The 123328-nt window shown below is 41.4% G+C and overlaps 1 protein-coding gene and 2 pseudogenes across 3 annotated transcripts; 2 read left to right on the forward strand and 1 right to left on the reverse strand.

Moving 5' to 3' along the window:
• The first annotated feature begins 25708 nt into the window (after nt 1-25708).
• LOC309967380 (cytidine monophosphate-N-acetylneuraminic acid hydroxylase) lies at nt 25709-121043 on the forward strand. The gene is made up of 17 exons (XM_082847994.1): nt 25709-27765; nt 60487-60548; nt 64764-64861; nt 65102-65305; nt 68698-68789; nt 83799-83908; nt 86195-86385; nt 91945-92092; nt 92422-92503; nt 93277-93414; nt 95796-95931; nt 103762-103902; nt 107313-107487; nt 109063-109179; nt 113961-114076; nt 116934-117030; nt 119760-121043. The coding sequence occupies exons 3-16, from the start codon at nt 64854-64856 to the stop codon at nt 117007-117009; spliced, it is 1734 nt and encodes a 577-aa protein (XP_082704120.1). The 5' UTR covers nt 25709-27765; nt 60487-60548; nt 64764-64853; the 3' UTR covers nt 117010-117030; nt 119760-121043.
• LOC309966995 (myc-associated zinc finger protein-like) lies at nt 81229-82659 on the forward strand (annotated as a pseudogene). The gene is made up of 2 exons: nt 81229-82553; nt 82591-82659. The product of its transcript is annotated as a myc-associated zinc finger protein-like (transcript).
• LOC309967387 (tissue alpha-L-fucosidase-like) lies at nt 86940-91931 on the reverse strand (annotated as a pseudogene). The gene has a single exon. The product of its transcript is annotated as a tissue alpha-L-fucosidase-like (transcript).
• Nucleotides 121044-123328: the final 2285 nt, after the last annotated feature.

Consider the following 123328-nt stretch of genomic DNA (forward strand, 5'->3'; position numbering starts at 1 on the left):
ATTTTAACTAAAAGGTTTAACTCCTTTCTTTAACATGAAAACATTCAATACACATCTGAGGTTTCAGATGTCTGGGGGTGCAGGCCAGTGGCTCCCTCGAGGACACAAAAAAGGCAGTTAATTAGGTGCGCCTGTTACATCCATGACAACGAACGAACCCCATAGCAAGGCTTGTTCCCCAGCGATTGAAGTAATTCCTTCTGTCCCTGAACATTTTCAGTTATAAGCCTGTAGGGGTGTTGAGGGTCTCAGAGGGAGTCCCCATCCTGAAGGATGGTAGGGTGGGCAGGGCAATTTCCCTAGCATCCTACCCATAGGGTTCCTTGGTAGGGGTGGGGTTAAAAACGTGAAGAATAGAGCTCTTGGGGCCTCCATCTGGCCATCCCATAGGTGCTGGTGGAAGCACGCTGTCTTCCACCTATTTGGGAAACGCTGGGTCTACTTAAGAGGATAAGTGTCATCTGGTCTTCAAAGGCCAGCTCTGGGGCTCTTGGAGTCTCTAGGGCAGGATCCAGGACTGATGCTCCAGCCCATCCCTTTTAGAAAGGTCAGGAATCTGGCATCTTTCTTAGAGGGGCTGCCCTCATTTACTTGTTATGAAATATAAGCTCCACCCACGGTTGTTTGTCTCTCAACCATCTTGGGGAAGTGCTGACAAGCAGATCCTTAATCCCAGATGCAGTGGCTCAGGGATGGGTCCTAAAGATTTGTGTTTCTAACAAGCTCCCCAGATAATTCTGATTCAAGTAGTTGGTGTTTAGGTGGGCTTATGCTGTTTGACTAGCCTGCCTATCTAGGCACTAGAAATTTCAATTACTGTCAGCTGAGAGGGTCGTGGTTCGCACTCCCCAGGGGGGAGGCTCCTTAGTTTAGGATTTTATGAATTTTATTTTACTGTCGTTCATTGACAGCAACTGAACAGACATTATGGGAGGAGAACTAGGTACAATTTCCTAAACACTTAACTGAAGCATGAATGTATATATCACAAGTTACATGCAGTGCTGTTCTAGTGATAAATAACCATTCTCCACTAGATGGGGTCAAGGGAATTGTTCTGTTCTGGGTCTTGGCTCCTGGATGTCTGTTGGCTTCCAGAATCTTTCAGTATTTTGAGAATGTCATTTCACCCTCTCTTGGCCTGTAGAGTTTCTGCTGAGAAATCTGCTGATAGCCTAACAGGGGTTCTTTTGTAGGTTGTCATCCTTTTCCTCTGGCCGTCTTTAAAATTCTTTCTTTGCCATTGACTTTTCTTTTTTTAAAGTATCCTATGTGTTTTTATTTTTTGCATAAAAATGAGGAAGGTAACAATTTATTTATTTGAATATATATATAGCAGCCTCAGAAAGGATACATATGAAACCAGGAACAGTGGTTCCCCATGTTGAGTGTCAGGGGAACGAGGCAATTAGGGACATTTTATGGAATCCAATTTTTAATTTAATGTCAATTTACAAAGAATCACATAATTCTATATGTAGTGACAATGTAAAGATGTACTAAATTTAGAAAAGTCAGACTCAAAATAGTAACCTGATTTTGCCAACTATAGCATATTTAATGTAATGTGGTCTAATTTTTTAAGATGCTTCAGAATCTTGAGTTGATTTCTAGTTCTGAAGATCAATTTTTTTTAACATCCTTATTGGAGTATAATTGCTTTACAATGGTGTGTTAGTTTCTGCTTTATAACAAAGTGAATCAGCTATACATATACATATGTCCCCATATCTCTTCCCTCTTGCGTCTCCCTCCCTCCCACCCTCCCTATCCCACCCCTCTAGGTGGTCACAAAGCACCGAGCTGATCTCCCTGTGCTATGCGGCTGCTTCCCACTAGCTATCTATTTTACACTTGGTAGTGTATATATGTCCATGCCACTCTCTCACTTTGTCCCAGCTTACCCTTCCCCCTCCCCGTGTCCTCCAGTCCATTCTCTACATCTGCGTCTTTATTCCTTGCCATTGACTTTTTTTTTTTTTGCCATTGACTTTTGACAATGTTAATATAATGTGTCTTGGAGAAGATTTTTTGCATTGAGGTAATTAGGTGTTCTCTTAGCTTCATGGACTTGTATATCCAGTTCCTTCCCCAGGTTTGGGAAGTTCTCAGCTATTATTTCTTTAAATAAACTCTCTGCACCCTTCTCCCTCTCATCTCCTGGATACCCATCATCCTAATATTGCCCTTCCTAAAAGAGTTGGATAGTTCCTGTAGAATTTCCTCTTTTTTTTTTTTTTTTGTTTGCGGTACACGGGCCTCTCACTGTTGTGGCCTCTCCCGTTGCGGAGCACAGGCTCCGGACGCGCAGGCCCAGCGGCCATGGCTCACGGGCCCAGCCGCTCCGCGGCATGTGGGATCCTCCCAGACCGGGGCACGAACCCGCGTCCCCTGCATCGGCAGGCGGACTCTCAACCACTGCGCCACCAGGGAAGCCCCTCCTCATTTTTTAAGATCTTAATTCTCTTTCTTCTTCTACCTGTATCATTTCTAGATTTCCATCTTCAAGCTCACCAATTCTCTCTTCCATATTGTCTGCTCTATTTCCAGTGCTTTGTAATGCACTCTTCATCTTGTGTATTGGGTTCTTCAGCTCTAGAATTTCTGTTTGGTTCTTTTATAGAGTTTCAATCACTTTGGTGAAGTGTTCCTTCTGTTCATTCATTTTATTCCTGAGCTCACTGAACTGCCTTTGAGTTTTCTTGGAGCTTGCCGAGTTTCTTCATGACAGCTGTTTTGAATTCTCTATCAGATATGTCACAATATTCTGTGACTTTAAGTTTGGTTTCTGGAAGATCGTCCTTTTATTTTTGTGATACACTGATAACTGACTAAGCACCATGAAGAACCACAGTTATTCCTTTGCTGGCACATTTGAAGTAGCCAACACCTTTCTTCTTTCTTCTTTAAACATGATTGTAATGATTCAACAGGTTAGAAATTAGAGGCCTTTCTTTTACTTTCCAGTAGGTGGTGCTACAGCACAATTTTTGGGTTTTTCTTACCTGCGCTGCCTCTTTCAGAGTCAACACTTTCCACCCACCATCACCTCTGTCAGAGGTGTGCCCTCCTAGTCGATGCTTGTGCCTCCGGGGTCGTTGGTGCCTTGCTGCTGCTGGTGTCACTGGCTTCGCCACCTGAGGCACTGGGATGGCAGGTGCTTCCACTGCGTCCAGGATCTCTGGAGTTGCAGGCTCTGCTGACATGCGGAGAGGGGGAAGGGTGGGGTGGAAGAAGGTGAGGTTGCGCGTACCTCTGCCCCCGTCTAGGGCTGTTGGGTTTATGGGTACTGCCGCTGCTGGTGGGGGGTGTAGGGCTGAAGTCACGGGTGCCTCAGTGGCTGGAGGGAGGAGGCCCTGTTGCCGCTGCTGACCAGTTACCTGTGGCTCTAAGAGCTGCTGTGTGCTGTAGCTGGAAGGCCAGAGTTGTGTGTGCCTCCTCCCCTGCTGTTACTGGGTTCTCTGTGGCTGCGGGTTCAGCTGCTACGGTTCAGCTCTTGTGCCCTGGGGGCCGGGATTGCAGGCAGGGTCTCTGCTGTTCCCACGGTTCCACTCCTCTATAAGTTCCAGTCCACCCACCTTTAAACGTACAGATGTGTGGGATTCTCTGGCATCCTAGTGTGTTGGCAGAGGCACCTTTGTGGAGTTGTGGATGTTGTACTGGTTGTAGATTGAAGGGGAGAGATAAAGAGAGCACCACCATGATGGTGACGTCACTCCTCCACTCTTACAGAGACAAGAGTTCCCTTGACTCTCTCCTTGGTCCTAAGAGCCTCAGCTCCAGCATCTCTTCTTGGCTCCAGTCATAGAAGAATTCAAGCTAAGCTCATGATAATCTCTCAGTCACAGGGCCAAGATGAAAGCAGTGAAATACTCATTAAGGCACAGATTTTAAGGGAGCATCAAAAAGCCCAATAATCACAGTCAATAATATTTTAACGCAATATTTAAAAAAATTAAAATGAATGCAGAAAATCCATGACGAACAAAATATCAAAAGTTCAAATAAAGACAGGCTGTTTTTTTTTGCGGTACGCGGGCCTCTCACTGCTGTGGCCTCTCCCGTTGCGGAGCACAGGCTCCGGACGCGCAGGCTCAGCGGCCATGGCTCACGGGACCAGCCGCTCCGCGGCATGTGGGATCTTCCCTGACCGGGGCACGAACCCATGTCCCCTGCATCGGCAGGCAGACTGTCAACCATTGCGCCACCAGGGAAGCCCCCATAATTTTTTAAATTTAGGTATAACTGACATATAACATTGTATTAGTTTTAGGTGTACAACAAAATGAGTTGATATATGTATATATTGTGAATGATTATCACAAGTTTAGTTAATATCCATTATTAAACATAGTTACACATTTTTTTTCTTGTGATGAGAAATTTTTTTTTTTTGGCCACATGGCATGAGGGATCTTAGTTCCCCAATCAAGGATCAAACCCACTCCCCCTGCACTAGAAACACAGCGTCTTAACCACTGGACCACCAGAGAATTCCCAATGAGAACTTTTAAGATTTACTCTCTTAATGACTTTCAAATACATGATAGTTACCATACTGGACATTATATCCCCAGAACTTATAATCTTATAACCAAGAAGTCATAATTTTGAGAATCTAAGTTATATAAAACATATTATCTGCTCATATTGAAATAATTACATCAGAAATAAGCAATAAAAAGACTTGATAGAATCTAAATATTTGGAAACTTAAAATGGAATTCTCAAATACACATGAGTTAAACAGGAACTATAGCAGAAAAGACAAAATATTTGTACTGAAGGACTGGGAAGGTACTACAGATCTGAACCTGTGAGATTAAGTTAAAGGAAAATTTATAACCTTACATGCATTATTTAAAAACAACAAGATCTAGAAATAAATTAAGCTTTTTCCTCATGAAGCTATTGAAAGAGTGATAGGGCAAACTTAAAAAAAGTAGAAGCAGGGCTTCCCTGGTGGCGCCGTGGTTGAGAGTCTGCCTGCTGATGCAGGGGACACGGGTTTGTGCCCCAGTCCAGGAAGATCCCACATGCTGCGGAGTGGCTGGGCCCGTGAGCCATGGCCGCTGAGCCTGTGCGTCTGGAGCCTGTGCTCCGCAGCGGGAGAGGCCACAACAGTGAGAGGACTGCGTACTGCAAAAAAAAAAAAAAAGTGCTACCATCTTAACATTTGTGTAAATATTAAGAAATACTTAGTAAAGTTTATCTTTTTCTTTTCAAAAGGTTTTCACTATAAGGCACATAATATTAGACTCTAGAACCATTAGATTATGTAATATTTCCCTTTTAATCATTATTTGCCTTTTACCTTGTATTACCTGTATGAAGCAGGTGAGTAGTGTAGTTATAACAGAATTGATCGAAACTACTGGATTTAATAAATAACGTATTTGTATGCAGAAAAGGTATTATTAACTCATTTAATGAGAAAAATGGCATATTATATGTAAACTATGGATCCTATATTGTTACAGGCAAAAAATATTGTGAGGCACTCAGATTAACACTGAAGGAGAAAAGTATTGAGATTTCCTTTTTTTTTTTAACATCTTTATTGGAGTATAATTGCTTTACAGTGTTGTGTTAGTTTCTGCTGTATAACAAAGTGAATCAGCTATATGTATACATATATCCCCATACCCCCTCCCTGTTGCATCTCCCTCCCTCCCTCCCTATCCCATCCCTCTAGGTGGTCACAAAGCACTGAGCTGATCTCCCTGTGCTATGTGGCTGCTTCCCACTAGCTATCTATTTTACATTTGGTAGTGTATATATGTCAATGTTACTCTCTCACTTTGTCCCAGCTTACCCTTCCCCCTCCCCGTGTCCTTAAGTCCATTCTCTACATCTGTGTCTTTATTCCTGTCTTACCCCTAGGTTCTTCATAACCTTTTTTTTTTTTTTAGATTCCATATATATGTGTTAGCATACGGTATTTGTCCAGTGGTAAACACTAAAAGTAACTTCTATTTTGTTTTTTAAATGCTCTGTTCCTTCTTCATTTGGGAGCGTTCTTGAGTTGCACTGCTATAATCTAGCTTGTCATTTAAAAAAAACAGAGTGTGTTATACCAAACCCAGACCCCTTGCCTTTCTTTGGTAAAAAGTCTCTCTCTTTAGGCCTTTTTTTTAAAAAAAAATTATTTATTTAATTTATTTTACTTTTGGCTGCATTGGGTCCTTGTTGCTGCATGTGGGCTTTCTCTAGTTGCGGCGAGCAGGGGCTACTTTTCGTTGCGGTGCACAGGCTTCTCGTTGTGCTGGCTTCTCTTTGTTGTGGAGCACAGGGTCTAGGTGTGTGGGCTTCAGTAGTTGGGGCATGTGGGCTCAGTACTTGTGGCTCACGGGCTCTAGAGCACAGGCTCAGTAGTTGTGGCACACAGGCTTAGTTGCTCCGCGGCATGTGGGATCTTCCCGGACCGGGGCACGAACCCGTGTCCCCTGCATCGGCAGGCGGACTCTCAACCACTGCGCCACCAGGGAAGCCCAGTTCATTCCTTTTTATTGCTGAGCAGTATTCGATTGTATGAATGTAGACTATCTAGTCTCTCATTGATGGTTACCTGAGCTATTTCCTGTTTGAGGCTATTATGAATAAAGAGGCTATGAACGTTTTTGTATGTTCTTTTTTTGTGGACACGTGCTTTCATTTCTCTTGGATAAATACTTAGGAGTAGAATTGCTGGGTTATGGCGTCAGCATATGTTTAGTTTTATAAGAAACTGCCAGACTTTTTAGAAAGTGGCAATGCATTTTACATTCCCACCAGTAATGTCTGAGAATTGCAGGTGCCCCGTATCTTTGCCAGTATTTGGTGTTATAGTGTCTAATTTTAACCTTTCTGATGGGTATGTAGTGATAATCTCATTGTGATTTTAATTTGTGTTTCTCTGAGACTCTGATCATTAATTCCTGATGGTTAACGATGTTAAACACCTTTTTCATATGTTTGTCATTCATAAATCTTCCTTTGTAAAACATATGTTAAAACATTTTGCCTATGGGGCTTTCCTGGTGGCGCGGTGGTTGAGAGTCCGCCTGCCCATGCAGGCGACACGGGTTCGTGCCCGGTCTGGGGTGTGGGGGAATCCCGGTGATCCCACGTGCCACGGAGCGGCTGGGCCCGTGAGCCATGGCCGCCGAGCCTGCGCGTCCGGAGCCTGTGCTCCGCAGCGGGAGAGGCCACAGCAGTGAGAGGCCCGTGTACCGCAAAAAAAAAAAAAAAAAAAATTTGCCCATTATTTGATTGGATTTTTTGACCTTTCTTAAACTGAGTTGTAGGAATTCGTTACCTATTCTAATTATCAGTCTTATGTCAAATATTAGTTTTGAGAATACCTTCTCCTGGTCTATGGTTTATCTGTTAAATTTTAATAGTGCCTTTTGATGAACAGAGTTTTAATTTTGATGAAGTCTAATTTATCACGTTTTATTTTCTTTTTTAAAAAAGTATTTATTTGTTTTTATTTGGTTGCACCAGGTCTTAGTTGCAGCAGGCAGCCTCCTTAGCTGCAGCATGCATGTGGGATCTAGTTCCCTGACCAGAGATTGAACCTGAGCCCCCTGCATTGGTAATGCAGAGTCTTAACCACTGCACCACCAGAGAAGTCCCTCACTTTCTTTTCTTTATAGTTATGGCTTTCCTTGTCATTTTCAAGAAACCTTTGCCTCCTCCTAAGCCACAAGCATAATGTTCTGTTTTATTTCAGAATAGTTCTACCCTTTATGTTTAGTTCTATGGCCTATTTCACACTGACTTTTGTGTGGGTGTGAGGTAAAGGTCAAAGTTTCATTTTTTCCCCCATGTGGATATTTAGTTGTTTCAGCAGCACTTATTGGAAAGACTTTTCCCATTGGACTGCTTGGGAACTGTTGTTGAACATCAGTTTACCATATAAGCATGGATCGACTTCTCAGCTCGATTCTGTTTATTTACGTGTGTATTTTTATCCTGCTACCACATTGTTTTGATTACCATACTTTACAGTAAATTGTGGAGATGGGTAGTATCAGCCTGTACTCCAACTTTTTTTTTTTTTTTTTTTTGCAGTACGCGGGCCTCTCACTGTTGTGGCCTCTCCCGTTGCGGAGCACAGGGTCTGGACGCGCAGGCTCAGCGGCCATGGCTCACGGGCCCAGCCGCTCCGCGGCATGTGGGATCTTCCCGGACCGCGGCACGAACCCGTGTCCCCTGCATCGGCAGGCAGACTCTCAACCACTGCGCCACCAGGGAAGCCCTGTACTCCAACTTTGTTCTTTCTTTTTCAAGAATTATCTGGCTATCTTATTATCCTTTTCATTTACATGTAAATTTTAGAATCAGTTTCTCAATCTCTATTAAAGAGCCTGGCAGGATTATGATCGAGATTGTGCTGAATCCCAATTTAGAGAGAAGTGGCATCTTAACAATATTGTATCTTCCTGTATATTAACAGGCATATTTCCCCATTTATTTAGGTCTTCTTTAATTTCTCTCAGCAATATTTTGGAGATCTTCAGTGTAGAGGTCTTGCATATCTTTTGTGAAATTTATTCCTAAACATTTTTCAAAAAATAAATTTATTTTATTTTTGGCTGCATTGGGTCTTTGTTGCTGTGTGCAGGCTTTCTCTAGTTGTGGCTATCGGGGGCTACTCTTCGTTGCAGTGCGTGGGCTTCTCATTGCGGTGGCTTCTCTTCTTGTGGAGCACGGGCTCTAGGAACGCGGGCATCAGTAGTTGTGGCTCACGGGCTCTAGGGCACAGGCTCAGTAGTTGTGGCGCATGGGCTCAGTTGCTCTGCGGCATGTTGGATCTTCCTTGACCGGGGTTCGAACCCATGTCCCCTGTGTTGACAGGCAGATTTTTAACCACTGCGCCACCAGGGAAGCCCAGCATTTCATTTTTTTTGCTGCTATTGAAATGGAATTTTTAAAATTTATTTCAAATTATTTGCTACTTTTAATATGTTCCTTTTTACATGTTGACCTTGTATCTTACAATTTTGCTAAATTCATTTATTCTAGAAGTTGTTTTGCAGATTACTTAGGATTTTCTATATTGATGACCATATCATCTGCAAATAGAAACAGTTTTGTCTGTTCTTTCCCAATCTTCATGATTTTATTTTTCTTACTTTATTGCACTAACATCTCCAATACAATGTTGATTAGATGTGTTCAGAGTGGACAATCTTGCCTTGTTTGTTATCTAATGGGGAAAACATTTAATATTTCACCACTAAGCATGATGTTAACTGTAGGTATTTTGCAGGTGCCCTTTATCAGATTGAGGAAGGTCCTCACTAATCCTAATTTGCTGAGATTTCACCATAAATAATGTTAAATTTTGTCAAATGTTTTTTCTGCACCTATTAATATGATCATACGATTTTTCTCCTTTATTCCATTAATACAGTGAATTACACTGTTTGATTTTCAAATTTTAAACTAACCTCATATTCCTAGGTTAAATTCCAGTTGGTTATGATGTATTATCTTTCTTTTATATACTGCTGGATTTGACTTGCTAATATCTAAGAATTTTTTTCATTCATTTTCTAACAACTTGATATTAAAACCCAAAGCAGTGTATGCTTATTGGGAAAAAAAGCACCCTCAATGAATATAAAAGCATGTGAAGTAAAAAATGAAAGAGCTTCTCCCCTCCCACCCACCCTCTTGCAAGAGGCAATCATAATTAACAACTTGGTGTGTATCCTTTCCCACTTTTTTCTGTGCATGTACAAATATATTACATACAGTGTAAATTCTGCTTTTTCACTTAACACTTCCTCATAACATTAACTGTTCTCTTAAAACATGGTTGTTTTGTTATTTAAATGGTAGTATCACATAGCATTGATTCTAATTTATTTATCTATTGATATTTTCCTATTGTTGGACGTATAGTTTGCCTATCTTACTTTATAATGGAATGAAACAAAATGGTATTGACGTTCGTTCGGGTTTTTCTGCAAGATGTTGTGGAAAATCCCAAAAAAACTTTATGGCCAGCACAATAATAATGACGTATGATAGGATTGTAATAGAGATGTACACCAGCTGCTGAAAAAACTTCCCAGGGCTTGACCTGAGTTCTAATGGTTGAGTGAGTGCTGAGTTTCTTCATTAAGAAAGGAGGGGATGGGAATTCCCTGGTGGTCTAGTGGTTAGAACTCTGCGCTTTCACTGCTGTGACCCGGGTTCAATCCCCGGTCGGGGAATTAAGATGAAAGGAAGAGAGAGAGGAAGATAAGGAAAAAAGAAGAAAGAAAGGTAGGAAGACCAGGGAGGGGGGGAAAGGAGGGGAGAAGGAAGGAAGAAAGAGGAAAAGAAAGAAGGAAAACAATGTCAGTGTTAAGCCCAGGAGTTGGCTGACATAGACTATATCCATTTTTCCATCCCAGTGGTAAAACACTTAGAAAAAATAATCTCTTCCCAATATAGTTCATTCTTTTCTTGCAAAACTTTTCTCGTTATTTGACTTTTATTATTTTTAGCTGATGAAAAGCCAGCAACTCACTGAAAACTTTCCCATGAGGTAAGGGGAGGAACCACTGAACCACATTCCAAATTTCTTTTTGTAAGTTGATTACATGCTAAAGTTATTTTCCTCCTCTGCTTTCCCTGTGGATAAAGAAGAACATCTACAGATGTTTGTTTTGTAATGGCTCCAACTCCTCTAGTAGATTCTATCATGGTATGTCTTCTAAACTCTCACTAAACACAGGGGATTTTGGGCAGGGGATTTTTGCCTCATTTGACCTCTTTCTTTTGAATGGCCTACAACAGACTCTTTCCACTTAAGTCTGGCTTTAAAAAATTTACCTAAATTCTCCTTCTTTAGCATGCCACTGTCTTCCTACTGAATGGTATTTAAAAGACTTTGAAGATCTTTATTATTTATTTCCTGCTAGTCTTCTAATATTATTGGTGTGAACAACAGGGAATTTACTCCTGGATTATTCTAGTTATTGCAGTGCCCCTTGAATTTTTTCAGGTGAAACCAATCCTTGTATTTGTTCTCTATAGTGAGGTGTGTTTCTTTTCTGTGCACTATTTTTCACATTTGAAAAATGGATATAAATTTGCCATGCTTCTTCCCAAGGGAAGGATTGATAATCAAATGAAATAATACAGGTAAAAATAATTTAAATGTTGGTAGAGGCCCTATATCAGTAAGTGCTTATTATCACTTACTGATATAGGGGAGAGTAAATCCAGTGGGCTGCCTCTCACTTCCTCTCATGACGTTGGCAAAACAAGCTCTCTTTTGAGATTCTGATAAATGGTTTATCCCAGACATCCTGGACCAGACCGTTCCTGCTGGGAAACTGACCCATTAGCTCCTACTTTCTTGCTCCTGGAGCTACCCAGTGTCCTGCCAGCTTCCAAGGTGGGTTCTCTTAGCTTGCTTATTGATTTTCAGAGCTTATCCATTTCCTCACAATAACTCATTTGCTGGAGGTAGGCAGCATTGGGTTTTTTTCCCATTAGTAAGCAAAAATTCTCATTCTTGTATTCCAAATATTGGCCAATTAAGGGTTCTTGGAGAAAGAGGCTGTTGCCTGGAAATAGGAATAGAGAGAGAGTATGGGAAATAGAGCAAAGATGGGGCTTGCAGGAGCAAAATTCAGCAGGAAGTTAGAAGTGGAAGGAGATGGAAACAGAGGAAGAAAGGCCAATTTTTTTACAACCATTCCCTGCCCCTGTAACAGCCATATCCACCTCTCACCTTAACTAGCTTCCTACCAAGGCCTGTACTTCAGATCCTACCCCTCCCATTCAAAGGCTTCAAACTGTCCAGGGCCCATCTGCAACTTCACAGGCACTTCCCACGCATGTACTTCCCCACCCACCAACCAAAGGCCTCATATCTCTCAACCAATCTGTCATTCCACCTCCCCACCCTGTCCCTGGACCTGCCTGTCCCTGGACGCTGAAGCCCTTGGACCTGCCTCACTCATGTTTGTCTGTATTAGACAATTACTTTAGGTTGAAATGCTCAGGTGAGGATGACCTGAAGTACGCAATTAAGACTTGCATCTTTTCACAGAAGTGCTCCTTTAAAAATAGAGGCTAAGCCTGTAAAGTGGTTGCTTTTTTTAAAACATCTTTATTGGAGTATAATTGCTTTACAGTGGTGTGTTAGTTTCTGCTTTATAACAAAGTGAATCAGTTATACATATATATATGTTCCCATATCTCTTCCCTCTTGCGTCTCCCTCCCTCCCACCCTCCCTATCCCACCCCTCCAGGCGGTCACAAAGCACCGAGCTGATCTCCCTGTGCTATGCGGCTGCTTCCCACTAGCTATCTATTTTACATTTGATAGTATATATATGTCCATGCCACTCTCTCACTTTGTCCCAGCTTACCCTTCCCCCTCCCCCTATCCTCAGGTCCATTCTCTAGTAGGTCTGCATCTTTATTCCCATCTTGCCCCTAGGTTCTTCATGACCTTTTTTTTTAGATTCCATATATATATGTTAGCATACGGTATTTGTTTTTCTCTTTCTGACTTACTTCACTCTGTATGACACCCTCTAGGTCCATCTACCTCACTACAAATAACTCAATTTCGTTTCATTTTATGGCTGAGTAATATTCCATTGTATATATGTGCTGCATCTTCTTTATCCATTCATCCGATGATGGGCACTTAGGTTGCTTCCATGTCCTGGATATTGTAAATAGAGCTGCGATGAACATTTTGGTACATGACTCTTTTTGAATTCTGTTTTTCTCAGGGTATATGCCCAGTAGTGGGATTGCTGAGTCGTATGGTAGTTCTATTTTTAGTTTTTTAAGGACCCTCCATACTGTTCCCCATAGTGGCTGTATCAATTTACATTCAAAGTGTTTGGTGTTTTTTTTTTTTTTTTTTTTGCGATACGCGGGCCTCTCACTGTTGTGGCCTCTCCCGCTGCGGAGCACAGGCTCCGGACGCGCAGGCTCAGGGGCCATGGCTCACGGGCCCAGCCGCTCCACGGCATGTGGGATCCTCCCGGACCGGGGCACGAACCCGTGTGCCCTGCATCGGCAGGCGGACTCTCAACCACTGTGCCACCAGGGAAGCCCAAGAATTATTTTAATCTTTAAGTTTGGGGAATGTGGAACACAGTATCGTTTCTTTCTTGATTATTCATAATGCACATTAGTATATTAAGTTCCTGAATAAACAATGACATCATGGGCATCCTGATAGAAGAAACAAAGCCTTACCTATGCAACACTTATGAAACAAATTGAACTTGAATCTAATCAAGCCTCTAGAGTCAACTAAAGGAAATATGTAAGAAAGCAGAGGGACGTGTTAAATTATACCGCAGGGATGTAATCTGCGAGATCCATATGGTGTAAAATTCCGAGGGCCAAAAAACTTGGTTTATTCTACAAATAAATTTGTAAGGGGAAAAGAGATGGAAGGGAGTCTACTAATGAAAAAAGACTTAAAAGATATATCAACCAATCATGATATGGAAAGCTTGTTTAGATCCTGAATTTTTTTAATGCTAAAAAACTCCTTTTAATGACAGTTATGAGACAATTGGAAATTTGAACACTCAATATTTAATAATATTGAGGAATATTTTAGATGTTATGTTGGCATATAGTTTTTTTTAAAATAAATTTATTCAGTTATTTATTTTATTTTTGGCTGTGTTGGGTCCTTGTTGCTGTGCGCGGGCTTTCTCTAGTTGCGGTGAGTGGGGGCTTCTCTTTGTTGTGGTGCGCAGGCTTCTCATTGCCGTGGCTTCTCTTGTTGTGGAGCACAGGCTCTAGGCGTGTGGGCTTCAGTAGTTGAGGCATGTGGGCTCTAGAGTGCAGGCTCAGTAGTTGTGGCGCACGGGCTTAGCTTCTCCGCGGCATGTGGGATCTTCTGGACCAGGGATCAAACCCGTGTCCCCTGCACTGGCAGGCGGATTCTTAACCACTGTGCCACAAGGGAAGCCCCAGCATATAGTTTTGTTTTAAAAGTGTTATTCCTTTTAGAGATTCATATGCAAACACATATGGATATAAGGGATTTGTTTTAAAAAAAATACTGGATAGAGGGAAGTGGATGGGAGTTTGGATGGGACCATGGGTTGGCTGTGGGTTGCTGGTTGTTGGACTGGGTAATGGGTACGTGAGAGGTCATATTATTCTGTCTACTTTGTGTGTGTTTTAGATTGCCTGGAGTAGAAAATTTTTAAAAAGAGTGGTTATAATTTTTAAGTGGCCGTTTAGTGTCAAATCTGACAAGGGAAGAGAGCAGATCAAGGCAAGTCTGTTTTTCATAATGTTTGGAAAGATAAATACCAAACTGTCATTGGTGGCTGTTACATAAAGCTTGAAGAAAAGATTTTTTCCCCATGTGTCTAATAACTTAGCTCAGATGATCACAAATATCCAATTCCTTAAAATAATGAAAGCATTTTTACAACAAGTGTCACTGAAAATGAAAGAGTATCACATGTTTTGACATGTAAAGTTCTGATGTATTATTTAAGTCTTGTGATTATTTAGTTCTGAGTCATACATAAAATCAGATAGATCTTATTGATGAAGCATATACTGATTTTGGAAAATGCGTGTAGAGCCAAGGGAAATCACGCCAAGGACTAGAGCCAGAGACTCCCCACCTACTCAGAGGCTGTCTATTCATTTAGCCAAATGGCCAGACACAACAGGGATTGGGGACACCGTATAAGAAAGTAAGACAAAAAATGTGCTGATGTAGCTCACTCTTTCTTGAGTGCCCATGACATTCCATTTTTGTTCATAGAAGCCAAGGTAGAAAGCACACAATATAATTTGTGATGACTTTTTATAAGGGTCTCTCTTTGTTTTGGGATCTGTGTCTTCAAGTATGTTATCTCAGCCAGGAGGTCATTTATTCATTCAATTTACCCATGGTGGGAGGCAATATAGTATGATGGTAAATGCTTTTGTTTCTATTTGCCACAAACCACATAGCAGGCATTTAAAGGGCAGCTACTGTGTGTGCAGCAAGGTGTGATAGAGATAATGAGGGCCATGACAACCATTCTTTCAATAAATATTTGTGGTGTGCCTACTAGGAGTCACGTGTTATTGTAAGTCCTGTGGATAGAGGTGAACAAAGTGAAATTCCTTCTCATATGGAGCTTATGAACTAGTGGGACAGAGAGATAATCATATACAAATATATAATATAATGACTAATACTGATGCTAACTGTGAAGAAAAACGAAGCAGGGTGTGTAGATAGTTATGGGACTGCTACTGATTATCACATATTAAAAGGTTACTGTGTGGCAAATGCAATCATAGAAGCTTTGAATCCATAAGCTCTCTAACTCCACAACCTCTGTGGAGTAGGCATGGTAGAGTATTTCACTGCTGCAGATGTGGAAGCTGAGGCTTAAAGAGGTGAAGGTCATTTAGCAAGTAAAGTGGAAGCCGCAGATGAGAACCTCCTCTCCCCTCCCCAACTCCCCTCCTGTCCCTTCCCATCCCTCCCCTCTCTCTCCCAATTCTAAACCTTGGGATCTTAACCATTATGGTGGAGGCACAGCAGAGAGATGGAAAGTCATGTTAAGATGGAAAAAATGACCTTTCTCTTATACCAGTGGCCATGTTGTGTGCTCTCTCTGTGTCTCACTTTTCTCATCTATAAAGATAATCGTACCCACTACATGGAGTGTTTTTAGGATTACATGGGAAAATATGTGTAAATCAGTAAGAACACACCTGGCTTATCAAAAGGCCTCGGTGCACGTTAGATTCTCAAATACAATTGATGGGCAGGTGATGAGGGGGTTGATAAACACTGGGAACTTGCAGTACTTTCTCAGGGGTGCAGGTGGCACCTGATCACACAGGCCATGGGCATATACAGATCAGGAGACTCCTGGGTGTTTGGGGGAAAACTGGAAGGACATTAAAGGCCAAAGTCACCCACTTCACATTTGCCTCAGACAGGCCCTGGATGCCAGTATAACATGTGAAGAAAGAGTAGCACCTAGATATTTAACAAAACTGTTTTCTAAAAATCAACAGCAGGGGGTGTTGCGAGCTGCTTTTTTTAATTGTTAAGGACCATCTCAACTTGCTGTTTTGATAGTGGTTCCCCAAACTGGCTGAAAACCAAAATAACCTGGGGAACTTTTTGAAAATACAAACTCAAATGTTCCAAGGTAAAATATTTCTGTGGTGGGGAAACTTTTTTTTTTTTTTTTTTTGTGGTGGGGAAATTTTGAGGACCACTAGTGTAAAGGGAACAAAAGCATTTGTTCATTGCTTCATCCCCAAAACCTAGAGCAGTGCCTAGTATGTAGGAGAGAATCAATTAGGATTTGCTGAATGAAATTTCTGTATTCTCACCGCCTTCCTATCTTTCCTTCCCCAAACACATAGGGCATTTTCCCCCTCTGTGAAATACTCTCTGAGATGCTGAGTATTCAATTTAGAGTCTTCTCAGTGGTAGGCCCTATGTAGAGGAAGAAGATGAGAGATTTAAGTGGCATGGTCAGGACTTTCTTGCTCCAAACTTCCTCTCTGTGTCTGCCAGAGAACTAGCAATTTCTACCACTGCAGCTCTTCTTGGGTTAAGATGTTGTATCTCCGAGGAAACTTCAGTTACTAGACAGAACACATTATATCAAGAGAGGGAGGTTGTTGGAAAGGGAAGGTGGAGAGTGCCAGGGGTAAAAACACCTTGTTCATAGTATATCACACATTAGGACAGATAGCAGAACTGATGGGAAGTAGCAGTAAGGAAAAGTCTCAAGGCTTGGGTATTGCAGGCTAGGAGGAGAACCCCGGAAGCTGGCTGGGATGGGGGTGGGGAGAGTTGATGGGGCGGGGAGGGAGGGTAGTGGTGGTAATGGTGGTGAGCATTTGAAGAGTACAGAGAAGTTCACACTTAAAAGAAACTTTTCCTAAGTAACACTTTATCTATGGAGTAGGGTGGGCTGGGGGGGAGGGGGTCAGGAGACATTAACAGCTCCAAGTGCTTGGTACAAAGTTGACTGTGACCTGTTGAAATGCATTGCTGAGAGTTAGCAGTTCAATCCCACGTACATTTTTGGATATCTTCTAAGTGCTAAGGTTTGGGATACAGAGATTGTCCTGTATGCTGCCTTCAAGACTCCGCACTTCCACTGCAGGGGGCGCACTTTCGATCCCTGGTCGGGGAACTAAGATCCTGCATGCCGAGTGGTGCGGCCAAACAAACACACAAACAAACAAACAAAAAAACCCCACATGACTTCTCAGATTCACAGATTCACACCATACCCAGGGCTCTGTTATTGTTTCCTTAAATCATTTCAGTGGTTCTTTCCCTGGCCTTAGCCCTTTCTCTCTCTCTCACACACACACACACACACACACACACACACAGACACACACACACAGACACACACACAGACACAGACACACACACACACACACACACACACACACACACACACGCCCATGGGTACTCAGCTAAATACCTGAGGGGCCCTCTGCAGACCTCAGAGTTCTCTCTTGGTGCAGAGCTCTTGTCTTTCGTGTTCTGCCCCACAAACCCTAACTGCCCCAAACTCACCAGACCCTCAGGTGTTTCCTCAACTCAGGGAGACTTTTGGAAAGGTGACCCTTTCCTTCTCTGTGACCTGAAAATTCTCTGGACAATATGCTGGGGCAATCATTTGGCTTACCTTATCTGTTTGTTTCTTGAAGGTCACTATTCTTTGTTATTTGATTTGTTTTGAGAATTGTTCCTTCATATATTTTATCTTTTTTTTTTTTTTTGGTTGTTTCATACAAGAGGGTAAATATGGTTCTTATTTACTTCATCTTCCAGAAGTGGAAATGTATGAGTCATTCTTGATGCTTTTTTTTCCTACTATTTTTGGTTTTAATTTACATTTCTCTGATGACTTGTGATGTTGGGCATTGTTTCATGTGCTTATTGGCCCTTGGTTTATCTTTTTTGTTGAAATGTCTGTTCAAATCTTTTCCCCCTTTTTTTTTTTAAAATTGTGTTCCTTATCTTTTTATTCTTGAGTTGTAGGGATTCTTGAGTTGTATATCATGGACATGAGTTTTTCAGCAGATATGTGTTTTACAAACATTTTTTCCCAGTCTGTAGCTTGCCTATGTCTTTTGTTATGCAGAAGTTCAAACATTTTTGATGAAGTCTAATTTGTTAATTTCTTTTTTTATATGGTTATGCTTCCTGTACCATTTCTAAGAAACCTTGGTGTGCCTCCAAGTCCTGAAGTTATTTTCTGTGCTTTCTTCTAAAAGCTTCATAGTTTAGTGCTTAAGTTTAGGTCTATGTCTTAATCTCACATTAATTTTTGTATATGGTGTGAGGTAGGGATAAAGGTTAATTTTTTTCCTCCATATGAGCACTCAGCTGTTGCAGTACCATTTGTTAAAAAGTAACAAACGGTTTGTATTGTGTTCCATCAGCCTAATTTTTCAATCCTTTACTAGTACCACAGTCTTGATTCCGGAACTTTACAATAAGTTTTGAAGTCAGATAGTGTAAGTCCTCCAACTTTATTCTTCTTTTTCAAGATTGTTTTGGCTATTTAGGTTGTTTGTATTTCCATATACATCTTAGAATAAACTTATAAATTTCTACAAAAAAACCCTTAGATTATGATTAGAAATGCATTGAATCTATTGCATCAACAGATCAGTTTGGAGAATTGATATTTTAACAACTGAGTCTTCCTACCCTTGATATTTTAGTGTTACTACTTATGCAGGGTTTTAATTTATATATTATATAATTAAGTTTTAATGGAATACTGGATTTAATATTGTTCTGGGATTTTATCCATTGCATCTATATATTTATATTTATTGCTACAAAGATTTTTATATTATGCTATCTTTTGAATGTCTACAGCATCTATAGTATATCCTCTTCTTTCTTCCCTATAATGGTGATTTATGTCTTCTTCCTTTTTTTTTCTTGACCAATAATATTGCTAGATATTTTTCATTTTTGTTTTGACCTTTTCAAAGAACTAATTTTTGAATAGATTATTTTTTATATATATATATATATCTTTATTGGAGTATAATTGCTTTACAATGTTGTGTTAGTTTCTGTTATACAACAGAGTGAATCAGTTATAAGTATACATATATCCCCATATCCCTTCCCTCTGGAGCCTCCCTCCCATCCTCCCTATCCCACCCCTCTAGTTCGTCACAAAGCATCGAGCTGATCTCCCTGTGCTATGCAGCAGCTTCCCACTAGCCATCCATTTTACATATGGTAGTGTATATATGTCAATGTTACTCTCTCACTTCATCCAGCTTGAATAGTTTATTTTGAATAGGTTATCTCCATTGTATGTTAATTTTCTATTTTATTAAATACTGCTCTGTATGTTCTTTCTTTTTTTCTCTGTTTATTTTGCAGTTCTTTTTCTAACTTCTTGGAATTAATATTTAGCTCATTAAATTTCAGAGTTTCTTTTCTAGTGTCAGCATTTACCTCTAAATATTGCTTCAGTGAATCCCCCAGGTTTGTTATGTATATTTTCATTAGTACCTAGTTCTAAATATTTTCTCATCTATTATGATTTATTTATGGCCAATATATCACATAAATATCTGTTTCTTAATTTCCAACAGTAAATTTTATTAGTTATTGTTTTGGTTTTGATTCTGAGCTTAGTTGCATTATAATGTATGCAATATTTTATCTCTATACGATATTATCTCTTTGAAATTAGTTGAGATTCAACCTGTGTATGATCAGCTATGGTAACTGGATAACTGTTACATATGTGCAGGAAAATTATGTATATTCTGTAGTTGTTGAGTGGTTTGTTATATATGATATATGTTATATATATCATATAGAGGCAATATATAAAATTATATATTTATAAATATATAGCATATCATATATGTTATATATCATATAGAGGCATTATATATGAACAAAGGCATTGCATATGATATTATATATATACTATTTAATGTATCATACAATGTTATATATGATATTGAGGCAGTATATATGTTACATATGATACAGAAAATAAATAAATATATATTTGGTTGTTTCAAACAAGAGGGGAAATCTGGTCCCTATTACTCCATCTTGGCCAGAAGTGGAAATACATGAGTCATTCTTGATACTTTGTTTCCTATTCATTTTTGGTTTTAATTGACACTTCTCTGATAACTAATGATGCTGAACACTTTTTCATGTGCTCATCCGCCATGTGTGTGTCAAGTTTATTATGTCAAGTTTATTAATTGTGTTATTCAAACCCTCTTCATCCTTACTAATTTTTTCTCCCTGATGTATCCCAATATGTATTTGTGCCTTTGGGGGGCTAACACTTTTCTGATGATGGCTCTAGTGAGTCTGGAAACTGCACAGATACCATCATCAGGATAAAATTCTTCTTGAAGTCACTCCCTGAGCTAAGTTAGTGCTTTCTCTTGAGGGAAAACAAACACCACGCGGGATCTGCCACGAGAGTCCTGGTGCAGGGAGAGTGGGGGGCAGGGAGCCTCGGTGCGGGGTCATGGAGCCGAGCGCCCGCCCTGCGCGCAGGGGCGCAGGAGGCACTGGGGAGGTTTCGCCTCGGCGGAGGGTGCTGGGCGGGTTCCCAGATGTCCTTGAGCCATCAATAGTCTGTGACGCGGCGGGGAGGAGCCTTTTCCGATGTAACGGGACGGGGAGGAACCGTTCCCTAGCTCCCTGTCCTGACGCTTGGGCTGCGCCCAGCAGGTACCTCCTGACCCCACGCGGTTCCCAGCCAGGCACCTCTGGTGGAGCCTATTTAATATTCCCTCGACTGGTGCCTCTCCCTCCCGCCCCTCCGTGTGCAGCCATACTCCTGCAGTGCCTGCTTCTCCGGGGGTGCATCCGATCAGGCCACTCGCCTCCTGACTACCCTTCCTTAGTTCCCACAGGTGAGAAGGCCTCACTCGCTGCTGGCGAGCCGCGCCCTCCACGCCACGCACTTCCTGCTGCGCTTGCGCACTCCTAATTGCTAAAATACATTTTTAATCGTCTTATGCTATCAGTTACTGAGGAAGCATTTACAAATCTACTATGATTTTGAACTTGCTTTTTACTCCTTACAGTTTGTTAATATATCTTGAGGCTGTTATGAGTCCATGCAAATTTAAAATTATTAAGGTTTCTGGTGAACTGAACCTTTTATCTTGATGAAATGCCTATCTCTGGCAACGTTTATTGCTTGAAATATTCTTTCTCTATTGTCAGTGTGGGTCTGTCAGTGTTCTCTTGGTTAGAATTTGCCTTATACCTCTTTTATGCATACGTGATATATGTATAAGTACGGAAACAGACATATTTCGGGCCGCAGTTCATAGAATTGAATTCATGATAATTTTATGGACTTTTTATGCTGTTGTTTTGGCTTGTGGTGCTTTGGCTATTTAGTTATTTTGTACTACAAGATCCTCGATGCTTTAGAATTTTACCTGCAGAAATCGTCTTCATTTGGATTAGAGGTGGAGTCCTCCAGAGGGGGTCTTCATTTGCTTCTTCCAGGTTTATGGGAACTAATAGTCTAGGCTCACTGAAAATTAAATCTTTCTCCATTTCTCCCAGGTAATGTGAATTCAGGCTGAAACCATTCATGAAGGCCAAGTTCTGTTTTTTGTTTTTTTGTTTTTGTTCCTTCTAAACTGATGGTTTAACCCACCCAGATGCTGACTTTTGATGAGAAGATCTGTTAGATTCCTCAGGTTGGGCAGGCTCTGGGCGGTGTCTCTGGAGTCCTTTTGAGGCTATGACTTCAAAACTCAGTTTCCGTTTCCCCCCTTGTTTGGTAAATAGCTGGCTATAGTGCTCCCTCAATATCCCTACAGATTTCTGTGTCTTCACTTAATCCTTGATTTGAGAAGTCCTAACTTCTTCTGTGACAGCTTATTGACTCTTTTAAGATTTTTGTCTGTTTTTTGTTGTTTTCAGGAAGAGGATCCATTCAAGTATTTAGCTCACCACCTTACTGGAAACAGAATCTAAATTCGGTAGATGGTACATCAAACTCTATTAGGTGGCTGACTTATGCTTTTCCCCCTGTCAAGTAATTTTATATCTCAGTACACTATAAATGAGAAAATTGGTTTTCTTTAACTGAATTCCATAAAGAGAAGTTGGAAGGGTGAAAGGCCTTAGTATGTGATAACTGTTTTAGTAACATTTTTAGCATGGGCCAGTTTAAAAAGAGGACACCACAAAGTCTGGAAGAGGATACCACAAACCATTTACATCTGTCCATTAGAAACTGCCTGGGAAACTGGACTTTTTAAAATTTTTAGCTTTTACTTCCCTTTAGATTATATTTCTTTTCTAGTAGGCTTCTTTCAAAAGTAAAACCACACAAACACATGGTAGTGAGTTGATTGGTCCCCCCAGCCTCCAAAAATGTGTCTAGTCAGAACCTCTGAATATGACTTCATTTGGGAAAAGGGTTTTTGTAGATACAATTAAGTTAAGAATTTTAAGATGAGATCATCCTGGATTATCTGGTTATTATCTGGTTAGACCCTAAATGCAAGTGTCTTTATAAGAACAGATAAATACACAGACAGAAAGAGGAGAAACAGAGATAAGAAGTTGATTTAAAGATGGAGGCAGAGACTGAAGTGACGATCTATGAGCCAGGGACTGTCAAGGATTGCCAGCACCAAAGCTAAAAGAGAGGCATGGACGTAAAGGCAGGGTCCTTTACAACCCCCAGAAGGAACCAACCCTGCTGACACCTTGATTTCGGACTTCTGGCCTCTAGAACTGTGAGAGGATACATTTCTGTTATTCTAAGCCACCCAGTTTGTCATCCTTGGTTATGGCAGTCCTAGGAAACTCAGAACCAAGTTTGTAGACTCCCTCTGCTCCAATAATTTTGAAAAGCCTGCAATCTAGTTTCCCTTCAAGCATGATTAAGGAATGACAATCAGGTGAGGGAACTAACATGCAATGTCTCTGGGGGCCCCTCCCAACTTCAGGAGTTTCCTGGTTGTGAGGATTAAATGTAGTGCATGCTTAAAGCTTTATACAAGTATAAAGCCTTTCCTGACTATTACTGTCACTTTTTTTTTTTAACACGCTAGCCTTCAAATGCGGCACATGTCATCAGCCTCCTCTTCATCTTCAACTATGGCAGTGTTTTTTGTTTGTTTGTTTTTTTTGCTGTTCGCGCGCGGGCCTCTCACTGTGTGGCCTCTCCCGTTGTGGAGCACAGGCTCCGGACGCGCGCAGGCTCAGCGGCCATGGCTCACGGGCCCAGCCACTCCGCGGCATGTGGGATCTTCCCGGACCGGGGCACGAACTCGTGTCCCCTGCATCGGCAGGTGGACCCTCAACCACTGCGACACCAGGGAAGCCCTATGGCAGTGTTTTTAATGTTTGATCCTTCCTCCTGCCCTTTCCTGCTTCTCCGCTCTTCTTACATAAACATTGAAATAAGGCTCCCTGAAACTTCCCAGAGTGACTCTGAACTTGGCAGAGAAGTCGTTTTTATCCAGTGAAGACCGACCACAAAATAGCTCCTGGAATTTGTACAGCAAATTATAACTTAGAAACTAATTTTGTATATCTTGTTTATCATCATGGCAGCTCTTTGAGGGAGGTATTATCATGACCATTTTATTAATAAGAACAGTTTTTCTCCAGGTAGAATCAAAGAACTGGATCTGGAAGGAACCTTGGCACTGCTGGCCTGATCATTTCATTCACTGATGAAACAGTTCTTGAGTAACTATCATGTACTAGATTGAAAGAGTTTCTGGAAATTCAAATGTAATCAATATGTTCCAGACTCCATCTGCTGGTGAGCAAATATATATCACTCCCAGCAATAGTGTAGCAATTTTGTAGCATTAGTAAAGTGGATATTAATTTTAAAGCAAAGTAATTATAAGTAGAATTTTTGGCACACTCCAAATCAAAAAATATAAATGAACAACATGTGTTGTAGAGCCCTATTTATGTTGGTATCTATAAATCTACTTCATTTCTAACTGCTATATCCACAAGGTTGTGCCGTAATTTATTTGCTCATTCCTCTATTGGTATTTTCAATATTTTGTTGCAACAGACATCTTTTTTTTTTTTTTTTTGCGGTATGCGGGCCTCTCACTGTTGTGGCCTCTCCCTGTTGCGGAACACAGGCTCCGGATGCACAGGCTCAGTGGCCATGGCTCACGGGCCCAGCCGCTCTATGGCATGTGGGATCCTCCCAGACCGGGGCACGAACCCGTGTCCCCTGCATTGGCAGGTGGACTCTCAACCACTGCGCCACCAGGGAAGCCCCAGACATCTTTTTGTACAAGTGCTAAAATACTTCTTAAAAAACAAACAAACAAACTTATACTAGAAGTAGAATTGCTGAATCAAAGGATACTCACATTTAAAATTTGCTAAATACTGTCAAATTTCCCCCTAAAGTTACCAATTTATACTCCTATGAGCATTATGAACATACACCTTTCCCAATGTGCTCACCAACACTGAATAATATTCATCTTTAAAATTCTGTCAAACTGAAGGGTGAAAGATAACTCAGTCTTGTTTTAATTGATGGGAGGAGGGCAGAGGAGAAGGTTAGGGGAGGTTTTCACTTTCTTCTCTTTATATCTGTTGGGAGAGGAATCTGGATGGCCTGAGTACCTATCTCCTTCTACCAGGCTGAGCTGGCTGGAGCCAGTCTGTAAAGGGACAGCAAGGCTTTTGGCGGATGCTAAGCATTCTGGGTATACACAGGCACTTCAGCATAGTTCCAGGGCCTTCCATATGCAGACTCTGACCTTCGCTATAGACCCAGGCCCTCAATATGCATTCTCCCTACTCTTCTTGCTGGACCTAAAAATCCTGTTATTCATTTCCCAGGACCTGGAGAACCTAAGTATTCCATAGGCCAACATACCTTTGCAACAACATAAATGTGTAACGTGGCAACATCTTTGGTGTGAGATCATGTCCTTTCTCTAGTGAATCCAGACTACTGTCAGAGGCTGGCCCTTCTCGGCTGCACAGTGGCCATGGTGGGTACAGATTATCTCTGCCTGGCCCAGGCTATGGGGAAATGAGAGTTGGGGGATTCCATGTGTTCTATTTCTTCTGTGTAAGTTTTTTCTAACAGACTCTATAACTGTACTGTGTGGAGCTACTGCTGTGTCTCTGTGGCCCTCTAGCCTGACAAGACCTGTCATGTTTTCCTTTTATACTAATAGAAACTTAATTTAAGTATCACGTGAGTACTTTTTTCCCCCAGCATTTATTATGCTCACAGAGCCTGTGGGTCAGGCATTTTCAGTCAGGGCACCGCCGCAGGGACAGCTTGTGTCTGCTACGTGCTGTCTGGAGCCTCAGCTGGAAGACTCGAGGGGCTGGGGATGGAGTCATCAGAAATCTCACTCCCTCACATGCCTGGAGTTGCTGGACACCTACACATGGTTCCTTCATGTGGCCCAGGCTTCCTTATAACATGGTAGCATCCAAGGACAGGTCCCAAAGAGAGAGGGCCAGGTGGAAGCCGTATGATTTCAGACACAGCTTCAGAAGCCACGAAGGATCACGTTTGTCGTATACTCCACTGTTTGGAGCAGTCACAATCTCCCACCCAGATACAAGTGGAGGGAACACAGATCTCAGTGAGAGGAATGTCAGTCACATTGTAAGAACAGCCTCGTGGGAAGGTGCTGCCATTTTTGGAAATACAATCTAATTCCTAGCAACTCATTCTTTTTTTTTTTTTTGCTGTACGCGGGCCTCTCACTGTTGTGGCCTCTCCCGTTGTGGAGCACAGGCTCCGGACGCGCAGGCTCAGCGGCCATGGCTCACGGGACCAGCCGCTCCGCGGCATGTGGGATCTTCCCGGACCGGGGCACGAACCCGTGTCCCCTGTATCGGCAGGCGGACTCTCAACCACTGCGCCACCAGGGAAGCCCGCAACTCATTCTTTTAATTTCCAAACTGGAAGATACTTGGTCAAATATTTCCCACCAGAAAAATGTAATATAAGATTGGAACTGCTGGAATGATAGGGGGATCACACATTTATCTCCCTAAACTAGAGTCTAGTTCCAGTAATTATTTAATCATATATCTTTCATTTATTGTAGCTTCCCCGGAAGTAAATATCTTAAGAAAAATTATTTCCCTTATATTTATTATGACCTTCAAAACTGCTGATCCTAAATCTGACTATACACAAAGTTGGTATATTCCTCTTAATGCTTTCTCAGTACTTAGGATGGTCACCAGGAAGATGAGTGGCTAGAAATGCCTTTACTGCATTGTAGGTGATGACCTCTAGATGTCAAATCTGGACACAAGACCTGACCATTTGAACAGGATAGCCGTATTTCTTGCAGGTGGTACTCTTTAAGTATTAGTCAATGTCATATATTCTTCATTGAATTTAGTGCTGGAAGAATGTATGCATCAGGTGTTTTTTATTTCTCTCACAACTTTACATTTAATTTCTGATCCTGGAAATTATATTTACCTGTATATAACATCTACCCCTTTTAAACTAAAAATCCTGCCTCTCCATGTTTACATAAGAAATTCAGTTGTTCGTAGTTTGGAAACTAGAAATAGAACGGGCCTCAGAAGGAAAGAAGATAACATCCAGAGCCAGTCTTCACAGCATAAAGGCGGAGGGGGAGTAAGTTCTCAGGCCTGAGAAACACTGCTCTTCTATTCATGTGCTAGATGGTTCCTGGCCCTGTGCATCAGATCAATGTGTCAGTTCAAGAAACTCTGGTCTTGAACTTGAACAGAAAGGGAAGTGGAACCCAAAGAACTAGCTGCAAAGTTCTGCTTCTTGGGGTTACAATTCTGCAATTTAAAAAGCATAATTTGTTTCCCACACCTTAACTTCCCTCTCGCAGACAGGAGGGCAGGTCTGTATCATCACTCTCTTTTAAGGCACTGCCTCGCTCCATTCCCCAGCATACACGACGATTTAGTCAACCCTGGATTGAACTGCTGCTGTCCGTACAGGGTGTGTGTAGCTAGCAGAGCTCAGTATGGCAGCATTCGACTTCACAGGAGCCAAGTGTCACAACAGAGGAAGAGAACGTGTGTCTGTCCTCATCCGAGCATGTTTCAGTTTTGATGCTTCGCAGGAAGAGGACACTGGTGCTTTATTAAGAGGGAAACTGAATAAGGTAATGTGCTTTACTGATGTTGGCTTGTTTGGAAAACAGGCATATGAATCCATTTAACCTTAAGTTTTTGCACAGGCTCCGGACGCGCGGGCTCAGCGGCCATGGCTCACAGGCCCAGCCACTCCGCGGCATGTGGGATCTTCCCGGACCGGGGCACGAACCCGTGTCCCCTGCATCGGCAGGTGGACTCTCAACCACTGTGCCACCAGGGAAGCCCTAGCCTTAAGTTTTAACTTTTTTCTCACAAGTTGAATATTTAAAGTGTGGCTCAAAATTAATGATTATTGATTCCATCAACATTAATATAGTCAAATCTTGCTTTTTGTTTAACGTATAGTATATCTTTTCCTATCCTTTTACTTTCTATCTTTCTGTGTCGTATCTGAAATGAATTTCTTACAGACAGCATATTGTTGGTTCATGGTTTTTCATTCTCTTTGCAAATTTCTGTCTTGTAATTACTGTATTTAGACTACTTATATTTAAGGTAATTTTTTGTTTGTTGTTTGTTTTGGCCACACCACCCGCATGGCATGTGGGATCTTAGTTCCCCAACCAGGGATCTAACCCGTGCCCCCCTTAGTGGAAGCACGGAGTCTCAACCCCTGGATTGCCAGGGAAGTCCCTAAGGTAATTGTTGATATGTTAGAGCTTATATCTTGCATTTTATTTTTTGTTTTGTTTGTTTCCTCTGTTTCTTGTTCCTTGGTTTCTCTTTTTGTACCTTCCTTTGGATGGAATTTTAGGATTCCATCTTGGCGGGAACTGAGAGCTGTTGAGTACTGTTTTTTTGCATTGTAGTCAAATATATATAAAACATAAAATTCACAATCTTAACCATTTTTAAGTGTACACTCAGTGGCATTAAGTACATTTACAAAGTTGTGAAACAATCACTACTATTCCAGAACATTTTCATCAGCCCAAACAGAAGCTATGTATTCATTAAGCAATACCTTTTTCACCATCTCAAACAGAAACTATGTACCCATTAAGAAATAACTCCCTCCCTCCTACCCTTGGTAACTCTGTTCTAACTCTAGATGCGTTAGTATTGCATGTAAATGAAATTGTACAACATGTGTCCTTTTGTGTCTGACATTCACTTAGCATGATGTTTGCAAGTTGTATTCATGTGGTAGCAGGTATCAGAATCTCGTTCCTTTTTTAGTGTCTGAATAATATTCCATTGTGTATATATCACATTCTGTTTATCAACTCATCTATGGATGGACCCTTGGGTAGTTTCCACCTTCTGGCTGTTGTGGATAAGGCTGCTAAGAGCATTGGTATACAAGTATCTGTTTGAGCCCCTGCTTTAAATTCTTTTGGATACATACCTATGAGTGGAGTTGCTAGATCATCTTGAATAAGTTTTTAAAACAGGAGAAGTTTTCCAAATAGTCTATGACAGCAAGGAGACTGTTCCAGAACTCGGAAAGGACAGATGAGAACAATGTCGTACAACGCCACCATAGAGGACTTACTCCTTGAGTTCTCCTTTATGGCATGATGTCAAGGAGTTCCTCAGAGTCCTTCAGTTACTACTATTATCACCTCCTGAGCCTTTCAGAAGTGTGGGTGGTGAGGGGAAGGTGTTATTTAGCAGCACCTAAAGGGTCTCTCTATGCAGGGTATGCTGTTTGGTGAACCAGGATCAGATTAGAGGAAGGCAAGGATTTCCAGAAAACCTTTTTCAGGACATAATTTGGAGAAAGCTTATAAATTCCATGAAATTAGAGTTTATTAGAGTCAAGGATCAGAAAGAATTCAGTTTCATTGATACAGAAACTGGGTTTCTATTACCAAATTTGCCACTAACTGGGCACAAAACTTTAGGAAAGTGACTTAACCTCATCCAACAGTGGCAGGGAGAAGAGCAGGCGGGTTCAACTGGATAATGTAAGGTTCCTTTCAACCCTAAACATCTATGATTTTTCAATTTCTTGTGGATTTCTTTTTCTCTAGATCAAATTTTTGTATAAAGCCTTGATTCTAGGTCCAGGCTTTGTTGACTTATGGAATGAGCTAACGCCAAATGTCTCATCCCAGAAACTCTTGTTTGTGTTTATGCCGCCACACATCTACTTAGCTCAAGATATGCACCCTGAGTTTATCTAATATAACAAATATGTCCTCAGGATATGAACCATACTACTGGCCAGAGGTATTGGATATTGTCACATGGTAGATTCTGTTGTATTTTATATTATAAAACTTCAGAATAACAATGGTTCTCTTACAACCCATTGTCGCCTTAGCTGATTTCCACAAATATTCTCACCCTTTACAAACATCCAGCTCTTTCTATAAACTCTTGCATTGGTTTTGATTGAATTTCCCCTAGAAATTATAGTAGTATAGGTTTAGAAGCAGCTTGGCCCTCCTTTCCCTCTGAGGACAGGCTTAGGTGTCCCTCTTTGTTATTTTTAACAGCATTCAGTGTATCCATTCATTCATTCAAAAATATGCACCATGCTAGGTGTTGGGGATACAGCAATGAACAAGGCAAGCATGACCCCTGCTTTCATTTAGCTTAATGTCTAGGGATGAAGACAGACACTGAATAAGTAATAATAGGCATGCTGGATATTAAGAAAGAGAAATGCAAAGTTCTGAATGCTATAGGATCTTATATGGGCATTTAACTGAAATTGTGCTATAAGAAATTTCTAGATGAAGTGGCATTTAAGTGGAAATCTGAGTAGTGAGTTGGAGTTAGTCAGGCAAAGATGGGGAGGAAGGACATTCAAGCAGAAGGAACAGTTGAAATGAAAAAGTCCACGGAACATTTGAAAACCGATAAGGTCACACTGGCCATAGTGGGGAGAGGGAAGAAGAGAATGGTAGGAAAAAAGGCTGCAGAGGCAGACACAAGTCTGACCAGGATGCGTGTTATAAGCCATACTAAGGATTTTGAACTTTATCCTCAAGGAAGGTGGAAATCATAGAGAGTTTAAGGCAGAAAAGAGACAGGATTAAATCTGACATTTACAAAGCTCATTTGGCTGTAATGTAGCAAGTGGGTTGGAGGCGGGTTGGCAGGAGAAGAGGCCGGAACTTAGTTAGGATGTTCCTGCTGCGGCTGGATGAGAATGATATGGGCTGGGACCAGGGCACTCTGTTCACTTGGAGGCGACAGGGTTTGGTGTTGTGAAGAAGTTGGGGGAGGAAGGGAGGACAGGAATGGTTCTGTGAAGACCAAAATGAGAGGGTGTCTCAAAAAGAAGAATGCTGCCAACTGGAGCTGAGCTGTCCAGTAACGGGATGACTGAAAAATATTGTTGAGATTTCATGATGTGGAAGATATTGGTGCCTTAGGGAGAATACTTCTGGTGGAATGAAGGGGGTAGAATTCATATGGGGTGGCTTGAGGGGTCAATGGAAAGGAAAGAGAAAGGAGGAAGAGAGACAAACAGTGAGTGACTACTACTTTTCATTGCTTTGACTATGAAAGTGAAGAGGAAGAATCATTGCTGGGAGATACTGGTGAGTTAAGAATTACAGTTTTCAAATGAGGAGAGGCTTCCATATATATAAATGCTAAAATGAAGTAGCAGGTAGAGGGGAGAGTGGAAGAATTAGGAGAGAAAGGGACAAAGCCAAAGTTTCCTGAGACTATGGATTGGAGGATGAATTCTGGAACCAAGGTGGAGGAATTGGTCATTTGTCACGTTTTGCTGACATTTTCCAACTAGATGTCTGTCTCCTGTGAACTCCTGACAACTAGGGAGTGTACCTTCTTTGATTTTATTGATTTTATATCTCCAGCACTCAGTTTAAGGCTCACCACCCAAAGGTGCCCTGTAAGTGTTTAGCTGAACTGTGGGTCATTTGTGGTAGGAAGACCACAGATGTTTTCCCTTAAGGATATAGATTAAATGCCTTGACGCTTAGAGGACTGGGGATCAACCTGAGAGTGGGCTTCTGGAATAGATTTAAAAAATGACCAAGAGCTGTGGAATGGCAGAGCTGTCTGGCCAGTTGTGAGGCTAATTAACTTATAACTGATGAGAAGGCCTCAGCTGAAATTAATCAAGTGGAGATAAAGAGCAACCTATAACGTATAGGTCAAGAATAACTAAAAAACGAACTCCCTCCCTCTTGGCTGTCTCCTTGGTCCAGAAAAGAAGATGAACAATCCAACAACACTCCACAGGAAAAGAAACAGTGCTTGATCCTTTGGAGTGCCATTTTCATCAGCTAGGACGCAGCTGTGCACTCAGGCCATGAACACAGCAACAAATAGCTGACCTCTAATGTTTCTCCATCCAGTTTATCCTAATGTTGTACAAATAGGGAAGTTAAACGAATTCAAGTGAAACAATTACATTAGAATATTTCTTCTGTACTGGCAGAGGATGCCATTAACATTGATTAGCAAATGTTATCCCATATTTATTTGTTCTCCTGAAATTTCAAAATCCTTCAAAAATGTTTGATATTTATGTCAGATTCTCCCAGAAATGAGAAAAGGAGATGGAAGTGGCCTTTCAGTATTTGTAGGAAGGGAAAATGGAAGCAGGATGAAAAGGACATATGGATTTGGTTACAGAAGGAAACTAGTTAATACTTCTAAGAAGGGAATATGCTGAGGATCTCTGTTGAACCAATATTTATTTAACATTTACTGTGTGCTTCTGGCCTAGGCTCTTCTTGCCAGATATGGGCAATAAGAAGGAGATACTGCTTGTCTTTCAGAGTTCATAATCTACAATGCTCACAGTCTTAGAATGAATTCAAGTTCCTCTAATACTGTTCAGGGAGAGAGTTCCCTAAGTTCTAGCAAATGGGGCATACACATAAAGACCCACTTGCAAATGGGCAGAAAGAATGATTTTATTACTCAGAACAGTACCCTATAAATCCCAGTTCAGACTTCTTTGATAAAAGCCAGATTACAGAACATGGCTGAGGACAGAGGTTTACGTGGGGTCCTCAATCTTCCATCCTGGATTTCCCTTGGGGGACTTGCATGTTCCTATGTGCCTGTGGAGATATGACTGGGCTTGCAGAGGGGATTCTGAGTCCAACCAGTAGCCTAAAACAGAACCCCAGGCCTCCCCCCTTCACTGGGCCCATTCCTTAGTGGTCCTGCCCACTCTTGAACTTGAGCCTGTAAATGCTAGTGTCTAGTCATCCAGATCGGTCTTTTCCCTTTCTCCCATAGGCCATGGAAACACAAAGAGAAGGGGGATACGTGTTTTGCCCTATCCTGACACGAGAGGAAGAGTTCTTTGAGATTTGCTGGATCCTCCCAGCAGATCCCTCTTTTCACTTGAGGAGGTTTTGCTCCCTGGAAACAAATGAGTGAGGCAGACAGTCTCTGTAATAAGATCAGTGAAGCAAGGGAGCCTGGGAAACAGGGACATTTAAGGTCAGGCAGAAAAGAAGGAGAAAAACAAAACAAACAGAGGTAGAACAAAACAGAAACAGAGCTATGGAGACCCAGGAGAGAATATATTTACTTCTCAGATTTCTAGAGAGTAGGAAAGTTTCAAGAAAGGTAGGTAGCAGCACTGAGTGTAACAATGAGGTCAAGGTACTAATGAAGGTCTGACAAATGCTCATCACCCTTCACAGTGTGGAGGCTACTGATGGCATCTGTCCCGGTGAATTGGTGGGAGAAGCCAGATGGCATGGGGGAGGGATAAAGTTAGGGAACTGAGAGGAGGAAGAAGGGAAGCAAGAAACTTGGTAGATGGGGGGAAAATAGAGAGGATAGTTGCTAAAAGACATCATCGGAGGTTTTTATTAGGACAATGATTTGAGGCCTAGAGACCAAGGGTATTGTGTGGGTGAGCGTGGGGACATTACAAATCTACTAGAGAAGGCGGGAGGGCTTCTTTGGAAGGGATGGAGCATTCTGTTATAGAGGAGTTTGAGGCTGCAACGATTAGGATACTGTGGAACTGATTTTCTGAGGGCACAGTTGAAAAGTGTATATTCTGAGTCCTCGTACGTCTGAAAAGGTCTTTATTTTACAGCCTTGCTTGAATTACAGATAGGCTGTAGACTTCTCCCTCAAAATTGCATAAATATCCTTCCATGTGGTTCTCTGGCATTCAGTTTACAAATGAGAGGATGTCAGCAGGTTTCTTTTCCCTTGTCTGGTGCTTGAGTCAGGCGAGTCTTTTGGTGGAGGGAGTAGGGTAGGGTAGGGGCATGGTCTGGAAGCTTGTAGGATTTCTTGTAGGGTTTTTTTTTTGTCATTTGTAAATTTCATCAGATTATCTATAGCAGGGGTCCCCAACCCCCAGGCCACAGACCGGTCCTGGCCCCTGGCCTGTTAGGAACTGGGCTGCACAGCAGGAGGTGAGCGGTGGGCGAGTGAGCAGAGCTTCATTTGTATTTACAGCCGCTCCCCATCGCTCTCATTACAGCCTGAGCTCCGCCTCCTGTCAGATCAGCAGCGGCATTAGATTCTCATAGGAGCGCGAACCTTACTGTGAACTGCACATGGGAGGGACCTAGGTTGCGTGCTCCTCATGAGAATCTAATGCCTGGTGACCTGAGGTGGAGCTCAGGCAGTGATGCCGGCGCTGGGGAGCGGCTGCAAATACAGATTGTCATTAGCAGAGAGGTTTGACTGCACAGACACCATAATAAATCAATTGCTTGCAGACTCACATCAAAACCCTATCAGTGAGTAGCAAGTAGCAATTAAGCTGCACCTGGTGGCAGGTGTTATAGTGGCAACTGAGTTGACGTACTTCAGTTGTACAGCTGCATCTGGTGGCAGGCTGTAAGTCAGAATCCGACACTTATTTTAGTCTGCGCATGGCCCACCCATTATTTTATTTACCACTTCCGTCCGCGTCTCTTTCCCACACTGGGCACTTGTCTCAGTCACAGTTTTGGTAAGCCCACAAGCGAACCCTAGCCAAAATGAGTAAAAAACAAACGTCGCTGGAGAGCTTCTTTGAAAAGGGGGAAAGACCCAATGATGAGACAGCAGAAAACTCTAAGACTGCCCACAAAAAGAAAGCTGCATTTAAAAGAAAATACCAAGAGTCCTACTTAAATTACAGGTTCATTGCAACAGGTGATCACATTCTCCAATCCCGCTTTGTATAATATGTGGCAACCAGCTATCCAATGAAGCCATGAAACCTTCAAAACTGCTTCACCACATGGCGACCAAGCACCCTGCATTAAAAGGCAAGCCTTTGGAGTTTTTCAAAAGGAAAAAACATGAACACGAAGAACAGAAGCAATTATTGAAGGCCACCACTTCATCAAATGTGTTTGCACTGAGAGCATCATACTTAGTGGCTAATGGCATTGCTAAAGCTAAGAAGCCCTTTACTATTGGTGAAGAGTTGATCCTGCCTGCTGCTAAGGACATTTGTCATGAACTTTTAGGAGAGGCTGCAGTTCAAAAGGTGGCACGTGTTCCTCTATCGGTTAGCACCATAACTAAATGATTGATGAAACAGCAGAGGATACTGAGGCACAATTGTTAGTGAGAATTAATGAGCCACCGTGGTACGCAATCCAGGTTGACGAGCCTACCGATGTTGACAACAAGGCAACAGTGCTTGTTTTTTGATACATAAATTGATTTATTTTGTTTTATTTATTCTTGGCTGCTTTGGGTCTTCGTTGCTGCACGTGGGCTTTCTCTAGTTGTGGCGAGTGGGGGCTACTCTTCATTGCAGCGCGCGGGCTTCTCACTGTGGTGGCTTCTCTTGTTGTGGAGCATGGGCTCTAGGTGCGTGGACTTCAGTAGTTGTGGCACGTGGGCTCAGTAGTTATGGCTCATGGGCTCTAGAGCACAGGCTCAGTAGTTGTGGCACACAGGCTTAGCTACTCCGCGGCATGTGGGATCTTCCTGGTCCAGGGCTCGAACCCGTGTCCCCTGCATTGGCAGGCCGATTCTTAACCATTGCTCCACCAGGGAAGTCCAACAATGCTTGTTTTTGTGTGATATATTTTTCAGGAGGATGTGCTTGAGGATATGTTATGTGCACTTTTGCTGCCAACCAACACCACAGCTGCAGAACTATTCAAGTTTTTGAATGATTACATATCAGGAAAATTGAACTGGTCATTTTCTGTCGGTATATGCATGGACAGAGCGGCTGCCATGACTGGATGGCTTTCTGGTTTCACTACTCGGGTCAAAGAGGTCACTTCTGAATGTGAGTCTACGCACTGTGTCATCCGTAGAGAAATGCTGGCTAGACAAAAAATGTCACCCGAACTTAACAACGTTTTGCAGGATGTGATTAAAATTATCAACCACATTAAAGGACATGCCCTTAACTCACGTCTGTTCACGCAGCTCTGTGAGGAGATGGACGCAGAGCGCACACGTCTTCTCTTACACACAGAAGTGAGATGGCTTTCTAAGGGAGATCACTGGCCAGAGATTTTGAGAGCCACTCCAGAGATTTCTTTCAGAAAAACAGTCACCACTGGCAGCACATTTCAGTGACACAGAATGGGTCGCAAAACTTGCTTACTGGTGTGACATATTCAGCCTGCTCAACGAACTCAATCTGTCACTTCAGGGGAGAACGACAACTGTGCTCTAGTCGGCAGATAAAGTGGCTGCATTCAAAGCCAAACTGGAATTATGGGGGTGACGAGTGAACATTGGGATTTTTAACATGTTTCAAACATTAGCAGAGATTTTGAAAGAGACTGAGCCAGGGCCTTCTTTCTCCCAGATGGTGCATGATTGCCTATCTCAGCTTTCAGAAGAGTTTGAGCATTACTTCCCAACCACAAAAGACCCATTTGTGAATAAGCCAGGTGAATCGGCTTTGTCTGTGCCAGAAGACGATCAACTGCTTGAGATCACAAATGACGGTGGCCTTAAAAGTATGTTTGAGACAACTTCAAATCTCCATACGTTCTGGATTACAGTCAGGGTGGAATATCCTGAGATTGCCACAGAAGCGCTGAAAAGCCTGCTTCCATTTCCAACATCTCATCTTTGTGAAGCAGGGTTTTCTGCAGTGACAGCAACCAAAATGAGATTACGGAGTAGACTGGACCTAAGCAACATACCTCGGGTGTCACTGTCTCCCATCACCCCCAGATGGGACCATCTAGTTGCAGGAAAATAAGCTCAGGGCTCCCACTGATTCTGCATTATGGTGAGTTTTGTAATTATTTCATTATATATTACAATGTAATAATAATAGAAATAAAGTGCACAATAAATGCAATGTGCTTGAATCATCCCCAAATCATCCCCCCTGCCCCTGGTCCTTGGAAAAATTGTCTTCCACGAAACCAGTCCCTGGTGCCAAAAAGGTTGGGGACCGGGGACTGATCTATAGGATGCCTTTTTTTCAGTATTTCTGCCCTACAGTCATTAGATCCTTTAAATATGAAATCAACTTTTTCTTTAGCTCAGAAAAAGTTCTATTATTTCCTTGATCATTCCTTCTTCATTTATTATCTTTTCTCCTTCTGGAATTCCTGTTATACAGAAATTAGTTATTGTATGTTTTTCTTCCTGCTATTTTGTTTTTCATAATTATTCTCTCTCACTTCCTTGTTCTCTTTCTTTCACTCTTTTTTCTGTTGCTGTTGTTTTAGATTCCTTAAATTGATTTTCTGTGTCACAGATTCTAGATTTGGTTTTTTTTTTTTTTTTTTTTACGGTACGCAGGCCTGTCACTGTTGTGGTCTCTCCCATTGCAGAGCACAGGCTCCGGACGCGCAGGCTCAGCGGCCACGGCTCGCGGGCCCAGCCGCTCCACGGCATGTGGGATTTTCCCGGACCGGGGCACGAACCCACGTCCCCTGCATCGGCAGGCGGACTCTCAACAACTGCGCCACCAGGGAAGCCCTAGATTTGTTTTTTGACATGTTATTCTGCTGCTTAAGGCCTCTACTGCTTCTGTTTTGCTTGGGCGCTCTTGGTCTTATTTATTTTCTTAACTCTTTGTTCTCTTGTTGCCACTTTTCATGGCTCCTGTTTCATTTACACAACATCTTCCTGAAGGCTACCCTGTCCTTTGAGATTTAAATTAAAATGTCTAATTCCCAATATCATATGTGATGAGAAATGTAATGCCTCCCCTAGGGTTTTTCCATTTTAATTCTGAGGGGTTTTGTACTTACGGTCCCCTCTGGGTCCAGTTTTCTTTGACCAATGATCTCCTGATCTCACTCCTTCTTATAGCCCATCCTGGCCTGAGCACATCTGTCTCCCTTGTATTTCCCAAATGGCATTCACCTTGTGTAAGGTGGAGTCGTAAGGAAGTGCTGATGTCACAGCCCTCCAGAGAGCACATACTGTTCTTAAAAGTCCTTTGGCCACCCCATCACCAGGGATTTCTCACCTTTCTCAGTAGGACCCCTCTCCTGTCCTGTTGAGAGGCTATTGGTTCACAAACTGGTCCCATACAAGGAGGGCAGGGGTAGACCAAAGAAAGGCAGACCGTTCAGATTGGTAGGTGGCAGGTTTAATAAGCAAGGAAACTTATCCATGAGGCTTGTCTTGGGCGACTGCAAGAGTAGATCTCCGAACCCACCCACCAGAATCTTAAAGTGTATGTATCAGTACAAGCCTTAACTGGGTTCAGTCATGTATTCAGTCCAGATGGCCTCAACACCCTACTCTCTCAAGGCTACGACCTTGGAACAGCTCCCACTGTGGGAAAGGTGGGCAAACATACATTCCAAGGATGGGGAAGGAGCGATGAGCTTCCCATTGCTTAGATCCAGCTCAGGGGTCAACCAGTGGTCACGTCTTCCTGATGCCTGTCACAGGCCTGCCTCTCTTCTTACCTCCCACTTCCGTCTCTTTGTGCCAATTCCAGAATTTCCTTCTCTTGCATTCTAAAGTTTCCTTTGTTTCTCTGTCAATACTCAAATAAGTCAGAAAGAAACCTCTTCTCTCCTCAAGAGAATTCAGTGGATTGAATTCGGGTTCCTGCTGTTAAAATGACAATTTTTTTTTTTTTTTTTTGCGATACGCGGGCCTCTCACTGCTGTGGCCTCTCCCGTTGTGGAGCACAGGCTCCTGACGCGCAGGCTCAGCGGCCATGGCTCACAGGCCCAGCCGCTCCGCCGCTCCGCGGCATGTGGGATCCTCCAGGACCGGGGCACGCACCCGTGTCCCCTGCATCGGCAGGCGGACTCTCAACCACTGCGCCACCAGGCAAGCCCAGGAAGCCCTATTGTTTCTTTTACTAAACCCATCTTGGCAAGAGATATCTTTGCTCTGATTGCTCAACTTGTTATTTTTTTCCGATAGCTCATTTTTCACCACCCATCCTGGATTTCTCTTATTTCTAAACAGGGGTCTAGGTTCCTCTTGGCAATTGCTGTGGGTTTCTTCAGCAGTTGTGCACGTCATGGTTCATTTACTTCTGGTAGTTTCCTGCTTCCTTTACCTAAATGAGGCTTATATAGGATTTATTAACCATGTAATAAATATACAACCATACTACCTCCAGCAATAAAACATGGACCCTAGAGGGGGCTGTTCTAACCTGAACTAACTATTGCTTCTCTCTCAGATATTTGAATCACTGTTAGCCAGGAGTAAATAACAGACTCCTTACTGTCTATCCTCCTGTGTTTACCTGATTTAGATTCATTTTTTTGATGCATCTGTTGGGTTGTCCATATGCTTGCGTTAGGACTGATAAACCAATCACAAAAGTTCATAGTTGCTTTGAATGCAACTGGCAATGTCCAGTTGACTAACTGCACACTAAAAAACACGCAAAAATGTCTGATGCAAAAAGCTGTGATAGTGCAACAGGAACTCTTGCATTTGCTACTGGGAGTATAAATTGGCACAGCCTTGTTGGAAAATTGGTTGACAGTGTCTACCACAGTTTAATGTTTATGTACCATTTGACCCAGAAATGCCACTCCAGAGATGAGGGCTTATGTCCACCAAAAGTTATGCACAGGAATGTTTATAGCATATTTAGTCAAATAGCCAAAACAAGGAACAATCCAAATATCTAACAATAGTAGCATAAAGAATATGTAGTGTATTTATGCAATGGAATATTATACAGTAATGAAAAGGAACACACCATTGCTATGTGTAACAATGTAGATAAATCCTACAGTCATAATGGTGGGAGAAAAAGCCAGATATATTACTGTATGATTCCATTTATATGAAAGGCAAGAGTAGGCAAAACTAACCTATGGTGATAGAGGTTAGAAGAGTGATTACTGTTTGAATGGGTTTTGTTTGTTTGTTTGTTTTGCGGTACGCAGGCCTCTCACTGTTGTGGCCTCTCCTGTTGTGGAGCACAGGCTCCGGACGCACAGGCTCAGCGGCCATGGCTCACGGGCCCAGCCGCTCCTCGGCATGTGGGATCTTCCTGGACCAGGGCATGAACCCGTGTCCCCTGCATTGGCAGGTGGACTCTCAACCACTGCGCCACCAGGGAAGCCCTGTTGGAAGATTTTTAATCACAGTTTCAATTTCATTACTTGTGATTGGTCTGTTCATATTTTCTATTTCTTCCTGGTTCACTCTTGGAAGGTTATACCTTTCTAAGAATTTGTCCATTTCTTCCAGGTTGTCCATTTTATTGGCATAGAGTTGCTTGTAGTAGTCTCTTAGGATGCTTTGTATTTCTGTGGTGTCTGTTGTAACTTCTCCTTTTTCATTTCTAATTTTATTGATATGAGTCCTCTCCCTCTTTTTCCTGATGAGTCTGGCTAATGGTTTATCAATTTTGTTTATCGTCTCAAAGAACCAGCTTTTAGTTTTATTGATCTTTGCTATTGTCTTTGTTTCTATTTCATTTATTTCTTCTCTGATCTTTATTTCTTTCCTTCTACTAACTTTGGGTTTTGTTTGTTCTTTCTCTATTTCCTTTAGGTAAAGGTGAGATTGTTTATTTGAGATGTTTGTTGTTTCTTGAGGTAGGCTTGTATTGCTATAAACTTCCCTTTTAGAACTGCTTTTGCTGCATCCCATAAGTTTTGGATCATTGTGTTTTCATTGTCATTTGTCTCTAGGTATTTTTTGATTTCCTCTTTGATTTCTTCAGTGATCTCTCGGTTATTTAGTAACGTATTGTTTAGCTTCCATGTGTTTGTGTTTTTTATGTTTTTCTCCCTGTAATTGATTTCTAATCTCATAGTGTTGTGGTCAGAAAAGATGCTTGATATGATTTCAATTTTCTTAAATTTACTGAGGCTTGATTTGTGACCCAAGATGTGATCTATCCTGGAGGATGTTCCGTGAGCACTTGAGAAGAAAGTGTAATCTGCTGTTTTTGGAAGGAATGTCCTATAAATATCAATTAAATCTATCTGGTCTACTGTGTCATTTAAAGCTTGTGTTTCCTTATTAATTTTCTGTTTGGATGATCTGTCCATTGGTGTAAGTGAAGTGTTAAAGTCCTCCACTATTATTGTGTTACTGTTGATTTCCTCTTTTATAGCTGTTAGCAGTTGCCTTATGTATTGAGGTGCTCCTATGTTGGGTGCATAATATTTATAATTGTTATATCTTCTTGGATTGATCCCTTGATCATTATGTAGTGTCCTTCCTTGTCTCTTGTAACATTCTTTATTTTAAAGTCTATTTTATCTAATATGAGTATTGCTACTCCACCTTTCTTTTGATTTCCATTTGCATGGAATATCTTTTTCCATCCCCTCACTTTCAGTATGTGTGTATCCCTAGGTCTGAAGTGGGTCTCTTGTAGACAGCATATATATGGGTCTTGTGTTTGTATCCATTCAGCAAGCCTGTGTCTTTTGGTTGGAACATTTAATCCATTCACATTTAAGGTAATTATCGATATTTATGTTCCCATTACTATTTTCTTAATTGTTTTGGGTTTGTTTTTGTAGGTCCTTTTCTTCTCTTGTGTTTTCCACTTAGAGAAGTTCCTTTAGCATTTGTTGTAGAGCTGGTTTGGTGGTGCTGAATTCTCTCAGCTTTTGCTCATCTGTAAAGCTTTTGATTTCTCCATCGAATCTGAATGAGATCCTTGCCTGGTAGAGTAATCTTGGTTGTAGATTCTTCCCTTTCATCACTTTAAATATAGCATTCCACTCCCTTCTGGCTTGTAGAGTTTCTGCTGAGAAATCAGCTGTTAACCTTATGGGAGTTCCCTTGTATGTTATTTGTCATTTTTCCCTTGCTGCTTTCAGTAATTTTTCTTTGTCTTTAATTTTTGCCAGTTTGATTACTATGTGTCTTGGCGTGTTTCTCCTTGAATTTATCCTGTATGGGACTCTCTGCGCTTCCTGGACTTGGGTGACTTTCCTTTCCCATGTTAGGGACGTTTTTGACTATAATCTCTTCAAATATTTTCTCAGGTCCTTTCTCTCTCTCTTCTCCTTCTGGGACCCCTATAATGCAAATGTTGTTGCATTTAATGTTGTCCCAGAGGTCTCTTAGGCTGTCTTCATTTCTTTTCATTCTTTTTTCTTTATTCTGTTCCGCAGCAGTGAATTCCACCATCTGTCTTCCAGGTCACTTATCCGTTCTTCTGCCTCAGTTATTCTGCTTTTGATTCCTTCTAGTATAGTTTTCATTTCAGTTATTGTATTGTTCATCTCTGTTTGTTTGTTCTTTAATTCTTCTAGGTCTTTGTTAAACATTTCTTGCATCTTCTTGATCTTTACCTCCATTCTTTTTCCAAAGTCCTGGATCATCTTCACTATTATTATTCTGAATTATTTTTCTGGAAGGTTGCCTATCTCTACTTCATTTAGTTGTTTTTCTGGGGTCTTATTTTGTTCCTTCATCTGGTACATAGCCCTCTGCCTTTTCATCTTGTCTGTCTTTCTGTGAACGTGGTTTTTGTTCCACAGGCTGCAGGAGTTTAGTTCTTCTTGCTTCTGCTGTCTGCCCTGTGGTGGATGAGGCTATCTAAGAGGCTTGTGCAAGTTTCCTGATGGGAGGGACTGGTGGTGGGTAGAACTGGCTGTTGCTCTGTTGGGCAGAGCTCAGTAAAACTTTAATCCGCTTGTCTGCTGATGGGTGAGGCTGGGTTTCCTCCCTGTTGGTTGTTTGGCCTGAGGCGACCCAACACTGGAGCATACCCGGGCTCTTTGGTGGGGCTAATGGCAGACTCTGGGAGGGCTCATGCCAAGGGGTACTTCCCAGAACGTCTGCTGCCAGTGTCCTTGTCCTCACGGGGAGACAGAACCACCACCCACCTCTGCAGAGACCCTCCAACACCATTAGGTAGGTCTGGTTCAGTCTCCTATGGGGTCACTGCTCCTTTCCCTGGGTCCCGATGTGCACACTACTTTGTGTGTGCTCTCCGAGAGTGGAGTCTCTGTTTTGCCCAGTCCTGTCGAAGTCCTGCAGTCAAATCCTGCTAGCCTTCAAAGTCTGATTCTGTAGTAATTCCTCCTCCTGTTGCCCGACCCCCAGGCTGGGAAGCCTGACGTGGGGCTCAGAACCTTCACTCCAGTAGGTGGACTTCTGTGGTGTAAGTGTTCTCCAGTTTGTGAGTCACCCTCCCAGCAGTTATGGGATTTGATTTTACTGTGATTGCGCCCCTCCTACCGTCTCATTGTGGCTTCTCCTTTGTCTTTGAATGTGGGGTATCTTTTTTGGTGAGTTCCAGTGTCTTACTGTCGATGATTGTTCAGCAGTTAGTTGTGATTCTGGTGCTCTCACAAGAGGGAGTGAGAGCACGTCCTTCTACTCCGCCATCTTGAAACAATCTCCCGCAAATCATTATTGTATTAGAGGCCAGAAGTCCATGATCACAGCACTGGTATGGCTGGGTGAAGGCTTCCTTCCAGGTCGCTGACTTCTTCTTGTATTCTCAGTAGGCAGAAAGGGCCAGGGAGCCACTTCTGATTAATCCAAGCATGGATCCTTGAGTGGGTATTGATTGGAGTACTAGAGTACTAGAATTGAGTGGAGTTAGCTGGAGTACTAGAAATGTTCTATACCTTGGAAGTAGTTACATGGATATATACCTATGTACATGCGAGATTAGTACACCTTACTTTGTTATACCTCAATTTTAAAAAATCATGTGATGTCTTCTAGAACAAGAGAAGGAAGGATTTGAGAGAGCTTCTTGATTTGGGAAAGAAAAGACTACTTTCAGGACAAGGTGTTAACTAGAAGAATTGCCTTATGTAGAAGCCCTTTCTTCCTTTATCCTATTAAGAGACATTTCTCCAACTAGAACTGGTGTGGTTAAAACTGACCCTTGCTGCTTTTTGGGAATTTGCCACTGAGTTTGCTTATACATCATTGTAAGCACCGTGGTGAATACAAGTCCTAAGACACATTCCCTGCACTCCGTAAGCTTACAATCTAATAGACAAGACCAACACAAATAAAATATTTAGAGAACTTAGTATTACTTTTTTCCTAAAGTGCAAATTGTGAGGTGCAGAATTCTCTAGGAATTCAGGAGGAAGAAAAAATGGGTGAGAAATGGAGTAGGTGATTTTCATGAAGAAGGAAGGGCTTGATACGAGTTTTTAAAACTAGATGGGCAGACAAAATGTCAGAGAGCTCTTCACTTTATTGTACTTGTTTAAAGAATCATAGAAAACCTGTTTGCTAGAGCTGGAACGGTGACCAGCCAAATGACAGGATATTTGTCAAACAGGAGGCAGGACCACAGACTTCTTGGGAGATCCAGGACTGGACCCTGAATTGACACTGGTTGGGGCTCTAGGGGTGGGAAGACAGAAATACAGAGGAGTGTAGGGATCAGAAATAAACTGAGGCCAGAACTAAACCACACCCCAATGGGAAATATTCTACGGAGATCCCTTCTTTTTCTAATAAAGCAATTATTCTTACTGCATTAAAAAAAAAACATTTTGTGTGTATGTGACAGGCTGAGTCACTTTCAGAAGAGTTCAGAAAGCTTGGGGAAGGATATTAATTCTTCCTTAATGTGTTTTCCTCTTTCACCCCACTGAGGGGTCTGCCAAACACACCCCCCACCCCACCGCTCCCCTCTACCCCCCAACACAAATACACTTCATATTCTGGTGTTGGCAGGGAGTTTACCTAAAGCTGCTAGGCTGTGGGTGGAGCCTGAACAGTAACAGAAACATTCAAAGATATATAAAGACAACTGAAATTCACATCAGCTGACTGAGCATGCATTTTACGAGAAGTCTGACTCGTCTGCTCTGCTCTCATAATTACTTTTGAAAAGGTTTTCTCTGAAGAAATCAAATCAAGTCTGTTACCAAGCAAATTGAAATTTCCAAGCTGCAGCCATTCTAGAAATTCTAAACATCATTTAAAAGAAGATCTCAATCTCAGTCTGTTTCTACTTTCTCTAAGGAGCCGTTTTTGTGCTGTTTGGCCCCTTTCTACCTGGAATGGAACAAAGGTACAGTTGAAAATTGTTTTCCTACTGAATTTAGGATTGATATTTTTGGTAGTTTGTCTTTACTTCTTCTGGTGAAAAGGTACAAGAACTGAGAGCTCTTGGGGGATGGGGTGGAGTTCATGATGTTAAAACAATTTTTGTGGATATAGTATGCACCGTCTCAGAAACATCTGATTCACAGCTCACCCAGTTATTTGGGTACTGAGCTTGCCTTCCCCACGCCCTGCTTGCCCTGGATAGTCTATTTGCCAGAGCCCCTCTCTCCAAGCCCTGTCCTCTTCACCCAGCCCTGTCACTGGTGACATCTTTTCTGTAGATTTCCCTTATTTTTCCTCTGGCTGCCAGTGTATCTTGTCTTTTGGAACTTTCCTTCTGCCAATACATTACCTACTGCTCTGCTTGGGCCTCAGAAAGCCATAGGACCAAAAGAGGTGCTAAAGATTCAGGGCTGAAAGAGTCCAGAGGACTCAGGGTTTGGAGTTGAGGTGTGGTCTGGACTAAGATGTGCCCTGAATTTATGGCTCAAAGCTGCAGTCCGTTTTACAGCCCCTCACAGGAAAATGCTGAGTTCTTCAGGGCATAGATAAGATTTTGTAGGCTGGATTAGAACTTAATTGCTATTAACAACTTGTTTCTATGGGGAAATATTAACTGCAATACAAGTAAACTTTAAGGTTGCCACCTAGTCATAAATGGGGCACTGTCTGTAGGATAATTTTTAAAATATCAGTGTCACATTTGGGTACATGCTAGTTCTTAAGAAAATATGAACAGGTTACAGGTTCATAAAAAAGCTTTTGTAGGAATCATTGTGGGCCAGTAATTGCGATGTTCATTTATTCTTTCAACAAATATTCATTGGAATCCTCATGTGTGCTAGGCTCTAGGGGTACAACGCAAACTCAGACAGGCATGGTTCCTTCCTTCGTGTGTCTGTTAGTTATCTTTAGGGGATACAGGTATTAATCTCATAATTAAAGATGAAATTAAAAGTTTGATAAGTCACATGAAAGCACAGGTACATAGTGCTGTGAGTGTTTATAATAGTAGGATTTGACCTTCTTTGGGGTGTCGGGGAAGACTTCCCAGTGGAGTTAATGATTGAACTGAGATCAAAAGGATAAGGAGAGTTAAATCTGTGAACAAGGCATCAGGAAGTATATTCTGGGCACAGGGCTGTACTTTGAGCAAATGAAAGAAGGTCAGGTGTCATAGAAAAAAGAATATAGTTCAAAAAGAGCTGGAGGGGCTTCCCTGGTGGCGCAGTGGTTGAGAGTCTGCCTGCCGATGCAGGGGACGCGGGTTCGTGCCCCGGTCCGGGAAGATCCCACATGACGCAGAGCAGCTGGGCCTGTGAGTCATGGCCACTGAGCCTGCGCGTCCAGAGCCTGTGCTCCGCAACAGGAGAGGCCACAACAGTGAGAGGCCTGCGTACCACAAAAAGAAAAAAAAAAAGAGCTGGAGGAAGTGATTAGGGGTCCCTATGCGTCACCTCTTAGGCCTCATTAGGAATTTTGTTCTTTCTCCTGGGAGCAATGGGAGGATATGAGGCATTTTTAAAAGGTGGGAGAAGGATTGGCAGGATGAGTTTATTTTGAAATTTCCATTTAAAATATGTTATTCTGGCCATAGTGGAAAGAGCAGAGAGTGAATGCAGGGTGACCAGTTAGGGGCCCAGGGCAGTGGCCCAGAAGGGAGATGATGGTAGCTTGGATCGGGGTTGTAGAAGGGGATGCTTATGAGATAGACTTAAAAGTTAAATTGACAGACTTGAATTGAATATGGGATAGTGAGAGAAAGGGAAGGGTCAAGGATAACAGGGGTGGCATGGTGGACATTTGAAAGTTTGGGGAGGGGTGAGATGTGCTGAATTGGATTTTGGATGCACTAAGTTTCAGGGGTCTTTAGGACATCCTAATGGACATGTACAAAAGGCAATTAGCTCTCCACATAGGGCTTCCTGACGCAGGTCTGCTCATATGGGAGTTACTGTGTTCCGGAGCCATGGGTATGGATGATCCCTTAGGGGGAAAACGTCAAATGAAGAGGATACAGAACTGAGCCTTGAGGAACTACAACATTTCATGACCAGGTAGAGGAAGGATGAGTCTACAATGGAAACAGAAGAATGGCCAGAAATGTAGGGTGAAAACTAATAAGCTATTGGGTGTGTAGAAACCACCACCACAGAAAGTATGTCTGACTGTGAAGGAGAGGAGAAAGAGAACTAGCTGGAGAGTATGTGAGGCTGAGCTGTAATTTTTTTTTTTTTTTTTGTGGTACTTGGGCCTCTCACTGTTGTGGCCTCTCCCATTGCGGAGCACAGGCTCCGGACGCGCAGGCTAAGCAGCCATGGCTCATGGGCCCAGCCGCTCCGCGGCATGTGGGATCTTCCCGGACCGGGGCACGAACATGTGTCCCCTGCATCGGCAGGCGGACTCTCAACAACTGCGCCACCAGGGAAGCCCCTGTAATTTTTTTAATGGGAGACATTTGGACAGTTTAAAAGGCAATTTAATGCTGTAGGATTCCATTTATATATCATTTGTGAAATGACCATATTATAAGGGTAGAGAACAAATCAGTGGTTGCCAGAGGATAGGCGATAGTGGGGGTATGACTATAAAGGGCAGTCCTTGGAAATTATATCCAGCAAGTTCTTTGGTCTGGATGGAAGAGTTAGATGTCTTGATTTTAGTGGTAGCTACGCAAATCTGTAAATGGAATAAAATTTCATAGAACTATCTATGCAGACACATGCACATATGCAAAAATGGTTGCACGTACAAACTGGTGACATCAGAATAAAGTTTGTACTCTAGTTAACAGTATTGTACCACTGTCAACTTCCTGGTTTGATATTGTAATACAGTAATAAAGTGATGTAAGATGCCCCTGTTAGGGGAAGCTAGTTCCCCTAAGGTACAGGGGACTCGACTATCACTGCAAATTCCTGTGGATCTATTTTATTTTCATTCGAAACTTTATTTCAAAATAAAAAGTTGTAAAAAGTCAATAAGAGAGAAAGATATGAAATTTACAGTGAAAATTGTGGAGTAACGTCTTTTTCTCTTTTTCTTTAGTACTTTGTCCTTCAGGTGCAACCTAATTATTATCATCATCATTATTACTCATGCATAATGTATAGGAATCACTTCTCATTAATGTATAACTCAAAACTCCCAAGGCCTTGCCACTAGAAGACACTTTACAGAGGCAATTTGGCAGACTTAAAAGAGCCAAATATGTTCATGGTAGGACCTTATGCATTGATTATAGCTGGTGGCAGGAGTGGGCTGCTCCCTCCTGGGAGGGCAAGCTTTACCCTTCCACATCCGTGGATTCAACCACCTGGGATCAAACATATTTGAAAAAAAACCTCCAGAAAGTTGTAAAAAGCAAAACTTGAAATTGCTGCCCCCCACCCTACCCCATCAACTATTTACATAGCATTTACATTTTATTAGATATTATAAGTAATCTAGAGATGGTTTAAAGTATCTGGGAGGTTGTGTGTAGGTTATATGCAAATACTATGCCATTTTACATAAGGGACTTGGGCATCTGCAGATTTTGGTATCTGCTTGGGTTCTGGAACCAATCCCCCTCAAATACCGAGGGACAACTGTATACATCAGAATAAGTGAGGTGTGCATATGCTTTGAAAGAGCATGTTTAAAATATCAGCTTCTCCATTATTTTTATTGTGCAATATAATGTACATAAGAAAAGTTTATAAAATTTAACACTTATAAAACAAACACCAGTTTACCCCAGGTCAAAAATAATAACATTACATACCAGCACCCCAGAATTCTCTCACGTGCCCCTTTCTTTTTTTGAAAATATCTTTATTGATATATGATTTAGTACTATGAAATTCACCTGATTTAATTGTACCAGTCAATGATCTTTAGTATATTTGCAGAGTCGTGCAGCTATTTCCACAATCTAATTTTAGACTCTTTCCATCACTCCCCAAAAAGAATGCCCAACCATCAGTCACTCCCCATTCCCATACACACCTCTACTCCCACCCTTGGTAACTACCAATCTACTGTCTATCTCTATAGATGTGCCTATTCTGGATAGTTCACATCAATGGAATTATACTATATGTGGTCTTTTGTGTCTGGCTTCTTTCACTTAGCATGATTTTTTGAGGTTCATCTATGTTGTAGTATGTATCAATCACTACTTCATTCCTTCTTATTGCCAAATAGTACAGTTGATCCTTGAACAATGTAGATTCGAACTGTGCTAGTCCACTTATACACAGATTTTTTAAAATAATAAATACAGGCTTCCCTGGTGGCGCAGTGGTTGAGAGTCTGCCTGCCAATGCAGGGGACACGGGTTCGTGCCCCTGTCCGGGAAGATCCCACGTGCCGCGGAGCGGCTGGGCCCGTGAGCCATGGCCGCTGAGCCTGTGCGTCTGGAGCCTGTGCTCCGCAACGGGAGAGGCCACAACAGTGAGAGGCCCAAGTACCGCAAAAAAAAAAAAAAAAAAAAAGTAAATACAGTACTACATGCTCTCCAGCATTGGTTGACTCTGTGGATGAGGAAGTGTGGCTATGGAGGGTGGACTATAAAGTTATGTGCAGATTTTTAACTGCTCAGAGGGTCAGCATCCCTAGTCCCCACATTGTTCAAGGGTACATGTATTCCATTGTGTGGACATACACATTTTATTTATCCACTAATCAACTGATGGACATTTGGGTTGTTTCACTTTTTGGCTATTATGAATAATTAGCTAAATGAATGTTCATGTACAAGTTTTTGTGTGGACATATGTTTCCAGTTTTTTTTTTTAATTCTCAATCTCCTTTTCTTTTTTTTAAATTTATTTATCTCATTTTTGGCTGCGTTGGGTTTTCGTAGCTGCACACGGGCTTTCTCCAGTTGCGGCGAGCAGGGGCTACTCTTTGTTGCGGTGCACGGGCTTCTCATTGCGGTGGCTTCTCTTGCTGTGGAGCATGGGCTCTAGGCGCGCAGGTTTTGGTAGTTGTGGCTCACGGACTCTAGAGCACAGACTCAGTAGTTGTGGTGCACAGGCTTAGTTGCTCTACGGCCTGTGGGATCTTCCTGGACCAGGGCTTGAACCTGGGTCCCCTGCTTTGGCAGGCAGATTCTTAACCACTGCGCCACCAGAGGAGCCCCACCAGTTCTTTTGGGTAGAGACCTAGGAGTTGAATTACTGGATCCTATAGACACTATATGTTTAACATGTTGAGAATATGCCAAACTGTTTTCAGTCGTCCCACCAGCAATAGATGTTGGATCCTGTTTCTCTACATCCTCACCAACACTAGTACTACCTGTATTTGTTATTGTAGCCATCCTAATGGATGTGAAGTGTTGGCTCATTGTAGTTTTGATTTGTGTTTCCCTCTTGACTAATGATGTGAAGCTTCTATTCATGTGTGTCACTGACCATTCATATATCTTCTTTGGAGAAATGTCTATTCAAATCCTTTGACCATTCCTAATTGGGCTATTCGTTTTGTTATTGAGTTTTAAGAGTTTTTAAAAAATAAATTCCTGATATGTGATCCTTATCAGATATGTAATTTTTTCTTGGTTTGTGTGTTGTCCTTTCACTTTCTTGGTAGTGCCATTATCAAAGGACTACCTTTGTTGATACTGTCTAATATATGCAGAGTTTCTGTTTTATAATTCTTTCTTCTTTCTTTGGATTATTTTATTGTTCTTTAACATCCTTGAGATGGTTGCTTTTTAGCCTTTCTTTTCTTTTTTTTTGCGGTACACGGGCCTCTCACTGTTGTGGCCTCTCCCGTTGCGGAGCACAGGCTCCGGACGCGCAGGCTCAGGGGCCATGGCTCATGGGCCCAGCCGCTCCGCGGCATGTGGGATCTTCCCGGACCGGGGCACGAACCCGTGTCCCCTGCATTGGCAGGCGGAGTCTCAACCACTGCACCACCACGGAAGCCCTAGCCTTTCTTTTTTAACATTCACATCCAAGGCTATATATTTATCTCTGAGTACTCCATTATCACATTGATCATTCTAGCTTCATCCCCTTGCTTATCTATTGAGTCCCACTCCAACAATGAGAAAGCTGGCTCTCACCATTGTTGTCCATGTATTTAATTATGCAATTCCAGTATACATGTATAGAAGTATCAGAATTGCTAACCCATACCCCTATGCAAAATAGCTTTATCAACTAGTAGTTCCTATGTGCAGCTCCTTGTGCCTCTAATCTTACAGACTCCATTCATTTCCAAAGATACTTGGCCAGCACTTTTCCCCTCACCCACTTCAGTTAGGTTGTTTCATATATTTGTAATAGTTAGATTCTCTTGTCAGTCTATATTCTTTCTTGGGATTCTTCAACCTCCTAAATGATTTATTTTTTTTCTTGTTCTTACTTTCTCAGAGCCTCAAAAAAAAACAACAACCTTCTAGATTTGAATAAGTGTAGATGTTACTACATTTATATAGTTCACCCGTAACAACTACTGTGTATTTTCTGACTAATGGATAAAATCTTCTTTTATTTGCCTACATCTTTTATGTCAAACTTCAAAATGCTGCCCTCTCCTCTCTAATATTTTGAAGTTTGATGAATAAACCTGTACTCCATTTATGCTTCCCCTCTCCCCTAAATCTTCATCTCTTCAGAATAAAAGAGTTCTAAATTTTAGGTTCTAAGTAGAAAGCTCTTCCATCTACTTTATAACTTCAATCTCATTTCTCAGGACCTCTCTCAACTCTGGTATGTCTTCCTTATGGTGTAGGGAACCAAAAATGCACAGCATATCTAGCTGTGGAAACTGAGTGGTTTTTGAATGAACAAATTTCATTTTGTTTCCAGTGTCCTTTCTGGTAACACTCAGTGTTTAATGGCCTTTTGTAATGAAACATGCAATGTAGTGTCTTAAGGGAATAGTCTAAGCTGGTGCCTGTTTATTAAATAGTTTAGCTTAGAACCCATTATTCTAAAAGTATAATTGGAATTACTTTTCCCAAATGTTTCTTCATATTTGCCTGTTGCTCTTTTGCCATAATTTTGCCTATTCAAACAGCCTCATGAGAACTTGTTGTCTCTCAATTTCTCATTTTGATTTCTGGAACGGCGTGAAGGCCATTTGCAGTCTTGAAGGTTTCACGTTACTGGTTCAACAAATATTTATTCAGTTCCTAATGGAAAATGCAGTGATGAAAGATTCCCATATGAAGCTCGCAGCCTAATGTTCTTCTGCTAGATCATTGGTTACTAAAGCGTTTTGAGTATAGACCTCTGTTTTAAATTAATTTTTTATTGGCCCTCATTCAATAGTGGTGTTTTTAATGGCTGGTCATTGGGAACAATATGTAGATCGGGAACTACCATTCTAGGTAATTTATGAAAGCATTAAGCTCCAGTCCAGAACTGGTCAATGGGTTTCAAAACTCCACTGTTTCATGGTTCCCCATAAGTGACAGTCACATAAACACACACACACACACACACACACACACACACACACACACACACACACACACACCATAACATTTGCCCAAGTTCTGTGGAATTCAGGGTTTTTTTGGTTTGTTTTTTGGTGGAATTTGGGCATTTAAAATCTATAGAAATGCTGTCTACTAGTTTTGCTGTAATCATATTGTTTTTACCCATTCAAAGAATTCTAGTAGGGTAATGAGGCCCTTTCAAAATTAAGATATTCCCTCCCCTTCACCCAGTTGATATGTTTTCTTAAGTATTTGGAAAATTTCCTAGTCAACTAGTAGATCCTGTAATAAAAACTGAGAATTTATATTCACTTTTTTTTTTTTTTTTTTTTAGTTTCCAGATCTTCCTTGAATAGAAACTTATCCTGAGAGAGGACACAGTGTCAGTCTGCCAGTCCTGGAGTTGTTATTTACCCCCAAGGGGGTTGTACTTACTGTAGCATGGTTCCAGTGTCTCACTTTTGAGTGAAATTTGCTCTCAGCCTAGACTCCAGAGAACTGAGGAGCCTGCCTTGTCTGTTGACTAGCACACTAGATCACTAGGTGAGCTCATCATGCCTGGGTCCAGCTTGTTCGGATGCTTCAGGGTGAGCCCTGCTGAGTGTTCTGCAGGGTAGGCCATGGTCCCTGCTGGTAGTTATGGACATGGGGCAGGGGCCATCACCAGACTCTGAGCCCTGAGTACGGCCCCCAGGCAGGGTAGGCAGCTGTCTGTGGTTTGCTCTTCCTAACCTTGGCATGCCACTTGCAACAGGTTGCAGAGACTGGTGTATGCTGAAGCTTTTAATCTCGACTACACCTTTTATTTTAATTAAGTTACTTCATTGATTTTCTATCTTGCTGAGTCATGCCAGTGCTTTAAGAATTTTATATTAATGATTTTTAGAGTCTTCTGTAAGAAGCTCATTAAATTTTTTGACTTGCCTAATTTCTTCTTCTTCTTATATATTAAATATATAATTTAATAAAATTATATAAGCAATATAATTTGAAATAAATGCTTTGAAAAGAAATTGAAAATACAGATAAACAAAAGAAAATAATCTAATCATCTGTTGAGATACATTTTAGAGTATTCCTCTACCCTTTTTCATAAAAATTATATTTATTAAATTTTTTTGTTAAATAGAGATTTGCTGTATATACACTTCAGTATCCTTTTTTTCTCATTTTATATTAGGAGCATTTCTAATAGCCTTAAACATTGATCTATAAATGATGCCTATCATTTACTTGTGTTAAAATACTGTAATTTACTGAACCAATTTCCTATTGCTAGAACTTTAGGTTGTGTCGTATATTTTGTTATAATATAATTTTGTCATAAATAATTCTGTAATGATTATCTTTGTCATGTGCGTCTCTATTTCCTTAGGATAAATTTCTGGAAGTGGAATTATTGAGGCCTATATATATATATATATATATATATATATGTGTGTGTGTGTGTATTGCTAAAATTCTGTGGAAAATGCCACTGGTATCTTGGAAAGTGATTGCACTAAACCTATAGATTGCCTTGGGTCCTATGGTCATTTTAACAATATTAATTCTTCCAATCCATGAGCATAGTTTATCTTTCTATTTGTTTGTGTCATCTTCAATTTCTTTCATAGGTGTCATAGTTTTCAGAATACAGGTCTTTTACCTCCTTAGTTAGATTTATTCTAGGTTTTTTTTTTTGACACGACTGTAAATGGGATTGTTTCCTTAATTTTTCTTTCTGATAGTTCATTGTTAGTATATATAAACACAATAGATTTCTGTATATTCATTTCATATCCTGCAACTATAGTGAATTCGTTGATGAGTTCTAGTAGTTTTTTTGGTGACATTTACAGGGTTTTGGTATCATATCATGTGCATACACTAACAGTTCTACTTCTTCCTTTCCAATTTGGATGGTCTTTATTTCTTTTACTTGTCTGATTGCTGTGGCTATGACTTCCAATACTGTGTTGAATAAAAATGGTGAGAGTAGGCATCCTTGTCCTGTTCCTGATCTTAGAGGAAATATTTTCAGCTTTTCACCATTGGGTATGATGTTAGCTGTGGGCTTGTCATTTATGGCCTTTATTATGTTGTGTGTTCCCTCTATACCCACTTTGTTGACAGTTTTTTTTTATCACAGATGGATGTTGAATTTTGTCAAAAGGTTTTTCTGCATTAATTTAGATGATCATATGGTTTTTATTCTTCAGTTTGTTAACGTGGTACATCACATTGATTGATTTGTGGAAAATGAATCATTATTGCATCCCTGGGATAAATCCCATTTGATCATGTTGTATGACCCTTTTAATGTGTTGTTGAATTCAGTTCACTAATATTTTGTTGATGATTTTTGCATCTATGTTCATCAGTGATTTTGACCTGTAACTTTCTTTTTTTTTGGTATCTTTGTCTGGTTTTGGTATCAGCATGATACAGGTCTTGTAAAATGAGTTCAGAAGCATTCCTTCTTTTGTAATTTTTGGAACAGTTTTAAAAGGATAGGTGTTAACTCATATTTAAATGTTTAGTAGAATTTATCTGTGAAGCTATCTGGTCCTGGACTTTTGTTTGTTGGGAGTTTTTTTTTTTTTTTTGGTTCAATTTTATCACTGGTAGTATATTCACATTTTCTATTTCTTCCTGATTCAATCTTGGGGGATTTTGCATTTCTAGGAATTTGTCTTTCTCCTACGTTGTCCATTTTATTGGCATATATGTTCATGGTAATCTCTTATGATCCCTTTATTTCTGTGGTATTGTTTGTAATTTCTCTTTCATTTCTGATTTTATTTACTTGAGCCCTCTCTTTTTCTTGATGAGCCTGGCTAATTTTCATCAATTTTGTTTATCTTTTTAAATAACCAGCTCATAGTTTTATTGATCTTTTCTATATTTTTAGCCTCTATTTCATTTATTTCTGCTCTGATTTTCATGATTTTTTTCCCCCTTCTACTAAATTTGGGTTTTGTTTGTTCTTCTTTCTCTAGTTCCTTTAGGTGTAAGGTTAGGTTATTTATTTCAGATTCTTCTTGTTTCCTGAGATAGGCTTCTATTCCTATAAATTTCCCTCTTGGAATTGCTTTTGCTGCATCCCATAGATTTTGGATCATTGTGTTTTTGTTTTCATTTATCTTCAGGTATTTCTTGATTTCTACTTTGATTTTTTTCACTGACCCATTGGTTTTTTTAGTAGCATATTGTTTAGCCTCCATGTATTTGTTTTTTGCAGTTTTTTTTTCTTGTAGTTGATTTCTAGTCTCATAGTGTTGTGGTTGGGAAAGATACTTGATATGATTTTAGTCTTCTTAAATTTACTGAGACTTGTTTTGTGGCCTAGCCTGAGATCTATCCTGGATAATGTTCCATTTGCACTTGAAAAGAATGTGTATTGCTGCTTTCGGATGGAATGTTCTCTATATATCTATTAAGTCCATCTGATCTAATGTGTTGTTTAAGGCTAGTGTTTCTTTACCAATTTTCTCTCTGGATGATCTGTCTGTTGATGTAAGTGGGGTGTTGAAGTCCCCTACTATTATTGTGTTACTATCAATTTCTCCCTCTATTTTAATATTTGCTTAACATATTCAGGTGCTCGTATGTTGGGTGCATATGTATTTACAATCATTATAGCTTCTTCTTGAACTGACCCCTTTATCATTATGTAATGTCCTTCTTTGTCTCTTGTTCCAGTTTTTGTTTTAAAGTCTATTTTGTCTGATATTGCTACCCCAGCTTTCTTTTTTGTTTCCATTTGATTGGAATACCATTTTCCATCCCCCTCACTTTCAGTCTTTGTGTGTCTTTAGATCTGATGTGAATCTCTTGTAGGCAGCATATGTATAGGTCTTGCTTTTGTATCCACTTAGCCACTCTATGTCTTTTGATTGAAGTATTTAGTCCATTTACATTTAAAGTAATTATTGATAGGTATGTATTTATTGCCATTTTGTTAATTATTTTCTGGTTGTTTTTGTAGTTCTTCTTTTGCCATCTTCCCTTGTGATTTGATGTCTATCTTTAGTGTTATGTTTGGGTTCTTTTTTCTTTTGGGTGTGTGTATCCATTACAGATTTTTGGTTTGTGGTTACCATGAGGTTTATATATAGCAATCTATATATATGGTCAATTGCTTTAAGTTGCTGATCTCTTAAGTTAGAATGCATTTTAACAACTCTGCTTTCTTACCCACCCCTCTGTATTTTGACACCATATTTTACATCTTGTTTTGTGTGTCCCTTAACTACTTATTGTAGATATAGATTGTTTTACTACTTTTGACGTTTAACCTTCCTACTAGCTTTATAAGTGTTTTATCTACTACCTTCTCAGTATTCTGCCTTTACCAATGAAATTTTTCCTTTCATAATTTTCATATTTCTAGTTGTGGCCTTTCCTTTTCTACTTAGGGAAGTCTGTTTAACATTTCTTGTAAAGGTGGTTTGGTGGTGCTGAACTCTTAGCTTTTGCTTGTCTGTAAAATCTTGATTTCCCCTTCAAAGGTGAATAATAGCATTGCCAGGTAGAGTTTTCCTCATTGTAAGTTTTTTTTAATCACTTTAAATATATTGTGCCACTCCCTTCTGGCACGCAGAGTTTCTGTTGAAAAGTCAACTGATAGTCATGGAATTCCCCTTGTACATAACTAGTTGCTTTTCCCTTGTTGATTTAATATTCTCTCTTCATCTTTAATTTTGGCACTTTAAATACAGTGTGTCTTGGTGTAGTCCTCTTTGGGTTGATCTTGTTGGGGACACTTTGTGTTTCCTGAATGCCTGTTTCCTTTCCCAAGTTAGGGAAGTTTTTCAGCTATTATATCTTCAAATATGTTTTCTGTCCCTTTCTCTCATCTCCTTTGGGACTCCTATAAGGTGAATGTTAGGATGCTTGATGTTGTTCCAGGTCTCTTAAGCTGTCCTCATTTAAACAATTTTTTTTTCTTTTTTTCTGTTCAGCTTGAGTGATTTCCACCACTCTGTCTTCCAGTTCACTGATCAATTTCTCTGTATCATCTAATCCACCATTGATTCCATCTAATTTTTTTTTTTTTTTTTTACGGAGGAGAAAGAAAGCGTGGCTTTATTTCTTTGCCAGGCAAAGAGGGAACACAGTAGGCTAGCAGCTCAAGAACTGTGTCCCCAATTCCATCTAATGTATTTTTTATTTCAGTTGTTGTGTTCTTCAGCTCTATTTGATTCTTGTTTATATTTTCTAACTCTTTGTTAAAAACTTCCAACTTCTGATTTTGTTCATCCATTCTTCTCTCGAGTTCTTTGAACATCCTTTTTTTTAAAGATAAATTTATTTATTTATTTATTTATTTTTGGCTGAGTTGGGTCTTTGTTGCTGAGCACAGGCTTTCTCTAGTTGTGATGAGTGGGGGCTACTCTTCACTGCGGTGTGCGGGCTTCTCATTGTGGTGGCTTCTCTTGTTGCAGAGCATGGGCTCTAGGTGCATGGGCTTCAGTAGTTGTGGCATGCAGGCTCAGTAGTTGTGGCTCGTGGGCTCTAGAGCACAGGCTCAGTAGCTGTGGCACATGGGCTTAGTTGCTCCATGGCACGTGGAATTTTCTCGGACCAGGGATTGAACCCGTGTCCCCTGCATTGGCAGGTGGATTCTTAACTACTGCGCCACCCGGGAAGCCCTGAGCATCTTTTTGATCATTAACTTAAACTCTTTATCAGGCAGATTGCTTATCTCCATTTCATTTAGTTCTTCTTCCAGGGTTTTATCTTATTCCATAGTTTGGAATATATTCCTCTGTCACCTCATTTTGCTGAATTCTCTGTTTTTATTTCTAGGTATTAGGTAGGTCAGTTACACTATTGATCTTGGAGGAGTGGCCTTATGTAGGAGATGTCCTATGGGGCCCAGCAGTGCACACTGCTTTGGTCACCGGAGCTATGTTCTAGGGTTGCCCTCTGTGTTGGTTGCCTGAGCCGTACTGTTGGGGTAAGCTTATTACTATGGGAACTCTGATAGGCTTGGCTGGCCTGCAGCTCAGTTTGGTGCCAGACCACACCTAGTGAGAAAGCTGCCAGCCCATGGAAGGGTGAGGCCAGATCCTGAGATGGCTGAGGGGCTCAAGGTGTCCTGGAGCTGGTGTTGGCCAGCTGGTGGGCAGAGGTAGGCCACAGGGGCAGCTGACTGCAGAACCCTAGGGAATCCTGGGGCTAGTGCAGAACCCCTGGTGGGTGGAGCTGGGTCCCAGGGTGGCTAGCTGCAGGCTACAAGGCTCTGAGGTTTCCAGGGCTGATATTGGCTTGCTGGTGGGTGAGACCAGTTCCTGGTGCTAGTGCTGGCCAACAGGTGAGTGTACAGATTCAGGACAGCTGGCTGAGGTGTCCAAGGTATCCTGGAAATGGTGTGAGCCAGGTGTTGGGTGAGGTTGGGACACTGGGCAGGTGACAGCAAAGCCCCAGAGGGTTCAGGAGCTAGTGTTGGGCTACTGGTGTGGAGGGCTGGATCCTTGGGCAGCTGGCTGAGGAGCCCAAGGTGTCCTATACTTGGTGTCAGCCAACTATTGCCTGGGGCTGGGTCAGGAGGCTGTAGAGCCCCGGGGAGTCCTGGGGCTACTGCTGGCCCACTGGAAAGTGTGGACGAATCTCAGGGTGGCTTGCTTAGGGGCCCAACATGTCTTGGAGCTGATGTCAGACAGCTGTTCCAAAGGGCTTGGTGTAGGGTAGCTGATCACTGGGTCCCGGGTGGCTGGTTGTGGGACCATGGGGTTCCCGGGATTGGTACTAGTCCCATGGTGGATGAGGCTGGATATAGGGTGACTGGATGACAGTCCCATGGTGTCCTGGAGCTGGTGTTGGCCAGCTGTTGGGTGAGGCTGGGGCATGGGGAGGCTAACTGAAGAGCCCTGGTGGGTGCTGTGCCTACTGCTGGACTACTGGTGGGTGGGCGCAGATTCCCAGGTAGCTGGCTGAGTGGCTGTAATGCTCCAGAGGCTGAAGTCAGGCCCCTGTTGGGTGAGGCCGGATCCCAGGGCTAGTGATGACCCATTAGCGAGTAGGGCCAGAACTTGGGGTGGCTGCCTGGGGGACCCAAGTTGTCATGGGGCTGTTTCAGCCAGCAATGGGCAGGACTAGGTCACAGGCCGGCTGACTGAAGAGCCCTGGTGATCCGAGCACTAGTGCTAAAGCACTGGTGAGTGGGTCCAGATCCAGTGCCACGGGTTGAGGGCCTTGAGGTGTCCTGGAGTTTGCCAGCTATTGGGTTGGGTTGAGTCATGGGGCTGCTGGCTACAGAGCCCCAGGGGGTCCCAAAGCAGTGCTGGCCCACTAGCAAGTGGGGCTGGATCCGAGGGCAGGTGGCTGACGAGCTGCAGGGTTTCTGTGATGGTGTCAGCCCTCTAGTGGGTGAGGCTGGGTCCCGGGGCTCGTGCTGACCCACTGGTGAGGAGCCAAAGGTTTCCTGGAACTGGTGTTGGCCAGTCTTGCTATACCATGTCTCCACCCCTCCCACTGGTCTCATTGTGATTCCTTCTTCATATCTTTAATTGTAGAAGATCTTTTCTTCTAGTCATCCAGTCTTTCTCATTGATGGTTGCTTTGTAAATAGTTGTAATTTTGGTGTGCCCATGGGAGGGGGTGAGCTCAAGTTCTTCCTACTCCACCATTTTGGCCACTCCCCATTCTGACCCATTTTTTAATTGGGTTGTTTGTTTTCTTGTTGTTGAGTCTTAAGAGTTCTTTGTATATTTTGGATAACAGTCCTCTATCAGATATATCTTTTGCAAATATTTTCTGAACAAAATATGATACACACACACAATGGAATATTATTCAGCCTTAAAAAGGAAAGAAATCCTGTTCGTACATGTTAGTTACAATATAGATGAACCTTGAGGACATTATGCTAAATGAAATAAGCCGATCACAAAAAGACAAATACTGTATGATTATACTTATATCAAGTAGCTAAGGTAGTCAAATTCATAGAAACAGAAAGTAGAATGGTGTTAACAGGGGTTTGGCGGGGGGAGGGAAATGGGGAGTTGTTATATAATGAGTATGGAGTTTTGGTTTTGCAAGATAAAATATTTTGGAATTTTGTTGCACTTAACAATGCATATATACTTAACACTACTGAAATGTATGCTTAAAAATGGTTAAGATGATCAGTTTTGCATTAAATGTAGTAAAACAATTAAAGTGCAGTAAAGCAATTTTTAAAAAATTTGTTACATCTCTCTACCAAGAATAACTGATCCAAAAATAAAATTACAATGATACCAATTACGACAGCAGCAACAGCTATAAAATATCTAAGAATTAGCTATGAAAAAGTAAATTTTCAAAACCATAATAAAGAGCAAACAAGATGATTTGAATAAATGAGGAAATACTCTCTGCTTTTTCATGAGATTAAAAACAACAACAACAACAACGCTCCTAAGTTGCTTTTTATTATTATTATTATTTTTTTGGCTGCGCCACGCGGCTGATAGGATATTAGTTCTCCGACTAGGGATTGAACCTGGGGCCCCGGGAAATGAGACTGCTGAGTCCTAACCACTGGACCACCAGGGAAGTCCCTTAAGTTGCTTTTCAAAACTTGTATGTGCCATTAATTGGATTTTTCCCTTAACAGATCTGTGACCTTTGGAAGCATTTTCACATCATTTGTCTACATGCAGTACATATTTCATTCTTGTGAGTGTATTCCTTCATTAGCCAGATATTTACTGGGCACCTACCATGTGACAGACACTTTATACCTCAGCTTTCATGGAGTTTACATCCCTGTGAACAGAATACTGAACATCTTCCCATTTAAAACAAAACTAATCTAATTAAGAAATTATGAAACGTAAGGTAGATAGCTAGTGGGAAGCAGCCGCATAGCACAGGGATATCAGCTCGGTGCTTTGTGACCGCCTGGAGGGGTGGGATAGGGAGGGTGGGAGGGAGGGAGAAGCAAGAGGGAAGAGATATGGGAACATATGTATAACTGATTCACTTTGTTATAAAGCAGAACTAACACACCATTGTAAAGCAATTATACCCCAATAAAGATGTTAAAAAAAAAGAAATTATGATATTGAGCTGCTTGTAAATTTTGGAGATTAAAGGATTAATCTCCAAAATTTACAAGCAGCTCATGCAGCTCAATATCAAAAAAACAAAAAACCCAATCCAAAAATGGGCAGAAGACCTAAATAGACATTTCTCCAAAGAAGATATACAGATTGCCAACAAACACATGAAAGAATGCTCAACATCATTAATCATTAGAGAAATGCAAATAAAAACTACAATGAGATATCATCTCATACCAGTCAGGATGGCCATCATCAAAAAATCTAGAAACAATAAATGCTGGAGAGGGTGTGGAGAAAAGGGAACCCTCTTGCACTGTTGGTGGGAATGTAAATTGATACAGCCACTATGGAGAACAGTATGGAGGTTCCTTAAAAAACTAAAAATAGAACTACCATATGACCCAGCAATCCCACTACTGGGCATATACCCTGAGAAAACCATCGTTCAAAAAGAGTCATGTACCAAAATGTTCATTGCAGCACTATTTACAATAGCCAGGACATGGAAGCAACCTAAGTGTCCATCTCCAGATGAATGGATAAAGAAGATGTGGCACATATATACAATGGAATATTACTCAGCCATAAAATGAAACGAAATTGAGTTATTTGTAGTGAGGTGGATGGACCTAGAGTCTGTCATACAGAGTGAAATAAGTCAGAAAGAGAAAAACAAATACCGTATGCTAACACATATATATGGAATATAAGAAAAAATAAAAAGGTCATGAAGAACCTAGGGGCAAGATGGGAATAAAGATACAGACCTACTAGGGAATGGGCTTGAGGATATGGGGAGGGGGAAAGGTAAGCTGTGACAAAGTGAGAGAGTGGCATGGACATATATATATACACTACCAAACATAAAATAGATAGCTAGTGGGAAGCAGCCGCATAGCACAGGGAGATCAGTTCGGTGCTTTGTGACCACCTAGAGGGGTGGGATAGGGAGGGTGGGAGGGAGGGAGACGCAAGAGGGAAGAGATATGGGAACATATGTATATGTATAACTGACTCACTTTGTTATAAAGCAGAAACTAACACACCATTGTAAAGCAGTTATACTCCAATAAAGATGTTAAAAAAAAAGAAATTATGGGTAGCAAAATGCATTTATAGATTGACAATTCTCAGTGAGTTGCCTTTTCTTCCTCTAGCCCTTTTTCTCAGAGCTTAAACTTCTGGAGGATTCCTGGCTTCATGAGATGAATATAATCAAGATGAATATCATTAACATAATATTTTTAAAAATCAAAGCTAAAGCCAAAATTTCATGACAAACAAAATATCAAAATTTTAAAGACAGGATGCTGCACTGCAGTGCCATGCCACCAAGTCTGAGGCAAAAGGCAAAAATGTATGTCCCTATATAAATGCTTTTGTGTATTTTTTAATAATTATTTTTTCACAAACATTAAAGTATTTGAAGAAATAATGAAATGTTGAAAAGTAGGTGTACTAAAACTCACGTCATTTTAGTTTAAATATTTTATTTATACCCAAGCCAGAATTGACTATAATTTTACTTTCCTGATTTTAATGGAATCCAATCCAATTTTTAATAGCTTTAAAAATTGACTTTTGGGAAAAACTAACCATTAAAAAATACACAAAAGCATGTATATAGGAGTGCACATTTTAAAATTTTGCTTTAGGTTCCAATATATGTTTTCAAGGAATTGATAAAGATGTAGTTAGTTCAACCTGCTTTACACAGTGCATGGAAAGCCTTAGAATTGAACACAGAACTTTGGCTAACTGGTTCATTCAATCAGGTAAAACAAAATATTTAGAAAGGTTTCCTTTTTACACTTTTAGGCTAATTATTCCAGAAATTGCCTCAGTGCTTGCTTTGGCTTGGTGTCAGATATTTGTACTCATAAGAACAAAGATAAAAGAACTTCATGAGGCTTAACATGGAATCCTTTCTATCAGATACATTTAAAACATATATTTGGAAACATTTAAAGTCTACTGTGAACAGAATTACCAGGAATTTGGGACAGAAGTGACAATGAGAATCTGCTTTAAAGAAATGGATCATACTCAATTATAGAGCTCTGCCTTATTAGTTGAAAATTGGAAGTAGCTTCCCTGTTATTTTCTATTATGATGTGTTTTTTATATTATTTTAATTTCCTGTTTAAGAAATTTGTGGGACTTCCCTGGTGGGCCATCTTGCAACGCAGGGGCACCGATTTGATCCCTGGTCAAGGAATTAAGATCGCACATGCCGTGGGACAACTAAGCCCATATGCCGCAACTACTGAGCCCATGCGCTCTGGAGCCTGTGCGCCACAATGAAAGATCCCGCGTGCCGCAACTAAGACCTGATGCAGCCGATTAATTAATTAGATTTAATTAAATAAAACCTGATCTTTTTTTTTTTTTTCCGGTACGCGGGCCTCTCACCACTGCGGCCTCTCCCGTTGTGGAGCACAGGCTCCGGACGCGCAGGCTCAGCAGCCATGGCTCACGGGCCCAGCCGCTCCGCGGCACGTGGGATCCTCCCGGACCAGGGCACGAACCCGCGTCCCCTGCATCGGCAGGCGGACTCCCAACCACTGCGCCACCAGGGAATCCCCATAAAACCTGATCTTTAAGAAAAAAGAGAAATTTGCAGGCTTCCAAAAATGAAAGTGAGAGTGCCACAAATGTACATGAGCTCCAAATCAATTTTAAATTAACACATGAAGAGAATTTTGACCACTTTTGGTTTGGAGTGGAATGTAGAATTAAACATGCACCCAGATTTCATACCATGGATATGCCAAAAGTTATTTTGAAATCCCTCTTGGCGAAAATTATATTCCACTATGATTCAGAGTTGCATCATAACAAGAGTTTGTTTAAAGATTGGGGTTTGAGAAGTGTAACATTTGTATTTTCCTTGAAAAAATATGAGAGATCAAATGCTTTGCTGCTAGAGCTTTTTATAAATTACTCAGATTGAGTGCAGTTGGTTCAATCTTGAAGTAGCTAGCTCTTAAAGATAGTCTGCTAAGTGGTGGGAAGAGAAAAGCAGAGGGAGTGTTTTTAAAAGCATCTATGTGCAAGTAAGCAGGGCAGTGCACTGGTACTAGGTTATCATGTTCTACAGAATAGTAATACACATTGAGAAGTGCTAGACTTATGATAACTAGACTTATCATGGTGATCGTTTTTAAATGTATAGAAATATCAAATCACTATGTTGTGTACTGGGAACTAACATAGTGTTGTAGGTCGATTATACTTTAAAAACAAACAAAAAAAACCTCATAGAAAAAGAGATCAGATTTGTGGTTACCAGAGGCAGGGGGTGGAGAGAAGGGGATTTGGATGAAGGTGATCAAAAGGTACAAACTTCCAGTTGTAAGATAAATAAGTACTGAGAATGTACAACAGGATCAACATAACTGACACTACTGTACATTATATATGAAAGTTGAGTGAATCACCTAAGAGGTCTCATCTTATCTTTAATTTTATATCTATATGAGATGATAGATGTTCACTAAAAGAAAAAGAAAGAATGAATTTCAATGTCTCCTGGAAAGTAAAAAAAAAAGAAGTGTTAGACTTGACCTGGGGGCCAGGGTGGGGGCAGTGGTGGGTAGCTCGGAAGGCTTATCCAAGGAGGGGATGATTGAGTTATGTTTGAACCTAAAGGATGACTCTCAGTGGGAAAGGAGAGCAGGTGCAGAGACAAAAGCATGGAGGTGAGGAGAGCAGACTGGGTTCTTGAAACTAAATATAAAATTTGGCTTCTAAGAGAGATATGGTAGGGGAGGAAGCAGCAGGACGGAAATACTGAGCTGGGCCCACACCCTCTTTATCCACACAGACTAATGTCTCCTGAGAGCGAATGAGTCATAGAACCTGAAGGAGCAACTGCAGTTCTTCTGAAATACCCAGAGAGAGGCGACGACAGACCATGGGCAGGCAAGTGAGAGGGGCATGAGCTCTCTGGGAAAGTGGAGATAAACCCTCAACAAGTAGGATGGACATTGAAAGGAGGGGAGAAAATTCACCGTCAGGTGCCACCAGGCCTGGGTACTTGGAGGGATGGCCTTAAAAAGTATTTTAATAAAAAAGAGGGTTTTGAGGTGTCAATGCCAAATTGTTCTCTCTTGAAACCTAACAGTATCACTCTTTCCTCTCAAAATGTTCGCGTTTTCATAGCATCGAACAAACAACTGAGATCCTGTTGTGTCTCTCACCTGCTGAAGTTGCCAATCTCAAGGAAGGGATCAATTTTGTTCGAAATAAGAGCACTGGCAAAGATTACATCTTATATAAAAGTAAGAGCCACCTGCGAGCCTGCAAGAATATGTGCAAGCACCAAGGAGGCCTGTTCATAAAAGACATCGAGGATTTAGACGGAAGGTAACACGCGTCCTCTGCGTTCTCCCTGGTGACCCTTCTTACAATTAGATGTGGCAGGAGATGTGTTCATTGAGAAATCAAATGAACCAACTGACCAATTATTTCTTTTAGCAAATTCATAACTTTTACTTGTGCTCACTGAGGCAACTCTCTGATCTCAAAACGTTATGACCTTTACTTAATTTCCCACTCTCTCTTAAGAACTCTAATTGAAAATTGATTCCTAGCTTGATAAACAGTGAAATTTCTAAGGTACGTGTGTGTGTGAGTGAGTGCTTGGGTGTGTGTAACAGCTTTTCTTTTCCAGGACTCAAGCCTCCTCTGGGTTTCCTTTCCCACTCCCCCAGAAGTATGAGCGGGGCAGGCCCTTATCCAAACACTGCTGGAGAGCAGATAGACTTGCTTTGACTGCCTCATGGTGATTAAAAACCCAAAATGGCAGAGCCGCAACTGTATCTGCCCTGAACAGCAGCTCTTCTAATCATTTCTTGGAAGAACTAGTGCTGGTACCCGTCCCCCCCCACTTGATGAAGCCTACAATATAGATCACCTTCCTCACCAGTTCAGGAGCAATACCAGGACAGGATGGTTGTGGGTTTTGTTTGTTTGTTTGTTTTCAGTGACTGCCAAAGAGATAGCAGCACTGCCTGGCAGAGACAGGGGGAGTTCTGGGTGAGGGATGCTTTGTCAGCCTGATGGTCAACACCGGCAACGAATGAGTGGTTGACCGCACCTTTCCAAGCTCTGCTTCAGCCTAACTTGACCTGGGTGCTTTTCAGCCATTCCCACGTCCGGCTTGACTTCCACCGTGTTGAGCTGATTTCTCGGGTCATCTGTGGGCAGTTTAGTGCAGGTGGACTCAGAGGGAGCTGTGTAGTTTTCTAAGAGCGCCCTGCTATAATCGTATAGAAGACCATCGCCCAGTCTAGAATGTTCTTACACCTGCACACAGATTTGCTTCACTGCATACTTAGTTTCAGGGCCCAGACGCACACTATTAGACTTCTAAATGTTGATAAACACTGTTGCACCTGTAGCTTGCTTGGCTCCTTCGATGGGGTTGCTAGATTAGGCAAATAGAAGACACCCAGTTAAATAACTAATATATTTTTAGCATAGATAGGTTGCAAGTATTGCATGGGACACAGTTTTAGCGACAGCTGTACTCTAGGAGCGCCTCATGGTTATTTGCTGACAGCCCTGTTTGGAGTCCCTTCCATCTTCTCAGTGGATTCAAGTCAGGGAAACCTCAGACATGGCTTGTTCTGTCACTGGTAAGTTTCTGCAGGCACTCTTGGACCCTGAGGTTTTCTGACTGTTGCGGTTTGGGGACTCCGCGTTTCCTCTCTCCCTTTCTCTCCTTAGTGGGCTTTTCACGTGGTGCTCGCTGAGCCAGCCGTTCAAGGAAGTGTTGCAGCTTTGTGATTAGGAGCAATGATCTTTCCTCACAACCTGCCCTGTTCAGAAGCCTGCCCCCACCACCTATCAGCTCCGTGACCTGGGACAAGTTTCTTAGCCTTTCTGGACCTCAATCCTCTCCTCTATACAGTGAAATTGAGAGTATTACCTACTCTGTCTGACTGCTGAGAGGATTAAGTGATTTCAAACACATAAAGCACTTAAAACAGTGTCTGGCTATATGATAAGTGCTCAATAAATGTCAATTACATTTATTGTTATTACTCTGTCATGAGCTTCTAGTGTAGCTTAGGAACAGAGGTTATTTACAGGAATTCAGATTGTTCTTGAACCTGGCTGGCTCATCTTAACAGAGTGATTGCTTTGCCACAGGCTGGCCTTTCTCTCCTTCACCCAAAGCCTTGGGGGTGATTGATCCTAGTTTCACCGTATTCTGTTGGCAGGCTGACCTAGAGCTGGCATTGTCTTAGTGCTCCGGCACATGAGGAACCAGCTTTATCTCCTGCACATTCTCCCAGCTTTATTCCCAGATGCAGCTCGCCAAGCATTGATGTGCTGAAACACCATTCTTAGAGTAACTCACACCCTATACTCCCCCATCCATCGCTCCAAATTTGACTGCTTCTCTGTGTAGCAATTCACCCGAGGAATCTCTCACCTAGGAGACAGTCAAGAGTAATGACCTACCTCTTCCACCCTCCCTACATTTTTCTTCTTCACACGTAACCAACATCAGCAACTCTCATAAGCTGTGGTTCTCATTTTCTAAATCTAACAACTTTTCCCAACCTCTTTGCACATGAAGCTGTCGCCTCCCTCCTGTCTACTTGCTGCCTATGAACAGTTAAGATCCTGCCACGTTTCCCCTTTAATGACCCAGCATGTTGAATAGCTGCGTTTGGAATGTTCTCAAGTTTTGAAATGTTGTTGGCTACTCATTGATGAGAAAGTAGATGTTTCAGAATAATCCTCTATAAATTGAAGTGCGGAATATGTTTTTTGCCTTATTACTAGAAAAGAGCGTGAAAAATTCTTGATACAATGAAGCTTGGGAAAATCAGTGTAATTTACTGATATGTAAGTTAAAATAGACATTGTTAGATTAAAAAATCTGATGTAAAAAAAAAATGTGATGTTTCCGGTTTGAGACATATTTGTTTGTAAAAAAAAAATTCTTTAACTGTGAAAAAAAAAAAAAAACTTCACGAGAAACACTACCAAAATAGAGAGGAAATGGAACTTCTTTGCCTCACCTTCCACCACCACAACCCCCTTCATGGTCTGGTAAGAAATAGAAAAAAAATTACTAAGCCTTCTATTTTGCTGCAATCTGATTCTCATTCTGAAACAGGGTTGCCAGAGTTAGCAAGTAAAAATGCAGAACACTCAGTTAAGTTGCAGATAAATGACAACTTTCCAGTATATGTCACATATTGTGTGAGTTGTGTTTTTAAATTATTTCTTATTTATCTGAAATTCATATTTAACTGAGCATCCTGTATTTTATCTGGCAACCATGCTCTGAAATCTTAAACTTTAAGGAAGTCTTTTCTCTTCTGAAAACTTGAGTTGAACTTAGGTTTAGCACACTATACTAGGGGCTAAGAGTTGTAAAGTGATTATAAATCATAGGTATGTCTTAATGACTGCATTCTTTCCTCATATTGGCCCCAGTTGAATCTTAACCAACTTAGCTTTTGTATGAGAGCCATCCCTAAAGATGACTTTATTCTGATGGCTCTGTTGATCTCTAACACATATTATTTTGTGACATGGCATTTATCTTCACTTTTAAAATTGCCTACTGATGATTAATCTATATTTCCTTAGATAGTTGAGTATGAGCTATTAGTAGTTTTTGTTTCATGCATTTTATGTTCAACCAACTACAGTTGTTTATAATGCATTTAAGCCTAATAAGATGAATTTTTATTTTCACCATTTCAGAAACCTAAGTATAATTTTTCATCCAGGTCTGTTAGATGCACAAAACACAACTGGAAGTTGGATGTGAGCACCATGAAGTATATCAATCCTCCAGGCAGCTTCTGTCAAGACGAACTGGGTAAATATAATCCATATCGATCAATGTTTTCTGCTATTATTATTATTGGGGTCCTTCTTGTCAACTTGTTTCCAATCTCACTTGAAGCTTTGAGTATATCCTGATTTTAAACTATGGACATTAGATCTTTTAAAAATAATTAACACTGAAAATTCTAAACAGGATTTCTCCAAAAGATCCCTTCATTCATTCATTTGTTCAGTAAGTATCTGATGAGAACTTACCAGGTGTAAACATTGTATTGGGTATTAAGAGATACAAAGATGGATAAGATAGAGTCAGTGTAAATTAGATGATATTAACATGAGGTGGTGGCAAAGACAAGCCTGTGAACAACTAAGATCAGGGATACTCTGACAGGTTTCTTTGGTACAGTGTACTATAGAATAGTGGCTCTGAATATTGTATCAGTGAAGACACACAAGATAGATATTCAAGTGCATGATCTTTTCAACAGTTATAATGAAACGCCACAGTTTCGGTTGGGAAATAAAGTCCTTCAAATTCCATGGCTCTTTCTGGCATAGGTAAGATGCTACAGTTTACATGTGATTCTCAGTATGCTGGCTCCACTTCTACTTTTTCCTTCCTCCTACTCAAGAAAGCAGGTAGAAGTATGAGTAAGGAGGGCTTAATAATAGGAATAAATTTGTCTTTGACCTAAGTGATTAAAAGCGTGTTTTATCAGTAGAAAAAGTTACTTGGGAAGATTCTTAAAACTGCTCATGCACACTGTTTCAGAATGTCTGTTATAAGAATAAAAATATAGATTTGATCTAATTGGGGGAATCATAGAAAGCTTCATGCCAGAGATGGCATTTGTGTTGGGTTTTGAAAGATGGGCAGAATTTCATCAGGCAGAGAAGAGAAAGGAGGACATTTCTGGTAGAGGGGACAGCTTGGGCTGTTTTAGTTTATTTGGGGCCAAATGTGTAGTTTAGTTGGCTGGAGTACAGGGTATGTGTATCAGAGTAGTAGAACATAAGATTTCAAAGGTACATTGTAGGGAGGGCCTTGAATATAGTTGAAGAATCATGACCTAATCCAGAATGTTATTAAGTGTGTGTTAGGTGTAGTATTAGGCACTTTGTGTGAATTATTTCACATTATCTTCACATTGACAATGCAGTAATGGGACTCAGTAATGGAGAGTCATTACCACCAAATTGTTCAGCCCATCTGCCTCTGTGCCTGCATATTCTTCCTTGACTCCTGTGACAGTTGACAGTGGCTGCACTGACCCTGCTCCTATGGCTCGCACCCTGGATCCCACCTCACACCTACTTGAGGACTTCCCTCCTGCAACTGTCCTTCTCTCTCCTGTATCATAAATTTCGTCTTTGCCTATTAACCCCCATGTACACACACACACGTGCGCACGCGCCCTAGTGTTCAGATAAGCCCTCTTATGTTTCCATTTCTCCAAATGTCTAAACAGCTAAACCCCTTGAAACAGGCATCTCACACTCGTTGTCTCTGTTCCTTCCCCTCCCATCGTCTCTCAGTGGAGCTTCCATCCCTACCACTCCGCTAACACTGCTCCTGTCAAGGTCACCAGTTTGCTAAATTCAGTGGTCGCTTTGCCATGGCCATTGTACTCAAACTCTCGGCATGCAGCCCAATGGTCCACTCTGTCCTTAATATGCAGCTGACCCTTGAACAATGCGGTTTGAACTGCATGGATATTTTCCAATAGTAAATACTATAGGACTACACCAGCCAAGGTTGGTTGAATCCGTGGATGCAGAGGAACCACGGTTAAGAAGGGCCAACTATTGAGTTCTACATGAATTGACATATATATATATATATATATATATATATATATATATATATATATATTTTTTTTTTTTTAATTCGGTTGCACTGGGTCTTAGTTGTGGCATGTGTGCTCCTTAGTTGTGGCAGGTGAGCTCCTTAGTTGCGGCATGTGAGCTCTTAGTTGAAGCACGCATGTGGGATCTAGTTCCCTGACCAGGGATCGAACCGCGGCCCCCTGCATTGGGAGCATGGAATCTTAACCACTGTGCCACCAGGGAAGTCCCATGAATTGATTTCTAATAGGCATTACAAGCTGTGGCCAAAACAGAACTCCTAATGGCCAAGCCCACCTTATCCCCAGACCTGTTCCTCCTCCAGCCTTCTCCATCTTGGTAAATGACGCTGCTTCCACTCAACTGAACAAAACCTGGTGGTCACTCTTGAGTCTTCTCTTTCCTTAAACCCCCATATCCAAACCATTAATAAATCCTGTGCCAAAACACCTTCAGAATCCATCCACTTCTCTCTGTCTGCTCTGTCTCCAACCAAATCCAAGTCACAGATACCTTTTGTCTGCACAACTGGCCTCCCTGCTTCCATGCTTGCTTCCTGCAGTCCATCCTGCTTACAGCACACAGCTTGATATTTTATTTTATTTTTGTTAATTTAATTTAATTTTATATTGGAGAATAGTTGATTTACAATGTTGTGTTAGTTTCAGGCTGCTTAGTACCAGACTGATATTTTAAAAATTCATGTCATTCCCCTGCTTAAAACTCTCCGATGAGCTTCCTATCACACTGAAGAAGGTGCATCCCTTTGACCCGGCAATTCCACATCTGAGACCATATGCCTAAGATCTTAATAATCACTGACATGTCAAAAGATACGGCTATGAGAATGTTCATTCACAGCAATACTATCTACAAAAGAGAAAAATTGAAAACAATTTAAACACTAGAAATAATTCCACTGTGTCTTAAAAGTGATACTATTGAAGAAACTAAAATAATAAGAGGGACTTTTGATAAATAAAGCAGATTATAAATATTACATATAGTATGGCCATATTATGAAAAAACATGTATACATAAGCACTTATGGACGGGGGCAGGCTCACCACTGGTTACCTGTGAAGGGAGCTGAATAGTGGGCTTCCTGGGCTGGACCTCCAGTCTGGGAACTTTGATTACACTACCTCTACATCTTTTTCAGGCTCAAATTATTGTATATGGAATAGGCTATCAGGGCCAGTGTTGCCCAGGTGTCTCGGTGAGACCAACTCCTAATCACTTTTTAAAGAAGGGTCTGACCTGCAAAGGCATTCTCCCAGTTCCCAGAGCAGAGGTGTCACTTACTGAGGTGCATGTCCTTTTCTGGTCACCCCCCAAAAGAGATAGAATGCTATTCTGGGGGAAGTTGCTGATTGCTTTGACTACAAGTTCATCCTCCCCCTGCCCCTCAAAGGGATGTCTCGGTTACTAGGTTCTTTTGCCAGTAAGCCTCATTCCATGGCTGTTGACCTAGCCTAGGAAACCTGCAGATTGCATTGTTAGCAGGAACTGTACCAATACTGTTAAATTTATTTGGCAGAAAACAGGTAAGAAGCAAAGGTTTGAACATATCAAACTGTTTGTGTAAGTGAAAGGACAATAGACTATCAACTTTATGAGTATGTAACCCAGAAATCGATAGCTGCTTAGGGGCCTTTATAAAACCTCTAAGTCTTTTGGACAAGACCTGTAGTGAGACATTATAGCAAAGTGGTTAAGAGTGAATGGTGCAGGGCAGCCTGGGCTCAGATCCTGATGCTCAAACACACAATTAAATGACTTGGGGCAAGTTAGTCAATCTCTTTGTTCTTTAGTTTCCTCACTAGGATATAATATTGGTAGTAGCTATCTTATTGCGTTGTTGAAAGAATTTTTGAAGGGAACAGCTGTGGGCTTCCCTGGTGGCGCAGTAGTTGAGAGTCCGCCTGCCGATGCAGGGGACACGGGTTCGTGCCCCGGTCCGGGAGGAGCCTGTGCTCCGCAACGGGAGAGGCCACAACAGTGAGAGGCCCGCGTACGAAAAAAAAAGAACAGCTGTTAAATTCTCAGAACTTGGTACACAGAGCATAATATTTTATTTGTATATGTATGTCTCAAATAATCTGCACCTCACCCCTGTAACTGGGACCTTAGGAGCAGGAGGAAGGGATTTCCCACCCAGCAGAAAATTGGATCAATTGGAAAATAGATCGAGGCTGGGAACTGATGCAGAGGGCTGATGTTTGCTGCTACGGCAGGTGAAAGGCAGGGCTAGAGGTGGCAGCAGGGTCAGTGGAGGGTGGAAATAACAAGACCACTAAATTTTTTAGCCTTTGCTCCAGTGAGGAAAGTGGAAAATTGAGAAAGTGGAAAATTTCCACTCTCTGTGAGAGTGGAAAATTTTGTTAACAGAGCCCACTTTTCAGTCCAGTGCTACCTACACTGTAGTGATTTCCTACCACATCCCAAGAAAGAGAAGGATGGCTTGAACTCGTATGAACTTAGATTATTTGATTTTATTATTATTATAAATAACAATATACGGTCATCATTAAAAAGGTAAAAATCAGGAAAGTAGAAGGAAGAAGACGCTCACTTGCACTCCCATCACCTCAAGACAACACCTGTTTTGGTATCTTTTCTTCCGGTCGTCACCGAGGTCCCCTTCCTTCCTCTCCCCAGCCTTCTCCTCCTCCTTCTCTTAACTGAGATATAATTCATGTACCATAAAATTCACCTTCTTAGAGTGTGCAACTCAATGGTTTTTAGTATTTTCACATGTTGTGCCATTACCACCACTATCTAATTCCAGAACATTCTCATCATCCCCAAAAGAAACCTTGTAACTATTAGCAGTCAGTCCCATTCCCCTCTTCCCTCATCCCCTGGCCAACCACTAATCTACTTTCTGTCGCTATGGCTTTTCCTGTATTGAACCAGGCTGGCATAAACCCCACTTGGTCATGGTCATAATTATTTTTTATATTGCTAAATTGTATTTGCTAATATTTGGTTAAGGATTTTTATGTCTATATTCATAAGGAATATTGGTCTGTAGTTTTTTGTGTGTGATGTCTTTGTCTGATTTTGGGATCAGGGTAGTAATACTGCCCTCATAAAATGAGTTAGGAAGTGTTCCATCCTCTTTTGTTTATTGGAAGAATTTGTGAAGTTTGGTATTGATTCTTCTTTAGACATTCGGTCAAATTCACCAGTGAAGCCATCTGGGCTTGGGCTAATGTTTGTGAAGTTTTTTGTTTACTAATTAAATCTCTTTATTTGTTATGGGTCTTCTCAGATATTCTATTTCTTCTTGAGTCAATTTTGTTAGTTTGTTTCTTCCTAGGAATTTCTCCATTTCGTCTGGGTTATCAATTTGTTGATATATAATATTTATTATATTTCCTTATGTTCTTTTTTATTTCTGTAAGATTGATAGTAATGTCCCCCTTTTCATTCCTGATTTTAGTAATTTGAACCTTTTCTCTTTTTTCTTGGTTAGTCTAGCTAAAGGATTGGAAATTTTGTTAATCTTTTCAAAGAACAAACTTTTGTTTTCATTGATTTTCTCTTGTTTTTCTAGTCTCAATTCCATTTATTTTAGCTCTAATTTTTTAATATTTCCTTTCTTTTGTTTGCTTTGGGTTTAGTTTGCTCTTCTTTTTCTAATTTCATAAGGTGGAAGGTTCGGTGTTTTACTTGAGATCTTTTTTATTATAGGTGTGTTCCTTTTATGCACTGCACTGTTTTAGCTGCATTCCATAAGTTTCAGAATATTATGTTTTCATTTTTCCTTGTCACAAAGTATTTTCTCATTTTTCTTGCGCTCTTCCTCCTTAAACCATTTGTATTCAGAAGTATGTTGTCTGATCTCTACATATTTGTGAATTTTCCAACTTTCTCCTCTTATTGGTATCTAATTTCATTTCATCGTGGTCAGAGAACATACTTTATATGACTTGATCCTTTTAACTTTATTTTATGGCCTAACATATGGTTTGTACTGGTTTGTGGAGAATATTCTACATGTACTTGAGAAGAATGTGTATTCTATTGTTGGGTGGAGTGTTCTGTCTATGTCTGTTGGGTCTGGTTGGTTTATCGTGTTGTTTGAGTCTTCTATATCCTTGTTGATTTTCTATCTAGTTGTTCCAACTTCCAGTCATCTTTTTAAGCATACTTTTACAAATAATTATAATTATTCTATATATTATTTTTGCATCCTGTTTTTTGTCTTGTTAATCTATTATATTAGTCATATTATGTCAGATTCTATATGTACATAATTTTAAAGTATGCTTACATTAAATATTAACTTAAATAATTTATTTAGCCATTTCTCTGTTGTTGGAATTTAGGCTGTTCACAGATTTTTTTTTTTTTTGGCCGTCAAAACCAAAACTGTGATCTTTCTGCTTAAGAATTTCTCTGTTTTTGGAGTTTTTTCTGTAAGATAGGTGAATTACTGGCAACAGGGTATAACTAATTAATGCTTTTACCCATATTTAACACCTCATACATCGTAACATAAAGATGGGCTTCACATGGACTAATAGCCTAAATGAAAAAGGTCAGACTGTAAAAGTAACAGAAGAAATGTAAATATCTTTGTGACCTAGAAATTGGCGGCACTTCCTGACTCTTCAAACAACTCTTCAGAAGTACAGCTCAAAGAATAACCCCCCACCAACACACACACACACACATACACACACACAAAACCCTGGTGAATGTGATTTCATCAGCACTAAAGATTTCTGCTAATTGGAGGACACCATGGACAAAGTTAAAAGATGTATGACAGTTTGGGTGACTATTCTGCAATATTGGCAACCAACAAGGGAATATTATCTAGCATATAGGAGGAAGTAATGCAAATTGACAAGAAAAAGATAGGAAACCCAATATAAAAATGCAGAAAGGATATGAACTAGCATTTTACAGAAGAATCCACAAAGGTCAATAAGCACATGAAGATATGCTCAAACACGTTAATTATCAGAAAACTGCAAAGTAAAGCAATGAGGTGTTACTCTATGTCTTTTTGACTCATAGAAAGAAACGAAGGTGCCGCGGAATGTTGTCAGAGATATAAGAGTATAGAAATAGTCATGCCTGTGGTGGGAATGTGGCTGGTACAGCCACGCTAGAGAGGAACCCGACAGTGACTAGTCAGGGGAGGTTTATGAATACGCCACGACCCATCACTCCCATTCCTATTTGTATACCAAAGAAACCTTGTGGCAGAGTCTATGGGTCCACCACTGGGAGAGTGAACCAGTAAAATGCAGTGAACCAGGGAATACTAAACTGCAGTTAGAGGAAGTGGACTAGATGTACACGTGGTAACATGAATGCATCTTAAAAACAGGGTATTGAGTGAAAAGGAGTAAGAAACAGACTGGAGACCCAATACCGTTTATACAAACTAAAGATGCACATATACAATATAATACATATTTTGCACGACCATTCAAATTGTAGCCTGTAGGGGAGGACGGGGAAATAAGAGTGGGAAACAGAGATAAAGGGAATAAGTAAGTAAGTAAGTAAGTAAGTAGCTTTGCCTGGGCCGAATATCATGTGTCATGAACTGAAAAATATGATTAGCACAGTCGTCTTTACTTGAGGTACTAAATGAATGAATGAGTCCATTATTCATTCATCCATTCTTTAATATATATTACATTACAGTCCATTTTTTAGAATGAACCAGTTTTTATTCCCTCTAACTAGTTAATAAGCCTGCCTTTTCTCTTCATGCCTTACCAGCTCAGGGCATTCTTAATTTTTCAGACTTTCCTTGTTTGAGTCAAAAAGAGCATTGTTGTTTTAAATTACACTTGTTTCTCAAATATGTTGCTAATATTTTCCAAACACGTTTGCCAATTTTCTTTGGTGGTAGAACTTTTTCATTTTACATTTGTATCTCTTCAGATTTTCCATCGGACTTGTTTCCATTGCTATTAAACTTAGAAGTCCTCCCTTTGATATACTATTTTTTCATACTTTTTAACCACTTGGTTGCTTTTCTTTGTGTCTTTAATCAACTGGAATACTTAGCTAACCTGTTGCACAGCACCGTTCTTAGCTAGCCCTTCCTTTTCCACGAATCTATGATCCGTCTCTTAGAATATTAAACTGTTATTTAATTAGGATCCTCTCCTTGACTGTCCTTATGCCAATAATCAATGATTTAATTATTACAGTTTTCTAAAATGTTTTTGCTCTAATTCTTCTTCATCATTCTTCCTTGTAAAAAGATTTTAATGAATTCCATTTGTTTGTTCTTCTGGATAAATATTCAGTTATAACCCAAATAACCTAGATTGCATCAGTTTGTGCAGTCAAGAGAAGGATGACACATTCACCTGCTTTATAGAGGCAGGGAGTTGGCAGAAGTTATGCTTTACTTCCATGCATAAATGCATTATCTTTGTGCGAGGGGCATAAAAACTTTTATGGTGTTTGCTTTGAAATAATAGTTAAGAGTTACAGACTCTTATTTTTTTCTGCTTTTCTTGAGAGAGAACAATTCTAAAGAAGGAAAATCCTTAAGAGTGGATATCAATGCAGTTTTCTGAGAGGCTTCCATAATACCTTGTATTTTTGAAATGGTATTTGCTAGTATATAATTTTGTTTGTCCAATACTGAACTTTCTTTTTAACTCTTCATTCTTTGAAGGTAAAATAATTGCCATAATAATTCTATTATTTTTTAAATCCCTTCTCTGTGCCAGGCATAGTGCTAGACCCTACAGGATTTGTTCTATAACTCTGCAAAGTATGTATCATAAGCCTATTTTACAGATCAGGAAACTGCATCCCAGGATGCTGATAATAGGAAGCCCAGTCATAATCCCAACCCAGATGTTTCCAAATCCAGCATTCTTTCTATTTCACAACAATGTTTTCTGGCAATCATATAGCCTGGAAATAATAAGATGTATCTTTATTTTGTTGGTTTTTTTTTTTTGTGGTACGCAGGCCTCTCACTGTTGTGGCCTCTCCCGTTGTGGAACACAGGCTCCGGACGCGCAGGCTCAGTGGCCATGGCTCACGGTCCTAGCCGCTCCGCGGCATGTGGGATCTTCCTGGACCGGGGCACGAACCCGTGTCCCCTGCATCGGCAGGCGAACTCTCAACCACTGCGCCACCAGGGAAGCCCAGATGTATCTTTATTATATCACTTGCATTTTCAAGGACACAGTTTAATAAGAATAGTGCTATTAAGCATCCTTTGTGTGTTCCTGATTTTATTAAGAAAGCCAATTGTGTTTTACTATTAAATAAGTTGATAACTATTACTAGGAAAAATATTAATTAATATGCTTCTATTAAATTCTTAAGCAATATTTAAAAGGTATAAAAATAACAGAGTGAACAGCCATGTGCCCAGTGCTCAGCTTAAGACATAAAACATTAACAGCAGAAGATCTTTAAATACCTTTCCTTGATCATGTTACATATCCCCTCATCCCCCAGAGGTAATCACTCTTCTGAATTTGGGGTTTCAGGATAGCGATTCTTATTTATTGTATTAGTTATATTCACAAAAGGAAAAAAGATGGCCCCCTCAAATTGGGATAATTTGTAGAGCGTGTTTTCATCAAAGGATATTTTATAAGGTGTGGATGTGGGAGAATCACAGGGAAGGTGGAGTAACCTGGAGTTGATAACAGCCAAATTATCTGTCTTTAGGCCCAAAGGGATGAGGGAGGAGCAGTTTCCAGAATCTGGAAGAAGAGAGAGTCATAAAGAATTGGCTTCTATGAGATAAGCAGTGACCTCTGTCCATGCCCAGAGCATAACCAGTTCAAGGTGACCTTACAGGGGAAGAGCCAGAGGTAAAAGTGGCCCAACCTCACTGAGTTCTCTTACCATCTCATCCTGGAGCTTCCCAATAGCCAAACTCACCTAAAAGGAGGAGAGTGTGGGAGCCCTTTGATGTGGTCCAGCGAAGTCAACCTCCTGAAGGAGACAGTAGGTGGACAAGGGTGCAGACAGGTAGAGAAGAAGGGGTTTGTAGGGACCAGCTGAAGCTATCTGGTGCGATCATGTTTCTAGCTTTTAAAGTGCTCTTTTAAAAATGAAAAAGTAATATACTTTATTTGGGGCTTTTGTTGAGATAATCTTATATCTAAATTTCCCAACTTGAGGTGCCCAGTCTGGGCAGGAGCAGTGCCTGGGTTGGGAGAGGGGGCTGTGCACCCCAAGAGAGTCTTGGGAGACATGGAATGATGACCATTAATTAATCAATTAACTCAACAGATATTTAACAAATGCCAATTGTGAGTCAGGCAACGTTCTTGGCACACTACTGACAGAGCATCAAACAAACCACAATGCTAGCTCTCACAGAGCCCATAGTCTTATAGGGGAGACAGACCATAAACAAACAATATACAATATGTCCAGTGGCAATAGGGCTAGGAAGAAAAAAATGAGGGTAGAGGGCTGGAGAGTGCTCTTTGAGATGGTGTGGTCAGAAAGCCCTGTCTGATAATATGACAGCTGAGTCCCAAATGAAGCCAGGTAGTGGGCAGTGCTGTAATACTGAGGAGAGCTTTCCAAGGAGATCGTCTAAATGTGTCATCAGTGTGTCAGGGGCAGAGAGGGAGAATATGTAGCCACGAGGGTGAAGCTAGGGCAGTGAGAGAGCAAAACAGACTTTAGGGGAGGTAATTCTTTAAGTTTTCAACTCTTCTTTATTACAGTCCCTCAAGTTGACCTTGAAAATTGAAATTTGACAGCATATATAAGTTTTCGTTTTCAACTATTAGGGAATATTAAAAAAATGCACCATTTTTCATTTTAGGGGTAATTTTTACCTCAGTTTCTTCCATTAGCAGTTGTCTTAAAGTGAGTATAATTATTCATTTGGAAAGTGTAGGCAAAATATTTTTTTTATATGCTTTGAAGAAAGTAGGAAAATGCTTGGCTTTGAGGGCAGGGCAATGATGCCATTTCCACAGGGACTGCTTTGGTCTAGGACCTCATTTGCTTCCATTGAGCAGTTAGTAAAATTGCTGGCACTTATTAGGATGACTGTCCTTGGAGGTGGCTGGGGTTATAGATAAAAACACTGAAGAATGGAGAAGTCAAGTAAGGTGTCCAAGGTCATCCAGCTATTAAGTGGGAGAGTGAGGGCTCCAAACAGGCCATCTTTCTCCTGAGTGCATGTCCATCAGTGGTTTGCTGATGGCCTCCCAAAACAATGGGGAGGGCTCTCAAATATGGTCCTGCCTCCCTCCAATTGATCCTCTCCATGTGTCTCACAGTGGTCTTCCTAAAATTAAGTTCTGATTTTAATACTCCCTTCCTATAGCATTTAGGTATTGCTTTCAGCCATTGTAATAGAAAACGCAAATAACAGTGGCCCAATCATATCTGAGGTTTTCTTATATCACAAGAAGTTGGAAAGCAGGCAGTCTTGGGCATTACGGCTGTTGGTTAATCAAGGAGCCAGGCTCCTTCTGTCTTCCCATTCTGTCATCCTTAGTATCTGACTTTTTCCCTCAGGGTCTCAGGATGGCTTCTGCTCCTCCAAGCATGGCAACCAAGTTTCACACAAGGGGCGGGGGGAAGATGAAGGGTGAACAGTCCAGATCCGTTGAGTTTGTTCCTCTTTGTCAGGAAAATAAACGTGTTCCTGGAAGTCCCACTAGTACACTTCTGCTCACATCTCACTGGGCAGAACTATATAAACTGTACGTAGAGCTATGGCCACTCATAATTGCAAGGGGGCCTGGGAAATCATGATCTTTAGATAGGTGTATCACCACTCCTTAAAAAAAAAATTAGATGCTAATAGTAAAGAAGGAGAAAATAGATTTTGTGCAAGCCACCAGCACATCTGCTACAATTGCTTAAAATTCTTCATTGACCCCTCATTGCCACAAGATAAAATCCAAACTCCTCCTTAGCAGGGAATCTAGGGTCCTTCATGACTTTCTCTGACCTACCTGTCTATCCTGGCCTGGCTCAAACACCATTTTCCTCGGTCATAAATGAGTAGTCACTTTGTGCATATCAAGCTCTCTCATGCCTCTATGCCTTTCCACATGCTGTTGTCTCATCCTGTTTGCTTCACATCATCATATTTCTTTAGTTGGGCCCAGAGGCCTCATCTTTCAAGTCTAGCTGGAGCATTACCTCCTATTTGAAATCTGCTTTGACTCTTAGAACCAAACTAGGTACTCCTTCCTAGATACTCCCATAGCACCTTGAACTCATCTCTAGCAATTATTCATTTGATGGTAATGAAGCTGTTGGTGTGTGGCTGTGTCCCTGATACACCTGAGATCTCATGAGTTCCTTAAGTGTAATATGAAGAAAGAAATGAATGGGGCGCCCTCCCCGAGGCGCCGCCGGGTGAGCTGCGCAGCTGGGGCGGAGGCTGTTCCCTCGCTCCCCCCACCCGCCCAGCCAGGCTCCAACCGCCGCAGCCCGCGCCCCCGGCCCCGCTGGGCCTCCCGCCCCCATCCAGGGGGCGTCGCCACCGCCATCGATGCTGCGCTCCACGCACTCCTTCCCTCCCTCCCTCCAGCCCGCCGGCTTGCGAGGGCGGCGGGGCGGCCCGCCGGCCATGCCTTCGGCGCAGCCCGCGCCCCCGGCCCCAGCTGAGCCCCGCCGTGGCGGAGGCCATGCTCCCCGTGTTCCCTTGTACGGTGCTGCGGCCTGGACTGGGCCTGGACTGCCGGGGGAGTGGGGGGTGGGCGGCCTCTTGAACTCCTTCCTGCCACCTGAGGGTCACTCCCAGAACCCCCCGCAGGTCGGGGCTGAGCTCCAGCCCGGCCTCTTTGCCTCCCTGGGCTGCGCCCAGAGTCCATTCCAGGCCGCGCCGGCGCCCCCACCCACGCTCCAGGCCCCGGCGGCCGAGCGCCTCCAGGTGGACTTACTCCGAGTTCTCGCCGCCGCCCAGGAGTCCGCCGCGGCCGCCGCCGTTGCTGCTGCGCCCCCGGCCCCGGCCGCCGCCTCCACTGTGGACCCAGCAGTTCTGAAGCAGCCCCCGGCGCCCCCTCCGCCGCCCCTGCGGGTGTCGGCGCCCGCCGCCGAGGCCGCGCCCCCTGCCTCTGCCGCCACCATCGCCGCAGCTGCGGCCACCGCCGTCGTTGCCCCAACCGCGACGGTCGCTGTGGCCCCAGTCGCATCTGCCTTGGAGAAGCAGCGTAGAGCAAGGGGCCCTACCTCTGCGCCCTGTGCGCCAAGGAGTTCAAGAACGGCTACAGCCTCCGGAGGCACGACGCCATCCACACGGGAGCCAAAGCCAGCCGGGTCCCCTCGGGTGCTATGAAGATGCCCACCATGGTGCCCCAGCTGAGCGGAGCTGGCGGCCGAGCGGCTGCAGTGGCCGCGGGTGCCGTGGGTGCGGTGGAAAGCGCATGCAGAAGAACCACGCCTGCAAGATGTGCGGCGAGGCCTTCCGCGACGTCTACCACCGGAACCGACAGAAGGACCGCAGGAGCTACCACGTGTGCTCACACGACGGCGCAGTGCACACGCCCTACAGCTGCTCCCACTGTGGCAAGAGCTTCCCCCCGGCGGGATCACCTCAACAGTCATGTCAGACAAGTGCACTCAACAGACCGGCCCTTAAGATGTGAGAACTGCGAGGCAGCTTTTGCTACGAAGATCAAGGATTGACTGCGGGTCCGCACAGTACGACACGAAGAGAAGGCGCCGGGTCATGTGTGTGGCAAGACGTTGAGCTCGGCTTATATTTCGGACCACATGAAGGTGCGTAGCCAGGGCCCTCACCACGTCCGTGAGCTCCGCAACAAAGGCTTCACCACCGCAGCATACGGGCTGACCTCATCCGGTGCAAGCTGTGCAGCGTGTACTGCGAGACGCTGCCCAGCTGGCCGGCCACATGCGAACATGGGGGGGGGGGGTGACGCCCCTGTCCCGGAGACGCCTCCCCGGCCACAGCCCACCAGCTGAGGGGGACCCCCGCACCCACCTGGTACAAGTGAGGCCTGTCCAATGGTGGCGGCAGCCCCTCCCAGAGCTGTGGCTCCTCGGGGGCCGATGGCGTGCGTGTGAGCTCTCAGCCACTTCCCTCGCAGCCCTGGTGAGCTCCAAGTTGGTGTGGGGGAGAGGGGAGAATGGAGGAAAGTCCCTCGGTACCATCTCCTCTTCCCCTGTCTCCCCACCAACTCCTCACTACTTGCCCTGCCAACCAAGGAGCCTCCAGAAGGAAAGGAGGAAGAAGTGTTTTCTTAGGGGAATTTGCTAGGTTTTAACGACTTGTTTCTCCTGCCCCTAATTTCTCCCTGTCAGACCTGACGCCATATGCACACCTGGCCCCTCAGTCGTGTTGAAGCCCCCTGGACAGTGGGCAGGGGTGGCAGAGGACAGGAGCGGCCGCTGCCCTCGCCCCCTCTCCTCTCTGTAACCCCCTGCCCTGCCCTTCCAGGGATTTGTGAGCCTTTCCCTCGGTGGTCCTCCTTGCTCTCCTCCTTCCAGTGTCCCCCTACTGTCTGCTGCCCCTCCCTGGGGAGTTGGTGCTTTTTGTTTTTTCCAGGAGGAGGGAGGAGAGGAAGGAAGGAAATTAAAGATTCTGCCCCAGAGAGGGAGACAGGTGAGATTTGAGGAGGGGCCGAAGCAGGGAAGACACAGTTTGTACCTTCATAAGGTGAGGTTGTTTGGGGTCAGGCCCTAAACATCATCCTGCTTGAGAATCTGTCAGGGGGAAACAAGTGAAGGGGAGCAGAAGAAGGAGCCACTAGGGTCAGAGGTAGGGCAAGAGATGAATCTTAGGGGGCCAGGGTCAATGGGGGGGTCCAGGGACCAGAGGTGCTCTCTGGGGGTGGGGGGAATGCAGCCACAGTGTCTTGCCCTTCCCTCTTCCACCCCAGCTCCAGCCCTGGCCTTTCCTTTTCATCCCTTCCCCCGCGACAGAAGCTGTGGCCCTGGCCATGTCATCGTCTTCCTGTATCCCCTGCATGTTCCCCACCCTTCACCCCCTCCTTTTGTGCAGACCCTATTACAATAAATTTTAAATTAAAAAAAAAAAAGAAATGAATGGGTGATGGTCTTCAGCCCTCATCTCAGTAGACGTTGCTTGACCCAAATGAGCATTGCCTTTTGTTTTTATTTTCCTTTGATTTTTGTACTCTGTGTACCTGAGCCATGCATTTCCATTTCAGTGATGCTTTTTAAAAGTCACTTCTGTTATTGTTGTTAATCCACATTTGTTCCCATTTGGTTCTAGTTGTGGAAAAGAATGAAGAAAATGGACTTTTGTTTCTAGAACTGAATCCTCCTAACCCCTGGGATTCAGAGCCCAGATCTCCTGAAGATTTGGCTTTTGGGGAAGTGCAGGTAAGGAAACATTAAATTGTAATAATCTTAAAAACAAAAATAGAACTAAGATTTCCTCTTATATATATATATATTTACATCCTGTATTACCTTGAATACCCTTGGAGGTGGCTGGTTAGGACATATAATATAGTTATTCTGAACTCTTGAGCACATTTTCTAGGAACCCCCAGAACTTGCCAGGGATTACAAGGAAATTACATCCAGAAAAAAACAAAACAAAAAATCTTTTAGCGGAGGTCCCAGAGGAGAGTCTTGCAAAACTACTGGCGGAAGTTCAGAAATTGCCCTTGATACCAAATCACTATCAGGTAAAACGGCCAGTTGTATATTTCTGCATGTTGCCCTGAGAACTTTACAAACCTTCCTGTGCATTCTCCTACCTTTAGAAGAGAGTTTGCTCCAGAGAAAACACTTTGATAGTTTGAGAGAGGTAAACAATCAAAAATTAAATTTTCTGGAGTATTTGAGAATCTTTTCATTTGAGAAAATGGGCTGTTACTTTTTTGAGGAAACAAATGGGAACCTATTAGAATAGGCATAATCACCTGAATTTGATTTCTTTTTATTTTTTTATAGATTTATTTATTTATTTTTGGCTGCGTTGGGTCTTCGTTGCTGCGCGTGGGTTTTTCTCTAGTTGCAGAGAGCGAGGGCTACTCTTCACTGTGGTGCGTGGGCTTCTCATTGCAGTGGCTGCTCTTGTTGCGGAGCACGGGCTCTGGGCGCGTGGGCTCAGTAGTTGTGGCTCGATGGCTCTAGAGCGCAGGCTCAGTAGTTGTGGTGCACGGGCTTAGTTGCTTTGCGGCATGTGGGATCTTCCCGGACCAAGGCTCCAACCCATGTCCCCTGCAGCAGCAGGAGGGTTCTTAACCACTGCGCCACCAGGGAAGCCCTGATTCCTTGATCTCTCCTTACCCTCTTTATTGGCTTTTCACACTGGAGTTTCTATTACCTTATCTCTGCTCCTGGTGTTTTCCTTTTTCCTGTGGATATGCCAGATCAGGGGAAGGAGGTGAGGGATTGATTTAGAATCCTCTAGTCTATGCCAGTCTCTAAGTCACTGTTTATAGCCATTCTCAGAGGATCCTGACATCCTGAGTGAGTCAGCAGGTAATTTAGAAGAGAAAGCCTTACAAGCCTGTTTAGCCAGGCTGCATGGCAATGCCAACCCGATCTTGGGTGGCCTCAGCCTGCAGCGTCTTGAAGCAGAATCTCAGTTCCCTGACCAGAGGTTGAAGCCAGGCCACGGCAGTGAGAGCACCGAGTGCTGACCACTAGACCATGAGGGCCAGTGACAAGGCCTTGGCTTGTCTGCTCTGTAGAAATAAATTTCAACAAGAGATGAAAAGTAGTGAAACAAGTAAAGTTTTTATTAGGAGGAAGAATGTACGTGTGAATAAACACACATGGGTGGGCTCAGAGAGAGATAGTTGTCCCTTCGTGGTAGTTTAAATCACTTATATCGGGCATTTCTTCTGGGTTTCCTCTGGTCAATCATCTTGCTTTGCCTGGCTCTGAGTCTGTATTTGGTTATAACTCAGGGTCCTCCCCTGTGTGTGTGTGCATCTCTTAGCCAAGATGGATTCTAGTCCAGAGGCCTATGGGAAGGTTGACATCCCCTACTGTGGGGTGGCGCCCCCTCCCTTTCTGGCCCCCCGAGGAGCCTTTCTGCACAGGTGTAGTCAGGAAGGTCTCCTTGACCTCGAGAATGAGGTATATGTGGTCTCTTTATCTCTTATCTGGGCAAGACTCAGCTCCTCTCTGCTCCAGCTATTATCTTTGTCTTGGAGTATCTGTCCACAGGCGACAAACTCCAGCTGCTCAGCCTGGGGCCCATCTATCTCCTGCCTTAAACCCACCAGGAATCATTCATTCGTGTACCTATTCCCAGCCACTCCAGCATTTAAATCCCCAAGTGTCTGCCATAACATCTCTAATTGCCCTTCCTTGTAAATTGTGCTTTGAAGGACTGGCCACAAACGCTATTCTGCAGTGCAGACTGTAAATAAATATTTAGGAGCTAATTTAAAGAGAGTAGGGCTGGGTAAATCAACTGGTTTGACACCTAAAACCCACCACGAACACTTCTATTCTACTAAACTAGTGACCTGTGCTGAGAGTTGTATTCTATATAAACACTCCTGCTGGGTCTCACTTGCATCCTGTTTCACTGAACAGACTTAGGAGCCAAGTTCTCCAATGTGACTTGCCAGCTAAGCAGCCGAGTTCATTTTTGCTGGCTGGTGATGATACAATAATCTGAATCTCACTGTCTTCCGACAGGTAACATACCTGACTCATGCCTGCATGGACCTCAAGCTGGGAGACAAGAGGATGGTGTTTGACCCTTGGTTAATCGGTCCTGCTTTTGCCCGAGGATGGTGGTTACTGCATGAGCCTCCATCTGACTGGCTGGAGAGGCTGTACCAAGCGGACCTAATTTACATCAGTCACATGCACTCAGACCATCTGAGGTAATAAAGTCTGAGCCCTCAACTCTGAAGAAAATGCCGCAGTAAAGGCATCGCTGGTTTTCAGGTTCTTTTGCAATCACTGCTCAGTTTGAGGTAGTTTCAGTTGGGCTGATGATAAGAGGACTAATTTAGATAAATGCTTACATTTGCATAGCATAATTTTTAAAGTGCTTTCACGTTTTATACCACTGGGAATGCGAAAGGAGCTATTGTGGGAAGGAGGACAGGGGTTAATAACCCTCCACCCTCTCACTTCCCACCCTCAGGGTACCTGGTGAAAGTCTAGGTTTAAGGATTATTTTTTTTTTTTTGCGGTACGCAGGCCTCTCACTGCTGTGGCCTCTTCCGTTGCGGAGCACAGGCTCTGGACGCGCGGGCTCAGCGGCCATGGCTCACGGGCCCAGCCACTCCGCGGCATGCGGGATCTTCCCAGACCGGGGCACAGTCCCCTGCATCAGCAGGCGGACTCTCAACCACTGTGCCACCAGGAAAGCCCCGCTTTTTTAGTTGAACATTTATGGTAGGAAGCAGCACACGTTTCCTATAAAGGGCCAGGGTGTAACTATTTTCGGCTTCACAAGCCATATGGTTGGTGTTGCAGTGACACAGTTCTGCTGTTGTGGCACCAAAGCAGCCATAAACGGTCCTGAATCAGCCTGATTGTCTTCTAATAAACCTTATTTATGGACAACGACATGTGAATACCATAAAATTTTAATGTGTCACCAAATAGGATTGCCCTTCTGATTTCCTTTTCAACCACTTAAAAGGGTAGAAGGTTTTCCTAGCTTACAGCAGCAGGTCGCTGTGGTTTGCCAACTCCTGATTCGTAGCATTTCAACAACACTGAGCTCCCAGCTTTTGAACCCTGAGTCCACTTCATCCTTCATTGAAACCAGAGCCATGTGATACTAAGGATAGGAACTGAAACTTCCTTAACCCCAGCAATCAAAAAGGAGGAAGAGGAACTTGGATTTACAAAACCACACACATTTGTGAATGAACTGTTACCAGAAGAGGCAGGGTCATATTCCCAATCCCCTGGTGTCATTTCAGGGTCCTGTTTGTTCATGCTTATTCAGAAGTTTGTGTCACGACTGCTGGGCTGCCAGTGTAAACATCTAGCAGTGCCCGCAGTGTTCTAAAATGAAGCAACTTCACCGTATTTTTTTCTGTGACTTTATATGACAAAATTCACATGAAGGACATACTTTGATCGAAATGTCCATGGTGAGGGAAAATATGTTGTTTGCTGGACCCTTGATTTTTCTATTGAAAGCATATGAGATCTCTAAGGCACGAGTATGTTCTCTCTTTTTTTTAAGGAAACGGTTTAAAAACAAGTAATTAACTGCTTTAGTAACAAATTACCTGCAACACACTTAAAAATTGAACATCACCCACTGGGATATTGTGGTGCCACAATTAAAAATCGACTTGTCCACTGCACAACACCTTTGTTCCATACAAGCTTCTGGAATCAAACACATACAACTGCAGAATTACGAGAGGCCTGGGTTCATGCATTGTATAATAACAGTATTGTGTGGTACTAATTTCATATAGCTTGTATAGAGAGAACAGTATCACATAAACGAGGTGATTGCTTTATAGTACCTGTTACAAGATGCCATTGCCTAAGGTCCTGATGAGGGACATTCCATGGGAAAGTCCTGAATTTTAGGGAAGATAAGAACTTTTCAAGTCATTTAGCCCAGTTATTTCTCAACCACTGTCCTGAAAACCAGTTTCATTTCAATTTCAGGGAATTGTGTGGGCAAAGTTGCCAGGCATTAAACACTGGTCCTCTCCTGTAGTATCACAGTGCATTGGTTGTGTAGTGTACTGTGAATAGTTTATTACTGAAAGTTACTGAAACTTATAGTTTTCACTCCTTTGAGTTTATTTCTCTGATATAGAATAGACCCTTACTTTTTGACTCTTACCTAGTCAACTAATAAACACCAAAGTCATTTGTCCCCAGTCCTCTTGTCTGACCTTGATTTACTGAATAAAATCTCCTTTATTTACAAAAACAAGGGGGAAAGGCCAATGTGCTTTAGAAAAGTCTTTTTTTTTTTTTTGGTAGAAAATAATTTGATGTACAGATTTATTTATCTGATTGTATTAAAGAAAGCAGGACAGAATCACATTCATTTTCTTCCTAGTATCACTGTAAATAGACTGAATTTCAGAGCTCTTAGTTTGCTTTGGAAACTTCTAAAAAGCTGCCTGTTAGCAGCCTAGGAAGCATTTTCCTTCCCCTCCAGGATCTCCTGCTCCTGGGGGTAGGTGGGGGGAATTGGTCACCTTTGATGCTAAATAAATAACATGTGGTGGATTTTGCCAAATCCTTTTCAGCTCCTCCTATAGGCAACAGGATGACTTGGCTTATTCTTGATCTGAAGTCATTTGAATAAACAAGCAGGTTATGAAACACAGAATGGAGTGAAGCTTCCATCGTAGATAATTCCCAAGGTTAGGATGAGCTTAACTGTTCAATCCCTTCTGCTGATCAGAGAGAGAGATGCTAGCAATGGATCTCAGATCTTTGATCCTGTGAGACATCAGCGTAACATAATCCATTCCTTTTATTAAAATGTGTTGGAAAAGAGATGTCTGAGTAGACAAGAGTAGTTTATTACAGTGATGGTACTATAAAGGGAAAATCAGAGTGCAGGCAGTGTCCCTTTCTTGTTGAACTCCAGTGGTCACTCCATTCCTGTCAGCTTTACAGTCCAAGCAAACTCATTCGGAAGAGCAGAGGGGGGTAACTGGGACAGGTACATGAGGAGACCTTTACCTGGATTTGTGGACCACTTCATATCGTTTTCGATTCCCAGCTTTGTTCACTCTGTAGTCGAAGTAGTTATGGGGGATTTAAGGCTTAAGATTCCATCTTCTGGCCAGTGCAGGAAAATGGCATAAACAGCTGATCCTTTTGAGGTATACCACACAGAGGTCGTGTTTTTTTCAGATTGTACCCTCCATGGTTCGGAGGCATAGATAGCCTCCCCGTTGATGCTCAGCCACTCCCCAACAGCAAGAAGCCTTTCTTGGAAGATGCGAGCAATCAGTCCATCTTTAGTTGGTCCAATGTTGAGAAGATAGTTGCCTCCCAAACTTACTGTCTGAATCAGTTCCGAAATGTTTTGAGATTCACTTGTGATGTCACCCATTGCCATGTTGTGACGATAGCCCCAGGACAGCTTGTCTGTTGAGGTGCACATCTCCCACTTGTGATCTGGCAAGGTCTCTGACTTGAATTTGTCTTGACAGTTGTAGTATCATCCATGGCAACAGTAAATGACCTCATAGGCCATTTACTATGACCACATCCTTAACTGGCCTATCATTGTAGAGCAAGCAAGAAAATTTGTAGAGTTCCAATAAGTATCAGGACATTCCCACTCTCCATCAGACCAAATCAAGTCAGGTTTGTACCTGTTTAAGGCTTGTGAGTAACAAGAGCCAGGATTCGAATACAAATCTGCTGGATGCCAGATCCTCTTCAGGGTCCGGCAGACCATGTTGCCCTTCTTCAAGGCCCTGCTGACAAGGTCATATAGCTCTGGCATTGTCTTCGCACGGACAAAATGCTGTGTTTTGAAGCCATTTTTCTTATCACATAGGTAGAGAGGATGGAACCATTCTAAGAGTGGGTGATAGAGTCCGTAGCGTATGTTCCTCTTTCGGATGGCTGTTCCCAACTCACCAGCCAAATCACGATGGGGCCCCAGATCCTTAGAGTTCCAGTTCCAAGACGCAGGACGTGGCCAGTTTTTGAAGCCTTCGTGATGCTTTGTTGTCAGGACTGCATACCTGCTGGTGTTGGAGGGTCTCCTGCAGAGGTGGGGCGTGGCTGTGGCTCACCGTGAGGACAAGGACACTGACAGCAGAAGTTCTGGGCTAGAAAACAGTCTTTAGTCAAAGAAATGTGATTTATTATGTTAATATATGAGTATCGTAATGGATGATATTATTAATAGATGCCAGTAAGAATTGTCAACAATTTAAAAATTGCAAAGCAATAAACATCCATTTTAGAATAACTTATCCTGACTCCTAAAGTCCTTTAAAGTAGAAGATTTAGGTGGTTCACCCAGAGACTGAAGACGTGTTCAAAGAATCCTTGATTTTTTGAATCCTTTGTTTTTAGAGAAGAAAACCTACTGATTTTTTTCGTCTGGATTCTACTTATTTAATATAGTTCTGGAACTTGAATATTAGTGAAGTTAATAAGTGCTGATATGCTGATTTTGTTTATACTTTTCTTACTATTAAATATCTTATTTCACCTGACATTATACTCTATGCACAAGTCTGATTCTTAAACCAGATAGTACATTCATTAAAGTTGGAATTGCCTTCTTTTTTTTTTTGAACCTTTTATTTTATATTGGAGTATAGTTGATTAACAATGTTGTGCTAGTTTCAGGTGTACAGCAAAGTGACTCAGTTATACATATACATGTATCTATTCTTTTTCAAATTCTTTTCCCATTTAGGTTGTTACATAATATTGAGCAGAGTTCCCTGTGCTGTACAGTAGGTCCTTGTTGGTTATCCATTTTAAATATAGCAGTGTGTACATGTCAATCTCAAATTGTCTTCTAATAGAAGAAGCACTAAGTTTAGGATCAGAAAACCTGAATTTGAATACCAATTTACTATCTGTTAGTCATGTATTTCTGAATATGTGTCCTCATTTATTAAAAGCAAACAAAAAATTAGAGGGTTTTTTGGTGAGAATCAAATAAAATAACGTGAAAGTGCCTAGCACCATGACTGATATATAATAGATATCTAAACAGCCATTTATTTGTTTATTATTCATGTTTTACCATACCCCACAGTGGTATATAATTCTTTTATGTAATGAATTCTCAGAAATGAGAATTGACAATCTATGTAGGTACTAAAAAAATGCTTGGATGGTTAATGGTGGGTGTACTGAGTTGGGATTACTACAAATGCTGAATGTCATTTTCCTCGACACTAGATTTTACTGTCTTGCCTACCTGCTAACCAACTCTCCTAAAGGACAAAGAACTCATTCTTTATACCACAGTGTGACTGTCAACCTTTGATGGTTGAAAAACTGTCTCCAGTGATGGGCAGTTCATAGGTTCTCCTTGTTTAATGGCCAAGACCTTTCTCTTATTGGGAGCTGCTAGTTGAGGGATGAGAAAAAATGAAGATCATGGAGACCTTCACCTACCAGAAACCTCTTCAGCAGGACTTTTCCACTCTGCAACTTCTGTTAGAACTACCCTTGCTCAAAGCAGCATCAGTGTGGAAGATGGAATTTGCACTCCTGGTTTGATATACACACTGTGGTATATGGTATGTTCTCACAATAAAGGGAAATCTCCTAGGAAACTCCCCTCATTGTTACAGTCAACCTTGAGAAAAAACTCTTCTTTTGGACTCTGCAGAGAGTCTGGTATTTCAGTACCTTCCTTCTTGGTCAACATGTTGGTGTAAGGAGCAGACTGTCTCTTATACTAGATGATTCTATTTTTTCATCTTTCAACCTTTGAATTCTTCTGATCCTAGTTACCCCACACTGAAGAAGGTTGCTGGAAGAAGACCAGATATTCCCATTTATGTCGGAAACACGGAAAGACCCGTCTTTTGGAATCTGAAGCGGAGTGGTGTCCAGTTGACTAACATCAATGTAGTGCCATTTGGAATATGGCAGCAGGTCAGACATCTGTGTTCTTTCCATACTTTTCAGTTATGCTTTCTGGGGTAAATTTTAGACGAGGTAATCGCTTTAAACACTAAGGAAACAATGGCCTACTTTTTCTGTACATAGTACTGTGTAAATACCTAGCACTGTGTAAATGTCTGTTTGAGCTAAAATAAAAGGTGGCTTTTCTCTCCATTTATCAATGGTACGATTCTACCGGATAATAAATCCAGTTCTGAATAAAAGGGATTTCTTTCCAGAAGAGATGACAGTTTCTTCAAATATTGAATTAAAAGCCAAACTGACATAAACTGTTGTTGGTTTTATTGTTCAAATTCCAGGTAGACAGAAATCTTCGATTCATGATCTTGATGGATGGCGTTCATCCTGAGATGGACACTTGCATTATCGTGGAATACAAAGGTATTTTCTTATTCTCATTAACAGTGAAAAATGAAAAATATTCTTGGTAAGAAGGATAATAAGAGCTATCCAAAATTTCATCCTATGTTCATCTTCTTCTTCCATCTTCATTTTCCATAGAATATAATATATTCTATCCCTGTCTTAGGAAAAGGGGCTCTCATTCAGATAATCTTACAGAGAACAAATTAGCAGTAATGTGCTCGCTGTAGTGACAGGCGCAAAGATTCTTTTTCATAGGCAACACATATTCTGTATTTCACCTATAGTAACTTATTCAAAACTGCCTTTACTGAATAAGTGTTTTACTTTCATCTTGAAATACTATGATGTAACGTAATCATACACTTCTGCCTATCATGTGAGAAGATGGCTTTACGCCAACAATCATTGAATAGAATTTCCAAGGGGTTGAGAGATTTGTGTTGATTCGGTTACTCTTTCCCCTGCATCCTTTGGGCTCAACATCTGAAGATAGCCGGCCGAGGAAAGTAGTCTATCTACGATCCGGAGTGGAATCAAGCTAACTCTCCTCACCCAGAACCCTCTAATCACACAGGATGAGTTTATTCACTTGAAAGTTCAAAATGTGCTATTGAAGAGTTTAGATTTTGAAATCTTACTCTCTCTTTTCCTTGGACATAAGCAACTCTTCTGTAATTGAATGAGTCAGATTATACAGACTTACATGGAAGAGTTTGTTGACCTGGGATTTCAAATTGTGGTTTTCAAGATTTCACCTTGAGTATTGATGCCACTTTATTTTTCCACAGGTCATAAAATACTCAATACAGTGGATTGCACCAGACCCAATGGGGGAAGGCTGCCTATGAAGGTTGATCTAATGATGAGTGATTTTGCCGGAGGGGCATCAGGCTTTCCGATGACTTTCAGTGGTGGAAAATTTACTGGTAATACTTTCTATCAAAGTGATGCCAAGGAGCATGCATGGCACTTTGCTAAATGCTGTGCGAATCAATACAAAAATTATTAAGACATGATCCTTCCCCACAAGACGCTTACAGTCTTCTTGGGAAACCAGACTTGCAAATCACAGATATACAAGCCAAAGTTTCCAGCTCAGAATATGCTGATGGAGCATGAAGGAAACACCTAGGAGATTAGGGAGCATGTCAGGAAAAGTCAAGAAAAAGAATCATTTGGACCAATTCGATTCCTGCTGTAGACTGTAGAGCAGAACAGGAAGAGTCTGACATTGGTAATCCAGGCTTAAATGCTCTTGGTATGTGGTTCAGAATAGGGCGTGGGCAACCCGAGGTGGGCACATCCCCTTGGACTTGTGGAATGCCCATACAGGGGAGGAATGAGGCAAAGGAAGCTCCTCTAAAGTATGGGGTTTCTGGGGGCCGGGGAAATAGTGGTCAAAGAGTACAAACTTCTAGTTATAAGATGAGTAAGTTCTGGGGATGTAACGTACAGCATGATGACTATAGTCAACAATACCGTGCTATATACTTAAAAGTTGCTAAAGGTAGGTCTTACATGTTCTCATCACACACACAAAATGGTAATATGTGAGGTGATGGAGGTTAACCAGCCTTATCGTGGTAATCATTTAGCCATACATGCATGTAATGAACCCATCCTGGTGTATACCTTAAACTTATGTAATATTATATATCAGTTGTATCTCAAAGCTTGAAAAAAATGTGGGGTCCAAGGCAGAAGCTCTTCTGCTCTGGGTCTAAGGGTGGTGCTAGGGTTGGGATGGGGGAGGGCGTGTAAATGGTATATTTTGTTCCTACTTTTGCTCAGTATGTAAGCATTGCTAGCATTGTAAGTTCTCAATATATGTCCACTTAATAAATTAATATTTTCTGTAAGCGATCTCTGTTTAGCAATGTGGCAGAAATGCCCTACTTGCAGTATGAGGAAAGCCTGTCCAGTTCCTTCCTTTCTTCTCTGAGTCTGTGGTCATTGCCTCCCAGAATGAGTCACCAGTGAGAGAGAGAGGGGAGGTGCTATCTTTACGGGGTTAACAGTGTGACTGGGGAGGTGACATATACCTACTAAAGGGTAGCTAGCATAACTCCGTTCTTATGTGAGTGTGTGTGCGCGCGCACGCACATACATTTAAAAAGGTCTAGAATATACCAAAATGTTAATAGTGGTTATGTCTACCTTATGGATAACTTATTTTTTTCTGTATCCTTGTCTGTGTTTATCAGATTTTCATAGCAGTAACAGTAAGAGCAGTTCCCTGACATGGTACCCCACATGCTCTGGGCCCTGCCTAATTTCAACTTCCTTTACTGCCTGTATCCCCATTGCTTGACAAGTGTCAGCCCATACTGGCCCGCTTTTTGTTCCTCAGACCCAATACACCAAGTCCATCTGTGCCCTGTACCTTTGTATGTGCTGTTTCGGCTGCCTGGAGTGCTATTGCTTTTGACCTCCACGTGGTCGGCAACTTCTGTGTCTCTGTCTGTGTTCTATGATTCCAATGTCATCTTCACTAACTGCCCTAATATGCCCCTCCACCCCACACCCCATCACCCCAGCCACTCTCCATCCCACGGCCCTGTTTTACTTTCTTCCTAGCTCATCACTCTTTGAAATGAACTTATTTCCTTATTCCTTATTTGCTTCTTTCATTAGAATGAATGCTCCTTAAGAGCAGGGACCTGCTTTATCTTGTTCACCACTGTATTCTCAGTTCCTAGAACTACGTCTGGCACGTAGTAGGTGCTCAATAAATATCAATCAAATGAATGAACGAGCAAACGAACAAATGAACAACCTGTGAGGTAGGCAACATGATTCTATTTTACAGAGGAGAAAACAGACTTAAAGAATTTAAGTGGTGGAGCTGCATTTTGATCCTAAGTCTTAACTGACTCCGACATCCACACCCTTGACCACTGTGCATCACCTGGGTGTAATGAACATGCTTTGCTTTTATAATCCATGAAGATAGCAAAGCCATTTCCATGTTAGTAGAGAGTTAAGCATTACAAGAATTACAGTGTCCTTAAAATGTGCATGCATGCAAGATACAACTACACATGCCACCCTGTTTATTCAGCTAGGGTCCAAATGAATTGCCATTAACAAGGAGAGGATCTAGTGTCTCTGGCTGGTTTGGAAACATTTTCCTAGTAACCAACTGAAATTTGCAAAATAAAGCCACTAATGACAAGGAGCTTCGCTCTCTGTCTGCATTCGTTAGCTGTCAACTTTTATCTCCTGAAAGCCTTCTAATCTACTAGAACTCTTGTTTTTCTGTGATTTCTGAACAGAGGAAATTCTAATCCAAACCCTGTTATTCCAGAGGAATGGAAAGCCCAATTCATTAAAACAGAAAGGAAGAAACTCCTGAACTACAAGGCTCGGCTGGTGAAGGACCTACAACCCCGAATTTATTGCCCTTTTGCTGGGTACTTCGTGGAATCTCACCCATCAGACAAGTATGGCTGGATATTTTGCATAACATATTTACACACGAGTTAATGTATGCTGGGATGAATGATTTAGCTATGAATACAACATGAAATGAGAGAAAGTAATTAGTAGGAGTCTGGAGCTTATTTAACAAGCTGCCTGGGAACAGAGAGCTATGCTTGACAGCTAGAGTTAATTCAGATAGATTTTGTCCAAAAGGATCCTGGAAAGAATGAAGGCAACTGATATGTATTCAGTATACACTAGGAATTGAACTGGGGCTTTTAATCATTTAGTCTTCCAATGACACTGTAAGGTAGGTGTTATTATACCTGTTTAAGTTAGGGAATCTGAAACTCAGAGGCTAAGGGACTTGCTTGAAGTCACCCCGCTGGAGGTGAGAAATGCATCCTGGCATGCCTAGCTCTAAAGCTATTTTCTCTATACCACACTACCTCTCAGAATAGAGACTGTATCATCATCAAGTTATTTTCTCATTTTTGAGTATCTAAAAGGACTTCTCTTGCAGCAACATAACTTCTAGATCTTATTTTTCAAGTGTAGTTTTGGAGGTCAATGAGTTTTCTTTGAGAATGTTTAAATGTTGAATTTTCACTTTAATGGTCAAATGAATGACAGTCTTAATACTGTCATTACACAAGATTTCATAAATGTGAATATTCACACTTATGGTTCTTTTTTGGTCACTTTGATACCAAGTCATCATTAAAGATTTAGCAGTTAACTTTTAATAATGTTTCTCAAACAGGAGAAACTTCAAATTTAAGAAACATTGTTTTTTTAGTTCAGCTTAACTACTGTTTTTAGATTGGATTGTCCTTCTTGGGACTCTGCTACTGTCAGGTGCCTGAGCTGGGGAAGTGCTTTTCCTTTTCTCTCAAAACATGGACCCTGGGCTTCCCTGGTGGCACAGTGGTTGAGAGTCCACCTGCTGATGCAGGGGACGCGGGTTCGTGCCCCGGTCCGGGAGGATCCCACATGCCGCGGAGTGGCTGGGCCCGTGAGCCATGGCCGCTGAGCCTGTGCTCCGCAACGGAAGAGGCCACAACAGTGAGAGGCCCACGTACCACAAAAAAAAAAAAAAAAAAAAAACATGGACCCTGTGATCCAAAATTTCCTATGAATTACTAAAGCCAAACTAAACATTTGCAAGATTGTTAGTGTCCTTTTGAGATTTTGAGTAGACCTGCTAGAGCCGAACAATGAGAACACTTATTATTTATATTGCAATCACGTTAACTACATAAATTAGTTTAGTATAAATAATATCATTTTGTTATTTAGTCCAAAAACAAGGCATGTCTTTTCATTTGTATAGGTTTTCTTTTGTGTCATTCAGCGGCATGTTAAAGTTTTCTTTATATAAGACTCACGCACTTCTGGTTATGTTTATTCCTAGTATTTTCACTTTTCCTTTTGGTTGCTATTGCAAATGCAGTCTTTTCTATAATTATATTTCCTAAGTAGTAGTTGTTCTAATTGTTTGGATAGTTTTCAGCTGATTCTCTTTAAATCATCTGCAAATAGTGGTAGTGATATCTCCTTTCATTACTTTATATGTCTGATTCATTGATGTTGTTTTATTGGATTATTTCAAGTAAAATATTCCTGACTTAGAATGTTTATGCTCACTTAACTATGAAGGATGGAAGATGGAGTAGGTACAGTGAAATTAATGGAGGTAGACAGCAAATGAAGGACTTAGTGAACCAGGGAAGTGTTGTCTGTGTCAAGTGACAATGATACAGAACCAGGGGAATGAGCTACTCCAATATTACTAGGAGTTGATGGCCCTGGAAAACTTCCCTTCAATTTCCCACAAACCCTTCAGTTTTCTAAAGAAAATACTAGTTATCAGTGAATAGGTGTGTCTCATACTCAATCTTGATCTAGAGCGAAATGACAATCATTTAATGCAACAAAAATAAACTTCTCAGTGCCTGCCAATGTAGATGTGGCACAAAGGTTTCACTTAAATGCACTAAGATTCAGTGTAGTTAAGAACCAGTACGGCATAGACACCAAGCAATCAGAACAGATAACAGGTAGTGCTGGATCAGGTCCTGGAGGCTCTGCTCTCTCAAACTTTAATCCTTTAGTTGACTGAATTGAGAGAGAGCTAGGAGGCCCCAGGGGAGGGTCAGGTGCCTGGGACAGCAAAGAGGGCACTCAGGGAAGCAGCTTTGAACCAACTGGCATAGAACTATTTCAGTATTTTAGCAACTGTTATGTCTTCTGGCTGAACATCAGTCTGTCCTTAGAGCAATGGAAAAAGGAGCAGAGAAGAGATTCTGCTGCCATTTCCAGCTCTCACATCATACTACGTGGAAATACCCAAGAACTAAGGGATTAGACTGTGGTGGTATTTTGCATACCACACTGCTTTGGACAGTGGTGAGCATCTGTGAAAAGATATAAAGAGAAAGCATGTCTAAGATAAATCCAGGAGAGTCTGTTTGAGAAGGTGAAAACAGTGGGTTGTTCTATCACTTTCATTTTCTTAGTTATGGGCCACTCAGGTAAAAAGTATAAAATCCAGAGCAATATTTGCCACATGACACTGTGGGGAGTATTAAAGTCAGGCCGGTGAGGAAGTATTATTGAACGTGAATTTTTACAAAAACTCAGAGAATTTCCTAAATTGGCTTCATGTTAAATGTTCCACGTCAAAGCATGTAGTCTGAATGCAGATAAGTTAAGCATCCTTTGAGATGATCTTACGGTCTAAGGTTTAACTAGAGAAGAGGAACCAGGCAAGATAATGGACATTTGAAGTGACTTAATCTATTACCTAAAATGTGAGAAGGAAATAATTTTTTGCATTGGACCCACAAAGGGTTCTCTGCCTGAGAGGTTAAAAATGGAATTGTACCCCAGACTCAGGTGTATTAGAGAGGTAGAGAGATGGTCTGTATCTGTGGAAAAACAGAAATACAAGCAGAGGAAAGAATGCCTTGTACATATGGAGAAATTCAAGTAACTGCATTTCTAGTCATAAACCATGGAGACTAGAAGGTAGTAAGATAGTATTTTTAAATTGCTTAAAGAAAAGAACGGTCAACATAGACTCTATATCCAGTGAAAATATCCTTCAGGAATGAGGGTAAAATAAAAACATTCCTAGATGAAGGAAAACTAAGGCAATTCCTTATAAGAAGACCTACTTTAAAAGAAATGCTAAAGAAAGTTATTTAGATAAAAGGGAAATGACACTAGAGGGAAACTTCTGGAGGGACCACACTACCCAATTGTAAGACTTGCTATAAAGCTCCAGTAATCAAGACAGCATGATACTGATGAAGGGATAAACACATAGATTAATGGAATAAAGTCCAAAAACAGAGCCACCCAAATATAGCCATTTGATTTTTGACACAGGTACAAAAACAATTCAGTGGAGAAAAGACAGTCTTTTCAATAAATGTTATTGAATGTTGAGCAATTAATTGGACATTCATATGCAAAAAATGAACCTCAATATAGTAGGCCCTGCACTATATACCAAAAAATAAGTCAAAATGGGTCATAGATCGAAATGTAAATGTAAAACTATGAAATTTTTAGAGGAAAATATAGGAGAAAATCTTCATGACCTTGGGTTAAGCAAAGACTTCTTAGATAGGACACCAAAAGCACAATCCATAAGTGAAAATTTTAATAAATGGGGCTTTATCAAAATTAAAATTTTTGCTCTGTGAAAGACACTGCTAAGAGAATAAAATGATAAACTACAGACCATGAGAAAAATTCGCAAACCATATATCTGATTAACAATTTGTATCTAGAATATATAATGAACTTTCAAAAATCAGTGTAAGGAAACAAAGAACTCAGTAATAAATGGGCAAAACATTTTGAACAGATACTCCACCAAAGAAGATATATTGATGCAAATGAGCATAAGAAATGACGTGCCCATATCACTAGTCATTAGAGAATGCAGATTAAAGCCACAATGAAATAAGAATTAAAGTTAATAAAATTTTGAAAGATTAACACTATCCAGTTATGGCAAAGATACAGAGCAATAGGACCTCTCAGACATTGCTGTTGAGAATTCAAAATGATACAGCTATCTGGAAAGCAGTACGGCTGTTGCTTTAAATATACATTTATCATACGACCCAGAAATTCCATTCATGGCTATTTACCCTAGAGAAACTAAACTTTTATTCACACAAAACTATACACAACTATTAATAGTTCTAGTCATAATTACCAAATCAACTCAAATGTCCTTCAGCAGGTGAATGGACAAACTGTGGTATATCCACACCATGGAATACAATAGAAAATAAATAACTACTGATATACACACAACCTGGTTGAATCTCAAAGGTATCGTGCTAAGTGAAAGAAGTCAGTCTCAAAAGATTATATATCGTGATTCCACTTACGTGACATTCTGAGAAAGGCAAAACTATTGGGATGGAGAAAAAGGTCAGTGGTTGCCAGAGGTTAGGCTGAAGGGAAGGGAGGGTTTGACTAAAAAGGGCCAACATGGGGGAGTTTTGAGAGAACAGAATATAGAGCAGAGAGAAGTGCTCTGTATCCTGATTTTAGTAGTAGCACAAATCTGTACATGTGTTAAAATTCATAGAGCTGTTCACCAAAAAAAATCCAAAAATTGGATCTAAGTAAATCTTAAAAACAACAACAAAAAAGCTAACAGTTATTCTTAACACCTCAGTCATGTTAATTAAAGCTATGTATTTATTTAGGTCATATTTGTGATACAACAAATATATATGCACATCTTATATAATACACAGCCCCTTGAAAAAAACCAAAATATACAATTAATCCATTTGGTAGTATTTGAAGCATAGTTTTATTATTTTAAATGTTAAAGTCTTTTAGATGTTTTAATTTTGCTTTTATAAGATTCTGTCAATTGTATAGAGCATCTATTTGATCACGAAGTGACTCAGCCCCTAACATCAATGGTGTTTTTATGAGCAAGTACCAGTACCGTCTGCTTCATTGCTGATCACTTTATGATCAGTGCCTGGAACATTGTGTGAACAAAGGTCAGGGACTGCCCACATGCAGACGGAACGCATATGTCTTTCTACTCTGAGGGTACACTTACCTGTAAATTTGTTGGATAGTAAAGAAACTGATAGACTTATCAGTCCTTGAGATAAGTTTTTATGACAAAATCCTGTAAGTACTGGCCATGATTTCTCATCCATTGAGGGAGCAGAGTACAGTAGGGGAAATAGTGTACATGGAATTTGGGGTCTTTCCTACTACCACTTATTAGGACCAATATTTTTGACTTCTCTGGGCTTCATGTGACTCATCATTAAAACCTGACTCTTTTCACTGTGAAGTTCTTCTCTGTCCTCTGATGACAATATCTATATGTGTCTAGTCACTTAATGTGTCCTTTTGCTGATACGTTTCCTTCTTTATTACCTTCTTGTTGATATTACTTAGCTGTCTCTCATCTTCCAAATATTTCCAGAAAGATTGGCCTAAAGTTAAAATATAATTTATTTCGATCGGTGCTGTTCATCATTCATTCATTCATTTTTTGAGCAGCATGTGCTAGGTGCTGGAGAACTAGAGATGAAATGACTGTCTTCAGCGTTGGAAGAGAAAAACAATAGTAACACAGAATGATAAATGTTATGGTACATGTGTGTTCTGGAGGCAATGGGATACAGATGGGAGTCAGAAAATGACTACTGGATGAGACTATGAAGCAAAGTTTTGAAGTATGAGTAGACACCCACCAGCAAAGATGGAAAGATGCTGAGATGAGAGGTTGCAGTTCAGTGTAGGGGACTGAGGTGGGTGTATTGGGGCGGGGGGCAGTGGGAACCAGACAGTGAACACCGCTGTGTGTCACTCCACATGGCTTGGATTTTATCCTTAAGAATGAGGAACCTGGTAAAGGAGTCCAACAAGGAACAGAGACATGATCAGATGTGCACTGGAGAGGTTAGGTTGTATGTCTGCATGGTGGGAAGGGAGACAGGAATGTCGATCCTGGAGTACAGTTTGAAAATCGTTACAATCATCTCAGAAGGACTGATGAATGACAGTGGGGATTGAGAATTCAGATTCTAGAAATACAAAGGAGGTTGAATTGCAAGAACTTGGAGATGAACTGGATATGATGGTTTCTTACTTAAGGACACTTGACCACTTAATGTGATGCTGCCATTTAAAGTAGTCGTAAGTCACAATTCTGTGTATTAGTAGTTGGCAGATGTTACCCTCTGTATGCACGATACCCCTCAGAGGGCAGTGTCTGGGTATTACTTTATTATTATTTTGGAGAGGCAGACAAAGAAGCATCAAGAAGTTAAGGACTTTTGTGAACGCCACACATTCTGTTTTAGGAAGAGTAATCTGATAGCATCCCGGTTCGGAGGCGGGGAGATCAGTTGGTGAACCATTTTGAGACTAGAGGTAGTAAGATGATGAGACAAAGAGGTGACACTGCTTCAAATTGAGGACTGCCCCAGTGGGAGGACATTCCCATGTGTAGGAAGGGACAAGTTAGACATCTTTGGGTGGAGACATATCTTTACTCATGTCTGCAAGATCATAAATAATGTAAGTCAGTGGGGATGACAGTGGGGATTGAGAAAATACCTTGGTGCTATAGAAATACAAATGCTTACATATGTTTTGTGTTTGTCTATCTGACTGAAAATATCTATCCAGTCTAGGTAACCCAGTTGTAGCTCAAGAAAGTAAAATTCCCTTTAACAGAAATGTCTGTCTATGTAACCCATGTCTGATGAAACACAGTGACAAATCCTGGATCTCTCTTTTTCTGCTCCAGCATCACCACAATTACCTGCCCATATGACATTAAAATTGATGATTTACAGCTTTTCCAGAAAGATTGTGGCTTGGAATTAAATTTGGGAGATACCCAGCGCTGATCAATAATAGCACAATTAGAAACTAGATCTCAGGAGGGACTATGACTGAGGATGTGTGTGTTCTTTTGTAACAGGTGGATTTCAGTGGTTTTGAATGGAAAGCCTTTTTGGGGGGAGGGGGTTTATAAACAACAAATTTAGTTTTCAAACTTCTGGAGACTGGGAAGTCCAAGATCAAGGCGCTGGCAGATTTGATATCTAGTGAGGGCCCACTTCCTGGTTCCTAGACACCTGTCTTTTTAAATGTAACCTCACATAATGGAAGGGGTTGGAAAGACTTATCAGACTTTACTCCCAAAGTTGGGGAGACGCTCCTCCTCGTGGCCTCCTGGGAAGGATGAGCCCTGCTTTGGCGGTGGAGAGCTGGGTGGACACTGCTGACCTGGGGCAGGTCACCTGAGCCCTCTGATCCTTAGTCTCTTTCTCTATAAAACAAGAGTAATAATGGCAGGTATCTCAGCGGGTTGTGAAGACAAAATCAATTAGTTCATGTTAAACGCTTAGTATATACCTGCCAAGTAATATTTAATCATCTATATATTTCATTAATATTAAATGTAAGGAAATGAATCACTATGCTATAAACTGAAACTAACACACTACTGTAAATAACTATACTTCAATTTTAAAAAACTGGAAAAAAATTAAATACAAGATTGTGTTATTCCTACCTCTTTATAGTAGTCTTGCTACATCTAACTTCAATTCCAATCACTATGTGATTATACTAAAAAACAAAGTATAAATAATAGCTGTTCCCTAATTAGGGACATTAGCCCAAATACAGTCTTTATTTTTCCTGGGATAACTGCAGGGGGATTGGGAAGTAGGAATGCAGAGGAAACAAACAAACAAAAATTCTGTCATTGTTCTAATCAAAATTTCATCTGAGAATAAACTTTCTTACATGGGAATTTTCTTATTTCTCAGGTATATTAAAGAAACAAACATCAAAAATGACCCAAATGAACTCAACAACCTTATCAAGAAAAATTCTGATGTGTTAACATGGACCCCACGACCTGGAGCCACTCTTGATCTGGGAAGGATGCTAAAGGATCCAACAGACAGGTTTGGCTTAAATACTTTTTTTTTTTTTTTTTTTTGCGATACGTGGGCCTCTCACTGTTGTGACCTCTCCCGTTGTGGAGCACAGGCTCTGGACGTGCAGGCTCAGCGGCCATGGCTCACGGGCCCAGCCGCTCCTCGGCATGTGGGATCTTCCCGGACCGGGGCACGAACCCGTGTCCCCTGCATTGGCAGGCCACCAGGGAAGCCCGGCTTAAACACTTATAGAGAAAAAAATGATTCAGGGATTTTTTCAATTTTATGAGAAAATAAAGGACGTACCTGTGGTCTCTCGGTAGGTCCCTATTTGTCAGAATATTAAGTTTTTATTGAGTAGCATCCTCAGCTTGTCATGCATTAAGATCCACACATCACTCTTTAAAATGGAAGTCTTACTGTTTAAAGAAAATAAACTATTAAATAAGTATCTTTCAAATCTAGGGGAAAAAAGGCTGAGTTTTTTCTCAGTCCTATATAATAATTTTCTCATCCTATGTAATAATTACTCAAATGTTTTCCTCGTCTCCGAGCCTTACTTGAAAACAAAGAGTGAGGAAGTTTTTTCTATGAAGGACAATTGATGCAGCTCAAAAATAAGTTGTCTGAAGTAACAAGCAATAAGCATGAGAATTAGTTTTCATATCAGTATAAACATTACCCAGCTGCCAATTCCACAGACAGTACCTTTGAACAAGTAACAGTGCACTGGGAGTGCAATTCAGGAAAAGTTACTATTGATGTCACAGACCTATATCTTTACATATACTTGTCTTGAGCCAAATGGAACTGTTAGTTCCTCACCCTTATTTAGAAATGGACTGAACGTGCTGGAGAGCTGGGCACACAGTTGCCAACAGCACACCCCTCTCCTGGCCTTACCTCTGCAGAGTTGGTGTGAGTGGCGCAGCCAGCTGATTATGCCCTTTTGCTGACTTCCCATATCGAACTAGTTACCGAATCTGGTCAATTCTTCGTAAATCCCTCACAAATCCGCCGCTCGTCTCCAGCCTCTTCCGTCGTGACCTTAATTTGGCCTCTCACAATCTTTTTTCACCTAGATTCAAGCAGTGGCCCTTGACTTGGCTCTGTGCCTCCACCCTGCTCTCCTCTGATCTATCCTCCATGCCAGCCTTTTTCAATCTGCTGGCCACAATCCACTGGTGGGTTGTAAAAATCAATGGCATTGAACATGACCAGCATTTTAAAAAATGAAATAGAATAAAATAGAATAGACCTGAGTACATTGCCCGAGTACATATAACAAGGAGTAGTATTATTTCAGGAGACTTTGTTTCACAGGTGCGCTTGGTATTGGACCCCCAGGGTCCTCAAGTAAAATGTAATTCTTACTGGGATCATAAGCAAGGAGAGCCTCCGCTCTGCATTGTGGTGGAAGAAAGCTTTTTTAAATGCAAAATTCTTCCTGTTCCTTTCCCTGCTTAAAATTCCTTAGGATCTCCCCAGTACCTCTAGGGTAAAAGCAGTTTGTATTCTCCAGATCAAGGGTGAGAGAAGTTTTTAATTGTTTCAGGTTTTAGCAGGACATTCAAGGGTCTGGCATTTGGCACTGGCAGAATTCTCCATCATCTCTCTCCAGTTCCCCAGATGTATCCTATGGTAATAATCCTCAAACTTGAATGAACATCAGAATAATTTGAAGCACTTGGATAAATGCAGCTCCCTGGGCTCGACCCCCTGAGATTCTGATTCAGTAGATCTGAGGCAAAGCCTGGGAATCTGCATTTGTATCATTGTGTCACACCAAAGCATTCTGGGTAACAAGAGAGTCGATATTGTTGGATTCTCAGTAGTAAGACAGAGTGTAAGGACACAGGGAGGCTAAGTGCTTAACTCTGCCTTGTGAGGGGAAGAGGGGCCAGGAGAGAACAGGAAATGTGGTCAAGGAAAGCTCAGTCTGAAGTCTTAGGCGTTTGAGCTATGTCTTAGAGATCAGGAGGTAGGTTATAATTAAGAGAGACAGATGGAGATTCCGCTCAGAGGGACTGACACGTGCTGGAGAAGGGAGGTGTAAATAGTGTCATGAGTTTGGTGAGTGCAGATACTTTAAGTGAATAGACCTATGCCATTCATTCGGAAGTGATTTATTGAGCTCCTTCTGTATACCTGGCATCATACTAGATACAAGGAAACAGCTGTGAAGAAAGAGGTCCTTCCCTCCTGAATCCAACCATCCACCTGACTGTAGGGTTGGTAAGTGAAGGTGGAGGAAAAGGATGAGACGGGAATGCCCTGTCGGGCCAGGGTCGGAAAGGACTTGTGAGACAGCCCACGGAACTTGCCTATGAGTAAGGAGAGCTTGAGAAAGTTATAGAGCAAAGAAGGAACATTACTTCGTTGTGTTTTAGAAAAACTATTTTACTTTTTGGAAGACCATGTCCTGGGGAAGAGGCCACAGCGGGGGAAGAACTAGAGTCAGGGAGGCCAGCTGGAAGACTGAGGCTTTATCCAGGAAGAGATGAGTGAGGCTGTAAACTGAGATGGGGGGGAGGAGTTGGAGAAGTAGATTTGACATTCATTTAAAAGTTAGAAACTTTAGGTTTTGATAAGTAATTTATTATCGAAACCAGTGCCTCTCCAGCTTTGGGCAAATAATGGACTAAAAGTGTTGTTTTGATAAGTGGGACATAGTTACCAAATCGCTACTAGCCAGGTGCCCATTTCCCTTCTCATCTTTCCCTTATCCAGATCACATCCTATCCTATTGCCAGGATTCAGTATTCCATGTTCCATGCAGTGATCCATCTTCACACTGGATGGACAGCTCTAGGAATGTCAGAGAACTCTCTCGTCCATATTGCTGACTGGGCTTACATACAGAACTGCCCATGTGTCTGAGAGCTGTGGTTTGATTAGTATAGTGAGAGGACCATATATTAGAGACACAGAATTCTACGTATATCTCAAAGGTAGGCTAAAGTCATTCCTATGTTCAACACATATTTATGGGGCCCCTTCTATGTGCCACTCATGGTTGCTACTCTCATCAAACTTACATTCTAGTGGAGGTGAGGGGCAGGGCAGGAGTGAGCAGACTTCCACAAAATCAGTAGGCCACTCACAGTCAACATTTCCATAATTAGTTATTTGAGCCGAAAGGGGCTGCATCAGCGGTTTTCCAATTTTTGTTTCCCCGACATGGACTTTTATCTTTAAATGTATTCTGACTTGGAGAGCGATCACACTAAACAATTAACAGGAGCTGTTCTGGTTTAGGCTGGGGTGGGGCCCTACCCCTCAGTGTTCCCCGAGGCACTTCTGTGAGACGCCTTGGTATCATCTGAACAGTCTTAAAGCTGCTTGTCTGGTTGACTGTTGAAATTGAAGTGCTAATTTCTGCCTTCCTTATTTGTTGCTTTCTTCTTTCCTTGTTCTCTCACGTTTGTGTCTTTAAGGAAAGGCATCATAGAGCCTCCAGAGGGGACTAAAATTTACAAGGATTCCTGGGACTTTGGACCATATTTGAGAATCTTGAATGCTGCTGTAGGAGATGAAATATTTCGTCACTCATGCTGGATAAAAGAATACTTCACTTGGGCTGGATTTAAGGATTATAACCTGGTGGTCAGGGTATGCTATGAAGTATTATTTGTCTTTGCTGTCTTGTATTATGAAGTATTCCAGTTTGTTTCTCAAAAAACATTTATTAAGCCCTACCATCTGCTTCACAGAAAATAGATCGGACAATGTGCTAAAACAATGCCTTGTTGAAAATGTAGGGAACGTTCTGAGGTCCAGCTCAGTTTCTCTTTCGGAGCACTTTTTCCTCCCATCACCATGTGTTAGTTTTTGTTTTGTGGGTGTTTTGTTGTGTTGTGTTTGTAGCAGAAACAGGTACTTAAACTGTGGAACAGGCAAGTGGGCTCCACTGGAGAGGTGGTGTTGCGTAGCAGCAGAGAAGCAGGTAATTCTTATCTGCAGCTGTGGTAAGGAATGAATTGCACAAACCATGAGGTCAGCTTAGAACTTAAATTAGCCCCAACATGTACGCACAGAGCTCACAAGCCCAAGTTCTCGTTATAAGCTGGTCACCGAAACTGAGAGGTATCCAAAAACAAAATAAGTACCAACAGGCAGGGGGTGAAAGAGAAAGAGGAGGCCTGAAATGGGCTGGAAATCCCTGCAATACTTATATGTATATTTTATCCCTCTTACATATAGTGCCTGAATTTGTGCATGGGGAGCAAAGTTTAAGGAAAGCATCAGGAAATGGACAGCATTCATACCCTTAGAAACGAAAGACTGGTTACCCTCAGGGTGAGGACTGTTCTCAAGTTTACCTTTCAACCCCAGAACGTTAATACCGGGTACCAGGCAACACTTAGCATTCTCAAAATCAGTGAGTCCTAAAAACCTACCTGGGGGTCAGAGCCAGTCTATGACAAAGTTTTTGATGGTCAGTAATGAAACAAGTATGAGTATGCATGTGAGTGTGGTTGCAAGGATGTCAACTCTCTTTTCTTGGGATGAATTGTCATTATTCCAAGATTAGGTCCTTTCTATTTTTGAGGCATGAAAGCAGTCTTCCTTTAATGAAATAAAAGGATAGTAGATGTAAGAATTTTTTTTAAGTCCTCACTTAGCAAAATGAAATGTTGATGCCTACATTAGCTACTAAATATTTTTTAGAAAATTGTCTTTGAAACCCAAAGACCTGGGAAACATTGGTCTACATTATATCTTCAGTTGAGCAATGAGTATGAAAAAGAGAAGACATTTGGAATTTTCAATGACACTCTTTATGTTTAGCTGCTATGTGATGGTGAGAAAAATTCCACGTTTTATTTATTTTTTAGCCTGCAAACATACAGTGGTATTTGATATCTCATTACTAATAGTGCTTAAGATAATGATATCCTTCTCTGTAAATTTGATTGAAGCTAGTGATGTGAAGCAGTTTTGCTAGTGTAGAAGAGTAGGATTAGAATTCAGTTCAGGAAAGAAGAGAGAGGGAGAGAGGGATTGAAGGGGGGGTAGAGGAGGGGGGAATAGAAGAGAGCAGAGAGCAGAGATTCTTTTTATATTAACTCCACTTCATTGCTATCATTTAAGAGCATTTGGGTCTTGTACGTTCCAAAATTTTTTAAGGACCTTGACCACCAGATTGATATGCTTCTTCCCTTTACCATGTTGTCATTTGCACAGATGATTGAGACAGATGAGGACTTCAGCCCTTTTCCTGGAGGATATGACTATTTGGTTGACTTTCTAGATTTATCCTTTCCAAAAGAAAGACCAAGCCGGGAACATCCGTATGAGGAAGTAAGCAGGAACACCAGTGGAAGTGCTCCTTCCTTCCTTCCTTCCATCTTTCCTTCCTTCCTAAATAACCTTTTTAGTTTGGAATAACCCTTAGATTTACAGAAAAGTTGCAAGGATAGTACAGAGAGTATTGTTAACATCTTACTTTACTGTGCTACATTTGTCACAACTAACACGTGGATACTGAAACATTATTAACTAAACTCCATACTTGTTTCTTTTTGAGTTATTTGCAAAGATTGGCTTTTCTACCTGCTTCCTTCCAAACAGCTGACCCGCCTGCACTGTTACCAGACCTGCAAGCACTGATCTCTGCCTTCCTTGCCTTCTCTCCAGTGGTGTCTCCTTCCCCAAACAAACCCAATGGGTGGCTCTCTAAAGAAAGTGAAGTCAGCATAAACCTACACATATTTTGTTGAGCTCCAATTTTTAACAGATCCCTAACCCACGGCAGGCATGGTGTTAAGAGCCGGGGCTTTGGACACAACGTCAGGACTGGGATGGGTACCCCATCCCTGCCGATGAGGACTATTGATTGTGAGGCTTTGAGTCCCTGTCCGAGCCTTGGTGGTTTGTTTTTTTTTTCCTTGCATTGGGCTTCTTCCCACCTTATCAGTTTTTTTTTATTATAGTCAAATGACATAAAATATGTGAGCATACATTGTAATTTTAAATGCTATATAAATGCAAAAATCACTAAATAAATTAGGAGGGTGTATAGTCTGCCCTTAAGTGTACTACACATGACATCTAAATGTGTAATGCCTTAATTATAGAAGTTTAAATGTACCTTTATAAAATAGATGTATTCTTAAACGACATTTTAATAATTTGACTTGTATTTTTATGTTTAGTACTTGCTGTTGAAGAGAATCTTACGGTGAAACTTTAGTAAAACCAGTAATCCACTGCCTGCTTTATGGGTTTTAAAAAACTGGGTTTTCACATATAGGAAAACCCTACATAAGAAACACCCATTTTAAGCAAAATGAATCTGCTAAATTTATTGCTTTATTTATGAAACACATACATAACACAGCTTCATATATCTTAGGTCATTTAATACAACCGCCCCATGAAGCCATATTACTATACTCCCCATTTATGGATGAGGAAAATGCCATGCCGAGGGGTTGCATCACCTGCCCAAGGTCGTACAGCTAGTGAATGTGTGGTGCAGGGCTTTGACCACAAGTAGTCTAGCTCCACAGTCTGTGTATTTAGCCACTGTCTTGCTTCTTAACTCCGATTTACAAAACTTATAAGTTATGGTATCTGTTGCCATAAGGGAGATTTTTCTTTGGAATTTTAAAAATCACAAGTTCATTAAAAATATTTCATTGAAAAAAAGTCACTTTTCCACAGCTTTTCATAATGCATCTGTTGGATAAAGCAGGCAACAGCTCTCTTGCAGATTTAATACAACACGGGGTAAACCGTCATGCCCGCTGTGTACGTGGTGGTCCCTATTTTGACTCTCAGTGCTTTTGTCTCCCAGGATTTTAGTGAGATTTCTGTATGTTGAGGTTCATATATAGCGGATATGCCTATACTTGGAAGAGCTCCTTCTCTTGCCACCTGGAGCCTTCTCATATTGCCTTTTTTTGAGGGCGGGGGCCATTCATTGCCTTTTAAACTCATAAGTATATTTTCTATCACACCAACTCTCCATCTTTTTTTTTTTTTTTTTTTTTTTTTTTTGCGGTACGTGGGCCTCTCACTGCTGTGGCCTCTCCCGTTGCGGAGCACAGGTTCTGGATGCGCAAGCCCAGCGGCCATGGCTCACGGGCCCAGCCGCTCCACGGCATGTGGGATCCTCCTGGACCGGGGCATGAACCCGTGTCCCCTGCATTGGCAGGCGGACTCTCAACCACTGCGCCACCAGGGAAGCCCTCCATCTTGCCTAGATGCATGGCTCCTGTAGCTGTCCATCCTCCTGCTCCAATCTGGATGGGCCCCTCTCTAGGTCTGCTGCCAATCTGTCACCCTGTGACATCCCTTACCCACTCCCAGACCCCACCCATGTCTTCACCTTCTTTGCTTTCCTCCTTTGTGGGACTTTTTGCTTAAGTATCTGCCGAAGAAATGTTACACGGGAGCTAAACTTCAAGTACTTTCCTGTCTGATCTCGCACGATAGCTTGGCTGAACCCATTATGCTGGGTGGCAGTCACTTGCCATGGTTACCTGAAGGCATTGCTCTTTTGGCTTCTACTGTAGTTGCATGCAGTGTTGCTTACCCCAGGCTGACCTTTCTTCCATTGTAGGTGACTTTTAAGAATTTAGGGATTAATCTATATTTACCAAAAAAAAAAAAAAAAAAAAAAAGACCTTTTCAAGCAGCAGGCTTTACTTGAAGGCAGGGGTTACACGCTTCAGTGCTCACAGGCGGACCCGAGGCAGATCTTGTAAATAGGGGGAGCTGGGTGGGGACTGTATCAAGTGGAAAGCAGGGAAGGGAGGAGCCCCTACTGAGCTCCAGCTGATCTTCCGAGTTTTCCAGAAAACTGGGAAATCTGGATTTTCATGTAAAATACCCAGATTTATAAATGTGGAAAGTTAATTCAATTTTTTAAAAAGGGACTGTAAGCTATCAACTAAGACCTAGGTTGTATTTGGACAGGGGGGCACCCGTTTAAGTTATGAAGGTGAGGAGCCAGCTGTTAGGCTGAGGGACCCCTAAATACCAAAATGTGGAGGTCGTTGCTCTGGGGCATCACATATACACTCCCGCCCTCACTCTTCCTGCAAAATTGATTCCATTTATTCAGAGAACTGTCTGAATGTATTTGGCCCAGGAGCCATGCGTAGGCGTAAGGAAGGGGTTGACTGTTTTGTGTACATACTTTTGTGCTCTGTGTCCCTGCTGTCATCCATGGTACGTACCTCTTCTCCTTCTGAATCTGAATGTCCCTCCACATACTCTCGGATTCTGCAGCCTCTGCCTTCGTCTTTAGATGCCACTCACCCTCCTGCTTTCCAGATTCACATTAGTTAATTGGAATCTCCTGCTGTCAACGACTCACCTCATTTCTTCTTCACTGTGACAGTTCATACCTGTACGCTTGCTTTGTCAACACTTCAGTTGCATCTAGAAGTGGGCAGAAGGCGGGTTAGGTGTGGGATCTGCCCATCATTTTGAATTAGAAGTCCTTTCTCAGCTCCAGTGACACTAGCCCTCGTTTTCTTCACTTCTTGACTGTTCTTCTACGTTCTTTCAGGGTCTCTCTTTCTCCAGCCACCACTTAAATCTCTTGTTTTCCTCCAGTGTTCTGTACTCAGCCCACCGAACACATCTGCTAGCACCGCTTCTCCGACGCCAAAAATCCATAGGTCCTGCCCAGACCTTGCCCAGCTCCCGCCAACTCTGTCCAGCTTCAGATTCACTAGAGTTAATCACCTGCTGGATATCATCACCTGGATATCCAAATCCCTGGTACCTCATTTTCAACCTGTTCAAAATGTGACACATCATCGTTCTCTTAAAACTGCTCTTTCTCCTTTTCTGTCTTGATCGTTGGCAATATCAACTCCTCCCCCCCCACAGTGAGCCCAGCCAGAAACAGGGGGGTAATCTTCACCTTCTTCCTTTTCCCTCATCCCCAAATCTAATCAATCACCAAGACCTTCCCATTTTACAATCTAAACGTTTCTCAAAACCTCCCCAGTTCTTCCACGTGCTCCTCTCTAGTTTGAAAGGTCAAGAAAGGCCACCTCCCCTCCACTGTGAGGAACTAGATCTTGATACTGCACTTTAGCTGGGCAGTCCTCAACTTAACAAACTGTGCAGTCATGTTTCTAAGTCTCTACTGGCAAAACAGGAGATCTTCTGACCTGTGTTTGCGATCTCAGTTCACAATGGATGTAATCGTTTTGTAGGAATGGTGCAGGAAAGAGAAATAAATCCTAAATGCCAGTCTTCTGATCATTCCGTGTCATTTAATGGCCTGTCATTTATGATAAAGTTGCCTCTACTGGCATTAGCACGATATTTATCAGGAAAAAAAATGTGATGCCAGATACTGAAAAAGGCTCCTGGTAAACTGGAACATGTACCTATGAAGTGTTAAAACCATGTTCAATCTTAATAACTTCCCTTCATGCTACCTCATGCTTTTTTTTTTTTTTTTTTTAAATGAATTATCTCTTCTTTCCTCACAACAGTAACAGAGGAGACCGAGGCTTAGCAAGGTTAAGGTCACATGATTAGTAAGTGCTGGGCTGAGACTCAGAACCATCTCTGCCTGCCTCCTAACCCTGTGCACCTTTGACTATTCAGCAGATCCCGTGTCAGGAGTTGGGATTCTTTAAAGGTAAGGGCCTTGCCCGCCGCATTAAGGTAATCTTGCTCTGTGGCAGGCCTTGTTTTCAGTATTTTATATACACTGACTCAGTGAATCCTCACAGTAATCCTGTGAGGAATGTTCTGTTATCTGCATTTTATAGATGAGGAAACTGAGGCACAGAATGTTTGCCAGGATCACACAGCTAGACCATGGATTTGAACCCAGCAATCTGATTCTGTCTGTGCCCTCAGCCACTCTGCGCCACCCCCCAACCCCGGCTCCTGATCCATTTCCTGTTTCCTTCCCTCAGTTTCTACTGCACTCAGGAGCCTCTCTTTCCCCCTCCGCCTGTGATATCTACTTCAGTAGGCTTTTCTCCTTGACTCCTCAGACCCCTGCCGTTATAGGCAGCTGCTTCTTTCAGGGACACAGGGGTCAGTACCGATGCTCAGTGCTGGCTGGGTCACCCCTACTAGTTGTTCCTTATCTGTTTCAGATTCGGAGCCGGGTTGATGTTATCAGACACGTGGTGAAGAATGGTCTGCTCTGGGATGACTTGTATATAGGATTCCAAACCCGGCTGCAGCGGGATCCTGACGTATACCATCATCTGTAAGTCTGAAAATGCCTGTTGTGCTCTAGGCCACTGCAGAGGATGCTGTGGATATATAAGCAGAGTCGGTGACCGACTATGCCCCCAGATTTTGATGGGTGTGTGAGATTCCGCCATTAGAGCTTTATTTCTTTGTTAACGTGTTAAAAAGCAAATCTGGTTAGGAAAATAACATTTTAAAGAGTCATTGTTTCCTTATTCATGCAAATGTGTTTCAGTCTTTTCTGAAAGTGGTTTATGGTATAGGAAAGGGAAGGACATTATGAGAGGGAAAGGGTGTGTTTGGCCAAGACAAGAACGAGGAGGGGGTCTTATGTGGCAAAGATGTGATCATCGAAGACAATTATTTCCCATGACAAATTTTTGCCTGTGCCCAACTCTGGGCATGAATTTGGTGAACTAGTTGGTTAACGGGAATGGCCCTCTGAGTCTCTACCTGCTTACACTTCAAAACCATGTAAGTTTCTCATTGCAAAACTGTATATGTGGACTTCCCTGGTGGCACAGTGGTTAAGAATCCGCCTGCCAATGCAGGGGAACACGGGTTTGATCCCTGGTCCAGGAAGATCCCACATGCTGTGGAGCAGCTAAGCCCGTGCACCACAACTACTGAGCCTGCACTCTAGAGCCCCTGAGCCACAACTACTGAGCCCGTGTGCTGCAACTACGGAAGCCTGCGTGCCTAGAGCCTCTGTTCCGCAACAAGAGAAGCCACCGCAGTGAGAAGCTCGCACACCACAACAAAGAGTAGCCCCCGCTCACCACAACTAGAGAAAACCCGTGTGCAGCAACAAAGACCCAATGCAGCCAAAAACAAAAACAAAACCCAACTGTATATGTCTTTAAGACTATAGTTGGAATATTTGAGTTGAAGTGTCAGAAGGGCCCATTTGCTATTTTCGTATTTGCAAAATAATCAGCAAGAGGGAGAATGCTGTCTTATCATTACCACTGACCCTCTGAAAAGTTCAGGAATTTAATTTTAAATGAGCAAAGCCTACTCTCTAGCTTCTGCCTTGAGCTCCCAGGCACAGGCATGTCTTGAATTTTCTTTTTTATTTATTTCTTTTTGAATGTTTTGAAATGATTTTTAAAATATTGAAAGAATGTAGATGTATATAAAATAAAAGGAAAGAACCCTACCCCACACTTCCCAGAAAACCTGTTTCCTGTCTTTCCCTCTACCCACTCTCCAGGGCAACACTTGATCACAGCACAGTGTGTGTCATCCCAGGCCTAATTCTGAATACATCAACATTTAACTAAATATATTTGTTCTCAATAAAACGTCCCAGATAGTTGGGGAGGGAAGGTTATTGTTGCTGTTGTTTTTTAATGTAATCCTAGTACATCTGTAACTTGCATTTTTTACTCATTAATATATCTTTGGTATCCCTAGCGTTGGGACACACAGATCAACCCCAAACATTTTAACAGCGGTAGAACATTACAAGTTTTGTTCCTTTTCAACAAAACTTATACGTGTCTTCTTGTTCTGGAAAAAAAGGAAATGTAACAACTTTGGGGGAAATTCGAATGTTACTTTTCTTAAAAAAATAATTCCATCTTGGAAGCTTCTGGGATATTGGTGCTGAAGCCTATGTCTTATGTTGTTTTGATAGCAAAGGGCATAAATGTAAGAGAATCCCGTAATGAATCTTGGAAAGCGGTCACAACCCAATTTATCTTTGTTGCTTTCAAAATGGGATTTATGAGTTTATTAAATATTTTTCTGGTCATAAAACATACATATCTACTGCAGAAAATTTGAAAAAAAAATTTAAATACAAAAACAAAACAAAAAACAACAGTTAAAACCACAAATGATCACACCATCCAGAGAGAGCAATTTGCATTTTGGTATCTAGTTAATCTTTCTTCACATGCACTTTTTTTTATAAAAATGGGATAATACTGGACTTCCCCGTGGCGCAGTGGCTAGGAATCTGCCTGCCAATGCAGGGGAACACGGGTTTGATCCCTGGTCCGGGAAGATCCCACATGCCGCTGGAGCAATTAAGCCTGTGTGCCACAACTACTGAGCCTGCACTCTAGAGCCCGTGAGCCACAACTACTGAGCCCGCGAGCTGCAACTACTGAAGCCCGTGCGCCTAGAGCCTGTGCCCCACAACAAGAGAAGTCATTGCAATGAGAAGCCCGCGCACCGCAACAAAGAGTAGCCGCCGCTCGCCACAACTAGAGAAAGCCCGCGTGCAGCAACGAAGACCCAATGCAGCCATAAATAAATAAATAAATTTATTTAAAAATAAATCAATCAAAAATTTTAAAAACTGGGATAATACATACTTTTGTTCCTGCATGTTTACTGAACAATCTTTGATCCACCCTGTAAGTTTCTAACTTTCACTATTTGAAATGATGTTTTGCCAAATAAACACGTAGGTGTGCCTTGCACACTTTCATAGTGATTTCTTAGGATAAATTCCTAGTAGTGGAGCTGCTGGATACAACACGCACTCAGTGTGTAGACTTCTGCTGCACGCCGCCAAATCATTCTTAGGAAGCCAGCTCACCTCCCCAGAAATAACGTACAACACATTTACCTGCACCTTCACCAATACCAGGTTCTTTTGTGTACAGAATACAAATCTATATTTTTACATATAAGAATTCCTTAAAGCAAGGCGCATCACAGAAAACTAAAAATAAGACAGTTGTCATGTTTTAAGGGACTGCATTCAACACACTGGAAATGTGAAGCTACATTAACATCTGAAACGGTACAGGAAAATGCTGCCTCAGGGAGAGCTGAGTACCAGGTACCCAACAGATCTTGGCAAAACAATAGGCATGGAAGTTTCAAAAACATATTTTTCTGCTTTATCTCTTTTACAGGTTTTGGAACCATTTTCAAATAAAACTCCCCCTAACACCACCCAACTGGAAGTCCTTCCTGATGTACTGTGGGTAGAGAGGACCTGAGACTTCCCAGGTAAAGCATCCTGTAGATCTGGGAGAGACCTTTATATCCATCCCATCACACTCTCTTTGGCATCTGAATTAAGCAGGCACCGTGCCTATCAGAAAACCTGACTTTCGGGGGAATGAGAGGAGCTAACATTACAGGAAGAACATTCAAGTTTAAAAACAAGTAAATAAAATGAGTAGTGAGTGCCTCCAGCCCAAAGTCTATGGAATCTTTGGTCTGGTTGAGGTGAACATGCAGCCGATTAATAAACAAGACAAAAATTATCCTAGGTGGTCAGTGAGTGTTCAGAGCTAAATCCTGAACATATGAAGGAAGGCAGCAACCAAAGACAAATACTGTGTGATTTCACTTATATGTGGAATCTAAAAAGCAAAACAAACGAACAAACATAACAAAACAGACAGTAATAGAGAATGAACAACGTGGTTGACAGAGGGGAGATGGGTGGAGGGAGGAAGGAAATGGGTGAGGGAGGTTAAGAGGTACAAACCTCAGTTTAAAAATAAACTTGCAGGTGCAGTCACAGGTATGAAATGTACAATGTGGGGAATATAGACAATAACAATGTAATATCTTTGTGTGGTGACATTTCATAACTAGACTTATGGAGGTGATCATTTTGAAATGTATAGAAATATCGAATCACTATGTTGTGTGACAGAAACTAACACAGTTGTTGTGTTGTCAATTATACTTCAAACAAACGAACAAACTCGTAGAAAAAGAGATCAGATTTGTGATTGCCAGAGATGGGGGGTAGGGGGAAGAGGAATTGGGTGAAGGTGGCCAAAAGGTACAAACTTCTAGTTATAAGATAATTAAGCACTAGGAATTTAATATACAACATGATAAATGTAATTAACACTGCTCTATGTTACATATGAGAGTGGTTAAGAAAGTAAGTCCTAAGAATTCTCATCACAAGGAAAACATAGTTTCTCCTTCTTTAACTGTGTCTCTATATGAGATGATGGATGCTCATTAAACTTAATGTGATAATCATTTCATGATATAGGTAAGTCAAATCATTATGCTGTATACCTTAAACTTACATAGTGCTGTATGTCCATTATATCTCAATAAAATAAACAAAAACACTGGAAAAAAAATAAACGCAGAAAAGCAGCAACCAAAACTGAAAGGAGAAAAACTAAAAACGGAGTGAGATGGAAAACATCACCTCTCATTTCAATAGACCCCTCTCTTTTTCAGACTGATGGAGATCAGCTTGTCTGACACAAACCAGACTTGACATTCCTTCCTACCACTCGGGATGTGATTTTATAAACTGAACTACAAAACCTGTTTCCATACATTTGTTATTGGAAAGATCACATAATATCACTACAAAGATAGTAAATTCCTTGACTCATGCATTTATTTATTTATTCCACAAACAGCTATCCCATCACGTTGTATTGTAATAATCTATTGTCTCTTCCAGTCAGTAGACTCTGAATTTCTTAAAAGTAGACACTTTTGCCTGCGTAACCCTAGTACTCAGCACAGTGCTCTGTGCACACACAGTATTATTCATAATATGCATTTAAGGAAGGAAGGAACAAGTGAATTTCGTCTTTAACTGTCAGTGTGACTTACATCTTAAACTAAGCTTTGGTGTCCTTACCAGTAAAATTAAAGATCTAAATAGAATATTCTTTTCAGTTGTAACGTTCTTTATTCCATACTCTAGCCTAGATCTTCTAAGTTACCATAGGCTAGAAGGGATGTGAAAGGAATTCACATACAACTAGATTATAAGGCAGACTTAGTAAGCACTATATTTGTTGTACCAACTTAGTGTTGGGAATACTGAGGAGAGAGAAATTACATCTGACTTTTTGCAATGTCCAGGAAGAACTTTACAGAAAAGGTAGTATTTCAGGGGGGTAGGGAGGGGGCGTTAGGAGAGCACCTTGAAGGTTGGGGAATATTTTTAATAAGCTGAAATGGAGGGAGCGATGATAGAATATTCCAGACAGAAGGAGTGGGTGAAGTTAAAAAGTAGAAAAATACAAGGTGAATTAGAGCAATGGCAAGTCCTCCTGGTGTGACAGAGAAGGAAGGGAAAGCAGGAACGAGGCATGAGTGGCCCTGGGAGGATAAAGAGAGTCAAGAGGCTCAATGGGGATGCTGAGCGTCTGCAGTAGTTGCGAAAAAGCTGGAGGCATTAAAGGTGAGGAGGCAGCTGAACGAGACAATGCCAAGTCCAAGGTCTTGGAGATGGAGCAGATCTGAAAAAAAGGTCAAATATCAAGGAGGCAGTAGTACGGTGGTCAACACTTCAGACTTGGAAACTGACTTCTTGAGTTAAAATCTTGGTCCTGTCACCTACTATGTGACCTTTGGGGAATCTGTGTCTCAGATCTTCACCTGTGAAGTGAATATAATAATAGCACCTACCTCACAGGGTTGTGTTGTGTTCTTAAGGCCCTTCTAGAAGAGTGAGTGGCACGTGGTAAGAGAACAATAAATGTTGACTATAACAACCTTATGAAATAAACAGGAGAGTCATGTGACCTATATAACCAGTCATTTGGTGAATCTGTAAAAAGTTGGGAGGAGAGTCAATTCCAGTTTACATTCCAGCTTTAGATCTTCTTTTATCTTAAAGCATCATAGACTATATAACCTGAACTAAAGACTAAAAATAAAAATTCACCCCAATGCAATAAAAAAAGAAAAAGTATTAAAATGAGTTTCATACTGTTGCTCATTAGTAATATCTTTAGTTCACAGGGATACCAAGCAACATGAAAAATTCAAGTATTTACTGATGCTACATCTTGAACATAGAAGCTTATACCAAAGAGACCATGCCTTATTGACATCAGCAGTGGATAATTACATGTTGCATTTGTGAAATGTTCACGTATCTTATGTTTGTTGGATCACTACATAGATTATTAATATTTTACTTATGCCGTCCATAATTTTCTGTAAAAGAACGAATGAACGCAATAGGAACAACTTCTCTGTGGAAAAGAAAGATAACAGGAGATGTAAATCCAAGCACAGAAGAAATAGAACGGGTGGAGAAAAGGTTTCCTAGAAGACAGTGAAGAAAAAGGAAGGGGGTGGGGGAGCAGAAGTTAAGCTAGAAGAAGAGAAGAAAGAAGAGAAATAGATAAATGAGAGGCTATAAGAAGAAAATAGGGAAGAGAAAAAATTAAGATGGAACTTAAAAAGGAGAATGTAAAAACAGACATTTTGTTCCTTAATAGATTGATTCCCCAAACAGAGTCCGTGAATCTAATTGAGTAAGAAGTGTTCATGAGCTGTTTTCAATTTTTCAAAAAGCTTTGTTGAAATCATCTATTTACCAAAACAAGGCTGCAGAGGCTACCCTAAAATGTAATACTTTCGTTGGGACTGAAAGTATTTTAATTCGGTAACAAAATCTGTTATTTAATGTAAACTATAAATTCTAACAAGTGGCGGTATCTTTTGACTAAAAATACGAACACTAGCTAGTGATAAAATGAGTTTTATAGACAATAATTTTCAAAATCGATAGAATAATCAACAATAAAGACCCATATCTTGAAAAAAATTAGGAAATCCTCTTCTGAACATTTGAAAATGCTGTTGCAACGGTTAAAATAGGCAACTAATTTATTTCTGCTAATGTCTGTAATTTCTGATGATATTCCCATGATTATCACATTATCCCTAGGAGTATGTGATTGTTAACTACATTTCTATTTTACATGTTGCTCTTTCCAGTAACACAAACCCCTCATTGATCTGAACATCAAAATTGATTTTCTGATTATGTATACTACCTCTTTAATTCTGAAGAAACAAGAATCCAATGATGGAATTTATCTCCTTAAATCTCTTGATTATCTACGTCTCATAAAGATGAACACCAATGAAGTTTGATGGCTCTGGTTCACTTCACACATTATGCATATATTTTGTGATTTACATTATGCATATATTTTATAAATTATTTAATTATCACCAAAAAATAAATGTATATCAACAGAATATGTGTTAAAATGTATATGATGAGCAAATAAAAGATTATTTTAAAATACGAATTTGTTTTCTCGCCACCAAGCCTGTCTTTATTCTCTTGCTGTCTTCCTAGTTATTGCCGTCTGATACCGTGACTCCAGCAATTCTTTGTTATTACCAAGACCTTCAACCAATTGACCCTACATGTCCTCACTTCTCTCCTTAATCATCTTCAATGGTTCTTTTCTACCTGTGTCCACATCACCCCCCTTTCTTTTTCTACCCCACGTCACCTGCCCTCTCTCCCTCTCTCATATTCCAGATCTCATTTCCATGACTTAAACCCCAAACTATGAAATCATTCTTTATACCTTGTTCGAACATCCACTGCATCAGCAGATCCGTCACCTTTACCTTCAAAATATACCCAGAGTGTAACCACTTTCCACCATCTCCACTCCTATCAAATCAGGAGAAAAAGGAAACCCACAGAGGTAATCTTGGCATTAGGAACTGGTTTTCCTTATGCCATGAATAGGCATCTGTCCATTCCAAAAAAGGCTGACAAGCTGAATGCCTTGAAACTTGGCTCAGAGCCGTTCAAGGGGATGCTGGGAAAGCCACTCTTGGGGAGGTGACTTGCAGGCTGCACAATCCTAAAGCCACTTTAGAGGGTCCCAGGGTAACAGCTAGATGCTGGGCGCTGCTGCTCATCTCATACTTCAGGAGCCCAGCTCTGGAGAAACTAAGGAGAGCCAGAACAGAAACCATTTCCTTCTCTAGTGCCCCTCTAGTGCCCTCTACACACAAAGCTTCATACTAGCTAGCAAAAGAGAAAGAATTCTTTTGTGCATAGCCGGCAATACAGAGTGGATTTAAAGCTGAGAGCCAATAAATTGATAACTGACACACACTTGATAAGAATACATTTTGTAGTCTCTAGGGTAACCACTTAAGGAATTTTAAAAGAATGTGTAACCACAAAGGTCATAGAGGGAAAATGAAATAGTTTAAAAATATTAATCTGTGAAAGAAGCCAATTAAAGAAAAAAAAACATAAATGAGACAATAGAAAGTAAAAATCAAGATGGTAGATTATATCAATAATTGCATTAAATGTAAATGGATTAAATGCTGTCATTAAAAGACAGTTTGACAGACTGGATTTGAAAAAACACTCTTTGCTTACAAGACACATACTTAAGATAAGTACACTGAAAGCTTGAAAGAAAAAAACAGAGGAAATATATACCATGAAAATACTAATAAAAAGATGGCATAGCTATCTTAAAGTCAAACAAGGAGGAACACCTCACAATGTAAAAAGTCTTAGTTAACCAGGAAGCTATAAAAATCTAAATTTATATGCACATAATAAGAGCTTCAAAATGTATAAAACAATGACATAACTAAAAGAAGAAATATACAAATTCAAATCAAAGATATTTGAAAACCCCCTTTTCAGTAAATGATAAGCCAAGAAAATTTTCAAGGCTATACTTGTACGTCTTTTCTTCAGAATTTTAGATCAGTTTATCATGCTCCAACTTGCTTTTGGAAAAATGTATTATCAGCAACTTTATTTCCACGTCTGTTAAGGATCTAAGAGATTCTAGTGAGGGAAATGCTGAGACCTTGCCTAACGGAGGTGGAGGTGCAGAAGGAGGGGAGAAATAGACACGGTAGAGACGTCCTGTCTTGAAGACGTCACAGTTTAAATGCCTAAAGATTGTGAAGGACCATTAAGTAACTGGAATTATTTTCCTTGATGACCCAGCTGCCCAAGCTGGAGACCCCACTTGGCCTCCTTGTTTACTGCCAGGTAATAAGTAGCTTGCCAAAGAAAGGAAAACAAAGTTTACTATTCCCAAACTGTGGTTTTTCTTCTCTCTGTCTCTACTTTTTATTTTTTGTATCTAAATCCCATTTTTGGTGTGTTAAGAGGACATGAAAACAATCTATTGATTGATTTACCTTGTATACAAGCAAATTATAGGCTGATGATTATACTTCTTTGAGTTATTTGACAGATCATTTTAGCTTTAAGAAACTGCTGTGGTTTCAACTGGAGCTGGTAACTGTTTCAGTTAAAAAGTATTTCAGTTATGTAAATAGCCATTGAAAATGTCTTCCTTTTGTAATATAAATTCCCACAAGAAGTGTACAGGATCTAAAGAAAACAATAACATTTTGTCAAGGGATATAAAAGAAAACTAGAACTAATAGGGAGAGATATTATGCTCTGGATGGAAATATTTTATGTTGTACCAATCTCTAAATTCAGTGAAATCTCAATAAAAATCTAAAATTCATAAAGAATTCCAACAAATAAATTTTA

The sequence above is a fragment of the Leucopleurus acutus genome, assembly GCF_964270905.1.
Source record: "Leucopleurus acutus genome assembly, chromosome: 10".
Classification (NCBI taxonomy): Eukaryota; Metazoa; Chordata; class Mammalia; order Artiodactyla; family Delphinidae; genus Leucopleurus; species Leucopleurus acutus.

Coding starts and splice junctions, on each gene's coding strand:
- LOC309967380 (XM_082847994.1), top strand. Junction 95,932..103,761: donor GAATCTCACCCATCAGACAA/GTATGGCTGGAT, acceptor CTTATTTCTCAG/GTATATTAAAGAAACAAACA. Junction 103,903..107,312: donor CTAAAGGATCCAACAGACAG/GTTTGGCTTAAA, acceptor TGTGTCTTTAAG/GAAAGGCATCATAGAGCCTC.